Source organism: Agelaius tricolor, unplaced genomic scaffold (assembly GCF_023055355.1).
Source record: "Agelaius tricolor isolate 1412-34295 unplaced genomic scaffold, bAgeTri1.0.p SCAF_3, whole genome shotgun sequence".
In the NCBI taxonomy this organism is placed as follows: Eukaryota; Metazoa; Chordata; class Aves; order Passeriformes; family Icteridae; genus Agelaius; species Agelaius tricolor.
The window spans coordinates 55,798,087-55,942,265 of NW_027269263.1; the positions used below are offsets into that span (position 1 = coordinate 55,798,087).

A 144,179-nucleotide genomic window follows, 5' to 3' on the forward strand; every position below is an offset into this window, starting at 1 on the left:
TTTTATTGAAAGGTCTGTAAAAAAAATCAGTAACTTGATATGATTTCATTCTTAGGATTAACACTCACCACATTTCTGACATGAAGCCTAGCACATTTGAAGTGTACATATGAAGAGATCCAGGAGCAATCCCAAGTGCTGACAGATGAAGGATATAATGATTTGGATAAAACTTAAAAAAGTGGTAACATTACTGTTGGTTAAGCCCCCCTGAATTTACCAACAAAGAAAATTCCAGAAATCATCCAGTGCCCAAGAGCAACACAATAAAACTGCTGCGACATGAAGCTGTATTTTGGGAATCAGAAAACCCAGAGTCTCTGATTATCCTAAATTTGTTACTCCACAGTTTTTCCCAGCTATAAACTGCAAGCAAATCATCAAATAAAGTAATTATGACAATTACTGCATCAACATGTTGCCTGAGTAGACAGAGCATACACATAATGTCATTTATGAAAATCAGCATGAAAGTGTTAAGAATTATGATTTTTTTTTTTAATAAATGAGCATAAACAGATCACTTGTAACTTTATGGTAATAGAATCAAAAGACAACAAGAATATCAACAAACATAGATTTTTATATATAAAAGTGTTGTTTATTGTAAGGAAACTTTAAATATAACCAACAATATTGAAAATATCATGACTGGCATTTATGGCCTTGATTGTAGTTTACTGCCATACAAGTAATTTTTAGCATTTTTCTTAATCACATCAAGCCAGTGCAAAATATAGGTAGCTTTTAGAGATTAAGCATACAGAATGACAAGAGTGTAGATCTTGGTTACCTGATATTTCCTTCTAGTATAACAGGCTTCTCTTTTTCCCATAAATCAAAAGTACAAAGGCAAGTTATCATAAGTGCAATTATTCATACCAGGTTTCTAAGTAAAAAAAAAAAATTACATTTGTAAATTTTGTTCAGATTGTATTTTTTTAGAAATCTGATTTATAATTTATACCATACTATATGATATAAATTATATATTGTTATCATATTATATAATCATAATTTCATATACACGTATGATTATATTAATTGTCAGAACATATCACTAACTGTAGCATAATGATTACATCAACATACACAAATATATGGCATTAGAAAAGTCATTATCTAAGAAGGAAAGATGGTATAATTCAGATGTTTGAATCAGGGCAGAAGCAGGCTTCCTACTACTCTTGCAGTGTCATTTTGGCAGAGCTGCCCATCACCAGTACACACTCTGCCTGTCCATGAACACCAACAGACAGGTCAGTAAGCAGGACTGAAATTGGACTGTGCCTGAAATTTCCAGTCACAGACCCCTGTAGGCAATTAGCCCTGTGCTCATAATTAAGATGATATTCTCTCTCCTCAGTCTCACAAGGTATCCCATGCTATTATGGCTGAACACATTATTTCATGGTGACCTACAGGGTTTTGAAAGCAAGACATGTTAGCTTTAACAATGACAGATGTGTGCAAAGCTTTGGAAGTACTGATCTTTCAAATTAAAAATACTTTTGCACTTCCTGTTAAGGATTTTCAAGGACAAGCTTAGTTTAGCATGGCTTTTGATATCAATCACTTCAGTAATTGACTCTGACCTTTGATAGCAAAGATTAGACCGCAGGAAGAGAGATATACAGAGATCATTTCACTTGAAACAGATTTAACAATAAAAAAGGTAAGATCTAAAAAAAATTAACTAGAGAACAAGCATAAATAGAGAAGACAAAATGCATAAATATAAAACAAGAGAGAAGGAAAACAATATAGGTTATGTATGATTAGGTAGAACATGACAATGACCCATGCCTTTGCTTTAAAAGCATTTAGGTTGTCAGCTGTCCTCACTCATGTACAGAATTCATATAACTAATAAAAAATGCAGTTTATTGCAAAATTATGCAAGTCCTCTAAATTGCATAAGATATTACAATGTCGTGCTGAAACATGACATATTAAACAAAGAGGACTTTAAAACAATTACGAAATGTTAAAAACCAGATTTGGGTCATGAGCGTTACACAAAACGCATTGTCATGCTTTATCTTATGATTAACCTTGTGATTCACTACATCTGTGATAAATGCAACATAAAATCATGACAACTGTAATAGTCAAAAAGTAATATCTACTGTATATCTTCTGTAGTAATACATATAAACACTTTGTGTGCACTAATACTTTCAACATATCACATTCAAACTAACAGTCTTTCCAGAAAAGATGTAACCATTTAGAAGAACAGAAGCTGGTTTAACAAGTTCATCACATGTGGGGTTTTAAAAAAAATCTATTATTTAAGGAAATGCTGTGTTAAAGGACTTGATTTTCAAAGGTGCTGTGCTACCACAGGCTGTCCTTATATCAGATGGAACCATAAGTACTGAGCACTTTTAAAAATCAAGCCCTCAATTTATTGAATTGCTATTTTCTTTACTAGTATTTCCACTGTCATAATTAATAAAAAAACAACAAAACAAACAAAAACAAAAGAACCACCCAACCAAAAGCAAACCAAACCAAAAAACCCCAATCCCATTCTTAAAATCACAGAAAATGCTTGGCATCTATAGGAAGAGAGACAATTTTTCAGTGGACTAACCACTACTGTGCTATATTCTCATAACAGATCTTGTTGCTCCAATGTTTAGTTCATGCACTGGTGTCAGCAATGTCCATGTTTGTTCCAAACAGAGCAACTAGCTGCTCTTCATAGTTTGCAATGTTTCTTTTCAGAATTTCCATACAAGGTCCCAAAAGCCTTTCAAATGCCTGCACATCCATAACTAAGATAAAAAGGAGAGAAAGAGAAAGAATATTATGTGCTCATCAGTAACAGACACTCATCCTGGTATTCATGATATTCCAGTGTAACATTTTAAATGACAACAGATAGTACTGAGACATTTACATTGTTCACCCAGGAGGGAACTGCTTACCTCAGCAAAACCAAGATCAGCCAACACACTGCTGTCTTGAAACTTCAAAAATCAACTTGAACTTTTTCTGTTCCTTATTTTGAAAATATTTTCATATTAAGATATATGTTACCCGAGAGCTTGTCTGAAGGGGCCTGGATTCCTCCACAAAATAAAGTTTTAAGACCCATAATATTTCAAAAAGCCATAACATTAAGTGTTGTTGTTGGCTGTATCTGGGCTCTAACAGTCTATGTCCTTGCTCTTTTTACTTGCTTCCACCCAAAGTGAAAATGGCAATGAATACTTATTTTCACAGCAAATGTGCAGAAAGTTGAAGACTGTAATTCACACACAATGTCAGTGCACAGCCAACCAGAATATTTTCTTTATCTGATCACATAATGTGATCCTCTACAGTTCCAGCCAATAGGTCAGGGAGGAAACTTCATATACTTCCAACCAGTAATCTCTTGTCTCCTGAGAAATCTGAGATCAAGATCTCTGCTGTTTGGGAAGTGCCAGTGCTTTGTTATTCAGCCATTATGGATAACAACACTCTTCCTGTCTCTTCCTGACCACTGCCTGTTATTCTTTCCCTTCTGTCATATCTTTGATCTCTATTGCCTGATGATCTCTGTTTGTTTTGAGTTAGGAATTTTAAAAAATAGATAAATTTTTTGGTTACTTGGTCATCAAATCGTTATGCAGGAATGCCAAATCTACCTTTACAGTTTGCAGTTTTCCCATAGTTAGGAGCTTAACATCAGAGTCACAATAGAAACAACCAAATAGATTAAAGATCATTTTATATTAGATATTTGCAGTTTTCCCATAGGTAGGAGCTTAACATCACACCATGAAAAGCAATGGATATGAAGGGTTGTCTATGAGCACAACTCCTACAGTCTTCACTCTTCCTGTGCCTGAGACTACAGTGGGATGGGATGACTACATTAACAGCTTGTGAAGACAAAAGAATTTTTTAAGAACTTAAGTCATGGGGATAAAAAGGCCCATGATTTTTAACAGAATTATTTCTTAGATGAGTCAGTCTACTGAGAAAAGAAACAACTCACCTTTTTGCAGAGTATTAGACATTTATCTGATGGCTATAAGTATTTTGCAGCAATATTCTGTACTGTCCTAAAAGAATTTTTACTTCCATACAATTAGAGAAATATTGGAGAAATTGTGGTAATAGTATTTATCAATTGTAAGTGATTTTTGCAGATAAATAACACAAATAGTAATGGACAATAATAGGTGATTACTGAAACAGCCTTAAATCTTATATTCTGGGGAAAGACAGAGTGACAATAGAAACAACCAAACAGATTAAATATAATTTTATATTAGATATAAATGGTATTGACTAATACCTAAACATTTGACAGTGCCAAGAGCAAATGCAGAAGCAGCTCGGGGTTTGTTAGTTACAAGAGCAAGTTCTCCAAAATACTGTCCTCTTGAGCATCGAGCTATTTCTACTGCTCCATTCTCTTCTAGATCTTGTTTACCCTGAAATGTCATGGAAAGAAAGAGAGAGAAAGAAAGAGTATTAGAGGAGAGATTTGCCAAACTCAGGATTACATAAGCAAAGTTAGTGACAATGGTAAAAAAAAAAAGGATGTTGTTTAAGGGATGTTTACCTTCCTTGTCATTATAATCCTTACTTCTCCAGATTCCACAATAAAGAAAGAATCAGCCAAGTCACCCTGCACAAGAGAAAAAAAAGAAAGTGAGTAAAAAAGTGAAAAATTTCCCTTTTCATTTCATGACATTATCAAAATTTGCAACCAGTGCCTTGAAACTCCTCTTTTTGATATCTGTTGCAAAAGAAACCACTTTTAATTTGAAAACCATACTCTAGACACATAACAATCAAAGCATCTATACAGAACTAACAGCAAGGCCTTTTCATGAAAAGACATAGCTGACTGTGCCTTACACAAAAAGCAGAGAAAACCAATGTTGTGGAAGACTTTTAGGATCCTTGCTACCTTTATCCACTTCTGTGTTCTTCCCAAATTATTTCCCTTAGCAAATTTCAGTATGAAAAGCCTCCAGGGCCTATGTGATATCCACAAATTATGCTGGGGCAAGACAATCACAGTTGCCTATCCTGAAGAGTTGAACTTTTGTCTTCTTGAAAAGTTGACCATATTTTAACAACAAGACCAAGGTGAGTCTTCAGTGCTTCTCCATGGAAGCACACTTATCAAGTTTGAATTTCTAAGTGTACTAAAAAACGTTGACCCTTTTATTTATACCAACAAAGAGGGTTGTTCTTGAAAATATCATAAGTGAAAAGTGAGCTTTTGAAACAAAATAACCACCTCTCACTCTTACATTTAAGGTTCATTGATTTTCTTTATGTGAGAAATAAAAATAGGGTTTAAAAGTATGCATTGTCTACAAATAACATGATTACTGTTGCCTATAATGAAAAAAACTAAAACTAGGAAGAAACTGTACCTGAGCAATGATTTGTTCTCCATCTTTGTACACTTTGGTACCAATCACATCAACCACTTTTAAACGCTCAGATACCTTCATTTAAAAAAAGAAAATGTAAGAAATATTTGGTTAACATTATGATAGCATATATTTAGAAAGCCCTTTCATATTTCTGTGAATCTTTGGACAGAATAGTGTGTCTTTATTTTCCTGTTTTGATTACCATTAAAAAAAAGAACTGCTGAATAGTCTTCCAGAGGTTCTATTACAGTTTGAACAGCCATTCTGATAAGCTTCCATTTTTGTTTGAAGCCTTCAAAATTTATGTTCAGAAAAGCATGCATGCAAAAATATATGTAAAAATATAGCTGATAAATGAAAATATTTTTAAATTCCCCAAGTCATTGTTTAATTTTGTTGGCTAATATCTAGTAAAACTAAGCTTTGGGAAACTGAAAGTAAAGTTGTGTTTTAAAACACAATATGAACAATAATAATTTATTCTAAATTAAAACAAAATTAAAATGTAGCCTTTCTCTGAAACAAAAGTATGCAAATTTCTATTGTGGAGACACTTTGATTGCCAAATTTAAAGTCCTCAAGAGCAGAATCTTATCAGGTACCTCTGACACAGCTATTAAAATAATGCAATAGAAATCTTACTTCTAAAGATTTAAGGAATGGCAATGACTCAATAAAACTTTCATACATTCTTCTCTTTTTGGCATTATTTTTTACAATGATTCTTCGGAATGTTACCCTATCCTGTAAACACAAAGAGAAAAAGAGAGTTAATTAACTGAAAATATGGGCTAGAAAATACTTTAGGACTGGCTGTATATGACCAAATTACCCAATTTAGTCACTCAGTGTAGCTGTCAGCCGAGCTGGCTGGTCTCTCCCTGCTGTCAGTTGAGAAACATTCCTCTAGAGGTCAATCAGGAGCTCCTAAGTTACCCTGAAAATGGCTATGAAAGTCCCTGCAGGGTACATACTCAGCTCACCTACAGAGGGTAGCGTTTACAGCAGTGAACACTGAGTGGGGAATTCAGGATATTTAAGAAATCCTCAATACTGAAATGTTTAATTTACAAAGTTTATTCATTGCCCTGCGGTCCTGTACAAATTGATATGTACCCAAAGAGGCTTTTAGGGTTTTGTAAAAACCAAGATCCATGAGTCTGGGTCTTAGGTCACAGTCCACTTTTGCTGTTTCAGCAGAACAAGGCTCACTGCTGCCCTGAACAGCCAACTGGACATTCCTTAAGGTTTGGCCATGAAAGTGAACCAGACAGAAAAACTACACTTACGGTGTTTTCTTCTCTTAACTTTGTGTGGCTGTGCCCTGGTGACAAGCAGAGGGAAAATGCACTGCAAGCCTTGCCTGCCCCACAGGGGCACTTACAGCCAACACGACCCAATTGAATTTAAAGCCATTCTTACAGTGCCCTAAACAACCCCAGAAGTCACATGGATTAGGCTGGTGAATAGCCACATTTCATTTCAGTCCTGGAATCAGTCATTAGATCAATATGTACATCTTGAAATGATGGCCATCTCAGCTTACTTTTGGGGTAAACTCAATCACTCTTGTCAAAGATCCAGGAAGTATAACACTAGTAAACAACCTCATATTGGAATTTTACTCTGGAAACAAAGGCATTCCAATCAAGGCATGGGGAAAAAATTAATATGCAATTATCAGTGGTTTTCAATTTGGGAAATTGCAATTAAAATAAAATAATTGTTTTTTTTTTAAATCAGTGTTTTATTAAACCTCAGATTTTCATCTGTGGATTCTGAAAAAAGATAGAATTGTGTTGGGATTTCTCAGGATTTCTAGAATTAAACTTGCTGAAATTATAAGGTTTTTTTTTTTAATGCTGATCCACATGCCAGTAAAATCTGTATAAAATACATATTTTTAAAAAGTAGCTTAAAAGAAGTACTCTACTTACCAAACCCCAGATGGAACCAGGAGAGGTAGCTATAATTGTAGCTGCTCTGGGTGTGTTGTACATTAAGGCCAACTCACCAAAACATCCTCGGTTATCATAGGTTCCAACACACCTCCCAACACCATCACATTTGACATAAATATCATATGTACCTCTGTTAATAAAATATAAAAGTATAGTGAGTAGAATCCAGACCTGGCTTTGCTAAGCAGCCTCTCACTATATTTTTTATACCATGAATTCCAAAAATAAAGCATTTGAAATACATATTTGCTTGCTTAAATGGTGTTAAACACCTTGTAAAGACATCTCAATGACTTCTATAAATAACGAAAGTGGTGTCTCTTTAAAGGGAAGGATAGGGTTATTAGTTTTTACATTAACTCAGTTTAAAAATAGAATGGATGTACAGTGATCTATTTATTACCAGAACTTATTAAAAATTAAAATCTTACTTAGAATCTGTTTCTTAATTTCATTTTAACCACACTAGATACAAATGTCAAGTCTTTGCAAAAATTGCTATGATAGGAGCACTGAAATAATGATACAAGTTATTAAATATTTTAAATATTTTAAAGTAGTAATTTCTAATGAAACAACTGAGATGCAGGAAACAGAAGGAATGTATCTGAAAAGCAAAGTAAAATCATGAAATAAATATATGCATTTTTTCTAGTGTGCATTTCTTCTCTCCATCATTAATTTAAAAGCTTGCTTTTTTTTTTTTTTGCTTTGGGAATGCAGTAAAATCTGGTATCTTGTAAAACACAAATTTGCCAAGCCCATTGATGCTGAGCCATCATTTTCCTCTGTGCTGAATATTTTTATGGTGTGCATTGATAAATCATGTGAATGTAAAGCAAAAACCTGTGCAGTTATTTCATTGATAAGGGACACAGAGGTGATACCCTACATGTAAAATCCACAAGGCTGACAGAATATTGTAAAGTCCCTGCAGCCTTTTGGACAAGAGATGACAGACTGTAACCTCACAAGGCTGAAAAATATTGTCTTTCCAGCACATGGGCACACTTGGGCACATTTTTATGGTAGTCTAATTTAGTATTTCAGTTAGAAAGGACCTAAAACAATCATTTTGTTCACCTACCTGACCACTTCATGGCTGCCCAAAAGTGAAAGAATTTTATTAATAGAAATGTCCCAATGCCCCTTAAACCCTGACAGGCTTTGGACATCAACCTCCAGGAAGCCTCTTCCAGTGCTTGACCACTCAGGTAAAGAAATGGTTCCTAATGTCAAATCTGAACCTCTCCTGGCACAGCTTTGACCCATTCCCATGAGTCCTGTCACTGAATACCAAGAGAAAAGCTGGAATGTCAGTGTTAAATACAAGTTCATAGAATACAGACTGTTCTCAATGGACTTTTGCAAAGTACTTTGTGCTATAATAAGACACAGCAATTCACCTGTCAATGACGTAGAAGTTGTCACCATCATCCCCTTGATCAATTACGTGTTCCCCTCCTTCAACCATCTTTTCAAACATTGCATCTAACACCTGAGACATCTGTTCCTGTTTAAAATAACACAAAGACAAGAAATTATCATCTGCTTCTACAGTTTTACTCTTTGAATTAACTAACTGGCCAGCTTCCCAATATGCAGATAAAAGATGTTAATGGTGGAAAATATTCGTGCTACAGAAATGTGTGGATCAATAAGAAAAAGACAGTTCTATTTAGTATTCAGTGTTAGCTTTTCCAGTGTTCAGAGCACAGCTTCCCACTTGTCACTGCAAATGATAAGAGATCTCCTTTGCAACATAAATTGCTCATGACCATCCAAAAACAGCATTTCACCCTTCCCAACTGAGCAATGTTATGTCCTTGCAAACAAAAAACCCCTGTAATCATTATTCTAAATCATACATTTACCTGATTTTGTCCTTAGAGCTTCCTTACAGAATTTAGTTTCAAAATAATTGTGAAGTATTTTGAAAGTCTAAATTATACAATGCCTGCAAAATGTTGGGCCAGATGTAGCCATAAAGGTTTGCAGTGCTTTGGCTGAGTAAGTAAATGCTGGATTCTTTGGAAAGTAGGAATTTACACTACAAAATTACTTTGTTGACAGAGAAATGTTAACAGACTAACAAAATGTGATCATTTGAATTACGACTGTATAATAACAAAAAACCCCACCCACTAATTACTTAATTTGTCTTATTTGATGTAAATTTGACTATTCACATCTAAAAAACCCAAACACAGCTCATTGTGGATTAAGAATCGTAAAAAGTTAACTTAAAAATTTAAATTTTATTTTGGGTTTATCCTGCAATATGTCTAAAATGCTATACTCTACTACTTGACACTTATTAAACATGTATCATACTGGAACAAGCAGAACTAGTGAAAATCATGGTAAAAAAAGCCTCTAGATATGCATTTTGCAATGGTTCCATTCACAGCATTTCCAGCCACTAAAGATGGATGGCATTTGCCTGTCCAAAGAACACCAGTCTAAGTCAGTCCCTTAGAGTCCTCCTGCAGCCCATGGACAGAGATAACCATACAAGATAGCTCAGAATCATTCTCTAGAGATTTCCCTTTCTTTCCTCTGATGATGGAGAAACCCACTGTAACTCCCAGTTACACACAATTTTTAGACAGATAAATTAGTTGTAATGAATTCCATCCTTATGCTGCTGAATTTTTTACTTACTGAAAGCATTTAAAAATACCAGCAGTACCCATGTAATCCAAGCCTTTTTGAAAAATGGAAGCTAAATACAAATTTTCCTTCACAGAGCTGGCTGTGTGTGGGCACAAAGAACAACAGAAGGACATTATCCATCCTTAGTACAGCTGGTCATGGTAAAGCACAGGGAGAGGTCCTGCAGCCCTCCTAGGCCAGCAAAGAATCCTTTAACTGTGCCTCTGCTTAGTACCTTTGTTAGTATAGACAGGTATGTGTTTGAAAACATATGGATCATTTCAGGTATCAGTGAATGTGTTATAGCTCATTTCAGAGAAAGAAAAGTGTGAGTGGGTGCCATTGGAAGAGACATACAGGAGATGCCTATAAAAAACTTACATGCTTGAATGAATAGGTAATATTACTTCATTCTTTTCAGTCCTCTCTATGTAAACAAAAAGAAATTCCTACAGAATCTGCAAAACTGACCTACTATTAGCTTGTCTAAGGCAATTGAAGCAGCACCTTCCCTTCCTCTGGCTTTACATCTGAATTGGCAAAGTGGCTCCCCAGCCAACAGTCCTGGTCTGCCTTTTGAAAACAAGTGAGAACACAGAATGCTCCCCACTTCATGGGAGTTAGAGGCCATGTTATCATCTAGGTGCAAGCCAGGCAAGAAAAATGTATTATCTGTGCATCAAACTCCAGAACTTAAAACACATTCAAGATATCTTGGGAAAAAAGATTAAACCAAAAAGATGGTTATTTCCTGCAACAGAGGAGTCATACATATAATTAAAATATTTATTCAGTGCTCTTCATCTTGGATTTCTGGTTAAAATATTTTCAACTTATAACCATGAATCAAGTTCACCAAACCACAACTTTTCCAGTGTGTAAATCTACAATTTTTTAATGCAACAGAGTAGAATTCACAAATCCAATTCCCTTTTAAGAATGTTTAAAATACTTTAAGATATTTAATACATCTGAGAGCAGTCTATTAATTGTTGAAGCATTGCATATTTATTTTAATTTCCTAAATAAACTGCAACTAACTTAAAGACAAGTGGTCCCTTTTCTAAAATTGTCCTCTTTAAATTAAGACAAAGTGGACTGCAATAACCAAACCAGGAACATGGTTTTTGCTTTTACCATGAGAATTACATAACTTGCTTGCCCAGTTTGCTCTGTGTGAATCCTCTGGAATCTCTGCCAGACTGAGGCTCAATTTACTGGCATCCTCTGCTGTTATTTTGAAAAGATAAAGATAAGTAATTTTAGAATTAAAAAGCAGATCTGTTTCATAAACAGAATTAATTCTAGTATTTTGTAAAATGGTGCAGTCTAAATGCTCTTCTTCCTTAAAGCAGTTCTACCTTCAAAAATACATGTAAAATGAAATCAGGATGGGGTGGGGTTTGTGGCTGACTGGCCTGTAGTTCCCTGGCTCACATGACTTCTAAAAACATTAGAATATTATCATGTGAACAAGGCATCCTGCTGCCCACCTTGTCCTCATGTTGTGCAATCTGAAATATCAACAAATTAATAATACTCAATGATATCAAATCATCAATGACAATACCAGAAAAGGAAGGGGGCTGGGTGTGGGGAGGGGGAGAGATGTAGAAAATGTTAGCAAGACACAGGCAAGGAAACCATGGGAAGAAGAGGACTTCTTAAATCAACAACTCTGAACCTTGTAGAAGATAAATTACAGAATTCATGTCTACACCTCTCCACATTTGTTTTTCAAAACAAAACCATGCACATATACTCCAGGGGAACTCTGACAAAAATGTTAGCAGCAATATTGATCCAGTTCAAAATATTTAGTTCCCTTGTGTTATATCCACTTGTAAACTAATGAAAAGGCATTCATTTCTTCACCATCAAAGACTCTAATTTGTATTTCAATGTACAATAAATATTTTTAAGCAATAGTATTTTCTTTAAGAATATACCTTAACCTTCATCCACACAATTACATGCTAAATTAGTACTCTGTCTCTCAAAAATCATGCACATGCCCATCAGTCAGGCTCAGTAACACATTTCATACTTTGTAGCTACCCCAAGTGCCTCCATTACACATCTTTTCAATACCTCCAGGGATGGTGACCCAAACATTTTCCTGAGCAGTCTCTTCCAGTGCTTGACAATGCTTTCAGTGAAGAAATTTTTCCTAATATCCAATCTGAACCTCCCCTAGGTCAATTTGAGGCCATTTCCTCTGGTCCTGGTATCTGGGAGAAGAGACCAGCACCCACCTGCTCACAGCCTCCTGTCAGGCAGTGCAAGAGTGACAAGGTCCCTGCTGAGCCCCCTTTTCTCCAGGCTGAACACCCCCAGCTCCCTCAGCTGCTCCTCAAAGGAATTGTGCTCCAGACCCTGCCCCAGCTCCACTGCCCTCCTCTGGAAGGGCACCTCAGTGTCACCACCTTTGTGTCATCCATGAGTATTAATATGTTCAAGCATTCTGGACTCAGTTACATATATTATACACACATTTGATATATCTAGAAATGTGTATATGTGTGCATGTATGTATAAATATATATATATATATACACACACATATACATGTATGTATGTATGTATGGGGGGGTGGGGGGTGGGATGTATATTTCCATTAATTGCTCCAAAAGCTGTAGTTTTAATTCTTCACCAAAATTCTTAAGAACCTGACAGCAGCACGAGAATCTTCTGTTAGTGGTTTCAAGGAATGATTTGACCTTAAGTATAAGGTTCCACTATTCATAAAACAGTTACATTATGTTCCCTTTCATCTTCCTTCAAGTTAATAAGTTCTAATTGATTAATCAATATTTGTGCTCTCTTACACTAATTCTCCAGGTACATAAGTGGCAATATGCCCAGAAATTGCTTTTGCTTATTTGTGAACAAAATGCATAATTTATTACTTTTTAGAAAAGGGTCAAGACCTATTTTATGTATTCTGTACAAGCATTAACAGGGCAAAGCTCTCCAATATGAAACTTCTCTGAAAGAGAATAGATGCTCTAACACTGCTTGTGAATTTTTGCCAAAGCAAGGATTCAGACTTTAAGTGCAAGGGCACAGGTCAGCTTTGATGGTATCAGCCCCTTGAGCCAGTTTCTTGCTCTGATAAAAGATTCATCAGGTGTTTTAACTGCTGCCCTATGGGCTGTAATTTCCAAACCAAATAGCCTGTTGTTAATCACCCCAGTACATTTTCCTCTAAAGGGACAAAACCAAGAGAACAACTCTGAATTGTATTGTAAAAAGTGTGGAAGGCTTCCTTGGCCAGTAGATGAGCTGCTGCTGCTATTCTTCCTGGTGATAAAACAGCTGTTAGGGTGAACAGAGAGAAATTTCAGTGACAGCATCTTCAGGCTTGTTCTCTGTAAGGGCTGAAGACATTTGGTCATCATCTTGTTTTCTCCTTTCTGGCTTACACAAAGTGAAAGTGGAAGGGAAAGAGCAGCTTCAGAGCCACTGTGGTAACCTCCAGCACCTGGAGCACAAAGGAGGGTGCAGGCAGAGTAACCAGGCTGGCACATCATGGCAATCCTGGCAGCAAAACAGGATTATCATGGTTTCTGGCAACGGGGAGGCAGGCAACTGAGCAGGACAATAAACAATACTCTAAGAGGAAGAGGTTTTCCTGGGAAGACGAACAGGAAGAGATATGTTAGAAGAAGAATGAGTTAATATAATATAGGAAAGGAAGAAGAAAACAAACATCTGAATAGACCTGTCTCCTGATTCTTCCCTGATCTGGTCCTCTAAAAAGTAACCAAGTACCTCTACAAAGCCTCCTTCCCTGATCTTGTTGCAAAAGCATGTTTCAATTCATATTCTTCTCTTGAAGTGATTTTTCCAAAACTGTAACACACTATGAAAAACTGATACTGAGTGACAGCAACTAGATGGCAAATGATTAAGCCCTCAGAAAGGCAAAATATTGCTACAATGTCAATTATTTAAAATTACTTTTTATTTAAGGGAGTTAACTAAGGAATACCTTGCTAAACTCATAATCACTGGCCAGTCACATCCTCATCCATCTACAAAATTAAAGAAAGTTTCCATAAAATTCGAGTAACTTCACAGACTTCAGACTATAAGAGTTGGCCTTTAAAATATAAGAATGTTGCCCAGGGAAATGTATGAGAACTCGTGTTTCTTGACATTATTATATTTTTCATCACAGACAATATGTGAAATGATGATATTTATAAATATATATGTGCAAATTTACCTATCTGTTATTCAAAAACTACTATAGTTAAACAAGGGCTCAAGACAGTGTTGTGTATGTATAACAAGTCCTAAGTTGTCTCCAAGTCTGAAGTTATGTTTTTCTCCTCTCTCATTTAGCCTTACATTCAAATGGTTCTACTGGGTTTTAATTTTACGTGATGGCTCTTGTAATTTGTAAATGGCCTCTTCAATTAACACTCTGGGCAGTGAACTGTAAGTCACTCCCAACTACTGCAACTTCTCCTTTGGCTTTAGTGATAGCCCTACCTTATCCTTCCATTCCAATTAAAATACAGTGTGTGAAGGTGGGTAAAGTGTTAAGAAAAGGTGGACTTCACTGAGCATCATGTACTGAATGCAATCCTGATCACACTATAAGACACTGTGTGACGTTATTGTGTGACAAGACATGTTATTCTGTATTTGGAAATGGTATTTGACACCCTCTAAAAGGCCATCAGGGAAAAGCCATTAAGCCTTTTACATCGGTTCCCCTCTAAGTGACCTTTGAAATAGTGACTTTCATACATGAACTACAGCAGAAAGAAACTGAAGTTCAATACAACGGAAAAAACAACCAAAAACCACAACAGTGGTAAGCAGGAGATGCTATCAATACAAAGCTTTAACTTTTGTTCCAGAGACTTTAGCTTTAGCAGAAGATATTATCTCTCTTCAAGATGAATGAGGTTTTTGCTAATAGACCACTCTGTAAACTGCAGCATCTCTCATGGAGATGCAGAGGTGAGGAAGAGAGCTGGCACAGGAATATTTAATTACTGCAACTACAGTGGCAGAGCCCTTGAGCTGCTGCTCAGAAACAGAACAAGAAGGAGGAGTGGGAGAAGTTCCCCAGGGACTACAGATCCTGGCTCCACAGAAGGAACAAGCCAGACTTAAGAAGGCTACATTTTAATATCTTTGCTCCCTTCAGAGCTCAGTAGTTTTCCAGTGTTTTTATGAATAAAATTATTGTAATGGAAAAGTCTTTTTCAAAAATTATCTTATTCAGCTTTCCAGAATGCTGCCTGTAAAGGATTTCAAGCAGGAGGAAGTGTTCTTAATCCATTGGACAATCTGAGCAAAAGGGGGTGAACAAAACTTGGGAGATCCCTAGAGCACATATTGAGGCTTTGCATTGCAGACCTCAGAGTGAGAACTCAGCTGGGAAGTCTTCTGCTAAACACCTGGAACAGATTGTGGGAACTATTAGCTATTACAAGGAACTGATTCATAAGAAGAATTTTTTAAAATAGTTCAAAACATCAGTATCAAGACAGCAAGCACAGTCCTGAGAAGAGCTTCATGAACAGAAGAAATAATCCCTCAGAGTATTCCTTGGAAGAATTCAGCCTTGGAAAAAGTCCATCAGGTGCCCACACTGGAGCAGTTTCATGCTCTATGTCTACACAACATTACAATACAGCCAACAGACCCCTATTCTGCAGACCAAGTGGCTGATGACCATTGAGACAGAAGATCTGGCTCTTGCTGTAATGCAAAGCAGATCCCATCCAGAGGGTTGATGCTGTAAGCCCTGTTAACACCACTGCAGGTTCTAGGAGCACACAATAATCCATCGTGTTGCAGGGCTCATAAGAGAGAAATGCTCAGAGCTTAACCAAGAGGGGTCTGCCAAAATGCCATCATGTAAGATGGTCCAGCCAAGTGGAAGCCAGGACACACCAACCATAAGGAAAATATATAATAAAGCAGTTTCGTGTCCAGATGCCCACAAATGACTTTGATTCCCTGAAGCTATTTAGAAGAATAATTGAGGAGCAGAAGGGAAGATGAGTGCATGGCTTTGGCTTGAAGTATAGTGGAACAGCTGATTAACTACCTATTAACCAGACAGCATGAGGGAGTGAGGAAACCTGTGTCAGGATCCCACTGTCCCAAGAATGCCCATGTATGAGCACCCATGCTGAGACCTGCTGCCCTTCCACAACAGTGACTCCAGGCTTCTGCTAGCTGGGCCTTTGTGGCTGACTCCTCCTCAGGGCTTCTAAGGGAACAGTACCCAGGGCTAGGGTTCAGTCTTTGTGCAGACAGAAGCAGGAACTGGAAACCTGCAGCACAAATTAATGTGCATTTTCTGTAATAGCACCTGACTCCCAAACAGAGCTGCAGGCTGGTCCTTCCATTAACTCCCTCTTGAATCAAATTTTAAACTTTCTGTTCTCATACTTAAAAATCTACATAATTGTTTCTCTTTCCCTCATGCTCCCTCCCTTGACAGCACTGAATCAAACCTCTTGAGAAAGCATTTGGGATGCTGTGAGTCATCCTAACCTCAGTATGCATGTTTTGATTGATACACTCACCTTTTCCCTAAAACAATCCTGTGTGCTTTTTTGGTAGCATTATCACCTTTGTCTGATCCAGATCATTCATTCAGTACATTTAGGCTTTCTTAAAAGCTCATGGTTGTTTTTATACAAAACAGAAAGAAATTATTTGCGTGGAAGAAAATTACCTGAAGCTTTTTTATGGTATCTACATTAAGCAAAATAATAATGTAAACACATCTCTGCTACCTTTCTCTTTCCCTCTATTTCATAATTCACTTGTTCAATTACATCCATAGCTAAACTGAAGGCTTTGGGGGTAATTTTCTGTTTTGATAGAGCACTCAGCACCTTTCGATGCTAAAAAATAACTAACAGAAAAAACTTACACATTCCAGTTAACTGATATGTTTATAGACATCAGTGTACAGGAAGATTTAAAATAAGAAAATACAATAATTAACACAATTAATGTATCCATTTTTATGAACGTACAGATTCATATTAATGTATTTCAATATTATCACTTGTGGAGGTAAACAAAAGACTCTATATGCAACGTATCAGTTTTTAAAAAAGGCATTTCTGGAATTTATTAAATGGCCAAAAAAGCATACTGAAGAGGTTACAGAAGTCAAATCTGTAAATTTCTGTTCCAAAGCTCAAAAGAAACAATTCTTAGCAGCACTGCTAAATGCTGCTCATTACCAAGAATTCCTTACCGGGTCTAGATTCTTAAAAAGAAGGATGTCCTTGCACGCCTCCTGCAGCCTGTTCCTTTGATCATCTGTTTTGGGGTGAATAATCTGAGGGATAGAACACAGAAGCTCTTAGAGTGATTATCATACAGTAGCACTAGCTGAAGGACTGAGCTAATTCAACTAAGCATTTTACACAATATTTTGGCCATGATTCATAACTCTCTCATTTCAAAACCTTCAGGATTTGAATAAACACTCAATGATAAAATGGTATCACCATAGCATTAGCAAATGAAACACTGCTGTATTTAATCTTACAAGATCTTTACACCTGTGGAATCCAGTTCATTTCTGCAAGCCATTCTAGACACCTTTATCTACACTATTGCTACCAATCTCCAGTCATATTTGGGGCATGCATGTTTTATAAAAAAGCACCACTATTACATTCAGCCATTTGCCATGACTACTTCCTAAAGAATATTGTGTGAAATAGTATCTGTGCTAAATTTTTATCAGAAGTTCACAGAGTAAACAACAGATTTGACACTATCTGAGTGAGCCAGAGATTTACTAAAGTACCAGTGTCTGGTTCATCTGAGTATCAATCAAGTTGTTCAACTCATATTCTTCCCAAGATATGCTATGTATAGCTGTAATACCATAGGGTAACCTTTTGGACAGTGTCACAAGCCTGAAAATTAGGCAGAATATAAACAATTAAAATTCTCTTGAAACTCATGCTATTTCATCTTAAAAGCTAAGTAGTGACACAAATAAAAGAAATAAATACAGTTCCTCATTTGTCACACTGTACCTAGAAAAATCTTAGCAATTTTTCAGTTTAACTTTTTTCTGCCTTTTGAAAAAGGAAGCTACTGCAAGATTATGAGGACACCAAGTAGAGTTTTTAGAAGCAGGTGCTCTCTGGGTAAATATAATTACACAAAAATGTTTCCTTAACCAGGTACCACAGGTTTGGTAATTAAGAATAATACATCAAGTTCCACATGGGTGACTATTACAGAGAATTTTAAAATGTTCCTTTAACATAAACTCCCAGGAGATTAGTAAAGTATATTACAATAACAATGTTTTTTGAAAGAAATGGTAAAGCTGTTACATTTTTCCTCCTAAATTTAATGCCTGAGAATTGAAAAAGTATTTGACTCTAAGCATGAAGTACCCTAGATTCTGCATCGTCCTCTTCCTCATCAGGATTGTAAGCTTCTGCACACACTGAAATAAAAAAAAAGCATAATCTTAATTCCAATTACAGTAGTGTTTCACAGGATTTACAGAACAGAGAATGCATTGTGTGGCACAGCAATAATACACAGTAAATGTAAAACTGCTGAGAGGGTCCAGAGCAAGCCAACTCCAAACTGCAGATGAAACAAAGCTACACTTTTGTATCATTTCTGGATATGTTTGCCCTGTTTTGAAAGACTGCTTACCAATTTCTCACCTAACTTGTTCTAAGTATCTCACCTAATGGTCAGGAATGTTTTTTCAATGTCTAAATTAATTCTTTCTCTTATAATTTAAACTATCTATAAAGGATGCAGAGATTAGATCTTTCCCTTCATCTGTGTAGGTTCAATGTGGTTTAGGGTGTGTTTCTTTGGATGGTTGGTTGGTTGGCTCAAGGTGCTTTGCTGGGGTTTTTCACATATTTGAACACTTTTTGTTCCTACATACCCTTCACTTTCAAAGATGTTTCTTGATTTTTTTTTCCTTACAAGTCCTGTTTTTAGGTCTCTAACCATCTTTATTGCCTGAAATCCCTCTAGTCAGCTACATCCTTATTGAAATGTGATGCTCAAACTGGTCCCAGTATTTGAACCAGCAGAACACTGAGTACATCAGATGAATTACTCCTTTAATTTTTCAGGCTATATGTCTTTTTCATCCATCCATGTCTTCTTCAATACCTTGACTATGTCTGTGCATGTAATATTTATGACATGTATAATTTTCAAAACCCACTGCTTAACCATCTGTCCTGTGCCTGTCTATGGCTATTCTGCCCAAGTATAACCATAGCCTTACACCTGCTAAATATTTCTTTATTTCCAAAGCCATTTCAAGATCATTTTCAATTCTAATCCTGTTCTCTGGCATCCTTCCAATTCATTCTCAGCTTTGTGACAACTGAAAATTTAATAAGCATATTGTCTAAAACATAATCCAGATTACTGCTGAAAAAACATACCAGTTTCTAAAATAAACTCCTGTGGAATACATGAGTGAAACAGCAGTAGTTGCTTGGGGTTTACCTTATCTAACCAGTTGTGCAATTATACCTCATGCAACTCACATATAAATACTGCTTGATGTTCCCTAGCTTGTTTATAGGGGACTCTTGTAAGACACTATTCAGAATTTCATTTCTTAAAATGAAAATGTAGGCCATCTGCTCCTTTTCTTTTATCCACAAATTTTAATCTCTTGTTACAGGGTACTAGATAGTTCCAACAAATCCATGCTGATTGCTGTTTGTTACTTTCCTCCAGGTATTTACAAAATGAATATTTGTCTGTAATTTTTCTAGGAACAAAAATGATCGGCAAATCCGTGACAGGTCTCTTCCATCCATAGCTCCTACCTCCTTTTAGGGATGTGTTTTTCTATTTTTCACACTCGTTTTTCTTCTTCAGATTCTCAATGGTAACTGCTAACAGGGCTGAGACTAATTTAGAAAATTCTTCCAGTTTCCAAGTATAGCAAATCTGAGGCACAGCTAACCTGGGAACACCTAACACATTGAGTACTGTCTGATTTGTCCTTTCTCTGTTCTAGGCTCTTTTCCATATACCCAAAATAACACCAGTGAAGACCAATGTGCTTCTGTTAATCACTAGAGCAACACTTTCCTCGAATGTGCTCCTACTAAAAATGTAATTCCAGAACCATTTCTGTTACTCCTCATGTACTTATCGTGTGCACAATCTTTTCTTATACACATTTTTTGGTCTTAGCTTCTTTTATGTGTTTTGGTTTGGGTTTTTTCTCTGCATCTTTTGTATTTGTTATTCTTTTGTATTTGTTCTAAATAATCCAAACTAGTTTTAATTTTGTACATGGTTCCTTCTTGTGCTTGACATAAATGAGCTTCTAATATCTCAGACAAATTTATTTTACTATGCTTTTTGTCCTTCTCCTGTGCTGTCTCAATTTGCATTTTTTCTCTTTATAATTTTTCTTTGGGGAACAAACAATTCTTTAACTTCTTTTCTTGAGACTCTTTACAAAGAGGTTTTGCCCACTGTCCTCTCATATTCCCTTGAAACCTGTTGCTCTAATTCTTTTACCTCTTTCCCTTCCTGAAATCTGAGAGTCAGTTGCAGGATAATTCTCACTCAACCTGCCTTTTCTCTCCCAAGTCTTTAACAGTTTCTCCCTTAGAGTTGGTATGAAATATAATAGCTCCCCTTTAGATTACATTTCCCACTGACTCAAAATTTGGTCATAAGTGCATAGCAAAGCACATTGGTATTCTCCTTCATTGGCTTCCAGCAGGTGACTGTTTATTAAAATCACTCATTTTCACCAACACCTGTACCCTGACAATAAAAATCCCCACCTGTCTGAGCTGTTTAGTGGTCTGTGCAATGCCTGCATAACAATGGAGCCCATGAGCTTTTTCCTATTATTATTATTATTATTATTATTATTACTCACAGAGCGTCTGTATGTCCAACTCCCTCTTCAGCTGGGTCACAGCACAAATATCTGAACCAAAATATACAACAGCCTCTTCGTCCTCCCTGTCCTCCCACCACATCTTTGCTAGGCCAGTTCAGTCACAGTATTGCTCAAGAATTAACATTTGGTGTCCTCTTGTTTATTCCCCATACTTCCTATGTTATTATACAAACAACTTATAAACTAGTAACCAAGTAGACCCATCAACCTCCTCATTACCACATCCAATTAAAAAGATTTCATGGTAAAGTACATCATTGCACATAGTAAGCAAAGTCTTGGTCCCCCCTGTATGAGGCACTCAACTAAAATCTCAATTTTATAAAACTTGGCATCTTCAAAAACCTAAAGAAATTTGACACAAATCCCTCTGGAACTGAGTGAGATTCCTGTCCAGTTTACTGGAAACTGGATTTGGTCCCAAATAATTACAAATGCCCACAAAAGGAAGTCTGCAATCTCTTGAACGACTATAATAATTTATTTCTACATAAACAAAACGTTCCTAAAGACTGTTTAATGGTACTACAATTACTACAATCTTGTCAGAAATAAACTTCAGGGGATTTTATTTGAAGAGCAACAATAATACCATGCCAAGTAAGCACCATCTAACCCATCACAATGTAAATAACTATTTTGTTTCAGCTGTGCCCCAGTGCAGGTATGTGTACATGGGAGCCAGCAATGCGTGTTACAGTGCAGTGCTGCTGGGAGCATGGAGTGAGCTTCAACCTGAGCTACAGACACCTCCTGTCCTTACCTCGACATGAAAAGAGTTAAAACAAATCAGGAATTTCATTTCATAGCTTTGATACTGTTATGCCAGAACTGACAGGTCTCAGAGGGCCTAGCTGAACATTTAAGTCTTCCAGAACACACAAAAGAAATTGAATTTTTCTCATCCATGCCCATCCTGAATCACCTTTTATGTAGCAGGATCAGTCCAGAAGGAGAGTATGTTCCTGAGGTATTTATTCTGGGTCAGCTTATGTCTCTGCACAATTCTTCTCTGCTATAAATGCATTTCAGTCAGTCCCAGTAGCTACTATCAGCAAGTTCCTTCATTAAATATTTCTTGTTTATCAGTCGTTATGGACACAATATTTAAGAACTGAGTTTCTCCTGACTAGTGCCCATAGGCCCAAATTCTAAATGGATTTATTACTATCATCTATGATAAGAAACGTACTTTTCTGGTTACAAATCTGTACTTATTTTGCCTTTATTTGGGTCACAAAGAAAATACCAATGCTGTGAATCTGCTGTTTTAAATATGAAATTTTCTTTCCTTCATTTCTTATTTCAGTAAGACATTTATTTCTAAGTGTATACCACTAGATGTCTCATGGAAAAACTCGATCCATTTTATTTTGCTTCTTAAAATACCATTTCTGACATTACTATGGTTCACTGAATTTTAGTACATGAACACTGGGGTTTGGCACACGAGAATCATCTAGAGCTGAGGTGCTTTTTACACAGCCATGCACCACCTGCACAAGTCATCTGGATTCCAGTTACAGTCAATGGAGAGAAACAGGCACTTTAACAAAGTGATTCTTCTGACCTGCATTACATGCCCAGACTAAAATGGGATTAATTAAAAAGATGGTTTATTGGTTGAGGCAATTCCTACCCCTTTTGAGATGAGTCCTAATAGTCACAACAAGCTGCAAGACTGGTTTCCCCCACTTCTCCATTTAGTATGTGTTTCCTGGAAAACAAAGGAATTCACCCTCTGATGATGATGATGACAGGCTGCTCCTGCAGTAATAGCATGCCTTCTGTATTATTTCATGCATTCCAAGGAGACAGTCTGTGGTCCCCATCTCTTTTCCCTAAGGCACCATGACCATGACTAATGACTGCCACCACAGACATTAATTATTCTGAATGACTGCACACTGCTGGTGGCTGAAATACTCACAGTGTTCAATATTTTATTTTTTTACCTCTCTAGCTCATTCCACATCCCAGCAGTACTCAGTCCATGCTACTTTACCAAGCTCAGATGCCCTGCCATGTTTTGCTATGTGCCAGTTGAATGCAATATTCACATCATTGCTCAAAAAGCAATCCTACTACTATTCTTAGGGACATATTTCAACCCACACATAATTGTGGCATTAAAAAATAGTGGTACAAACACTGTACATACTTCTCCACTGGTTGCTAAGCTCAGCTAAGTGAAATTAATTTTTTTTTTCAGTTTTTCCAGCAGAGGGTTATGTTTCACATATAGTTCCCCAAGATGGACACAAATACCAACAAACCCAAATACATCAAGACAAAGTATTTGTAAGAAAAATGAACTGTCAAAAGACAGTGTATTATGGAAATACACATGCACTGAAATATGTGCACTACTCTAGATGGATTGCTTTGTCAGCAAGACAGAGGTGAACTTTGATAATTTCTAACTCGTCACTCCAAGTAAAGTCAATTTTCTAGTTTTCACCTGGTAAATATGCTTTACATTCAAAATCAGCAGTACAGTCAATCCAGCCATGAATGAATTCTAAAATGGAAATTAACATACAGTTGGCAATTTTAAGATCAGAAAACATATTAGTCATGCTCTCTTGCTCCCTTGATGCAACATGAAATGAAGCTATCAATAAAGAAATCAGTAACAATTCATATATAATCACTGAATAATGTATTTTATTCAAAACATGGCAGGAAAACCAATCAATATACATGTATTTTTTCCTAACTACAGAACTCCCAAGACATAATTTGTATTAGAAAGAATTTTTCAAGAGAAGAAGAGCTGTGAAAATATTTTTTCATCACATTTAAATCAAGACTGCAGTTTTGCCAGCACGACTATCAGGCTGGATCATGGAAACAGACCATCTCCAGCTGCTGTAGCTCCACCAGCAAGTCAGACAGCCCTATAAACATCCCTGTCTAAGGCAGCTATGCCCACTCCCTCTTACAGTAAAAACATCACTTCCCCTGCTTAACTGTATGGAAATTGCTAAGGTGACTTAATGACAGTGTGAGATTTTTCCTGTTTTGTCAGGATTTACTTCTCTTGCATGAGAAATATGGTACACAGACACTCCTTGCAGAGCAGGTGGTAGTTCTAAACTGAATTAGACAAATACTCCTGGACCTCCAAAGCTTCTGACATGGAACTCTATTTTCTGACATCTCACCAGTTCCTACCACTAGAAGAATTAGAAAGACAGCCCTGTACCCCAGAACTCCAATTCCATAAGTATTTTTAATTCAAACAAAAGCAACCCTTTGGGGGTGGTAGCAGTGAGAAATAACCAGTCATGGTCTCAACTTACAGCTACCAAGTACCATTATAATTTCTGTCTTTTTGGCTTTGACTGGGAAGATCTTCCACATGGAAGATGCCATTGAAGAGCTGTGAGCAAACATGAGGACTGAAGAACAGCCCAGAGAAAGGCTGCTCAACCCTCTAATCTATCTGAGTGTACAATGAAATGAGCCAGATAAAATTTATCTGATTTCCATGGATGATATAAGGCAATACCAAGTGGCTCTGTTGCTGAGACCCATCATTTGGGCCAAACCCTGGAACTATTTCAAGAATTTTAGATTACTTTGAATATAAACTAATTTGGAACAAAGCATGCTCACTGGGGCTATCACTTCCATGATACTCTCAAAAAGTCTGTGAAGTGCCTACTCCTGAGGGGGTCACAAAACTGAAACTTTATCTAGGCATAATAGGTGAATACACAGAATGCCTGATACCTTGCAATTCTGTGTTATTAGCCTTTCAGACATAGAACATTTACATTAGAGATGCCATCCAAGCTGAAATAAAAGTATGTACACTCAGAAAAAGTGGTCTGGCAATCAGAGAGACATGCATATTGTAGAGATTTCCTCATACACAACAAACCAAAAATAAATTTCCCCTCCAATCCACATGACTTGGGGGATAATGACTTTTGAGCAGTCGACTACCTAGCACCAATAACTAAGTGCTCAGAATGTCAGTGTAAAAATCTGAAGCTGGATGAAATCCAGGCAGCTTGTTTCTTCTTAATTATCAGGAAAGTGGTCTTCAGTTCATTAGGCAGGAACTGACTGAATCAGAGTCTTGGGAGCACTGCCAAGACAGTCTGTCTCAGGATCAGCTGCTCGTGAAGGACAGGTACCTACTCTTGCTGTCAGTGCTCAGGCTGCAATTCTCCAAACATTGATTCATTGTCACCATCACCTACCAAACACCAGGGCTGTGCTCAGCTACACAGCTCAGTACCAAAACCCTCATTTTGCCAGAGCTGGAAGACCTTGCCCAGCCTGCACTACACACTTGCAAGAAATCAGAGTCACACAATCAACTTTTCTACAGCATTTTCTCTTGGCCATCTGCTACCAGTGCTATTTCTAATGTGTTGAACGACAAGCTATTTCCTCAAGCATCTCTGAAAAAGTATCTAACATAACATGTAGCATCTTGAAGGAGGTCCATGCCAATAGTGAGTCATAAAACCTCCCAAGGATTCTCTTTAAAAGTCCACATGGGGTTTATTCATATTTTAAAATTTCTCACAATGAAGCAGAAGTTTCATCAAGATTCTACTGATCACTATGAAAGCCCATTTGAAGAAACATGAGAAGCCCCAGAAAGACATTTTTTGATAACTTCATTCCAGTTGAGTCATTCAAAGGTGCAGACACCTTTGCACAAGTGTCTTAATATTATCTAGTATGTAAAAGTGCTAATTGTGGTGTGTTAAACCACAGTACCTTCCTCTGCTTCAAAACACTCTGGATCACAGCTAGCACACTCATTGCTGGGTCAAAGATGCACACACTACTCCCTGAAGTCATAGGGGTTTGAATCACTAAGCAGGCTCCTTCACAGAAACTATCTACTCAAACTTCAGCACAAGGAGCTGAAAGAATTCCCTATTTTTAAATAGGGCACCAGAAAGGAGTTTTAACTGAATTTCCCTAAGGACTTCCACAGTACTTAGTCCTCTTTCTAGTCCTATTTCAGTTCTTTCAATATTTGTGCAATTTATCATGATGGAGCTGAAAAAAACAACCCCAGCCAGGCTTCTGGCTCATGGCAGGAGACAGCTTCACTTGGTTCTCAGGAAATGCTTGGTTTCATCTGTCTGGCTAGTGAAAACCAGCACAAACATGCATTACAGTGTCCAGAACACTGCAGGTAGTTATTAAACAATAAAATCATCACAGAAGTAGATTTACTTCCACCAGAAGAGCTTGCCAATATATACCATGCACTATAGTACTTCCTCCATAAGCTTTCCCACCACAGCATAAGGAGTAGCACAACATGTAGCAACACACTGCACTCTGATGTTGACTTGTGTAACCTTCTGTTCCCATTCTCATACAAGCCCAGCAGTTCACAGTGCTACAGTGTGTTATTTGGGATATATATAAAATATGCATAAATATTTGACAAGGCCTGAGCAGACACAGAGCTCTCTGCATACATTTCAATTTTATATTTGCTAGTACTACAGAATAGAAACAGAGCACAGAACTGCACCCAGCTCTTCCTGCCATATTTAGCATTTCATATCAAGCCATACAGTGATGTGATTACATAGTACCTCAATCACAGATATTTTTTCTCATTGAGAAGTCAGCATTAGGATGATATCAGAAAGACTAAATTATTATCTTTTACATACAATGTGAGCAAATATAAATTGCATCTGTTAAAAAAACACATTCTGAACAATGCAACCTAATATTTGCTCATTTTGTTAGCCCATTTAAAGTGGGTTAAAAACAAAAACTGTCTGGGACAATGGTAGCACCTCTCAGAAAATGTATTTAAGGGAAAAGAACCTGCTATGTAGACAGCAGCTGGAAGACAGGAGTGAAAATACATGAGAAAATCTGTGTCAAGGATCTGCAAAAAGTTACAAAGACTAATGCCACAAAAAGGTGGTGGTTGTTCTGTGAAAGGACATATTTATGGCTATTTTATGTGCTAGTGTTTAAAGACAAAAACAAGATCTGATATCTATAAAAAGGATGTAGTGAGGGGAAGAAAATGGCTAGGAGTGACAAAGAAAATAATCACTGATAACTGGAGACTTAAAGATATTAAAAAATTCAAGAAAGCAGAAAAATATATCATTGAGGGAAGACAACAGAAGGTGACCTCCAAAACTTGTGTAAAGAGTGGCTGTAGGGAGAGTAGAGACAAATCCAAAGCTATTGACTCTGACAAGCTTGTCTCAGTGTCCTGCCAGGGGATTTGACCAGTTTAAAACTTATCTAAACAGATAAGGTGAAAAACCTGCCAAGAGTAGGTATTATGGTATGATAGTGTGGTACACAGTACAATCTACCATCCAGCAAAATGGAGAAGGTACACATAATTCCAAACCCAGAACACACCTGTGACCCTTTGGAATGATGCCTAAGTCATAAATTCCAGAGTTCTTCAGAGGCACATGTCAAAGCCTGTGATCCCACACAGAGTGAAGATTTGGTCTGGGCAGCTAAGGGAGTGCAAAACTCAACCTCAAACAGGCTTCACAGAAAATCCTGCAGCCATATGGGATTCAAACAGCAAGCTGAGAATAGGCTCCTAAAAAAGAGGTGGAATCATCTTTTCTGAAAGAATGGTTGCTATAGCAAAGTTACCTTTGGTTTTCACCCTATGGGACCAAGGGAAGGAAGCTTAAACCCACCACTCCCATTTTCCAGAAATGCCCTACATTCTACATTCCCAGCTACTCTGTAATGAGATGCTCCTCATTCCTCCTGGGCCCAGGCTGCTAGGCAAAATGAAATGAGAATAAGCTAACAGAGCTTGTCTCCTGGAATTTTAGCATGCTGATTTTAGGTATGTTGGCTTTGGTTGAATGGGTAAGCCATGCTCACATAATCCTCTATAAGAAATATGATAAACCAAACTTACTAAACAGGTTCCAGATATAACAGGAAGACAGGTAGACAAAAAACATTAGGGAAAATATTTCTGCCAAGTTTTGAAAATGGTTGATTTTGAACATCTGTTTTCTCAACAATTCCAAAATATAAAGTCAAGACTTTCTGCTGACAGGATTCTTTTCAAAAAGCCAAAGGAAGTTGAGAAGACAAATCAAAACTATGAAATAATATATATGCTGTTTTACTTTTTCATAGTCAAAATATAAAGTGCTGTGATGAAATAATACTGGTAACTACACACCAAGGTAAAAAAGCAAGTCCCACACAGCCATCAGTGCATGCTCACCTGCATCTGCAACACCAGACAGACAACTGTAACAAGCCAAAAAATGGCCTACAAATATTATCACTCCAAGAACAGGAGGGACAATAATCACCCTGAAAACACAGATTCCCACAATTATATTTTAATAATAGAAGTTGTCTGTAACTGCATGACTGCTTAACACTCAGAACAAGAAAAAAGGCATCAAGGTCTCACAGAACTAATCTTTTCTAAGAGGAAAAAAACCCTAAGCCTCCACTCATTCAGCTAATGACCTGTCACTGAGAAACTAGTATTTCTCAGAAAGTCCTTAGTCAATGGGAAATGCAGACAGTGCACTCTGAGGACATTAAAAAAGGGGCATTTTTTTATTTTCAGCTTTCTAAATACCCTCAATCTCTCCCACACATACACATTTAGCACCATTATGAACTAAATACTACTGTATTCAAAAGACTACATGGGCAAACACACAAACATATCTATCTTTTTCCTGCATATAGTGAATGCAGTTTCATTTCTTCTTCTATCTATGGATCTTGCAGAATTCCACAGTGCCATTTCACTCCATCTTGTTTTATACTATTACAAGAGGATGCAGAATGGCTGGATAACGTGTCATCAGCACACACAGGATGCTCCAAGGTGCATTACTCTTTTATGATGCTCACTATCACTTAACTCCATTTTCTCAGTATTTACTTAAAACCACTCTGCACTTGAGGAAAAGATGAACCCCAGGAAAATACCATATGTGTGCAGGAGGAGTTCACTGATGAATACTTGGCAATATGACCTCAGACAGCATCAGACTGACAAGACAGTTGGTTTGGACTTCCCAGTCCAAACTTTCCCATAGGCTTTCCCAGTCTATTCCATACCTAAATGACTGTGATGACAAAAGCATCCTTCTCTACTTGCAGCTGATCAAGAAAGATTGAGCTTTGTTCCCTAAACAAGAAATTACTGAATTGCATGAATGGCCTCCTGCAGCAAATTTGTAATAATTACGTCGCATTATTTGGAAAAAGCTGAGCACACCTCCACAAATACTTTCCTTCTATATTCCAGTATTCTCCATTTTCTGCAGACTTTCTTGTCTTACACAAACCTCAACTCCTAGTCTCTTGCCTTAAAACACAGGATCTCCACTGGAACCAGCTCTTGCATTCCCCTACACAACCACGACCTCACATCATTTCAGCAGAAAATTAAACTGTAAGGCAACAGGAAAAAGCACATGAGTGCAAATACAGAAAATTTCTCAGCAACTGAATCCATATCAGAAAACCTCTGAAAAAAGTGCACTTGCCATTTTGAAAACTAAATATAAAATATGTGCTTCTAACTTGGTTTCCTCTTGAAACCTTGCTGTGCATATAAAAGAGATCCATACTTTCAGGAAAACAATACATATAAAATTGTTTTTAATGAATGGAAGGGAGGAAATATTTTTATTTCTATTTTTACTTCACGAGAGAAGAGATGTAAGCTACAATTCTTTTAAATTTGAAAGGGCAAAATACTGAAGATCCTAACCTGAGCCAAATGCTTCACATTTACTGAAACCAATATTCTAAGAAATCCTGTATCCCAGGTAACCACTTTTCACAAAAGCTCCTAGAATTACAGCACAAATTAAAGAGTTAACATCTCACTTTGCCAGGTGCTAGAATTCAGGCTTATAGCTCTTTTCTCCCAGGAAACGAGTTACCTACAGCTGCTTTTCAGCAAAAACTCTGTTAATGATCAAAGAATAAATGAACCCTTACTGTAAGACAGAGTGGCATCTAGCTTCTTTGGCCAAAACAATTATTTGTAACAGAATGTTCTTTTAGAGATCAAACTTAGAGGGAATAATGAAGGCCATAGAGAAAGATGAAGGAACGCCAAGGAAATTGTGTTCTTTATAAACATCCCATCTGTAAGCAGCAGTGCTAAAGAACTTCTTGATTTAATTTGTATACAGTTCCCTCCAGACTTCTAGAAATTTCAGGTTTAATGACTAAATAATCATTCAGTGTAAAAGTTACCAAGATAACAGCACAACTAGGAGACAGCAAAAATATTCTGGCTGAATGAACCACACTGAATTGAATGAATCAGGCTGTTGAGGTACCCACTGCTGGTATGCTAAATAAAGCTATTCTAATTATAAAGAAATAGAGAACAATAAAAAGCAATAAAAATTGAAAGCTACAAGTGTTGAAAATAAGCAGTGCTACGCTTAGAATACTGTGACAAATTAATTTGAAGGTACTATACTTAGTGTAAACACTTATAAATCAGTGTGGGTTTTTTTATACTCTCAGGGGCCTTTCAGTGGGCCAACCTATAAAGCAAAGACAAAGTTATTTACAACTAGCTGAAGCTCTCAAAGTGGCACAGTACACACAGGCCAGTGTATAGATGATTCAAGTCTGGTGAATATTTTCCATCTTAGACATGTACAAAGAGAAATCAATAATATGAAGAAACTTAAAAGTCTGGATAATAATGGGATATACAGAAGAATGATCCTCAAAATATGGTAAAAAGCTCCAGGAACTGCTAAGAGCCAGATGCATAAAAGAAAAAAATGCTATTGATTGTAGCTCTGAGCATGCTATTGGTGTTTGTATCCCAATGCCCCCAGTATTAGAGGGACCAGAGTTCATTACTGCTTTATGGTAAAAAAATTTCTTCTTCTATGTAGCTCATTTGAAACTATTTTCACAGAAATAGTTAGATTGGAAAAGACCTCTGAGATCATCAAGTCCAGCCTCTGACTGGTCACCACCTTGTCAACTAGACCATGGCACCAAGTTCCACGTTCCCTCTTTTCTTGAACACCTCCAGGGATGGTGACTCCACCAGCTCCCTGAGCAGCCCATTCCAGTGTTTCATAACCCATTCTGTGAAGAAATCCCTCCTGATATCCAAACAAAACTGGGTCCACTGGCACAGCCTGAGGCTATGTCCTCCTTTCTTGTTGCTAGCTGCCTGGGAGAAGAGGCTGATCCCTTCCTGGCTACAGCCTCCTTCAGGCAGCTGTGAGAGTGATAAGGTCTCCCCTGAGCCCCCTTTTCTCCAGGCTGGACACCCCCAGCTCACTCAGCTCCTCCCTCCCAGGACTTGTGCTCCAGACCCTTCCCCAGCTCCGTTGCCCTTCTCTGGACTCACTCCAGCACCTGGAGTAGAAAGGGGCCCAACACTGAAAGCTGCTTAATATCTTCATGCTTAATATCTGGGTGTAGATTTGGAAAGCCAGTGCTACAAAGCATCAACACAGAAGTTTCATCCATATTACCAGACTTGGAGCTCCGTGGGCTCCACTAGTCTCGTCTTAATCATGACAAGCGTGGAAAAATACTCTTGAGGAGTCACCTTAGGTACCACATCCCAATCAGTTTTGTCTCAGAGATGCACAGATGGTGCTTGCCCCTGGCAGTGACCAAGAGGGTCACTGAAACTCAGACACCTGAACCAGGTGAGCCTTGGTGGCTTTCTCTGCTCCACTCCTGTGACACACGGGCACTAGATGCCACACCTTGCTGAATTTAAGAGAACAGGGATTTAATTCACCTTGCTGAATTTAAGAGAACAGAAGAGCATTCAGCAGGAATGCATCACTTTCTAAGCAATGGTTCTCATATGGATGGATCAAAGATGGAATTTAAACTTCTCAAGTCTCACAGCAATGGACATAAATTATAAAGACATTTCTGCTTTAAACAAAAAGAACAGGATCCATCATGCAGAAGAAAATCTGCCTAAGCAGAAAGTGGTTCACTCTGCAGAGTGGCTGCAGGATCTAACACCTCTCTGAACTCGTTACAGCTTGTGCTGTAACCCACTCCTCCCTCCAAGGACGAGGGAGGGTCAGGTATAGAGTCCCTGCAGGTACTGCCAGGGGAAAATAATGTGTGATCTGCAGTAAGGAGGAGGATGTACAGAGACACTGTCAATAGTCACATAGAGTATTGCCCAGAGAAAAACACAATAATTTATTGATGATAACAAAACTATCTAAAATAGGCATGAATTCCTACTGTAACACACCTAGTAAGAAACAGGCTTGCCATATTTTCTTTTATTCTTTCTCAAGAACAGTTAAAAATAAGGTGTTTCTTATTATGCTGTCACCACTGAAAACCTAAGAAAAGGCTCAGTGTAAGAGGGAAGATAAAAAAATGCAGTGAACTGTTGATGAAATTTTAAGATCTTCCTCATCATATAAACCCATTCATAACTTCTCAGCAAAATATACTTACCTTTGAAAACTAAAATTTTTTTAAATCAGCTATTAAAATGTATAAATATTGCAATAGGTTTCAGTGGGTACAGCAGAAGGGCCCCAGCATATTTTTAAGCCCTCATGAAGTTAAGTGTTTTTAACATAATACACCCGTAAGGGTGAAGCCTGGTAATGATTCTGTGACTCTTAAAGAATTAGAGACACCACATAAAAGCACAGTACAGAGAGAGCGTGGCTAGCCTGTGGGACAAAGAGAAGGGCAGATATATCAGAGATAAAGACTTTGCTCCCTCATGCTGGTGCATCTGTCCCCCCCAGAATCTCTGTTGGAAGGTAAAGAGACACAACAGACAGTTCCCAACACATGTCTGTGTCTGCCAACTAAAGGATCAATGACTCAACTGACAAACAGAATAGTAGCTCTTCACTGGACACAATCCTCCCCAAAAATAAGAGGACAACATGAAGCCATGCCACTCCAGGTTCATTTAGTGCAGAACACAAAATAAAAACGTCAGTTAAAACCCTCCAAAAGTTATGATGCTAAACATTTGGTGTTAGAGAAGGTGCACATGCACATCCCTGTTGGCTGGTAACAAATTGCTCCCATTAATGCAGCCAGCCCAGGGTTACATTATTGCTTTCCATTAAGTCACTTACTTACACTGTGCCCACCTGCACCACTGTGCAATTTCACAGCCCAGTCATTAAAGTGCGCTGGTTTTACCCTCAGGAAGGAAGGACAGTGGTAGTTTTAACTTTGCAGTCATGAAATCAACAGCAGGAAGAAAAACAGAGAAGTTTCACAAAAAGAAGTATTTGTTAAAAATGGCAGACTGGGAAGTAAACACAGAGTTCCTGCTGGCACCACTTGTATGACAAATGCATTAAGAAACCCAGTGGTTGGGTGTGATTGCAACCAGTCTATAAATAGAGACAACTCCAATTGCTCATATAAATAATGCCTTTGCAAATGATCCCTCTGTCGTGTGTTTTGATTAAAGAGCCCTGCATGAGAAGTGTGAAATGAATAGAAATGCCCCTGAAATTTGCTTCCTCTCTTGCACAATACAATCACTTGCCACCTCAGCCTCCACCCAGCTGAGCACCTCCTTTCTCATTCAAATTGATGGGACATATTTAGTGCTTGTAAAAAATAAGGCCTAGTCTGGAATACAAAGGTCTAAAAATTCGTTATTCAAAAGGCAACTTATGATCAGTCAATTATAACTTTTGGTGTAGAAGGTTTTTTTCTACTTAATAATTCAACCTTAATGCAAAGCTTTTAATGATAAATTTTAAAGCCATTTCATCACATATACAGTTCTTAAACTAAAAGTCACCCAGCATTGAAACTGATTTTGCTTCAGCTTTGAAAATGTCACAAATATTGAAAAGACTTCCTCCAACTCCAAATAAGAATGACATTATGGTCAGAGGTGAACCACAAAGTAGTACATCCTAAGAATTATTTGCAAGAAATATACAGATATGCCAGAATTATGGGCATTATTGGCACAAGTCCAGTTACCTAAAGAATCATAGAATCATTAAGGTTGGAAAAGACCTCTGTAGTATATGGTAGAGATAATTCATGCTACATATGTATAAAATGTTGTAGAATCCAAGCTATGTCTTTGACCACCCTGGCTGGGAGCAGAGTCTTATGTTTATTCAATTAGTTCCCAGACCACGTTAAAATAATATCAAGTCTGTTGACGTATGAATGAAACCTTCCCTGGAATGTCTAAGCCACTCAGGAGGACCTGCACCTGGGAAGATTGCATCTACCATACTCAAGCACCAGGTGCCACTCTGCTACGGGTGGGCAAATACAGGCTCTGCTGAAGTGTTCAGACAACCATCCAGACACCTGGGCTCACTTTTGTCTATTCCTGCACATGTATGGCCCCAGTTCTACATGTGAAGGGACACAAAGGAACATTTGGTCATCCCTGCCTCAGGCAGAATAAACTGTATATAAGCTAGCGGCGTGAAGCAGTCGGGGTGAACCACTGGGGAGACGCTGCCACTTTGTCGGTCGGATCCAGGTTCACCCAGCGCCTGCACCTGGGGTTGACGCGGCCTTGGCTGTGGTGGGGTTTTTATCTCGAAATTCTATTTTCTTAACGATCTAATAAATCATTGCTAAGTTTTCTTATAAATTTGGTTTCCGATTTGATCATTTATAACACCTCCAAGATCATCAAGTCCAACCTTTGACCTAATACCACCATACCAACTAAACATATCAGTGTCCCACATCAATTCATTCTTTGAACACTTACAGGAACTCCATCACTTCCCTGGGCAGCCTCTTCCAATGCTTCACCACTCTTTAGGTGAATCCATTTTTCCCAATATCCAATTATAACTCCCCTGGTGCAACTGAAGCTCATTTCTCCTCATCATTTGTTACCTGGGAGAATACACTGACCCACACCTGGCCACAGCCTCCTTTCAGGCAGTTGTAGAACCAGTAAGGTCTCCCCTGAGCTCCCTTTTCTCCAGGTTGAACACCCCCAGCTCCCTCAGCTGCTTCTTGCAGGGCTTGTGCTCCAGACCCTTCCCCAGCTGGGTTGCCCTTCTCTGGACTCCCTCCAGCACCTCCATGTCTTTGTTGTAGTGAGGGACCCAAAACTGAACACTAGTGTGTCCTTGCCAGTGCCAAGTACAGGAGAAAAGAGTTTTTTAATGGAATAAAAACATTCTGTACCTTGATAAATGTTACTCTTTTTTTTGGGTGAAAAGTCAGCACACTCTTGAAAAATTTGCAATTCAAAGCAAGCATTTCAAACAAGTGTCAGTGCACTATATCACAATTTCAATTGTTTCCCCTCCCAACTTGATCACCAAAACAAAAAAAAAAAATTAAAAAATCATTTGGGAAATCATCACCACAACAACTGACAAAGAAAGCCAGTTGGCACCCCTGGGACTCAGTCTTCACAAGGTCTAATCAGAAAGAAAACATGTAAGAAACTCTACTTAGAAAGTCAGAATACATAAATTAATGACAGTATGTGACAAAATGGCTTATGGCTTTTAGGCAAGTATAGCAGATACCATTACTTAGTGGGTTGCATCTACTGTCATATTTTTTCCAAATTAATACTGTTTTTAACAAAATCATGAACATCATGTTCTACTAAAAGCATCTCTCTACACCAACAGTTACACACTATATTTTGCTAGATTTACCTAATTTAAAAAGCTGGAAAACATAAACCATAAGGTTGTGTGCCATTCAATTAAGTGCTTTATATATAAATTTCTCAGGACAGCTTTTTGTTCTATGTTAGGCGACAGTAATATTCCATTGTTGTGGGGGCCAGAGCATCTACAGGAATTAAATTATCCCTGTTGCTTTTAACTTTAAATCTGCAGTTTCTTGACCATTCCCCAGTCAAGTTCTGTGCAGAAGGTTTTAAGCAACTGGCTGCAGAGTCAGGTGAGAGGATACCATGAGCTGCAGATCACATCAGCAGGTACAGAGCGCTAGCATGGAGATATACATAGCTAACATCTGTGTCAGACTGCAGCAAAGCAGCCTCTAATAGCAGGCAGTCTTTGTCTCCTTTATGCAGCACAGCTTTTGTATCATCACATGTCTTAATCTTCCTTCCCTTTCAGGGCAGGTTTTCTGCAGAGATGGGAATGTGCAGAGAGCAGGCAGTGAGGGTGTCACACCCAACAAGCTCTGCTGCTGGGCACTTGGTGGTAGGCGTACCACAAAGGATCTAAATCCCACTTAATTGTTCTTTTTGACTGCATCAAGCACAGGCTTCCTACTCCTCTCTTCCAGGCCCTTGCTAACCCAGTGTATCAGCTATTGTCACACTGTGTTGCTCCTGCCTCTGCTTTGCTTCTGTGACAGCTGCGTGACCGCAGCTCTCCAACAGTATTTTAGTAATTTTTGCACGTGGACTGTGTTTCTTGAAATGACCCATAAGAACTGTACCTCTTTCCTTCCTCATTCTTGCAACAGACCAATTTCCTGGATGGCTTATTAAAGAAGGCAACTGTGCAGGTCTAACAGGCCCCATACATATGAGGATGAGCTATGGGGCACTCCATACTTGTTCTTCTTACATGGTTTGACTTGCATAGGTAAGAAATTCGATTAACAAAATGTACAGTCTTCACCAACATGCAATGACATATTCATGTCATTGGGCACTACTGAACCACAATGACAGTTTAGATTCTCTGCTGTAATTACTCACGAACAAACTGATCTCAGGAGCACACCTGAAGAAGATCTTTTAGATTAGGATCTCATCTTTTTCAGTGTAATTATGCCACACAGTAGGCGTAAGTATTTCTCCTTTTCCTTCTTAGCTATTTCGCATTTGAAACATTCCTTCACACTAACCATGAGAAAATATGATTGATTCTATGATATGCCTAAATATCCTAGAGAACAGTAGGTAAGCATTATATAGGAAGACATTTCTGCAATGTTCTTTATAAATACATACACACACATTTTTGTCTGCTTTTGGCTGCTTTTTTTGACTTCTTCTATTTGAGCCTAAATCTCGAAGTCGTGATGGCTGGCATTCCCCAGGAACTTATTCCCAAGTGGACAGCATAAATGAGGCAGTTTTTTAAAATAAAGAATAAGATTAGTGCTTATCTTCTCAGTAAGGAAAATGCCTGAAAAAATTAAATTGTGTCCTACAAAACTATCCTTGATATTAGTATATTACTATGATGATATATTGCTATATGTAATATATTGCTTGCTATGATGGGATAGACAAAAAAAATTAACAAAAGAGTAAATGTACTCAGCTCTGGATCAAAGAGAATAGGGGTGAAAGTAGTCCCCAAATCAATGCTACCAAAAAAAAAAAGGTCTCTCCCTCTTGCTCACGGGCAAGGGTATAAGAAACTTGAAAGTAATTATTATTTAGGACTTCTCCCTTTCAGTGTTCCAAGTCCCCAGCTCAGAGAGCACAGTTTTGCTAAAGTACTGCTTCAATCAGAAGCTGTATTTCCAAAACTCAGACTGTGATAGCAGGAGAGAAAAGGTTGACAAGTAGGCGTTGAATTTGTGCCTTAAAGATGCACTCATCACTTACTAGACTGCATGCAAAACAATGCTAAGGATATAAGCTCCCAATTTTGTTGCAGTGTGTAGATGATGTTCAGAGTGAAAGATGGTTTCAAAGATTGACTGAAGCTTTGAGTTTAGGCTGATGGGGGTTCCTCCTCTGTGACTGGTTATTTGAAAGTGAATCTCCAAATTTTCATTATTTTCTTGTGTATCTAGAGGGGAAAGAGTTAGTGTTTCCATGCAATCTCAGGTTTAACAAGAAAACTAAACAAGGCTTTAACATTTCCATTTAATATTTCCTCTGGCAAGTTCGTTTTTCTTTATTTTCTCAATGAATTCTCTTTCCTATTCTATGTAATAAATATATACAATTTTCCTCATGAATGAATTGTGGCATTGTAGCAAAGAAAAAATTGCAGCAATTTTTCATTCTGGCAGGCTCATTATAATTCTTCACAATAATTGTGAAGACACCACAAATCAATCTTTTTCACTTTCACACAAAATTGTTATTAGAACAAGAAAAGGAATTACTCACCATAGCCCCGTAAGGATGCATTCACATTAATACAACAAATACTGTAATTCCATTTTGAACAACTTGCTATGTAAAACATGCCTTGTCTTACTCATCTTTTATCCTTCAGAATAAATCTTCTATAGCATGAAGGTCAAACCACATGAAGTCACAGATGGAATGGAATTGTTTTGGAAAACTGGTAAGCAGATACAACAGCCTACAGATTCATGCTCTATCAGTTACAGTGGAGGGAGCCTACCTCCCTAACCTAGCACAAGTATGGAAGAACAATATAGTACAGCAACTAAAGAGGAGATCATCACAGATACAGATACTGAAATATTTTAGATAAAAAAGATCAGAACTATTAAATAATGACTATCAATATACACCTGCTCTAAATTTATTTTAAAATCCTTCCTCTTTCTTTCAGCAACATGGATACATTCTCATTCCACAAAAACTTCCATTATTGTATTTGTTTCAAAATCATGAGTTTTGAGCATCCTGGTAAAAGCATTGGAAGATTATTAACTTCTCTGATTGTGTGTTATTTGGATCTCTGAGATTATCAATAATGAATGCAAACTCAGAAGCAGGTTAAAACAGAAAACAAAGTATGACTGTTGAGGTATAAGAATTTTGTGCTCCCACTGAGACTCTCCAAACCAATGTGCCAGTCACTCATTTCTCTTCCCTGGGCTGGAGAGGACAACTAGAGGCAAAAAAGGTAAAGATCATGGGTTGAGATTAAAGCAATTTACTGGAAACAGAAAAAAGATAAGGAAAGAACAGTAACAGCAACAATATTAATATTAATAACAAAAGTGTGCAAAAAAGAGGGAGTGAATCACATGTAAAAAGTGCTCAGCATGAAGCTCAACTTGATTGCAGTTGCCCTGACCACTGCCTCTGTCTCAGAACTGGCATTATGCAACCACTCCCTCCGGTTCAGAACTGGCGTTATCCAACCACTGCCTCCTGCTCAGAACTGGCGTTATCCAACCACTGCCTACTGCCCAGAACCAGCGTTATCCAACCACTGCCTCTGGCTCAGAACTGGCGTTATCCAACCACTGCCTCCGGCTCAGAACTGGCGTTATCCAACCACTGCCTCCTGCCCAGAACCAGCATTATCCAACCACTGCCTCCTGCCCAGAACCAGCGTTATCCAACCACTCCCTCTGGCTCAGAACCGGCGTTATCCAACCATTGCCTCCAGCTCAGAACCAGCATTATCCAACCATTGCCTCCAGCTCGGAACCAGCGTTATCCAACCATTGCCTCCAGCTCAGAACCAGCATTATCCAACCATTGCCTCCAGCTCGGAACCGGCATTATCCAACCATTGCCTCCAGCTCGGAACCAGCGTTATCCAACCATTGCCTCCAGCTCAGAACCAGCGTTATCCAACCACTCCCTCTGGCTCAGAACCGGCGTTATCCGACCACTGCCTCCAGCTCAGAACCAGCGTTATCCAACCACTCCCTCCGGTTCAGAACCGGCGTTATCCAACCATTGCCTCCTGCTCAGAACCAGCATTATCCAACCATTGCCTCCAGCTCGGAACCAGCATTATCCAACCACTGCCTCCAGCTCGGAACCGGAATTATCCAGCCACTGCCTCCAGCTCGGAACTGGCATTACCCGACCATTGCCTCCAGCTCAGAACCGGCATTATCCAACTGCTCCTTCCAGCTTGGAACTGGCGCTATCCACGCACTCCCTCCAGCTCAGAACTGGCATTATCCAAGTGCTCCCTCCAGCTCAGAACCAGCATTATCCAAGCACTCCCTCTGGCTTGGAACTGGCATTATCCAAGCGCTCCCTCTGGCTCAGAACAGAACCACCACCACACTGCTGCCTCCCCCACACTCACTCACCCCGACCAGGCTCCAGCCCAGTCCTTGGCACAGTCCCAAACAGGACCACTCCCAAACAGTGCTACGGATGAGGCCACGCTGCTGGATGCAGGTAGGGCTGATGTATAAACACACTTTCCCATACCCATCTTACATACCAGTTATATACAAAAATGAGATTAAAGGTATTGGTTAATCAATCTGACAAACTGATACCCTGCTAGGTTGTCTGAGCTCTTCCTCAAACAGGCTGGGCAACAGTCCCTAAAGACACACTTGATTCGTATTTCAACACCAATCTCTGGTTTATGTTTCATATGTCTGAAACAAGACCAGCCCAAATAGCTGAAAAACCTACAATGATCAATTTTATTGATACAAAACCACGCTCATAATGCTTTTCAAAGGTTATACTAAGACAGCAGGAAAAACTACAATTTCCCATAAAGAGGGATACACAGTAATTTGTGAACTCAAAACACAACTCCCCTATTTTCTAAAGAAACAGGTGCTATCTAGCTTTACCAACTTGTACAATTTAAAAATTATTACTCTGCACATTTTATCAGTTTATAAACGCAGTCAAGAAATACGTGGTTGCAAAGACATCTAAACAAACACAGAAATACAGATGAAACTTCAATAAATCATCTAAACCATCTACCTAAATCATCTATGCAGTGCTGCAGTATGAATTACACCTCTATTTCTTCAAGAAAAGGTGTTACCTTTCTTTAAAACTTCTGAGATAACACAACATTCCTGTGCAGTTTAGTCCATTGCTTTACTAAGTATTTAGTCTAAGAGTTTTCCTCAAGACAGTGTAAATATTTGTGTGTGTAAAAATTAGGCCAATCATTATTTGTTTACTTCCTTCATTCCCTGCCACCTCCTTGGGACAAATATTGCGAGTCCTCTCTATAGCAACCTATCACAGAGCACAAGGCTTATCTACTTATTCCCAACATCTCCCTCTTCCCCCTTTCCTTGCCTTTTCTCCTCCCTTCCTCCACCACCTCAAACTTTGCCCTATAGTATGCATCTACAAAATCTTTCTTTTTTTATTAAGCCTCAAGAGTTACGACAAAAACGGCTTAAACACAGCTGTATCTAAAACCTGGCATCACATTGATTTGCAACAGTTTGCCTATTTCTGTAACTCAGCTTCATCAATGGGCTCTGAAAAATTCATATTCAACCTCTGCTCATCGTATATACATTAAAACACTTTGATACAACCTACTAGAATCTATGCTTCAAGTTTTGGAGTTTTAAAAGAAGAACAAACGAAAGTTGAATGTGAACCACTTTAAAACTTCCTGAAGTAATGCAGATAGCCTAAATTTTGGGTTTTTTTGAACAAGAATACTACTGTCCAACTATACACTGTAGTATGGAAGAGTTTTTGTATACATGCAATGCAACTGAGAGAAGAAAAAGTTTCATGAGCAGAATCTGTCACTAGAACAGCCAAAAAAACTGAACCTGGAAGGAGGCAGAAAAGCTTGCAAGCACACAGGCTCTTCTTCAGATCTGCATCAAAAGCAACAAATCTCAAGGTAACAAGAAGACAGGAACAAACACTCCCCACTTGAACATCATGATGTTATTTATCAAACATTCTGAATGAAAACAGTGGTTAGGAGTGGAGGCAAATGTGCGTGTTCTTTAAGCATCACTAGGCCTATGTTAATACTTCACTTTTCTACAGGAACTTTCCTCAAATTTCCAGAAAGCATAAGACGAAACAAGAGCAAATTAAACACTAGTTTCTGTGACTGTCTCATTTGCAGAGGAAGTGCACAGCAAACAGTCTATGCAAGAAGAACTAAAAAAAGGAAGCTGGATCAATTAATTGCATGGGATTGCATGGGAAACAGCCTTTATCACTAACTTTCCACAGAGCCAGAAGTGTTGTGGGGCAGATCACTGAGATCAGTTCTTCATTCCCAAGAGCCAGAGTCAGCAGTGGCCTGGCAGCCAGGAGGGCCAAGCATGTCCTGGGAGCATCAGGCACAGCATTGGCAGCTGGGCAAGAGAGGGGATTGTCCTGCTCTGCTCTGCACTGGGGTGGCCTCATCTCGAGTATTGGGAGCAGGTTTGAGTGTCTCAACACAATGAAGATCTAAAGCTATTATTCCAAAGGGGGGCTATGAAGATGGTGAAGGTCTGAAGGAGAAAGCCAAGGACTGTATGAGGTCACTTGACTTACTGAGCCTGGAGGAGACTGAGGGGAGACTTCACAGCTCTCTACAGCTTCCTAACAAGGGGAAGGGGAGGGGCAGCTACTGATCTCTTCATTCGGGTGACCACTAACAGGATCCAAAGGACCAGCATGGAGCTGTGCCAGGGAGGTTTAGGCTGGACATTAGGAAAACTTTCTTCACCCAGAGAGTGGTTGGGCACTGGAACAGGTGCCCCAGGGAAATGACCACAGCACCAGATGTGATGGAGTTCAAAAAGCATTTGGACAATGCTCTTGGGCACATGTGGTGACTCTTGGGGTGTCCTGTGCTGGGACAGGAGTTGTGATTTACTGCAAACTTAGGATATTCTATGACATATGTGCTTTAAGCAGGACCAGGGGCAGACTGAAGCACAGCATTCTCCCTGATCCAGTGGCTCTAAGGTGCCTACAGCTCAGTGCACCACACCCTTATTGTTATTCAGCAAAGGATTTGAGTCTTACAGTGATGGTAATTGTAAGAAGGACCCTGACAAGGCACAATATGTTTTCTTTACTGTGCTCTGTTCATGCAATGTAGATACAGTCTCAAATTCTGACAGCACTTTTTCTTCTGGTTTTCCTCACCATGACAATGGCAGCCTTAGTGCTTAACTGAGTTTTAATACTAGATACCAGTGTATGTCAGCTGTGTCCTTGCTTCTCTCAGAAATGTGACATATTGGACATTTCAAATTTGGGATTAACTACACGTGTGTAATGAACAAAGGTGAATCCAACATCACTTGAATTCAGTTTGGGGAATATTCATCACTCAGAAAAAGCAGAACCAGTGATTCTTCTTGAAGAATTCTTCTGGAATTATTGGTTTATCAATAAAGTTCTTCATTCTTCTTTCTTCTGTCACTTGATATGCTTCCACAACACTACATCCTACCTGAGCATTTCAAAGGGGACTTTACAGTTATTTAATTCCCACTATTATTTTTGGTGCAACCCTAGCTTCTGCCTTACTCTATAAAAGGGAATAGCACTTCATTTCAGTATGCTGCCTTTCTCTGACAATTTTTAATGCCACAGGAAAGTGGGTGCCAATCTTTTTCAGAAAAACTCAATATAGTTGAGTTGATTGAAAATCACAAGTGAAATATTGTTCCTAGGGACATTTTCTATTCTTGGCTAGCAATGTCGATTTGCTCTTCCTAAATACTAGTTTATATTTAACCATTTAATTTGATATCACCTATGCTCTTCCATAATTTCAGAAAGCAATTAGCCATTCTTTCACTAAGAGGACTCCTGTAGTCTAAACGCAGTAAAATTCACCATGTTACTTAAGTACATTGTCATGCTTCCTGCAGGAATTATTAAATTGAAAAGCAGCAGTGATATATATATATAAATGCTACTCTGGGCATGACTAATCCAGTCCACACAATGGTTCAGGATACTGCAGACCAAAACTCTCATTTTGTCACTTTCTTCCTAATGGCAACTTACACAAAGAAGAATAAATTGTTCTGGCAAACTTGCTCCCAGATTTCCCCCTGTATGACGCTGCACAGAGCCTCCCACATCCTGTCTGAAGGACAAAGGGGTGCCCTTCATGCTCCCCTTTTTTCCCACACCCAAGTCTCTTGATCGCCTCAACAGTTGTTTTCTTTTCTCTTCATCTTGGTGCCACCAGATTTGAAAATAAAAATAAGGATTAACTACTTGCAGCTGTCTCATTGTTCATTCTAGCTCTATAAAGTATTTTTAATCTCCTCTTCTTACTAAACTCCTCTTGTTAAGAGTGTGATATCTATTATTCTTTGTGCACAGCCTAGAACAATGGAGTGCATTATTAACCAGCCCATGAGTAGCTGTCACCAGCACTGTAAGTGTATTTTATGTACAGAGCCCACATTGCATATATACACATACATATGAATAAACACACTTCAGAGATATCTAATTAGGGAGCTCAATAAATTTTAAGAACTGGAATTCCAGAACAGCTAATTTATCCTAGCTTATTTCTAGCTTATTTCTGCTTTTTTCCTCTACATACCAATGACAGTTCATTAATACATTCTCAGCATGTTAACAGGAACAGCTGTTAAATAATAAATGCTGGGCTGTATTATTTTCAGTAGGTGCTTCAGCAATTAAGCTCTGGGTGCCTAATTTCTAGCTCAGTTAGGAAAAATAACTATATCTTATGCAACCAAGCAAAATACTAGGCATTACCCAAAGAGTAACAGCAACATCAAAATACCCATTGTAGAGAATTACTGTTCTCTGGGAGGAAATGTTGGAAACCCAATGCAAATCAACACACCAGAACCTCCTGTATTTCTGCTTTATTTAAATCAATCCACCCTCAGGCAGCACAACTCCAAGATCTGTGCAAGAGAAGTAGAGAGAACCTATGGGCAGAGGCATGACAAAAGGCACCCAGAAGTCACACACTCCCAGAATCAGTCTGCAATATCATTAATCACATGCAACATGAAACCACATTCTAGAGCTAACTCTCCTAATATTCACCACTAGCTTGGGGAAATATTCACCAGAAGAAAATCTTCAAAAGCAGTCAAGAATCTACAATATTGCACATTTCAAATTTTAAAATAGCTCTTAGCCAAACAGCCTAAAATTAGGAGAAGCTCATATTTGAGGAAAAAAACCCCTACATTTCATTTGGTCTGCCTACATAATACATATGGCATTTCCTAAACACGAGAATCAGCTTTGACTACAGAAGGCTGTTAAGCTACCAAGCATTAAAAAAAACCCCAAACCCAACAGCTACTATTTAGCTTTTCCCCTTGCAAGGTGTCTTGATTGCCTTAATCTGCAGACAACTGTTCCATTAAAAACAAGGTATTTAAAAACATGGTTAGGACTGCAAACATCCCTGTGAAATGTTTATATTACCAGCATAGTTTATGTTTTTAATTTCATATTTTAACAATCAAGTTTCTTAAATGTACTGTACTTCTCTGACAGTCATTTATCATTTAAGAAGAAAAGTAAGAACCATCACCTTTCACAGGCTTCCTTGTTTGAAAAAATAGTCATTTTAACTATTAAAGCTACCACTAACTTAATAAAATAGTACACATGGTGGACTGCAGCATTTCCTTGTTCTAGTTTGAAATGTATTCACATGATTTACATCTGATTTACTACACCACCTGACTCATTATTCTGAATAAGATAACTGTTCTATCTCTCACAACAAGACCAAAATACATGAAATATTAATTCCCCACAGAAATTATTTCCCCAATAATTGCACAAAAATTTCAGACTTATAGCATGCTTTTAGTTTCCTTTTAAAAATAAATGTTAATTTAGTATTAAATAAACATTAAGAATAACTGATTGGGGGCTTTTTGTGTCCAAGTATTAGCTTTCCAAACAATCAAACTCTCTGAATGCAAAAGCTTATCACACATCTGTTAGAAGGACTGCATTCATTACTGTCAGCTATCAATCAGTCACAGTAGAACTCTCCTTAAAACATGAAATGTGATTTGCATAGAGCCCTGCTCACTGTTGCTGAGCACCAGTTAACAAATCATTCCCTTCATTTCAAGCTACAGTACCTCATGAAGCATTATCATAACTTAAAGCATCAGAATATTTGGAATTAATTACATTTTCTTGCTTAGTGCTACCTATGTGAAGGTGGTCAAGCACTGGCACATGTTGCCCAGACCAGCTGTGGATGTCCCATCCCTGGAAGTGTCCAAGGCCAGGCTGGACAGGGCTCTGAGGAACCTGGGATGGTGGAAGGTGTCCCTGCCCATGGCAGGGGGTTGGAACTGGGTGATCTTTGAGGTTCCTTCCAACCCAAACCATTGTGTGATTCTATTATATGCCATGCACCAATCTGCAAACCTCCTTTTTCCTCTGCAGTTCCTCAGTAATCCTGAGGATTTTCACTACTATTTTTACATTGACAAGGGACTACCTGACTGAGGTTGTAACAATCAAAACTAGAAGTCTGGATAGAATTACTGCATTATGAAATACATTTATTTAAAATGACCTGAAGTTGAAAACAAAGAGCATTTTATACTGAATGTGGTGTACTGAAATGACTAGGAATAGCTCACATCTCCTGCTCTCCTGACTCTTTTGAGTCAGCCATGAGTCTCATTACATTTCATGGTGACTTTTATGCCACATTTTCAGATTCATAGTACTTCAAACAAGTAAGATCCAGATTCTGGGGCTCACAATTCAGGGAAAAAAAGCCCTCAAAAATTAAGCCTGAAGGACATGACACAGCAGAACAATAAGGAAAGGCTAAGGATATTAACTTTTAATGATACATAATGTTGAGGACATGTAATGGAAATAAAGTAAGGAGTCCTCTGAGCCAGCAAGAACCAAGTTATCTTGAAGAATGCGCAAACCAGCACCAGGCAAGGCAGGTGCACACCCAACACAACCACATAGCACCACCACAGGAATGGTGCTTCCAGCTCTGCACAGCACAACAACACAGCATGCACACAAACCAGCCTGGGTTTGGACAACACTGAGATTTCCAACACAGCTGAACATTTCTTCATGCATAGCTGATCACGAAATTGCAGTTTCAGGCTGTCTCTGGGGTAAGCAAGGTAACCCTGCTACCCTGCTTACATTCAGATTACATTCAATTATTCAATTCTTGCTTTCAGCCTTCAGATCTGCTAGAACTGAAATTATTTTCTTTAAGGGGGGGGGGGGGTGTTAAAAAAAAGCTTAGGTTTTTAATAAATTCCACAGCAACAAGAAGGGCTCGTGCAAGTTCCGTGACCTGAAACCTTGGCTACATTTTTTAGTGAAGCAGGTAACAAATTAGAGGTTAGCCCAAGTCCAACATCTTTAAAGAGCTTTGACAAATGTCATATTACATTTTACAGGACAATCATTGTCAGCATAGTGTTTCAGCCATTATGGAGATAAATGGAATTTCATTCAGCTTACCTGATGCACGTCTGGTGAATCGGTTTACCGCTGGAGCTGAAAGAAAACAACATTTTGATTATTTTTGTAGTACTCTAACTTGCTTCAAACATAACAATGTTATACTTCATTCCAAGTGTGACAACTACAAACACCAGACAAGCATTATTTTTGTATCTTTATAAGAACCCATTCGTATTCACTTTAACTTTTAAATAGCTTTGCAGAAGATGGTACATACTAACTAAAAAGAGACCATTTTCAGCTTTCTAGGAGTTACTGTTACTTACTGCTGTTCATGAGTGGATGTGAAACATTTAGATCTGCATCTCCATTATTTATGGAGCACACAGAAATAGGCATTTTGCAAACAATAATGCAAGCAGGGTATGTAAAAAAATTTACTTCATTTTTACAAAATATACCTATTGGAAATCAGGCACTAAAGATACTCCTATAGAGAAAAAATTAATTGGTAATCCCATTAAAAGATCAACTTTTGCTTTGACTAACCTTTAAAACTCCTTAGGTAAGTCAATAACAATGCCAAACCCCAGTGCAAATGTTCCATAGTGCCACCCTGGCACATCTCCAAGTGCATGCTGCAAACTTTTGTAATCAGACTCCTGTCTTGTTTCCAACTGGGAGAGACTGCAAAACACGATTTAAAACACATGGCTTTGCCCCTATTTCATTTCTAATTTACCAGCTCCTCCAAGAGTTACTAGAGATAAAATAGATAAATAGTTTTATGTTTTGCCTTCCAAATACAACCTTCAGACTTCTAATTAGTAAAAACCACTGGTCTTGAACTCTACTTTCATGTGATGTATTAACTGCTGGAATAAAGAGCAAGAAGAAAATCTGAATGACCCAATTTCAAATGTGGGCAGCAGCCACATTAAAAATGTATGCCCTTACAGTGCTTATTAATATTCAACTGTAAAAGCTGCTCTTCGTATTTATACAGAACTGAAAAATGAAAAATATTAACCTTTTTATTTTAACCCACTAAATTTTACATGGGAGTTATGCATCATGTCGTGAACACCTAAGCCAAGAGAAAAGAGAGACAGTAACAACAGCCTGAGAAGCAAACTGACTTCTTATTCCTTTGGGGACAAAAAGCCAGAGCAAAGCTACAATTTCTGAACCACAGTCACAGATGGTTTGTACAAGCACATACAGGAGTGACAGGTCCAAGTGGCAAAAAAATACACTGGGAAACCCAACTACAGAGGTTTGGAGTGCTAGCCACAAGGAAGGAAACCTCTGGTTAAGAAGCTGTTACAAACCCCAAACACATATAAAGGTGAGCACAAGAGTAACATCACCAGCAAAGTTATTCTGAAACATGAATTCTTATTCCCCCGAACAATTTTTCTTTAAATGAAAAGATAAAAAAATGTAGACACATTTTTATCAAAACAGACAGCATATTTTATGCAACTGCTGTTTTGTAATATGGGGGCTGTTTGATTCCTCAGAACTGTTTATTTTGTCACTACTGTGCTGGGCCAAATTCATTTCAGGACATCAGTCATGACTGTCACCATCAGATGGCTGAGTTGTTTCCTTAAGCAAGTAAATTTGCAGCAGGTCTCAGCAGATGTGTTCATATTAAAAAAAAATTGGAATCTGACATATTTCTAACAAGAAACCATAAAATAATGTTTTGCTCCCATTCAGAAGCTTTCCCCAAACTCAGGGAGGGTTTGGCTGTCAGCTCTGTATATAATCTGTAGATATGAAGATTTAACTCCTCTAGACAGCTACCTCAGCACATCAAAAAAAAAAAAAAAGAGGAACATGTAGCACAAAACTAAGATAATTTGAAACAAATTATTGGGATTATCAAAGAAAAAGGTTCTTTTTCAGCTACATAATTCTAAATTCACTCTTTTATTTGGCTACAAGAAGCTTACTTTTTTGTGCAACAGATTTTACAAATTATTTACTGTTAGGAAAAAAAAATAGCAAGAATGTCAGAACCTTGATCAGCAATTATTTTTGAGCTTATGTGAATAATCAGTGTTTCAGCAGCAACCAGACAAAGCCTTCCTGCCCAGACTGGGATTTCATGGAGGTCATCCAAATGTGTTACTGGGAGATTTAAAAACAGAGCCCACAGTTCCTTGTTATGGAGCAAGTTGAACTACTCTCTATTTTCCTGGTTGCAAATCACAATATACTTCTGTTGTCCAGAAAGGTGGAAGCATTAGCATACAAGAAAGTCTCAGATAATAATCAGCCCCACAGGAATTTAGGTGTTTTCAATACAAAGTAGATGAGTGGTCAATCAGGTCATGTCTGGCAGGGTAAGCATAGTAAGGTAGGCAAAAGAAAGTCTAAGATGCATTTTTCTTGAGGCATAAAACAAATACTAAATTATCTTTCAAACATGTCAGAAGAGGAAAGTCTTGTCTCAGAAACAAATGGATAAATCAGTGGCAGAAATATTCAATGAGGGATATTAAATGCTCCTCCTGGAGCCACACAGCATCAGGAACAGCAGAGAAGTTCCCAGGGAAGAAACACTACTTCTTCTGCCTGTGATTACCACCTTCCCTGGACATCTGTTTTTAGCCACCATCCTTCCTGAGATCTGAGTGAGGCTGACTCTTAGGTTTGGACTGAGATGACTGTCCTGATTCACACAGCTCAAGTGGAAGTGGTACCCAGAGAGACAGGGATGCCAGGAGACAGCCTTGGCCTCCAGGCTGAATTACGAGGGCAGCTTTGAAATCCCCCTCACAGGACACAGGAATACTGTACCTAAATCCACAGGAGCAAGCCCTGAGCTACACACACACAGGAGTGGTGCTTAGGCATTGTGATTCCCACCCTGCTTCCCAACACTGCTCTCCTCTCTCCTCCCGGCCATGGGCACACACAGGCTCTCAGGACTCTCAGAGCAGGCACAGCAGAGAGCAGCTGGCTCTGTGCTCTGCAGGCTGCCCAAGGGCTGCTCCCCACAATGTGAAACCCAGGCAGCCTTGTGGGAGGGTCCCCCCATCCCAGATACCCGGCCAGATGCAGCAGTGCTGACACAGGCAGCAGCTCACAGCTCTGGCTTTCCAGCAGGAGCAAACGTGGGAAGGGAATGAGGCAATGCCCACGTGGCTACTGAAGGTAACTCCACAGCAAAAATATACTTATTCCTAAAGGTTAGAGTCACACTGTGCTGAGGGTTGGTTGTTCAAAATGATTCAATTCAAACTACTTGCTAGGAAAACAACTCAGTAACTCGAGTGCCACAAACCTGTGCAAATACAGAAGGAACAAAACTCATGGATTGTAAAACCTCACCCTTGCAAAAGGCAGGATTTTTCCCAATAAAAGGCATATACAGACATACAGATAAATTCAGAATATGTCCAGTGACATTTCATATTTTTTACAGTATCAGAAAGAGTGCTGCATCACAACAAATAATGTACAGCTGTGCACAGAGAATAATCTTGTTTACAAGCATGATGACACTCCAATCTGTGTCAATGACTGTGACTCTTCATGTTCTACTTTGTTTCAACCAAAATCTATTACAAACTTCACAGGGGAAAATTATCAGGGTGTGGGGTGGGCATGTATGAGAGAGAAATGACAAAGGTCTGTATCCTGATAGGTTTTGATTAAATTACCATTCAAAAGTGCACAAACCTATGTGACATATTCCAGTAGTTTGATTCTTAGCACTACATAAGAGAGAATTCCACAATCTGTCACTTGTTAGCAACTGAAATTCATGTTTGAAAATCCTTGCCAGGAGAACTGTATGGAAGTACAGCTTCTAAAGTATTTTGGCACTACAGGTCAAGCAAGTAAATATAAATAATTGGTAAATGATCAAGAGCAGCATAACTTTGTAAGCAGATGAGGAAATGGGAGTCTGTGGGGTGGTTTGTAGAGAATCAAGCCCAAGAAGATAATGCTATGAAAGGATCCTAACTGGGCATCCTCTAGATGCTTAACCTGTTCTGATAGCCTGAGCTGTCTCTTTTTGCAAACTCACAATTTAAATGTTTTTGCTTCAGAAACTGCCAGAGATTCTTGTGCCATTAATGTCACCTGGAATAAGAAGCTAAAGACATCACAGACATTAGATATGCAGCCTTCCTAAAAGTCAGGGACTGTTAAGCCTGGGATTCAAGAAGAGGCTGCGCCTATCAGGGGCTGATAAGGACATGCCTGAGCACTCTCTGACAGCCAGAGCTGTGACCTGGTGCTTCCTGCAGGTCTGCAAACCACAGCAAAGACACATCCCCAGGTGTGGGAACCCTGCAGGCACCCAAGCCAGGGTGAGCACACCCCACTCCCTGCAGCTGCCCAGGGGACAGAGGCCAGCAGGACACTGCTCACTCTCCTGCCACACTTAGAGCAGCTCAAGGTGATGCTCTTCTAGAGAAAAACACACAAAGCCAAAATGCCTGCTCACAGTGACAAAGGCTGGCAGGGGATTAATGATTAATCTTCAGTGTCAGTAAAAATTAGAACACTTTCCACAAGCCTCACTTTGAATTAGACACTGCAATTTCTTCATATGGCAAAGGACTAAACTCCCTTAAAAAAAAAAAAAGAAAAACATATAAATAAAAACCCCTCAAAAATTAAACTAAGCTATTACATGTTTAAAATATTCAATTTAGCACCCCATAGCCCCCCATACCCCATCCTTACTTATAAAGCAGGAATACTGCTCATGTAGCTTAATGGACAGACAAAGAGAAACATCCACACCATAATGTGTCTTCCTTGTGTGGAAAGTGCAAATGCCCCAGGTGAGCTTAGGAAACAAATGTCATGTCCAAATAATTCATTTTTTCCTATTCTATTGAGGGCAAAACTGTGATAAAGCTCTCAAGGACACCACTTAGGTCAGTGGGTCAAACCTAGCCCAGATTTGGACAATAGGCTGAGAACCTGCTCTCAACACACTGTCTGATTTTATTCCATTTTACTCTCCTGTTTTTGGTTGAGTTATTCTTGATTTACCTATGGTCCTTTCATCATATATCTGAAAATCCCAGGCTAAATTTTAACTGATGAGGATCATGGCCAGTATATGTTCCACCTTTTCAGTTCCAAGCTTACCTATTTCTCAAAGGTCTCAACTTTGAGAAAATTTTGTATTATGCTTATTGCAATATTATGCTAACTTATATTCACTTGTCTTCTTTCACAACAGATAATATAGAATAATAATTAGATATAAATAATAAATAATAATTAGAATGATTATATATAAATAATAATAAATAATAATTAGAATGACCTAATCAGAACAAAGGCAAATCAAATCTAAATGAATGCCTCTCTAAAATACATGCTTTAGTCAGATTCATGTTTTTATGTCCCAAATGGAGGAAATAGAGTTAACTCCCCATTACCCAGTGATAGGCTGGGATACCACAGATAATAACTGTAATTTGGAGCCCTTCTAATCTCCCTCCATCACAGGAAACTTTCATTTTAGCTCAGGATTAATCCAGGTAGAATGATTGTTTCAGAGGCTGAGACCAACATAAGACAATACAGTTATATTAATGCACCTTCACACTGATAAGACCTCACAAAATCTCAAGGAAAGCACGACAAACTTACTGACAGTTTGAAGAAATGACTCTGACAAAGAAGTTGCCAGGTCTATGGAGAATGGTTCTTGTCTTTTCTCTGTGAGAGGCTATGACAACTGTGAGGCATGAGAAGAAGGGATGAGCACAGCAAATACACAGCTATTATCTGGAAGACAAACAGTCCTGGCAGTACAGTAGTTAGAGCACAGCTTTCAAAATATTTGTATTTCAATCTGGAAATTTAACAGCAATGGTAATATTCAATGATGAAATACATGAGTTATGTTTTATTATTTCCCCCACCAAATAAATCAGTCTCAGAAGAGGATTTTTTTAATTATTAAAAACAAAATAGAAAAACAGCAGCACATAGGTTTGGCCTTTACACAAAGAGAAAAGGTAAATCACAGCCACAGGTGCTTCCTGTATGTACCAGTCAGCCAAAGAACCTGACAGGTTAGACAGCAACACTGCCACCAAATTTCCCAATATACAAATCTTAACATCTCAAGAATGTCTGAAGCCCACTCCAAAACTCTGATTAACCTCGGTGAAGAATTCCCACAGCTCCTAAAAGGGCAGGACCTGCACACAGAGGGATCTGGCTCCATGCAAAGAAAGGTGTGCTGCTGGAAGGCATTGCAAGCACACACTTCAGGAAGAAAGGGCTCCCTAAGGAGCTGAGGCTGCTCTGTAGCCAGGGAGACAGAGTGCACACAGACAGGTGCATTCCCATACAGAGCAGAATGCAGGCAGTGAGGCATGAAGGTATCACAGGCTTTCAGTGAATCCTGTAGGCTGACTGAGAAGCCAAAGATGAGGGAGAAACACCACTATAGTGGTAGCATTTATGTGCTACTGGGAGAAAAAGAGAGAGAGAATTATTTGGCTGTTGCAAGAAAAGTAGATGTTGGCAAGAAAAAATGGCTTAATCTCATAGGATGCCTTAAAATTTATTTTTAAATTAAAAATTACATTTAGAGATTTTAAAACCATCTGTACCAAAACAAATACATACATAATTATTGCTGTCTTTGCAGACATCAATGCATCTATAAAAGGATTAAAATACACAGAAATCAGAGTATCTCACTGTATGTATCTACTGAGGTACAACTGACTAGCCTGTAGTTCCCCACGTCTTCCTTTTTTTCCTATTTTTAGAAAAGGGGCTTATGTTTTCCCTTTTGCAGTCAGTGAAACTTCACTGACTGCCATGACTTCTCAAATTTGATGGACAGTAGCCTAGCCACTTCCTTGGACAGTTCCCTTGGAGTCCATGGATGCATCTCATCAGGTCCCACCACCCTGTGCACATTCAGGTTCCTCAGAATATATTGAACCTGACCTCCTACAGCAAATGGTTCCTCATTCTCCCAGTCCCTTCTGGGACTTGAAGTCTTCTGCAACTTGGGTGCTGTGGCTGGAGCATTTGCCAGCAAAGGATGAAGCAATTTTACTGTTCTGTATATGGAGAAAACAAGGTCCATAACAATTTTATTGTCATGGACCTTGTCCTTCTTCATATACAGATAATCCTGTCTCCTATTTCCTTCTGGAGAAGGCCCACATTTTCCCTGGTCTTATTTTTATCATGAACATATCACAGACAGAAGCTTTCCTTGCTGGCCTTGACATCCCTGATCAGACTTCTTTCAGGGCTTTAGCTTTCCTAACCTAACTCCTGGCTGCTCAGACAATCTCTCTGTATTCTTCTCAGGCTACCTGTCCTTGCTTCCACCTGCTGTAGGCTTCTTTTTTGTGTTTCAGTTTGTCCAGGAGCTCTTTTCTTCATCCATAGAGGCCTCCTAGCATTTTTACCCAATTTCCTCTTTGTTAGGATGCATCACCCCTCAGCTTGGAGCAGGTAATTCTTGAATATTGACCACCTTTCTCAGGCTCCTCTTCCCTCCAGGACTTTCTCCCATGGCACTCTATCAAGCAAATTCCCAAAAAGGCCAAAATCTGCTCTGCTAAAGTCCAGGGTATTGAGCTTGCAGTGCACCCTAATCACCACCCTAAGGATCTCAAACTCCACCACTTTATGGTCACTGCAGCCCAGTGGCAGGGAGAAATACGAGGAGGACTCCATGGATATCAGAGGCTAATTAATTGGTCTATTATACTATGTTATTCTATATTATATTACATTAAACTGAATCTGCACAACTACCCAACTGCACTCAACTGAACTGCACAAAATCTCATGACTGTCAGCCAACAGTCCTGACACACACACCTGGATTCAATTGGTCAATGAATCAAAACACCCACACCAGAATCCAATTACCAATTCCCTTCAGGTAAACAATCTTCCACAATGCATTCCACTTGTGAACAAGAGGAGCAGAAATTGAGATGAGAATTGTTTTGATCATTCTTTTCTCTGCTTCTCTCATGTTCAGAGAATGTGAATCCCACACACCAGGAGTTCTGAATGTGAGGACACCCACAGAGGACCTCATGTGGTTCCTGGCCTGGCAGCTGTAGCAGACCCCACTGCAACGTCCCCTGTCCCTGCCCTCCCTTTAATCCTGACCCACAGGCTCTCTCCTCTTTGCCCCAGGCTTTGCTCCATGCCCCCCAGCTGGTCACTGGCACGAGGGCAGCACCCTCCCCTCATCTCTCCTGCCTGTCCTTCCCAAAGAGCCCTGTCCCTCCATTGCAGCCCTCCAGGCACAGCTGCCATCCCAGGACACGAGAGCACAGCACTGAAAATAAAAAAATTAAATGGCTGCCTGATATGTTAGACCAATGACCCAACACAGTGAAATGGGCTGTCAAAGCTCCTAATTGGGAATCAAATGTTGATTTTTCCCACCCAAACAGTTTGATCAAGATTTTAGGCTTTTTTTTAAATTTTATTTTTACATCTATTCTTTCAGATTAGTGTCCCATGTTAAAGCAACAAAGTGAAGATGTTGATGAGTTTTCCTATCTTAAATATGTATCCTATTACTTAGTATGTTTGCCCTTAGAAATTCATCCTCATTATTGCTTGTGACCAGTACACTTGGTCATTATCTGATTAAAAGTAATCAGTGATCTAGATAAGAGGAAACAAATATATAAAATTTACAGCAATATTTCTAATCTTGTGTAATACCACAGGGTAAAAAAGTTAATTTGTGTTAGAATTTGTCTATGTAGAAGCAGAAGATGTGTACATGTGTGGAAATCTTGGTTTGAAGCACTTGCTGCCCTCAGCCCTGGATTACTCAGGATATACGATGAAAAGTAGTAGTGTCAAAGACAACACCTTTTGTGAAAAATGTGTATTTTATATTGGCTTTTTGCAAATATTAAAATGAATATTATATGTGTTGTGTTAGAAAGTAACGCTGTATTAATTCTCTTAAGTAGTGTGTTAAATATAGTTTTAGGTTATAACAAAATGTTAAAATAGAAACCATGCTATGTAAGATACTTTTTTTTTTCCTAAAGAAAGGACTCACACTGAGATAGCAGCCACAGGACACCTGAATCTTTCAGAGAAAGAGAATTTATTGCCCCATTATCAGAAGAAATGAACTTCTTCCCACCTCACTCAGCCATGAAGACACCATCAGGATTAAGAGGAAGAAGTTGACACTGATCAGAGAGAATCCTGTGTTTGAATGGAATTTATGCATCATGTATGAAGTGTATGAATATGCAACAGGTTAGTGGTTTTAAGGGTTAATCCTCTGTTAATGGGTGTCCTTTTTCAGGCTGGTGCTGCCCAGAAGAAGGTACCCAGACGTCCGTAACTCTTTGCCTTTATTGTCTCATATTGTCCTAATCCAAATTGTCCAAATTATTATTACTCTAATTGTATTACTATTTTTATAACCATTTCATTACTATTAAACTTTTAAAATTTTAAAAACAAGTGATTGGCATTTTTCACACCTTTTGAAAGGAAAACTGAGCCTAAAAGTACCAATGGAATAAATGTATGAGGGAGGTCAATCTTCCTGGGCCATGCCCTGGGTACAAAACCCCAGTCCTTCCCACAGGGACAAGACCCAAGACCTGCAGCCCTGCTTCAGCAGGGGTCACCTCCTAGAGATTCTGTTTTTATTTCTGCCCTAGCAGAGTGGGTTGGGCTTTTTTTGTTTGTTAGGTTGGGGTTTTTTAACATGATCACTACACCCAACATCACTGCTTTGCTAATGTATTACCATCTCCAAGGGATATTCTGCTACAGGCAGAGCACAGCTTACAACTGCTACCAAACAATCTGACACAAAACGTCAGTAATGCTTACCTTCTTACCATCTCTAAATGGCTTCTTGTTACTTGAAATTTCACAAGCTATTTTAAGAATACTGTGGTTATTTGCTTTCTAACACTGCTGCATAGGCATTTACATCCATTTCATGTTCTTTTCTGCTTTCTAATTTTGCTGCCTGGAGCATGTATACCAATGTATACACAAGAAAAACTGGTCATTCTGCCAAAGCTCTACCAGCAATGCCCAGATCAGCTGGGATCCTGTAAAGGATCAAATTGGCATAATTGCTTCAGGTTCAGCATCTCATGAAATAAAAAATCTGTACCTGTCCTTGAAACAATATTTCTGTCAAACTGAAAACTAGAGCACCAAAGATTTTACATGAATGACTTGTTCTCCTGATTTCCTTCTCTTAGCCATTACATAACAGTGCTTTAGGTCCTTTGTTGGGGGGGAGGGTTGGTTTGTTTGATTGGTTTATTTTTTACAAAATTTTGGCCTGTCTTTGTCTCTTGACAAGATATATTTATTACAAAAGGAATAACACTGCAATCTCACTGGTGGAAGTGGGCTGGAGAAGATGTCAGTATTCTTCTCTGAAGGAGTGCACTTTTGTGTAGAGTTTATAATTATCTCATCTATTTTATATCATTTGACAATGGTGAACATAATTGCATTCTCCCATACACATTCATACTACCCATGTTTAATCTAAAGCCTCAAAGGTTTTGAGACTCAGGTTTTCCTACTATTTTTCATGTTTTCGTCACTTTGCTATCAGGTTACTACAACAAATCCTATATGGGCAAACACCATTAAAACTTTCCAAAGCAAACATTTTATACAAAGACTCTGCTTGGTTCCAAGGACTGCCTTGGCAGAAATGTGTGGTACAAAATACCTTGATGAAGAAGTATTGAATATGTATAATCTGCAATCTGCATTGCCTGCTTATTCACTTCCTGGTGAAATCTAAGATTTTGGATTTGATGCATATTTTAAAGTTTGCATATTTTAAGAACAGTACGTACTCAAAGGGAGTTTCTCTTGCATACATGATAATGAATTCCCAGCTATTCAGTTCTAAAATAGACAATTTTGTTAGCTTTCAGATAATGAGGCAAAGCACATTTTCCACATTTGGTTTTGGAGACAGGCTGAGAGATGTACCTCATCAGAAAGCACAGTGACTGTAAAGAAAGAAAGATTTAAAAGCCCAAACCCCAAGAGTTATTGCTTTAATATAATGAGAAGAAAGGCTGTTTCAGAAAATAAATTTGAAGAAAACCCTAACCAAACAAATTAAATATAAGCACAGCCAAAAAGAGAAGCTCTTAAGAAATATCTTGTCCTCACTCGTACCACATAGAAGCAGCTTGTGGGTGATACTGATGGCAGGATAGTGCTTCCTTGAGTCCAGCATGCTGACTAACAAAACACCTAACAGTCCACAGGCAGAACCTACCACCCATTTCCTACTCAGAGGTTCCACTGGTTAGACTACAAATAACATAATTCCCACTTTAGACAAACTGTCCATGTCTGGCAGCCAACCAAAGCAGTCAGTGAAACACCAAAACGAGCAAGTCCCAGTATCCTGACACCAGCTAGGAACACACCTACTGAAGTCACTTAACTTGGTGGCTGACACCTTCTCCAAGCTCAGATCCCACAGGTCTGACTGTGGCTTCTGAGAACAGGTTTGGGATATTTCTGGGGTTATTTTTTTGTTTGTTTCTATAGTTAATGCCTGTACTCTTAGGCTACAGACCTGGGCAACACCAGCAATAAAAGCCTGGGCTACAAAAACTAGTGTAGAGATTTGAGAGTTTGAGTCAAAGGTAGAAGAGAGAGGAGGGAAGAGAAAAGACAAAATCCAAAATATTCCACTGTTCTCTTCCCATATACATGCAGTGCTAAATTACTGCAAGCAGCTACTGGGGAGGGCAGTGAAGCTGCTGGCCAAAGCACCCTCTGTGATTTGGCCTTTACAGCTCTCAGGGGGCAGTCAGGGAAGCACAGCTGGTGCTGGCAGCTGCACTCACTTCAGCACAGGCCTTGGATACCTTGGATACCATGGCAGTATCTGCTCTCATCTGCCCCTGCACATGTGTGGGACAACAGGAGTCGAAGGAGGTGGTGAGATACAGATTCTACTTGAATAATACAAGCATCTACCTCCCTTTCCAACAGTCAGAACCACCATCCACATCCACAAGACCACTGATGGATTGGGGTTATAGAGACCCCAAGTGTGTTTCAGGTTGACTTTAATGAATGTCTGTATGAGCCATGGAAAGGCAAAGAGAAATTCACCAAAAATCCCTGGTGACAGTGATACCTAAGTGACTCCACAAATCTTCACAGGCTTAATTTTTGAGTTAGTTTGATGCTGGCTTGTTGACATTGCTTCAGCAGCAATGCAATCAGCTGCTGCTGAAGACATGTGAGATCTCCCAGAGCAATTGAAGGACTGTAAATAACAAGAAAAATCCATCAACAGTAATCTATTGTGACTTAAAATAAAGCAAATTTTTGTTCTCTCTATTGACAAAGAATGACACGGAGGAGCACCACATCGACATATCATGCTGTCAACAGTGAACTGAGGATCTTACAAATGGCACCTCCAAAACTGAACAGCTGGGAGTTGTTCTCCCCAGAAGTGGGCAGGTAAAGAATGGTGACAATCAGGGATAGCTACTTTCCAAGTGACCAGGCAGGACTCAGACCCACTCCCTTGTGATGACCCATTGTGATGGCTACCAACTGACCAAAGAGAGCATGGGCCTCATCTCCATGATCACACCATCCTCATCCTGAAATTCCCCCTCAAATATTCAGCTCTCAATTTTCAAACATGTTACCCTATTGTTGCTCTCTCTCTTCTAGCAAATGCAGGCATGCAGAACATGTTGCAACTCCCAGCACAGCATTTTGCACAGCCCAGTTTCTGTCTCCTACTCAGTCATGATACTTCTGTTGCATCATGATACATACATTTATATGACCATGATGAAGCACAGACCCAAGCTGCTGCATGTGACTGTCCCAGTGCCAAGAGGCAAACAGCAGCTAACACAGTACATTTATGGTGTAATGCCTTCATTTAGCATCTTTTTCCAGGCCTACACTCATATCAGACTGTTTTTCTCTTCCACAGTAACAATACAGAACATCCCCAGAACATTCCAGGACTACACCCTGACTTGGTGAGGAGATTTTTGTGCCCCAAAGCTGTAATTTGTGCATAATGATGCCAAATATTGCCACTTGAGCCCCTTTATGTATCTAGTTTTTATTCTCAAACTGCTTCCTACCTGTGCCTCAATTATGGATTCTTTGAGGGCAAATAACTCATTTTTTCAAGAGAATGGAGAGGTCACAAAGAGATCCCACAGCTGAGCAGACCTTATGGATTAACAGGACACACCTTTTCTGAGCAAGTCAACTCATGCAAGTGAGCTGAGGAGTGGCAAAGGAAACTGCAGACACCCATTTATTTCAGTACCTTCTGTTGTGTTAATGTGAAACAGAGATTCAGGGCAGCACCTGAAAAACATTCCCTGGGAAAAGGGGTAGTCAAAGTACAGATACAAAGATGTTCTTTCTATAATTTCTTTTCTTGATACTGCAGTAATGTTAAAAGCACTCCAAATGTAAACTAAATCCCATTATGCCCTTCAGCTCCATTACATGTGGATCACATTCAGAAATGTCTAGTAATGGCAAGTAGTGGATTTTTCAGCACTTCTCCATTTTGCTCAATAGTTTGGGCAGCATTTGAAAAGTTGCATCTCTTGTAAGTGAACTTCAGCATCACAGACACTTTCACACCCATTTTGTACTTTCCCTGGCTAGGGATGCTTGAGAACATTGTCCTGACTTCCTCCAGTAACTATCTGTGAGATTCCTAGCAGGGGCCAACTTTCCATGACTCTTGACAGCAAAATTCTCCAACAGACTCATTAGTCATCAGGCAACAAAATAATTCTTGACATAATATAATGGTCTTCCAACAGAGGGCTTTAAAAAAAAACCAAAAAACCAAACAAAAAAACCCCAAAAACAAAACAACAAAAAACCCCTACTATGCTTCCACTTCAGATTCCATAGCAAAATTACATGTGATCGTGACACAATTACCTGAAATACAGCTACAACCCACCAGAGCAAATGTCATGGGTTATGACCCAAAGACTCCTTTCCTGTAGACTCATCCAAGAAGTCCAACACACACTTTCACATTGTCTATTTACACTTATCTACCTGGGAATATGAGCCAAGATTTGGGTACTGACCAGGAATATACAGAGCCAGAATAAAGGCAGACTAGCAGATGCAGATAATCTGGAATATTGCTCAGACTCCCTGCTTTGGGAAATTGCAGAAATGCTTTAATTTGTGTATGACAAAGTGCTACTTGTCCTGATAGTCTTCCCACAGCCTACACTGCCTTTCAAGAAATTCTTTTAATCAGGTAAACAGAAAATGTCCAGAGTGCATTAAAAAAGGAAAACAAAACACTACCTGACTGGTACATGGCAGACTAGCAACCCACACCTCTGGAAAAAAAAAAAAATGCCCTACTTTCCAGGCTATGCCATATTCCAAGGGCAAGCACTAAAATTTCTTCTTCTGAAGCTAAGACAATGTGCAAACAAGCATGCTGAAAAGCAGACTGGCCCAGTGATCTGGATATTCAAGTACTCACAAAGATACACTAGAGTTTCTTCTTTAACTTACTGGAAGATGCATGTTTCACATTAAACCCTCAGCAGAAAAAAAAACCTATCCATTTTTGTAAATTAAATTGGAATTTTATAACATTTCTCTCTTGCTTTCTCAAAAAAAGAAAAAAAAAAAAAAACCAAAATCCACACAGACTGCTTTAGGAAGTTTGTGAAATTAAAGGACATTCAATTAATAAATCACGATAAATATTGCTTTTCAGTTACATTCTCAGCATTCACATTAGGTTACTACAAGAGAAGATGAGGAGATTATTTTGGGCAAGAAAAAAATAGATGAACACTTTTTGTCCTAATAGTGGATTTTAAAAAAAAAACCCCATGAAGTTATAAAAACAGACAACTTTTTTTAAGGAAAGATGGTGACTTAAGACTAAAAACTTATTCACCTTTTACAGGCAGAGTCAATGCATGACCTTTATGTTAAATGTGACCTGAAGAGCACATGGTTGAAGGCAGGATTCTGTAATAGTTACCTGGCAGGAGCCCATGCTAACAGCCACAAGCACCTTTTGTAAAAAGAACTTGGTAAATGACAAAATGAGCTAGGAATATCAAGCAATGCAATCTCAGGTTTATTACACTTTTAAGTGCAATCTCTGTAGCCTAAACAAATCATAGAGGTCTCATCTGTTAAAAGGGCTGATTGCTCAGGTATTCCTGCACCTTTCAATCAAAGAAAAACTCATCATTTTCTATATTTGGCCAGAAAAAATGACACATCAGATAAAAATTTCTTAAATTCTAGCATCAATTGGGCCCTGGACTCTAAGATACAGAAGTTTTTTTCAGTATTGCAGGCAAACAGTGACACACGAGCCCTTCACAATCCTTCACATACATACTGCTACAAGATCCCAGCAAGCTGGGAATGGCAAATATTCCATTTTGCCAATTTACAGCCACTAGTGCAAACTACTCAAAGGCACACAGCAAGACTGTGACACACATGAACATTTAACCTAATTTGTCTTAACTCTCAGAGGCCTATTTTAAATTTGTGGATCATTCTTCTTCCTTAAAGGATAGTTATCAAGGGATGAGATTAGAATAGACAAAAACTTAGCCTTCAGTCTAAATTCCTTTGTCTTGTGGATTTCATCCAGACCCACAGAGTATTAAAATAAATTTTTCCCACAATTTTCAAGTACTTCTTACGACTGGTAGGATGTGGGAAGTTACCCTCTGTTAGTATACTACACCCTATATAATCATTTTTAAAATGTTTTTATCACTAATTTGATGGACTACAAGAGTTTCATCAGGCCAGTCTATTAAAAACAGACAAGTATGTATTTCCTATAGCATACAGTGTTATGGTCACCATAGGTGTTCCTGTATCATGACCTTAAAATTTCTGTAAGGATTATAAATTATCACCATCCAGTTTTATAGACATGCCAGTAATTCTGATAAACATGCCTCTTTCATTTGTTTCACACCTCCAGTTCAAAGCTCTCCTTTTTGCTTTTAAAATAAGAAGTTACTTGGAAATCAAACTACTTCCATAAAATACGTGGGATCTGACAACAGAAATTCAGACAAATAAAAATAGTATGTATTATCTTAGATATCAAAACTACTGATCACCAAAATCACTTTTTTTAAAACTGAGAAGTATGATTAGAATTGCTTTTGATACAAACAGGAAAAGAGTGACAGTTTTGTATCCAGTGCCAAGTTTCACCTCACATTCTCACTGGAATTTGTGTAACTTTCCAACTACAAAACTTCAATCTTCTTTCCACTCCCTTAAGCTCAATCAGTTATATCCATCTGATCCTCACTCTAGGAACACAGAAGCCCATATCAAACAATACCTACACAGGGAGAAGTTATCCTTAGAAAACTTTGCAACTGCTCAATCTCTAAAACACAATTTGTGCAAGAAAGGCATGAGGCTAGTTTTAGAGGGGGAAAAAACTATACCTAAAATGTACCGCATTAAAGGCTCTCGCTAAAAGGAAAGCTAAATTCATCTCTTCATCTGGAAAAAAAGTAAACTATAAACTGTTTTGTCCTGGAATGCAGAGCACAAGTTAAACAATGTCAGTTCCTAGCCAGAAGTAAATCTAAAGTAGGGTTTCCAGAATAAATGTGCACATCTTATTCGCTTGGTCTTTACATTTTTAAAGCAGCACATGTGTTCATACTCTGACCTTTGTACATTTTCCAAATGAAAACAAAACAAATACATCTAAGCAATACTTCTAGGTATCTTCAGCAATAACTAGGCTCCTGTTACTTTCCAAGCATCAGTCAGAGGTAACTGCTCTCTGCAAGTGTCACAGCAATTACATTTCTATTCTTGATATTTAGAAAGAACAAGTGTTGTTCCACAGAACCTCACCTGTCAATTTGAAATTGGTTTCAGCAGAAGTCATTCAAACACTGGAAACAAGCAAGGGCAAGTTCATGGGTTCAAGTGATACACAAATTCCTTAACAAAAGAAAAAACTGAACTTGCTGAACCATTTTCCAATGAATTAAACAATGAGAAAAGTCTCAAAGGAAAGAAGTTCCTAATAATATGTGAAAAACAGAAGCTGATACCAAACTAGTACCTACCATGAAGGACAAGTCACATAAATTCAGTCTTGGCCTGCCAGCTGATCAGCACTAGACATTCTCAATATCAGTACTAGATGGCTCTGAACCAGACACTCAGGTGCTTCCTCCACCTGAACACTGTAGTGCACCTTTAGGAATCAGCTGCTTCCTGAATCAGACTCAGCATTCCAAGGGTACAATACACACTCCATGCATGTACCCACTGCCTCCTTCAGGCCATCAAGCTGGATTGTTTCCATCCCAGCTGAACTGAACCCATATGTCCTGGTTTAGAGCAAATTTGGGAGCAAACTCCAAAAGGGGTTCCTCTAGAAAGCAGATTCAAGCCCTTCCCCCTACTGGTTCAGGAAAATATTTCCTTGGAGAAAAGTGGGAAAAAACCTGTTTATTTAACAAGAAAAGCATTCACAAGCATAAAAAATGAATATCAAACAAGCAAACCTCTCTCTGTTCTGAAGAGATGGCAAACTCAGCAGGTCCTGGTTGTGGCTGTAGCTCAGCTGGCTCAGTCCCTCCCAGCCCCTCCTGAGCTGGAAATGCCGCGGCCCTGGTGAGCCCCAGGTGGGAGCTCCAGGAGCTCTGCTGGGTGTTCAGCCCAGAGCAGGGCTGGACAGCTCCCAGCAAAAGGAAAATCACTGACCAGGGAACTGCTCTGCCCCAGCCAGCTAAAACCCAACTAGAAGCAAAGGAGAGCTCTGTCCTGCTGTCTGTCTGTCCGTGCTGCAGACAGCGCAGTCCAGGAGAGGGAATGTGGAGCAGTGAGTGCAGCTCCTGAGCACAAAGTGCTGCTTCTGTTTGCCCACCTCGCCCTCAGAAGCAGCCTGAAAGATGCAGAACTTAACATCCAGCAAAAACAGAGACAACTGGGGATACAAGCATCATAAAGTCACCCCAGGACACCAGACCAACCAACTGGTGCTGGAATAAATTCACACTATGATTTAGAGTACCAAAGAAGGCTCATGCCAGTAGAGATGTGTAGTCAGTTTTATTAGTTCTCCACAAGCAACTATACAATAACTTCAGCAAATAAACATCAAAACTTTAAAAAGGATAAAAGAAAGAAATTCTCTGATAAGGACGTTGCAATAGATGTCAAAGGTGAGACATCAGATGGCAACATAGTGACCACAACCACAAATAGTAACTGCTTTCTCAGAAGCTAAACACATCTTAACAAGTGCAGAAAACTCTAGGCTCATAGTAAGAACAAAAATAGTTTTGCTTCATGGTGAAATTACCCCATGGCAGTGGAAGGATGCCCTGTTTGTGCCATGCCAATGAGGCCTCTAGCAGTGCCTGCTGGTACAGACCCCTCCAGAGGACTGGGACCACAGGCCAGCTCCCACAAAAGGGACCTTGGGTCTGTCACCTCCAAGCTAGACGAGGCAATAAATGGCCAACTTTATTAGGGAGAAGCACTAATACTCTCCTTCACCTGTAGGATTTAAGGAGTCTCTCTGCAGCTCATTTGCATGTTTAGTTTTGATTCTGTCAAGGATCCACATGCTATAGTGGCAGAATCCTTCCAGAGTTAGACATAAAAACATTTTTCTAACATCAAAAAGCATATTTCAGTAATATGAGGTACAAGCTGACACCAAGGTGACTACAATGATCTGGATCCAGATCATTGTAGTCACCTTTACTAGTCACCATTACTTGTCTCCTCTTCTGAAAGGCCTGTACAGATCAGTCCCAGATGATCTTATATTATCTGGTGTTACAGCTATGAAGACAGTGAGTGTCATGCTACAATTGTAAATATTCATCTGCCTCCTTTCAACTGAGAAGGTGATCACACACACCTCTGTGATTTATCTCCCATTACTCCCAAACAGAACTGCAATACTTTAGCTCAAAACAAGGGAAATGGATCTTAGCCCCTGACTGAGCTTCTGGATAAAGAGTAGACCAAGCAACCTTCTTAATTTCACATACTGGAAAAAAAAAAAAGCAAAATAAACAAAACACTTAACAAAACACAAAACACTTTCTTTAAAAGGCAAAGGAAAACAAAACACTTGATATCCTCTTAACAGCGGCAAAAGATGAAATTTTTCTTACTCTCTTTTGCTACCTCCTACTACTATTTGTTTCTTTTCACTGTTTGATGGTTTTTTGGTTTTTGTTTTTTTTAGTCCAGTGTATGAGAAAAATCCTTCAGCCAACAAAAAAAGGTTGAGATGGAAGAAGTAGGTTGCAACACACTGCTGTATTTTTGTGCTCCATATAACCTTCCCAGGAAAACTCTCTTTCGTGGAAATGGATCAATGACATCCAATTTTGGCAGTAGCAAGAAACTCAGGTCTTTCTAGCAGTATTTACAGAAGTTCTTGTTGAGAAACGCCTCGAATTCCCAAAAACAGAGAAGAGGACAAACACCTACACATTTGCATGGAAAGCAAAGCTTTCTCAAACTGTTCTTTGATTAGATTTCCCAAGACTTCCCAGCCTCCCTATACCTCCCAAACCCTGCATTTGTGGTTAATGAAATAATCTGAAGGATGGACTTGAAGAAAGTATGACATTCTTCCTCTTCTTTTTTGCATTTTTTTGAGGCCATAAACTGAAGCAATTACAGATGAGCCATGTTCATATGACAATATATTCCAGATAGACAGCAAATTATGGTGCACTTAAATCAGTGACTCCATTTTATTCCTGATACTAAGAAGGCAAAACCAGAAGAACAAATTACCTCTTCTTGCAAGGTGGATAATGGAAATTAATCTACATCTACTCCCACCTCAACTGCCAGCAGCAGCTACATTTCAATAGAAGGGGAAAACTGACAGATTAGCAAGGGAGACATGCAGAAAAATACTGCAGATAATTTTTTAACAGGAATTGAAGTTAGTAGTATCTAAGAATAAATAACCATCTATCTTCTTTCAAACCAATTTTTTATATGTGCATTAGGCATTAAATAATATTTCCTGTAGGCTGAAGCAACAGGAAGGAAGGCAAGTTGTTAACTTTGTATTTAAATTACCTCACAGGTGCTTAAATATTGTAGTGGTGAAGGCTAGATCAAAGTTTCTCATGTTTAGACTCCCAATTAAAAACAAGTAGAGAGAGAGAATTTATCAGCTAAAAGATGGGTTTTAGAGACAGATGCTTGAATGTTACTCAAAGTTATTGAACAAAATGGCTGGAAAGCAAAAGCACTATGAGTTCAGAACTGAAAAATAAAACCCCCAAAAATAGAACTAAACATCAAATGATGACTGGGTCTAGTACTAAAAAGACTCCTGAAGAAAGAGATTGATAAAGCTACCGGATCCTAACTTCTCAATTTCAGTAGACATTAGGTACAACTGGGGACAAAAAATAAACCTCTCCCTCCGTGCTTAATGTCATCAATTATTAAGAATATGCAACTTTCAAAACTCACTCATGGTGAAAAAATGGGTTTATTCCAATGGTAGAAAACATTTTGTTTGAAGTCTTAATAAAATTTTGATAGATGTCTATAGCACATATTGTAATTGTTTATGACTGCAAGTGTGATGAGTATCACATTGTTTTGGAAGAGAACAAGAAATCTCAGGACAATTCCAGCCCTCTATTAGACATTCTTTTTATCATATTAACCATTGTTAAAACAGAAGGAATACTGAAACATATTTACTTCATTTTACACATTAATTTCCAAGATATTAAATAGCAAAAATTCTTGATAAAGGACTTGATTTCAAAGACTTGTGGTATTAGTCTGCATTTTTTAGCAAAGACAATTATTGGCCCAAAGATGGAGTTCTTCAGCATCAATGAAAAGTGTGACAGCTTCAGAGAGAGGATCTAAAAAGGAACAATTTCAGTGGTAAAAATAATGGGAAACAAATTGGAAGGACCAGATCAGTGCAGTGACAATATATATTCATATGTGAGGTCACCCAAAAAAGGCCACAGCAAAGCTGTCACTTTCAAGTTCAAATTAACCCATCTCCTGCAACACTTACATATGCCTTACAACCCATGGCATTGAATTCTGGTTTTCACACTAGCATTACAAACTATCATTAAAATGAGAATGGGAAAACACACCAAGAATTTCAGCCTGTGTGCTTGGGCAGGCAGTCTGGGTGCTTATGCTTGGTTCCAGCTTGTATTCATCCCAACACCAAGAATTCTGTACATCTTTTATTTATAGCCTACACTGAGGCTTTGCAAGGAATCTTTTCTTTCCAGTGTTGGGAAAGGATTTATTTTCTTCCTATCTGGCATGCTTTACAATGGACATCTCTGCTAAAAAGGTACAATATGAAAACAGTACCACTATTTATAAAAACATGTTTGACATCTGCATTACAGGGTTTCAGAAGGAATTGATGCTGTTATAAAAACCTTTATACAAGCAGGATGGTATCTGGAATGACTGAGCAGGAAAGATGTTACTTCATGTTACTTCTCCTTTCAAAATCTATTTTATATAGCAATTTTCCAGACCCTCCATTTAGGAAGTCTTCATAATATTTACTAATTGTCCCTTTTAGCCCAGCTTTGCAGAAACCACTTCAGTCACATAACTGAAACTGTATGTGTAAGACAGCTATTCTCATTATCATCCTTTACCTGCTCAAGCTCTCAGCTTCAAGTTCTTGCCCTGATGATTTCTTTTCTTAATCTCATTAAGCAATTTAAGAGTCACACACATAAGTGAAAAACACTTTCTGTTGTTGCAGCATGCTTTTCACAAGTCTACCTTCCATTATTCAGTGTGTTATAGCACAATAAGGCAAGGCTGATTAAATTAAAATTTGGATTTTTTTTTGTTCTGTTCTTTATAATTTCCTTATTTATCCGTGATCCACAAACTACTTTTCTGAGCAGCAATGCTAAAAGGATGCCATTTATGGAAAGGATGGCAAACTGCCATATGTCTGTTGTACAGGTCATTCTGAGGATACCTTGTACCTACAATCTGCATTTTACCCCTATCCACTTCAAGCATCCTGTCTCCATCCCCCTTCATTTCAGACCTCCCACTTTTTTGGATGACATGGTATCACTGGAAATGCTGAATGAGGCACTGGACATTTGATTCCCATCATCTTTTTGATGTAACCCCAAAACTGTGTGTCTTCTGGGTTACTTGCTGCATTGATATAAATCTGGATTCGTGTATTACGCTGCCTAGAAACTGCAAATAGGAATTCTCTGTGAGTACTTCTGCTATTTTTATCACTAAGTGCACAAAAAACTGAAACAGAGCTCCTCATATTTTTTAATGAAAAATCAAACTGACAAACATGATGCTTTTCTACAAGGAAAACTGTAATAATGCCAGTCAATTAGAAATGTAAAAAATGAAGAGAAAACAAAGCACACTCTAAGGCAAATTTCACCCTCTTCAACAAAGTCTTGTTTAGTACTATGAGTGAAAACTGATCTACAGACCAAAAAATGTATTCAATGAAGAAAAAGATTAAATAAACCCCAAGTTTGTAATTAATTGTCATGATCAAAGCATCCTGTTCATGCAGCAAATGGGCGATCATTCCTACTCAGCATGTGAAAGGGTTATCCTAAAAGGGCTCCCTGAAAGGATAAGGGGTTTCAGTATAAAACCCCTATATAAAGCTATCTAGACTCACTACCATCATCATCCAATGTCCCAAAGAAAGGGGAAAAAAAGTGCATATTTCCTTTAGAAATCTCATAAGAATACTTTCAAACAACACCCTAATTGATGGATGTTTATGGTAATATCTACTTATAGACAAGCTTATTTCTTTTGACAGGTTTATCTAGCAGGTAGTAATTCATGTATACACAGAGTTCATCTTTTATGCACCCACATCCATAAAACAAGCAACAATATCAAACAAACTGTGTGATAAATGTATCATCCCTGGTAAAATCACCTCCTCTTCTTCCAATTTGGGTATGTCAAGACCTATTCCAGAAGCAGAGAACACTGAGCCATTTTTAATGGCTCTTTTTCTCAAACTCTTCTCCCTCCTTCATTCACTTTTTAAAAATTGCTAACCTTTTTAAAGCACAGAACTTCTGTATAATTACATTCACTTGAAGCTCATAATAGGAGTTCAAACCTGGGTTGGTAATAGTTACACTACAGCGTGACTTTAAGGCATTTCCATTAAAATAATAGTTGATGAAATAACCACTGTGACTTGTATTAAGCATTAAAAGTAGGGACATTTCACCCTGTCTGCTGTGTACTGTTCAATGTTTCATTTCTTCATCAGCACCATCTTGGCTCTCTCAGCCAGGTTGACTTTCTCCATAATGACCACTACTATTATTTTTTAAAACAGAAAACGTTTGAAACCAATCTGGAACCTCCATAAAACAACCTGAGTTGAAACTTTCACTAAAATGCAAGTGTTATGAAGCTCCAGACATGGTAACAAGAGATGACCATGTCAAAACATTTAAAAGATCTCTCAGCATCAGATGACCAAATTCACATCCTACAACGCATTGACCACTGATTTTAGTTAAGGTCACATTTATGCTCTTCTGAAATATATTTATAAGCCAAACAGAATCTCAGTAGAAAATTCAGGATATAAATTTGGGACAGCAGGGCTATAGCTGGGTAGAAAAACAAGGGCAGAAAATTTCATGTGCTTTCTCACATGTGCTGTCCATTCTTTTATCTTTCTCCCCTTACCCCAGTTCTGTATCTCCTCCTACCTCTTGTTTTTGCCTTTGGATTTTCCTTACCGCACACTGACTCCTTTTCTTCCCCATGTCCTGCCTTCCACCTTGCCTTCTTGCTTCTTTCATCACTGCCCCAACAAATGAAATTTCCCAATCTAGAGGTCATCTTTGATATTTGAAAACCAGAAGTGCAGCAGCAGCCTGTACCTTGACTAATCTGTACCTTGTGACCTAAATGTGTGATTTCCAAACCATATGTTCCAGATTTACAGGAGCAGCTAAGGCCAGTAAGTCTGCAGAGATTTGACTGTTTAGGAACATTTCACACAGACTGAGGGAACTGGACAGAACCAGAGAACACAATGCAATACTTCTGCATAACAGACTTGGGATAAACCATGAGATATACAGGTCTTAAACCAAGCTTAACTTCCTGACAGATGCATGAAGCACCTCTGTGCAGGTTACAAGCACTGGGTCATTGTGCTGTAGGAGTGCATTCTAAAAACAAGCACTCTCTTAATGTCCAGAGATTAAGCTTTATTCTCTTCACCAAGCAGGGAAATAAATTGGTTTTTTGCATTCACTTAAATGCATAAACAGGAGTAAACACAGGGAACAAAAAATATAAGATTTCTTTGGGAAACTGAAATGAAGTCAGTAAGTGAAACAATATTCCTAGAGAGCTCCTGAGGAAGCAGGTTCTCCTTTGAAACAGACATGACACAAGCAAGAAACTGAGCATTGCTGTGCAAATGTTAGTACTGACACTGCTTATAGGTTATAATTCATAATGCAATCGCTACAAACCCATGCCAGCAAAATTTTATGTCTTCCTATACATCCTGAATTAAGGCTGTTTTCTTTTTCCAAGCTGAACAGTCAGCCAAAATTATCTCCACGTTGTTTCCTTAGAGAAAAAGAAGCTGAAGACAAATTCAAATATTTTTAGTATACTTCTACTATCTTTATGTCCACAGGTCTTTGGAACTTCCTCCTGCTTCTCTTCAATACACTTTATTTATTTATTGTTGAATAATAAATAAATTATTCAACAAAATATTAACCAGCAGAGAGACTTCCACTCATTCATGCTTAATTTTGAGCAGGGATGCATAAATACTTTTTGAGTGGAGGCTGCTATCATTTCAACTAAATTATTAATATAAACATCCTTTTTTTAAAAAAAAAATGATTGTGTCAAAAGTATTCCCTTCATCTACAATCACAAGTAGATATATGATTGAAAGGGAGTCATAGTCCTACCAACAAAGGCTACTAAATGATACATATCACAACTTCACATTTCTAGTTGCTTATAATTTTGTCAAAGTTTTTGGATGACAAACCTCCCAACTTGAATAAAACACCTGTGTGAGATTAAGGAATAAAAGAAAACAAACAAACAGACCACAAACAACTGCCAACTTGCTTGGGTTTACTCTTTAAAATAACTGTTAGCAGAAAGAAAATATTTTAGCTTGCTCCTGTCAAAAATACTGGAAACCATTATTTGAAAAATCTGCATTTTTTTTAAAGATTTTTAGCCCAGACAGTAAGCTTTGTAGTTTTGTGACTGTGTACACTAATAGAAAAGAGCAGCCAGTAGCCAACCCCTGACCAAGACCCACTGGACCATCAAGGCACCAAATTCTTGCAGCTGGAATTCTTTTCCCTCACAGAATCCATCTTCTTCCCAACCACCCACCCTGAACACTTAATTTACACATGTTATTCTCTGAATAACAGCAGGCATAGCCTAGCAAATTGCAAGGAGATCTGTGCCAAAGCCTTGCCCAGGAGTGCTCCAGCAATGCCATGCTCCCAAGGGACTGGGCTGTGGCTGGAAACTTCTCTCTCCCAAATTGCACAAACCCACAGCAAGGCTGCCCCAGCCGGGCTTCAGTGGGGTTTGTCCTTATAACCACACAAATAATGATTTATTTCTTTCTGTATTTCAAAAGAGTGACTGTAGAAATTATTAAAACTTCATTTCTAAGGTTGGCTAACTACATATCAGATGGTAGTGATTTCAGCCATTACCCATCATATTGCTGATTTTAGTTTGAATACACACATTTATAAGAAATTCACATGCTTTTCTATGCAGCCCCTTATTTAAGGATATCCTACTACAACTTGTATGTATTTTTATATTGCTCCTTTGTCCTTACTGACCCCTTCCACTGCTCTAATCTACCCATTACCATGACACAATTGTAGTTGTTTGCAAAGTTTTTTCTGGTTTCTACAGTTTACCTATTATTTCAAAATTTCTATGAATAGTACACCTGTAAAGCACTTGAGACTGAATAAATGAACTAAAATAAAGACATGCCTTTAAAAGTGGCATTGTAAGGTAGAAGATGTGTGTTTTGTCTAAACAGTGATCTCATATTATTTAGGCACAATCAGTGGGTAAAGCTGAAATACAGACTTGCATTTTCTAGCTCAAGTTTTCGAAGAAGGAACTCAAAGCAACCAACACACCAACAGAAGCACACGGGGGAGGAGAGGGACAGCTGTAGTATTTTTCTGTTAAAATACACCACTATCTGAGAAAGACACCAAAACAAACCAAAGTAAAACAAAACAAAAGAAAAATAAAGTAAACAGAAGCTATGTCTTGCCAAATGATACATGCAGCACTACTTTTGAGTTTAAAGAACAGCAATGTTACCTCAAAAAACTCCTCTACTAATTCATATTAAGGCTAGATGAAATGCAAATTTTTATCTATGGCAAATATTTTCAAACAACTGTTACAAATTACATAGGTTATTGCCCATCAAAATAAGTTGCAAATCAACATTAAGTAGTAACATCAAAAGAAAAGTATAGTCACTGTAAAAAAACCAAATAATTCAATGAGCATTTTCAAATTTTGCAGACTCAGTATTATAAATCTTAATACGTACTTCAGACCTGCTAAAAGTTGGACAAATTTTCTAAAATAGGGCTCATTTTTATGAATATTTCCTATTCAATTTAGTGTCTGCTATTTTTTAGTAGGGATTAGTTGTTGTAACTGATTAATGCCAATAGACCCACATAGGACAATTAAATATTTTTTTTTAGAAAAACCAAACAAACATATCAACTAGAAAACCTGAAAAACATTCCCAAATTAAACTGTGTGTTCCAAAGGGGATAATCTAAATGCTCTGAGCATAAAGAATGTCATTTCTGAGGTCACCTTAACTCCAGGTGCCTATTCAAAACTATGACACCAATACCACAAAGTTCTCCCCCCAGACAAGGTAACTGCTTTTGCCTCTATGTGATTTCTGCAGTGAGGTAATGGACACAGCAGAGACCCAAAGAGAGTCTAATTCAAGGTTCACATATAACTCTTAATCCTGAGTACAGGGTTTTTTTCTTTTTAACACAGCTTATGCCTCAGCTCATCATTTCTGAAACAGGATAATGCTCATGTACCTTCCAAAATACATTTCAAGGACAAAACTAATACTGACAAAGAGTTCAACTGCAGTGCTTGTAGGTATTTAGAAACATGTGGTAGGGGAAAAAAATAGGTTTGGAGCATTTACAGTGAGAGCTCACCAATGCTCTGATTTAATTAATTAAGGAGTATTGTCACTTTGATATTTCAAATGTACGGCTTTAGCAAAGGAAAGATACCACGACCAGGTCTGGCCTCCCTCACAGAGGTATTCATTCTACATTTGCTTATCAACTTTTCAAATTTATTGCCCTCTCATAAGGATGCAAACAGGGCAAATTTGCTATACAGAAGAAGTTTAATAATTCATAAAGGCAAAAAAAAAATTAAAACTTCACCCAAACTTCAGTTAAGAATTGCTACTTCTAGAAAGAGAAAGCAAAAGCATAGAAGAAACATGCTTTTAAATTGGCATGTAAACCCATTAGACAAATATTTGAGTACAAGCCTTTATGCCTCCAGTTATTAAGAAAAGGCTGAGTGGATGCATTGTTATGTTACCTTAGAAGAATATATTCAGGGCAGACATAAAATTTGAATTTAAAATACACACTCCTGCACAATGCACACATACACAAGCACATTATTAGCAATCATTTACCATGAGTTACTTCTTATTAACCTTCACATGGCTTCATAAATATTTTCATTTTTTGTTTCCTTTAATTCAAACTAAGAGATTCTAGCAGGTCCCTTAATGAGAAAATTGACAATAATGGTTTTCTCTCTTCACAATCACAACAAAAAGACTGTCAAAAGAATCTTGATTACTGGTATTCCTTCAAAAATCTTAGAAAGCTTCTTGGAGCACCCTGTAAAGTTACAGGTGTGTAAAACATACACATTAATAAATAAAACTACTTTTCTGCACTTCCCTCCATACAACATTCCAGTTTCCCATTTACCAATTAGATTGTTTGGTGTTAGAATAATTAATGTTTGAAAGACCACATCTAGTGTTAGTGAATTAAGATAATAATTTTTTTCTTCCACATTATGACCATTTCAGTTTTCAAAGACAGCAAATTTTCAAATTTCTACTAATCTCACATAATCAGCATTAGAGTTTAAAATTACCACATAAATCTGCAGAACCTGATTGACAGATTCAATTTCTCATTAAATACACGTGGGTATAGCTGCAAAGAACAGATGAAAAGAATGGCGACTGTCTTATGGGGTAACATGAAGCATTTTGAAAACTTACCCACTTCTTAAACGCCCACTTGTTTATCTACATTTCCTGATGAAATGCACATAACACATCATTTAAAAACCCGCACTGAAATTCAACTAGCAAACAAATGCCTTCTGTACTCTGCTAAGTAAATCTACCTCCAGCACGACTCGCAGGGATGACTGCTTTGATGGTATGATGAGGTACACTTCAATATCCTCAAAAAAAAAAAAAAAAAAGATAAAGGAGTTTGGACGCTTTCCTCTTCTCCATCTAACCGTACTGACTGACCCTTCAGTCAGCCTGCCCATGACACAAAGACAGAGCACTTCAGCTCCTACCCATCCCATAACCCACACCAGCAGATGGATTGACACAGTCTCGAAATAAAACCTGTCAGCCACACAAAGATAAGGTGTCATTAGCTGCGTGTAGATCGGTGTTACCTTCAAACACAAAGATACTGCAAATGTTCTTTGCTGTCACAGCAACACTTGTTCCACAGGCCCTTCTAAATGCAGAAAAATTCACTCTGGCTTTCAGGAAGAAATTATGTTTTAAATTGTGCTCTACTTTCTAAAACACATATAAGTGCATCTACGCAAAACGCCTAATCAAGTGCGTGAATACAGTAGCATGTCCACGAGAGGTGTTTTCTAAGGCAGACATACCCTTGCACTAATTACGGAATGCAGATTTGCTCCTATAAAAAGGAGATATACAGACAGACCTTTGCTAGTCTATTACCGGCTCACACGCTCCAAGCGATGCAGCTGGTGACACCTGTATGCCAAACACCAGCACCGCGAACACCGGGGGAAGCCCGGGAGGTTAAAGTTTGCCGCGGGATACGGGAACCCACCCGCGGGCTCCGCTCTCTGGCGTCAGCGCGGGCGGTCCGTGCCCGCCGTGCGGCCGCTGCCCGTGTCCGCGCTCCGCCGCCCCCGCCACGCCGGGCGGCCCGGCCCGGGACCCCCATCCCCGCCGGGACCCCCATCCCCGCCGGGACCCCCATGCCCGCCGGCCGCGCACCTGAGGCCGGGCGGCCGCGGGAGCCGCCCCGCGCCCCCATCCCCGGGCCCGGCGAGGCGGGGGAGCCTTACCCGGGAACTGCTGCGGCGGCGGCGGCGGCGGCGGCTGCTCGTCCTCGCCGCTCTCGGAGTCGGTCTGCATGGGCTCCTCGGCGAAGTTGACCCCGCGGGCGTCGGGGGGGCCCCGGCGCGGCGGCTGAGTGCCCCTGTCATGGCCGGTGCCCGCTTTGCGGCCGCTCGGCTCCTTCTCCGCCGCCTCCTTGGCCGTCGCCGCCTCCTCCTTGAGGCGCCCGAAGTACTGGAGGGCAAACTCCAGCAGGTCCCCGGGCTGGCTCCGCAGCACCTCTACCGTGAAGCCCTGCAGCAGCTCCGTCAGCCCCGCCGGGATGGAGATGCTCATGCCGGGGCCGGCCGGGGGGGCGCAGCCCGGCCAGGAAGGGGGAGGGTGAGGGGAAGGGGAGAGGAGAAGGAGGAGAAGGAGGAGAAGGAGGGGGGGAGAGCCCGGGGCCGGGGGTCGGCGGCCCGGGGGACGAGGCGCGCCCGGCGGATCGCCCGTGGGCAGCGGGAAGGGGCGGGCGGCGGCGCAGGTGGGAGCGGGCGGGGGGCGGGCCCGCGGGGGGCAGCGGCTCCGGCAGCCTCGGCGGCGGCGGCGCCTCCTCCCCCCGCGCCGGGGGAACCTCGCGCACATGTGACCCGGGAAACCATGACAACCTCCCGCCGGGGACTGCGGCCGCCGCGCCCCGCCCGCGCTGCCGGGAGCCGCGGGGCCGCGCGGAGGGCACGGCACGGCAGGGCAGGGCAGCGCATCTCTGCCCCCCGCACGGGCTGCCCTGCCGGGACACGGCCCCGCCGGGCACCGCCGCCCCCGCCACCCCCGGGCTGCCGGGGACACAAGCACTGAGCGCCTTCTCCCTGCGGGGTGTCCAAGCATCCGCCCTGGCGAGCAGCGGGGATTCCCGATGAGCGGACACGGCCCCGCTCAGGGAGGGACCGCAGTGCATGTAGCATCTCATAGCTGATTACTGCTGTGCTTTTTCACGGCCATGCACCACCTTAAAGCTCTTCTGCACATCATTCATACGCATAGAAGTGCTGTCGATTTATATTCATCTATATTATTTAGGATGGGAGGGGTGATGTGGTGCTAGCAAGAGCATCCTGTTTGTCAGCTTGTTGTTTAAGGTCCACGAAAAATTGAGCTGGAGAAAGAAACAATTGTTTAAAAATGGGGGAAGAAGTCCAATTTAAACACTGCTGAGTGCCAACGCTCAGCATAGACGCTCTTCCAAGCCATGATGCAGAGACTACTTAGCACAGTGGTAAGTGGGTGCTGCTTGTCATCACCAGGAAGCTTAAATGTTTTAAGTAGAGTAAAGTAGCAATTACGGGTGCCATGTTTTTCAATGCTTCACTAAATGCTTCTTGAAAATGAGGTCCGTGGAATGCATGAAAACTGCATCCCCCCCTGGTTTGTTATCACCTCTGAACATTGGCCAACGTTTTGGGGTTCCAGAAAGACTCCAGTTGGAGTCTTATTTTTATGCATCAAGCAAATTAACTGCTAAAATGTCTAAGGCTGTGACAACATGGCTGTTTGATAATTGATTTCATTAAACATTCAGGATTGCTCAAATGGCCTGCAATGAGCTTCATGAGGGCTTAGGGTGAGATAAGCAGTCAAATATGAGTTTGTAGTAGCAAGATACTGAAAGACCTGACCTCAAAAAAATAACACGACAGCAAAATATAGCAATCTCTGTGACACTTTTCACACAGATAGGGATGTAAAAGCCAGCAGCTTTAAACTGAATTAATTTCCGAATGGAACCCAGTTCTGGTTGTGTATGTGTTTTCAAATGGAGCTTTTCACAAGTTGGATCTTCAAAGTGTTACAGACCAGGTAAATTAGTGAAGTGAGCAAACCATACCTGCATGGGTGATATTGCTGCCCTGGAGCAGGCAGGAGACACCTCTGCAGGCTGAGATGTGGAATACCTTTGAGCAACATCTTGTGGCTTCATTTTACGCTGCAGGCCATTATAAAGTACTTTTTTGAAGTTAAATTCGCTGTTGTTTAGCACTGTCCTGCTTGAGGAACCTCTTCAAACTCGAGCTAAGTCATCTGGGGGCAGACCAGGAGTTCTCCCTGGACTGCAGCAGGTTGCTGTGTCGTCAGGCTCTGAGAACTGCTGCCATGTCCAGGGGGCTGCCAGCACTCCCCTCCCTTGATGCCGTGTCCAGGGGGCTGCCAGCACACCCTCCCTTGATGCCATGTGCAGGGGGCTGCCAGCACTCCCCCCTTGATGCCATGTGCAGGGGGCTGCCAGCACTCCCCCCTTGATGCCGTGTCCAGGGGGCTGCCAGCACTCCCTCCCTTGATGCCGTGTGCGGGGGGCTGCCAGCACAGCCCCCTTGATGCCGTGTGCAGGGGGCTGCCAGCACTCCCCCCTTGATGCCATGTCCAGGGGGCTGCCAGCACACCCTCCCTTGATGCCATGTGCAGGGGGCTGCCAGCACTCTCCCCCCTTGATGCCGTGTCCAGGGGGCTGCCAGCACTCTCCTCCCTTGATGCCATGTGCAGGGGGCTGCCAGCACACCCTCCCCTGATGCCATGTGCAGGGGGCTGCCAGCACTCTCCCCTTGATGCCATGTGCAGGGGGCTGCCAGCACTCCCCCCTTGATGCCGTGTGCAGGGGGCTGCCAGCACTCCCCCCTTGATGCCATGCTGCAGTGCTGGCATGCCCTGGCCACAGCTGCCTGTGGAAGCACTGCTGGTGCAGCACAGCCACATCCATTAAAATGGTTGAGAATCAAGTGCAGCAGGAGAGCTGACACCTGTACATCATGGACATGTGCAGAGCTTAGTCACTCTGGAGGGGGGCTTAGCCAGAAATGCCAGATGGGCTCATTCACAAGTTTGGGAGCTTAAAAACCTTCTCCCACCACTGATAGGATTGATCTGTTTGTGACCAGGCTGAGACATACCTAAGCTTTGAGGAAGCTCCCAGGAAGAGAAGTGTTAGTAATTAGTGCCTGGAAGGCACTAGGTGTCCTGTGAGCATGTAATATTCCATTTAATGGAGTCTTCCAGGATTAGAAGAGTTGTCATCCCTGAGGTTTTCTCATACCCAGAAAAGGCAGTCCTTTTTTTCTAGGAATTTACCAGCAGCATAGTGTCTTTTGCCATCTAATCAAGGACTCCCCTGCTTTGTCAGAGACTCTCGTCCTCCCAGACTTAAAATGAGATCACTTCTCTGAAGATATCCTCAAGAGCCAGCCTTTGATGTTTTTATGCAAAACTCGGATAATTTGAATAAGAGATTCCTAAGTGGCAGAACTCTAAAAAATGCTTATTTCTAAAAAATGTTTCAAAACAGCCCAAAACATTTGTGTCTAGTGAAACTTACCTTGAGGTTTGTGTACCTCAAAGGATGGCAGCAAACTTTGTAGTTCAAGTTGGTGTCATCTGGTTTCCTTAGATGCTTTCTGTTCCAAAGACTTTGTATTGATATTTAAGTTGCTTTTAAATCCTCATAAGGAGGACAGCTGTCGAAAATATGTGTTATGTCTAGCAGAATGAACAGTTAGATAGAGTATTGCTTCACACCTCTCCAATGAGTTTCATTAGTTACTACTAATTTTTGTGTGCCATTCTAGTTCAGCTCTAAATATCTTCTTTAAAAGAAAGAGAATATACAACCTACAGAAATCCTTCTGTACTGAAAAAGGATTAGGCAGAATATTCGCCTCACCATTTCAAAGGAAATTACCTAAAGACTTTGTTATCTCCTTTCCTCCTAGCCAACAGATGCAGTTTTCATAACACACTGCTTACCTGCTTTGCATGTCGTTCTTTTCCCTTCACCTGGTTTCCAGCAGTGAAAAACTGGGTGATTAGAACCAACAGGTGAGAAATAGCAATTGTCTCCCACAGGACAATTCCAGGCAGCATGCTTCAGACAGTGGTTGGGAATGCTTTGTCAGAGCTCAGAGAATGAGATATTTTCTAATCACATGGAGGACAATGAACAGAGTGCACAACAGATGAGTGTCAGACTTTCAAGCTTTGTCCTTACCAGGGTCAATGCTAAATTTAGTAAATTTAGTAAACTTGACCTAACACAGTCCATCCAACATCCATCTACAAGCTTGTTTTTTTCTGCCAGCTCTCAATGTTTTGCCTGATAAGAATATTTTTCTCCAGTCCTTCCCAAGACCTGCTGTTGAACCACCCCACAGAGCCTGCAGTGCTGCAGGTGGTGCAGAGGGGCAGAGGTGTGCACTGAGCATCAGGGCTGTACACCAGGCTAAAGCCCTCTCTCCCAAGGAAAGTGACTTTAGCAAGCACACCAGTGGAGTGCAGGCTTTCAAATCCTGCTCTTTGTTACCTGTGCCAGGCAAGAGGGACTGTTATTACTGTGTCCTTGCACCACCAGCTGCACAGCCAGCCCAGGAAGAAGAGATCCTGATCTCTCATCTGTAACAGCCTCTCTCAGTTTGGCAACCTAGTAATTTCCACAGTGGTTCTCCATGGAAAGGGTTCATATTGTATTGGAGAAACACATGGCAAAGCCAAGCCCTCTGTCTAATGCAGGATAGTAGGAAAATACTCACATTTGTGTTTGGGAGGTGTTACTCCCTAAATTTCCAGTGTTTAAAAGATCGTTGATTTGTGTTATCTCAAATCTTTTGTCCAGGCTTTTGAAATTTCAGATAAAGATGCACTTTGCATACTGCATGCCAAAAAAGCTGCTGCTCAGAAGGCATCTTCAAATCCCAACATGTTTTATATTTACTTCAAAATCTCATCAGCCATACGGTAATGTTTTTTCTCCCTGGCTCTTGACTGAGCAATAGTTGGTTTGTGAGGTTAGAACAACCACAGTTCATAAGAATAATCATATACCAATTTCTGATCTTCCAAAATACCTTTAAAATTGACTTTTTATTGACTTTCTTTTTTTTTCCTTCTCAGGTCCTTCTGGCTTAGTAGGCAAATGTTGCTTACAGAATTTTTTAACCAACTGTTTTTAATGGCAATCACTCAGCAATAAATTTTCCAGCAATAACAAAACTTGTAGTTGTGTAAATCCATAGATTCACACTTTTCTCATTGGAATGATACATCACCATTATTGTATTACAAGATCCATTATCAAACCCAAATCTTTTTTATCAGAAAAATGTTCATTTCTATAAACAATATAAGAAACTAGTGCCTGTAATGCATGAATGAAATTCTAACATATTCCCTGTGATTCTTCCTCAACTGAATCTCCTCCATCTCATACCCTTTATTCTGCCTGTGCTTATTGTTCTGTGGATTCAAACCCCTTAACTCCCCCACTGCCTACTGTAACTCTAGAATGGCAAGAACCAAGTAGCCATTTACATACTCAAGAAAAATTGTTATTTATGCCAATGAGTGTTTTCCCTGAGCAAACAGAAAGGCCAAGTTCAAAACTTGGATGGAAAAAATCCATCTGAAGAAGCAGAATAGCAGCAAAGCAGTGTAAATGAAACAGCCCCTGCCACTTTCAGTACCAATTCACAATCAGTTTAACCAGATATACAGTTTGAGGAGTTTCCTGACACAAAATGGCACCTGCTAACCCAGGAACAAGTGTTCGTTTCCTCTCCCTTGTATCACCTTTTAGGCACTTATAGTGCTATGTAGTCAGTGGAATTAAATGCTTGATTAGAGCTGAGATGAATCATCATGCTGTCAGGGAGAAGAGAGCAGAAGTCATAGCTCAGGAGGAGGAGTATCAGATTATCAGCAATTCAAATTCTAGTTGGCTTATGTTGGTCCTAAGTCCAAGTGTTCCATCCACCTCATCTACTAAGATAATATATTCAAAAGAAATGCAGAGTATCACATATTCTAACCTCAAGTCCCTTGCTTTTTTACTCACCTTTTTAACCCCAAACTGTATTTTCAGGGAGTTATTACAAGTTCTGTCTACAAGTGTTACTATTCAGTAAATGAACAGCTGTTGATTTCCATTGAAATCTGTTGTTTGTCGTCCTTGATATGCAGAAACTACAGGATACTGTCTCTTAGAAAAGTGTTCCTTTTTATGTGCCTCATTTTGGGCTCTCATAATCACCTGTAATTTCAGAAAAATGTGACTGGAGTTTCTAAAGTCAATATAGTGAGTGCTGAATTTGTCATTAAAAGTAAACCTTCTCATTTTAAAAGCAATGAAATAAAATGACAGTGTAGATGTAGTAAACTTCATCTATTTTGAGGATCTTATTTTGTTTGATGCCCTTACACATTTTATAAAAATGGTACCATACACTGTCAAGACAACCTGTTAAATGGCTAACAGAGACATTTCTCCAAATAGCTAACAACAGAAAATCATCATCAGATGGAGGAGTTCCCCAGGAATTGACAGGAGGCTGCTTCTGTTCAACACCTCCTGCAATCACATGGGAGCAAGTATAAATGCTGCTGATATAACTTCCAGATGACACAAAACCCAGTGGAACAGTGATGTCCCTGAGCTCAGGGAAGCATGGAATGATCTGGATGACTTGTTCATTTAAAGAAAATCGTACTCTACAAGATCCTTATTAAGTCATTGACTTCAGAAAAAAGAGGTTTCTACAGAATTGAAGGACTTTATCTTGGAAGGCAGTGCTTCTAGAAGAGTTTAGTGATCAGAATGGAAAAACAGCTTTACTCAATTTCTGGTGTAATTCTGCAGACAAAGGGGATAATGAGATTTTTGCTTGTTTCAAGAGGGAGATCAAAAATAGGAGTGGGAGATCTTCCCTCTATGAAGCACTCCTGAGACCAGTAAAAAAAAGTGCAGACATAGTGTTCGTGTGTTCAAAAGAATATGGAGAAATTGAGATGTGTGGAAAAGACACATAGGAATTATTCAAAAGCTGAAGGAAATGTCTTGAGTTGAAAAGACTGAGAGAATTCTCAACATTTATCTAAGCACTTGTTACCATGCTCAGTAGAAGAGGCTTATATGATCTAAGAGATAAAGAATATCAGTCTGTATAGCCTAGTAGCACCTTTATGGAAAAGAATAGCATCAGTCTTGCTTACCAGAGATGGCTCAACATCTCTTGGAAAGTCAAACTCTTTAATGTCACTGGAGGAACACACAAATACCCAAAGATGCAGTAATTCTTAGATCTTCTGAAATATGAAGCACCAGAGAAAAAATTATAATACAAATGTACTTTTGAAAACCTGCAGTCACTGCTGTGGATGCTTGGGTTGTATTTAAATGAAAAAGACTGATAGTGAATGGATAGTTTGGCTTCATTTTCCTTGAGGGAGATGGGGAATCTGATCGTTTTTGAAAAATGAACTTTCTGCCTGCAAATCTTCTTCTATTAGTTCTGAGCTTAGATCTGAAGTTTTCAGATTATCTACTTTGTGGCAAAAACTGGGAGAAAATGAGTAGAAATAGCTGTTGGATGGAGAACAACACTACAATTCCGTGCCTTGAGTTTCTCATTAACTGTCAGTGTTCCTAAAAATAGTCATTAAGAGAATTAACTTCAGTTTCTTGGTAGCTAATTTCCAGAAGGAGGGAGTCAGAGCTCTGGCATCTGGAAGTGATATCTTCTAGGGAAGAGGCAACTTTTTCAGTGAACATGAACTGTTGGGCTTTTGGTTTGGGTTATTTTTTTGTTTTGTGGGTTTGGATTTTATTGTGTGGGGTTGTTCTGGTTCATCTATTTTGTTGCTTTGTTATGTTTTGGGTTTTTTTTCTAATAGATTTAATTGTTACTCATTATATTCTTGAGGAAATTATTAGTTATTCTTGGCAAGAAGAATAAAGCTTCTGTAGAAGCATTGGTTAAAGAGGGCATCAGCTGAAATATTTTCTTTGGTTTGAGCCCTAATGTGGTGGTAATGTTCCTGCAGACTTTTGTCCTGCTGAAAACTGAAAATAGCATTAGTGAGTAAAACCACACTCTGACCCTGACATGTTTCTCAGTCTGGGTGTCTCTGCACACCTGCACACAGCTGGGCTTGGTAGGTACTGCTCCCCTGTATGACAGGCACTTTAGTGTCCCAAAGGCATCAGCCAAGATGGGTTCAGGTGCCTTGCAGCCTAAATCTGTAAGGAAAGATATGTGCCTGTGGTTGGAACAGCTACATTTGGGAGAAAAACCTTTATTCAAACTAGCAGATCTTAAAGGACAAATGTCAATGTGTCAGAGCTGTGCACTGGAGTCTCAAGCCTACAGTTTGTCTCAGGATAGTTTGGTTATACAAACTTTTGAATGTGCATTTGATTAAAAAATAATCAAAATGTAATGACCTTTACAGATTCTGGAAAAGAAAGACTGTGTTTTTATCTCTCTGTAAGTGTATGTGTGTGCATGTACAGATAAACACACATGCATTTGTATGACACATATGCATCTATAGGACATTACTGTTTCTATTCTGGCAGAATCTAAAGATGCCATCATATTAATCTGTCTATGAATGCAGTGTAAGTATCTTAACTCAGCTGACTTGCAGTGAATTGAGATTGGCTGTTTAGTGTAGACTTATGGATCATCAAAGAAAGTATGTGATTATTTTTTATACTTTTATAAGAAATATAAATATTTACATTTTTAAAGTAAAATTCCTAATTGCACCACATTTTCAATATTCCAACTTTAGTCCCAGGAGTGGAATATAAACTGTGCCAGACATGCATTCCCATGAGTTTTTTATCGTTGTTTTCAACACAATCTATTTTTATTCAGTTCTATGGGAAGTACACACACTTTGTGCAGTTGCCAGAATGTAATTTCCTAATGCCCCTTATTTATTTCAAAGTATGCTTTTTTTGGATTCAAGTGCTTTTGCAACAGCACTTTTTCACGTTTTGTCACGTAAGTACTCCTTGCTCTTCCTGAACCCATTTGGTGAGGACAGTGGTTACGTACGTGGAGCTGGAAGGGCAGCCACATAAACTAGCAGAAGCCTCCCACACTGGCCATAACAGTTGGTTCTCCTTCTTATTCCAGGGTCTTCCATTATTCATGTTCCCACCACCTGAGGACTGCATGCAGGCAGCTGGGGGCAGAATTCTTGCTTTGTTCAGATTCTGCTGCATGGATCAGAGCCCAGCAGTTGTTAGGGAGATGGTGATGACCTGCTGAAATCCCCTCTTTGGGCCTACCTGGCAGGACAATTTGGAGGCTGCCCAAATCCACAGCAGGTCAATCCTCAGGGAACATCCAGGAGCTGGGGCTAGCCAGAATGCATCCAGATTGATTTACAACACAACCATTGCCTGAGGAGCAACACAGAGGTTCAAGCTGATGATGTACCAGAGAACAGATTTGGCTCTGGAACCTGCCCCAAAAGGACAACTTGCCTCCATAAGGACATGGTCCTTAGTCAATATATCCACTAAAATTTGCACGGTGCTTTCCAGGTCAGCATAATTTTCTGTCCTAAGATCACTTTCACTTGATAGAGCTTTTTTCTCTCATTTACTCATTTTTGTGTTTAAATCAGCTTGACAATGTCCTTACATCCCTACAAACCACCCCATTAGATCATTGCCATAAGACCTAGTCAAGGACTCTCATGTTCAGACACAGTTGCAGTCCTAGGACAGTCCTTTATAAAGTGTCACAGACACTTCTGCATATAAATAGGGCACCACTGAAGAAGACCTCTCCAAAACTTCCTTGCAGTGCTGTTTAAAGGACATTTTAATCAGTGCCCCAACCCTGACTCATCTTCAGTACAACACCACAGACCCTGCACCACAACATCTGCACAAATGCCCTGCTCTTATCTCACAGTGTTCTCCAATATAGACTTCAAACAAATAGGGAAAGGAAGAAATGTGGTCTTGAGGCCAGACATTGTGGTCAGTAGTCCTTCCTGCTTCTGCTATATCTGCCTCAATTTATACCTGGTAGCTCAAATGTGAGTTTGCTCCTGGAGGTTTGGCCTGACTGCTTGCAGAGAGGGTTGTTAACCCCTTGTGACACATACAGCAAGGATCCAGGGTCAGGGTGCTTTCCTTGCCCTCTGGATTTCTCCATCATCCTCCTGCCATCTGGATGGTGCTACAGCTTTGTCCTACTGGAACTTGGACAAGAAGCAGATGGGTTTGGTAGCAGCTGGCAAGGCACATGGACTACTGAGATGCAGGAAGGTGAGAAGGTTTTCCATGAGTCTGAGCTCATGGCTGCATCTTGAAATCATGGTCCTTTGCTGTGGCCCTGGGTCAGGGAGAAAGGCTGCAAGGTTACAAATGTTACAAGTCTCCTCCAATGTTTCCATTGCCTAGCCTTTTTAATTGGCAATGGCAACAGGCAAAAATTAACCTTCTCAAAGTCTGACAACCTCACAGCCTCCCAGAGCCCTGCGACTCATAAAGGAGAAACAAATGTTTTGAAATTGGGCACTTGTGGGGAGCCAAATTTCCATGAAGTGGCATGGAAGAGGAGCCTCTCAAACTGGCAGTGCCAAAGGAAGCTCCCAGTCCACATGCTTCCACAGACTTCATTGTGACACAAGCATCTTTCCCTGAAAGGCCAAGGACTCCCACCAAGGAAAGGGACACTGCTGCCCTTCCAGTCAGCCTTCAAAGTAATTGTTTACAAAGATACTCTATCAAGTCAATTGATAACAAGATCAATCTACATTAGGCATAAACTGCAGAATGCATCCTTCCTCCCAAAGCAAAAACAAAAGGAAAAAGAAGTCGGTGTAATCAATAATGCAAGGGCTGTAGGCTTGTCCTGGTAGCATGTCTGGGCTGTCAGATATGTCTGAATTTTGGATTCTCAGAACAAGACAAGTCTTTTTTTTCCTCACAATTTGTATAGACTGTCATGAGCAATTAGATAAGGCATCCTTAGACCCCATGGCTCATGTGGGTCTGTGCAGACAGGACAGCTTACAAAGTCACTATGGATCTGCATGCTTCTCAAAATCATATCTTCTCATTTTCCTGAGTTCCCTTCTCACCAGCACGTGGGTTTAAAATCCCCATTTCTCTGGTAGCCCCACTGTAAACATTCTAAATATTCCTAAACCAGGCCATTAAGGCAGAAACACTAGCAGAACTTCAAAACTGCAGATCTGCCCTTTCCATAGGAAAGAAAGGGAAGTGTAATTGCCCCAGAACTATCACTCTGGAAGGTAAGAGTCAACCATGAAGCATCCCTTTGTCTATCTGTAATAACTAAGTCTTTGTTGTAATATTATTTTTCTGAAGGTGATGATGAAGAAATGTAGCAGGTATGCAGACACAGAAGTGTGGGGCTCTTTGGGTGAAAAAATTCCCCTTGACCAATCATTTTTCTGACAGGACCAGTCATCTTTCAAAGTAAGTCCTCAGCTTTTTATCCTTTCCTTCTCTGGAAAGACTGCACTAAGGATACTTCACCCTGAACAGAAATAGAAGAGGAAGATGTAGACAGCAGATAGACTCTTTTACTTACATTACAGAGCCAGATTGTCCTGTGGGAGCTGGCAGCAAGGTCCAGCTGTTCTTATCATTATTTTAAAATAGCATAATGATTATGGAGAACACAGAGAGATTCTCAGTGTGTGATCAGTGCCACACCACCTCCCTGGCCAGTTTCCAGTGTGATACTCACCAGGCTGAGCTCCTTTACTTAATCCATAAAGTGCTAGCCTAGTTTTATGGTCCTCTCCATGGAATCAATTTCACACGGATTGAGATACATGGAGAAGCTCAGCCATCCCTGCAGCTGGGGTGGCAGGGAAGGAACACGAGCTGGGGTTGCACTGCTCTCCTTGACTGTCCTGGGAATGCCCAGATCAAGCACATCTGCAAATCTGCTCTGTGCTTACAGAGATGGGACAGGTCTTTGTGAATGTCCACCATTTCTTGCTCTTTCAACGCAGAGGCAGAGAGAAGGGAGCACCATAACACACCAGGAGGAAGGGCTGACTCCTTTTCTTTGCCTCCATCTCTGTGTATCACATATCTGGTGTCAGCAGCACTGTTCCTGCTTGACACTGGCCAAGCTGGATGGCAGGTCTGCAGGGTAGGAACAGGGAGGGAGGGCAGGGGAGGGCAAGCAGACAGCAGCATACTGGCTCTCCTGAGGCAAAAATACATCATATCCCAGCAGGGGCCATCCTGGAGAACTGCAGTGAATCCTGTCCTGGGCTCTAATGTGCCCAGATGCAGAGGAAATTTGGGGTTCTTAGTAACTGAGATTTTTCATTTTTAATAGCCAAAGAGCAGTGCAGTTCCTGCCATGTAGATGCTGTCAGTGACATCTCTGTGTCAGCCACTTCTCCCTGTTTTCTATCTTCTGCAAACCTGCTGAGGCTTCCCTCTGTCCCACCACCCAGGCCATTGACACAGGGTGACCCCTGGGATGTGTCACTGGTGGCAATAGCCAGGTTAAGGGAACAGGTAAGGATTTTGTGCCTGGAAGGGTTCCATTTCTGCTGAACAGTACACAGAGATGTAAGAAGAGTTCTTCTAAAGGTTTATGGAAGGATGTACTTTATTGGAGACAGACTAATAAGTGTTAGAGTTTATTTTGAAATGTCCATTATTTTGATATATCTACTACTTAGTAAAGCATGAAACATTATTTCATTTTAAATATGTGCAGCATTTTAAGACTTGGACTTTTAAAACATGTAGATGTTTTAAAATAACTCCATTGTGTAAACAGATCCTTGCTCAATAGTGCAATGTCTTGTAAACATTCTAAATAATTTAATTGATGGGTTTTATTTTCTTTCTGTGTCTCAACCATTGGCATTCCTCAGTTTAGATGTCAACATTTCTATGCCTGGAAGCTGGAGAATAAAAATAGTTATGGTCTAAAAAAGGGGCAGTGCTGAGGGTGAAAGGTCCTGATCTTGCAAATTCTTGCTCACATGGAAACTCAATGGTACTGCTTGGGTGAGGAGGAATTCACCCAGCAGAAATTACAAAATGAGGCTGAGCTTTGCTACTAAAATGGTAATAACTCAAACAAGGAAAAGATTATTCACTCTCTGATGAAACAGAAGGAGCCTGACTGTACAAATCTGCAAGTTTTAAAGAACCAACCAGGGCTGAAACTCACTGGAAATCAGTTTTGAAAACAGATGAGAACCTCCTGCTGAGCTGTTAGACTGCAGTGATGTTATAACAACTGGGATTTTTAGGGTTTTGTACTGAACGCAGATGAACTACAGGGATTTCAGGCCTATTTGGAAGCCAACTATGTATTCCTGTCAATATTAATAATGCTGTGGGCTAGACAGAAAGCTTGAAAACTATTTGTTTACATAAATAAAAACCAGTGCATTTTTGGAGTTTATTCTATGGCCTTAAAAAGAGTGTCCTTGGCACAGTAAGATGACCTTATCCTTAGAAAAAACAGTATTATATGTCAGAAATGTCTTTATTTCCTGACACAGCAGGACAGAAAAGCCACTTTTATTCCAAGGAATCCAGGTTGTTCATATGAAACCTAAACAGAATGAACACATCATGACACCACAATACTGATTGTCTGACTCTTGAGATAAGGGTGAGTGCCTTGGCTATTTTCCAAACAAAGAGCACTCAGTTAAGAACCAGGGTACATGTTGAGAAGGTTTTAAAGGGGAACATTACTCACAGCTCAGGAGTAGTTAAAGAATATTAAATAGGCCACAGAACTCTATTTCTTCTTTCACTGCAACAAGTACAGGGGAAAAAATTCCCCAAATCTATAAATCTTCTATACTCTCTTTTCTACCTGGACCACACCTTCTCTGATTTTGAGCACCTCTGTGCTGATCTTCAACTGAAATTTGACAGAAATGGCAGCAGCTCACTTCCAGGATTCAGGGACAGTCCAGTTGGTGTGACCAGTCCCTGCATGAGGTCTCTGCCACACCAGGAGTTTCAAAATTTCATTTGCAGCAAAAGGCACAGTGGAAGGTTCATAATTCTTTATTCTTCAAAACATCTCAGCTATGTAATTTACACTAGTAGTTCTCAGCCTGCAAACAGGCACCTAAACTTTTCAATTGCTGGTCCCATTGCCTTTCACTCCTTTAAAGACATTTCTGATTTTCCCTCTGAGAGATGATGATCCCCTGAGTAATTAAAAACTTCCTAACTTGCTTCTTCTCTGCTCTTTGTGGCAGACACTCCCCAGCTGTAGGTTGGAAATTAAAATACTTACCCAGTGCAAAGCCCTTGGCATATGTTGGTGATTCTCCCATGGAGAAGGTAATGGGAGAAATACATTTGCTTTTCTGTTCTTTCAGTGCACTTGATTGTCCTTCTTATCCACCTTTTCAATTAAAAAAAAAAGATTCTTTGAACAGATCTAGTATAGCCTCTTATATGGGAAGCTCTGGAGAGAGTCTTCCACCCTGTGTATGGCCAGGTCTACTTTTAATTAATGCTGATTTCCCTTCTTACTTTTGGTTGTGTCTGAGCATAATTGTTGAATTTGGAAGAACAGAGCAATTACCTTCTCCAGATCTCAGTGTCTCCTCTGTTGTTCTTGGTTGTCATCTTGTAAGCAGTTGTGTGCCTATGGACCTTTGTGCTTGGCCAACTTTCACTGTTGGATGAAGGTTTTATATTTTATTGCTCAGAAGCATCTTCATAAATAATCTGTTTCCAGTGTAGGACTGCAGCTAATTAATTTCCTTCTGGAGGGAAAGATCAGAGGTCCTAAAGAAATGGAAATGTCATGTTTGTGTGTCAGTTTAAAGGCTGCTCTATGACCTTGTTGGTGTCTAAGCTACTAAAAACTGAACTGGTCTGTCTGACTTTATGAGAATGTAATCCATCAGAATAGATCCACAAATAAGTTGAGTTTTTTCTTGTTTCTCTGGCTTAGCTCATTTTCTGAGCAAAGTATTACATTGCATTAAATATGTCTCCCACCATTGTTTATTTGCAGACCTGTTCTTTAAAGGATAAGCCAATTTCCTCAAAATGCAGGTGATTTCTTGTGACTCACTCTGACAGCTGTGACAATCTGTTTGTCACAGAGCTATTGGTACATACCAATTTAAATGTTAAAAGTAGCCAAAGGTGGAGCAGTCTCACAGGTGGTTTAGAACCTGAAAACTTTGTGTGAAGATTCATCACATTACTCTCTGCTTTTGTGGGGGTTTTAATGATGGTATTACTTTTTAACTTTGCACTTCAGGGAGTTGTCTTACAACAGTGACTCTTACCTGGGAAAATGTCCCATCTCTGCTCCATGCTGCAGGATCCAGCATGATTCCATGGCACTGTGGGAACACATCAGGCCAAGGCTGGTAGTGGGCTGGTTGCCATTCTGGGGTGAATTGTTTCTGGCTCAGTACCATATGCCTGAGGGTGGCATGTGTCTTCTCAGGAAGGACAAATTACTCTTCTTCATGTTTGGCAAGCTCCTGCTGGCATGCCAAAGAGGGCTATATTTAGTACTGGTACTGTTTAGCCAACAAGCTGGGAAAATTGTCATGATGATATGATGAGAGATTTACCAAGGCTGTTTTCCAAGAGCTGAAGAAGACTTGGTTGAAGTGAGCTTTGAATTTCCAGCTTTGAATCTTGCTGCTTCTATTTTCTCTGGGTACAGTACATCCTGCTCCCAAACCCAGGCCCGTGGTGCTGCAGCTTGAACTGAGCTCATTCACTCTGACTTGGCATTGGTGGAATTCCTACCAAGCTGGCTATTCAGATATACAGCTTGGTACCCAAAATTCTGCTCTCCTTGTTCTGTAGAATCCTGGCTGCTCCTGCTGCCCTGGTGACATGTGCTGTCCTGGCTGCCTAAATGGTCCAGATGTGCTGAGAGCAGAGATCCAGAGAGCAGTGGCAGCTGTTCCCTCTTTGCCTCTCATCTGCACCGGGTACGTGGATTACCCACAATTCAAAAACCTCATGGGACCAAAGGCAATATGAGCCCTGACACTGCAAGAATTTCACCTCCTCTGTTCCTTTTCCTTGAAACAGCAACATCAGGAACCTCCCAAAGAAATGGAGCAGCACCATGGGGTTATCTTATTTCTTACTCATTTTATTTATCTTTTTTCCACCCCAAATTGGCCACTGGGGACATTCACTGTTCAACAAGAGCATCTGAAGATCATTCTCCTGGAAGGCCATGACTATGAGAAGGTCTCAGTTATCCACTGTTTGTACTAAGCTGAAGTTACATTTTCCACTGGTAATTTACTTTATACTTAGGCTTTGCATACATAGCAGTGCTAAAAAGAGGGTAAAAGAAATTACCTCTTAAGGAAAAAAAAAGGCAACCATCCCAATGTAAATATGATTTTATTGCTTTTATTTAGGCTCTGTGAAGGAATGGAAGTTCATAGGGGATAAGCTAAACTAAATAGGCTTTTTATTAACAAAATATTTCGTGGTTTGCTCACAACTCAGCTCAAGACACATGAAAAAAAGATTAAGGAGGACTCTAATTCTCTAATATCATAGCCCTCCCTTAAAAGTCCATATGACTATTTAATTATGTCTTGACACACATTCTCATAAGCAAAGGACTTTTTGAGTAATTCTTTAAAATATTCACAAAATGTACCTTAATCCTTTGCTTGGCCCTTTAAATCTTCTTTTCCATCTGAAGCAAGTGTTGCTTTTGGCTGTTGTAGCTATAGCCAAAACATGAAAAATCATCTGGGCTTGGGTTGGCTGTGTTGGAATTTTCTCTTCTATATGGTAAGCAGGAAGTCCACAAGGCTGGCTAATACTGTACATATCTTCTCTTTATTTTTAGTTTTGCTATTGCTGGCAGGATATTGCACAGTGAAGAGCACAGTGTTATCCTCTTTCCCTGTGTGTCCCTTCTGTATACAGAAAAAATTAGGTTGTTCTGCTGATTTAATTACTGTGAGGACAGATCATCTCCTTAGGAGTCTTGTCACAATACTGACATTTCTTGTGGAAGTTTTCAGTGATTTGACACTTCTTATTATAATACAATTTCTAGCCTATCTTCCAGTGAACGAGTATTGATTAATAATTCCTGGCATTACAAACAAATCACAGCTCTTTTGCTTATTTTCAGTAGTTAAGTAAACTAGGGGAAGGTCTTGACAACCCTAATTTGCTGTGCTTGGTAGATGATTGACTATTTTTGTATATTTCTCAGCTTTACATCCATTGGGCCAAGAAAAATCTGGAGAGCAGGTTGTGCATGTCTGGGACATCCACCCTGCACAGACCTGTTAAATCCCTCAGATGTTTGTTGTTGACTATAACTTTAATAAATCCCTGCAGGTCCCTTAGGTAGCAAACACTGCCATGTAACTCACAGCTATGAACATTCCTCGGGTCATAAACTCCCTCTAGTCTATTCCTCTGCCAGGGAGGCATTTGTTTGCATCTTCCAATAGAGCCCTTTTTCCATGAATAAAGTAGCATTAAGACAAGTGCAAGACCCACACTAGTTGTTGGAGGGCAATACACACTCCTCCTTTTAGCTTGGTATGTGGCTTTGTAAACCATAGATTTTAGGAAAAATGACATGGTAAATTAACAAGAAACATAACCCCTGGCAATTTGTAGAGTCTAAATGGCATACAAAGATGTGAAAATGCACTGGAGAATGAAGTTTCTTTGCTGTACACCACTCCCCTCACAGCCTGCAAGCTTTGTGGGGCTCTGTCACAGCCTGATTTGCTGTATTGTCAGCTCCCAGGTTTGACTGAGTTTGAAGAATTACCATAGTAATCAGCTATCACAAGTAATGGTTTCTCTGAGCTAAGAAAGAGCAGCTGCCAGTCCCTGCTGTGCTCTGTGTGCTGGGCATTGCTGCCAAGCTCCTTGGGTTCCAGTTCTGTGGTTTTGAACAAAGGAAGCCGTCTCTGGCTATTTCTGACCTTTCTTGCTGGGGAAGTGCACAGCCCACGCTCCCTGCATGCACCTTCCCAGAGGTCTCCTGAGTCCCTGCTCTGAGCCACTGAGGTGTGCTGGTTGTGATGACCAGGAACTGTTTCTGCACTCCATACTCCAGGGCTGACTCTGTTTCTCCCTTCCACAGTTCTTTGGTAGCCAAGAACACTTTGTTGTTTCACAAATTAACCAGAATTACTAAATCCTCCTCAAGGACGGATTGCCCTAAAAGATTCAATGTCTAATTGATCTCATTTTTTAATAGGCACTGAGCAGTTTGGAGGGGTTAACAGTTTCTCCAAATGCTGTGGGTTTTTCAATTCTTTATTATATTTTTTCCCTATGGGCTTCAGTGTTTTCATGCCATATTTTATGTCTTTTAAATAATTCCCTTTGTGGATTTGTGACATTTCTGACATTTACAAATATGTCTTTTCCCTTTTTGAATGGAAATGTTGCTACATGAGTGTTTGTTCCCTCATCTACACACATGGAGCTTCTCCCTGTAGCAGTGCCAGCAAGTTGTCCACTTCCAATGGTGTTTAAATTGTGTTTCAAGGGTTGTGGTGTCCTTTTTTTTGAGGTCTTGCTCAAAACTATGTGATATCTGCTGTATTGCAACAAATGCTGGCAACTTGTTACGAGCCATACTTTGGTTTCTAAGCCTTTTTGAAAAAATGGTGCATTTAATAATTTTTCTAAGATTCAGTTTCAGCAAGTGACAGCCTCTTCTTTTGCATCCCCAGGTTATAATCTCTTGATCTTGTAAATAACACTAATAAATATTTCTTGTAGTTGATAATTGATGCAGTTTTAAATTAGGATATTGCAATTATGATAAAGACTTTTCCATATATCTTTTTCATTGTCCTATCCCTTGTGAAGATGGTATTCCAGAGGGTGCTCTCTGCAGCACTGCTCTGCAGGGAGTACTGAAAGCAAGTAACTTGCTTCTCAGAAAGTGCAGCTGCTGATGCCACTAGCTAAACTGGTCACAGGGTTGGACAGCATGCATACATGACACCAGGGGGGACAGCTAGATGGTGGCCCCACATTATTGCTTTTTTTGAGTCTTGAATGTTCTGAAAAAGGGCTGTATTTCGCTTATTATTGCACTTGACTTTCCAGTAAATGTGTATTCACTATAAAGTCCTTTTCTACCTTGAGCCCATGATAATAGCATTAAGGAGGGTGAACATAGAGCATTAAATCTGGGAAAGCTTAGTCTTCTAGTGCTTTACACCTTGAAGCATACACACACAGCTTTTCCTCATTTCTTTTGCTGTTTGTTTCCTTGTCAGAGTCAGGAGAATTTTTAGCAAGTTTCTCCAGTGCAGGTGTTGACAGCATGTCCAGCTACCAGTACTTTTGACTTGTGGTTCTTTTGCTGACATTCAGCTGTGCATTTCCTGGCTGTAAGATGCAGGCAATTTATTCATTCTAGTTTTAGATTCTGAGGTCTGAAGAACAGCAACAAGAGAAGAGAAATGAGGAATTAGGGTAAAGATCCTGAGCAGCAGCAGAAAAATAGTCATTCATATGAAAGTTTTATCTACCAATTAAAAAAAAAAAAAGAGAAAACATAATGTTTTATAAACTATTCTCACAGAATAGTCCTGATAGCACCACTACTTGTGTGGCATGAATGCCATGAAAGGCCCTTTCAGTAACATACTCTATCTGCTGAGCTCTGAACCCTGCAGAGCACACAGTTCATCCTGGCACTTAAACCCTGTCCCTACACCCATTTTTGCCTGAGCTGCTGCAACTGAGTCCCCATTCCCCTGGGAGGGCTGAGCTGCACCCAGTGGCCACCTCTTACCCACTGGAATTTGTTTTCAATCTCCACAGGACCTTCAAGTCTCTGGTCTTTTTAGAGGCCACTCTTAACCCACATCTTGGTGTGGTGTCACAATGACAGAATCCCAAAAACTGTATTCTGAAGTATTAATGTGTAATTAGCACCTCCCTATAACTGCCTGCCTTTGCATGAACCATCACCTTGAACTCTCCCTGCCTGGAGAGTTTTGGTTTCAGACTACTTTAAAGTTTCTGAGATCTCCGGGTATTTTTTCTCTCCAAGTAGACAGAATTAGTTTTACAAGATTTGGAAAATACATCATATTCTGTGGGAAGGAAACAGGTTTGTAAAACAGAGCTGCTGTCATGAATGTCATCAAAATGAAGAATATCTTTGGCTGGAGGGAAAGCATTTCCTGAGGAGACCTGTTTATTTCACCAAGATTTTTTCATGCAGACATTTGACAGCTGAGCAGAGGATCTGCCATCCTGCATCAGGGACAGAGTCTGTCCAGGCCAGTATCCTGTCCCTGACAGGGACCAGCTCCAAATACTTCAGAGAAAAATGCATTTCCATCATGATGGGAAATAACTTCCTCGTGTGATGAGTTTACTGCCAGTCCCAGACACTTGCTGGTTGATTTGGAGAAGAAGCAGTAGGCTAATTTTTTTTTTTCTTTGTTAATCTCAGGTTGTTTAATAGTAAATACATTGGGCAAAATTCAGTTCTGGCTATATCTTGAATTGCTATTGAACTCTTTATCATGAACAGCATTGTGGCAGCATATTTCTTAGGTTATTAAACAGTCATAGCCCTCTTAGCCTTTTGCAGGATAATTAGTTTTGATAAAAAAGATACATTCAAAGGCAAAGGAACATCTGGTACAAAATCTGAGCTGTAGTCTTAAAACTGTTTTCTACCATGGGTCATTAACATTTTTATTTTCTTTCAATTTCTCCTTTCAGGGATCTTTTCTGGGCATTCTTCATTACATTAGACTTGACTTTTCTTCTGTATCTACTCATTGTTAATCTTACAAAGAAATGCTGCTATCTACAGTGTATTATTTTTCTTCATGCACCTAATAAGTGGATGAGTGGCTAACTCTGACCATAGGGACTAGAGCAAGACAGCTCTGAGAGCATGACCAGCACTGGCACACGGTGACTCCTAATGCTGAGCACCAAGTGACTGCACCCAGGTGTGGGATGTGCTTGCAATTAAAACATACAGCACTTCTGCCATGCACAGGAATCTTTTGTTAGCTAAAATTAACTGGCACGTGTTCCTGGCAGTGCTGCTGCTGTTTCCAAAGTGACAGCCTCTTCTTTTGCATCCCCAGGAGAATACCTGAGCAATGGCACACGCTGCCTGCCCCAGCCTTGCCATGTCAGGTGCTGCCAGGCACCCTCTGAGACAACAAACCCCATTCCAGGAGCAGGAAGGAACTGATGGTGTCCAGTGTCCCCTTGTTTATTACCAGCAGGCAGGACACCAGCACCTCTCCTGCTGGGTATGAGACCCAAAGATGCACAAAAAGCCAGGAGAAGCCATGGCCTTGTGCCTGTCTCCTTGTGTCAGCAGACCAGAACAGGTCACCACTGCCCCTTTTCCCTAAAGAGATAAAGATGTGCCCCCCTCACATGGGTATAACCATGGCATTTGTACCTTTGGTCAGTCCTTGTTAGTAACTGTGGAACTGCAGACACACAGTTTGTCTTTCTGTTTTTTCTTCTCCAGCATGAATCTCACTTTCTGTCAAGATTTCAAATATATTAGTACCTTTTTGGGCCAATTCTGGCTTCCAAATGCAGAGTGGGGTGAGCACAGCAGGAGTCTCTCTCCCTGTTGTCCTCTCTCTAGGAGAATTCCTTTTTCTGGAATATTGTTTTTAATATATATTATGTAAGTTGCAATGAGAAGATTCATGAAAGCACATGAGTGCTTTTTTGCAGTTTTGCAGAAAATTCAGTGTTGCTGGGATGCTCAAAGAGCCCACCAGACCCTGCAGATGGCATCCCAAATTTTAATTTTAATAATTTTTCTTTTCAAGGCTACTTTACACAAACTACATTATAAAGTCATTAGCACAGAGTTCAGACTCTATATAATCCTTGAGACTCATGTGGATTTGCAGAATGATGCTGGTAGTCAGGAGAAAGGTTTATAATTAAAATACAAGAATCATAATTTCCATTGATATTTTTCTAAATTAATTTGTTCATATCTGTATTTCTGTATCATTGATCACATTTTAGAAAAAAAATCTGCCAAACTTGTTAAGTCTCAATACTCTGCTAATGATAGATTAAGCACTTCTAACAAGTGCAGCCAGTGTATTCAATGAAGATCTAAATATAATTACACTGTACACCTGAGCTCCATTTCAACTTCTCTTCCTGTCCTGGAATATAATTAGGATGGAGCCTTGGGGACACACTCACTGCTAACCAAAATCTCAATGACCTTGCTGGGGTCAAAGCAGATGTCAAGTCACAACTGAATATGAGGCACTGACTCTAAGAATAGATTCAAATTTCCACTGTTATGTTCAGTCATGATGTGAATGAAGCTACCAAGAAAATACTACAGATCTCAAAGACAAAGTAGTCCTTAAAATAATTTTCAAAAAATAATCTTAAGGCTAACAGGAGACAGTGATGATAATTGAGATCTAAATTGAGAAAATTTAGTTATTTTCTTTTTCTGCATGCTGTGTTAGAGCTAGGTTGGTGGTTAATGACTAATTTACATTTCCTGGTTTATAACCCTTTAAAAACAGTTATTCTGCAGGGTCAGTGAGTTTGGGAGACTCAGAAAGTTGTGGTTCAGCCTCCTGCTCCAGCAGTGGCATCTGTGCTAAAGCTCCAGTTCTCCAGGCCTTGGGAGTGCCACTGCAGAACAGGACAGCCATGCTGTGTCTGGGACGTGCAGATGTGTCCCTGCCTGCACCTCCTCACCTGAAAAGCAGCTCCTCTCCCTGCTGAGCCTGCACTGCCTCAAACCACATCTCTGGTGCTTCTCCTTGTGTCAGGGCTCGCCACAGAACCAGGTCAGTGGTGGGTGGAGGCTCCAGAGGGACAGAGAATGCAGCCAGTAATCAGCTGCATGATCGTGCAGCCGTTTGTAAGGAGATGCTGGTGCCCACCGCTTGCTCCGTAGGTAAAGAGGAGATCTGGCAGCTACTTTGGATCTCCCAGGACTCAGGCTGGCCCAGCAGAGCCCAGGCAGCTCAACCACAGGCTTCATGGGCAAGGAAAGCAATGAAGAGTCTGGGAATTTGCTCAGCACTGAGGTGTTTCAGGTGTCTGCAATAAACACAATTCAATATAGCACATTGTAAACTGCTAAACTGATAAAATCATCAGTCTAAGTTTAGTGCAGGACTAAACTACTTTCTTCTGGGTGCAGATCTCTTGTAGATCTTTTCCAGCAAATAGAGGCTGCTTTAAGAGTGCCATTTCCCTTGAAGTTGTGATTAGCATTTATTTCCCCATGCTAGAGTTAAATTTAGCACTAGATCTACTTGTTTTTTAAAACTACTTTTTTAAAACTAGGAACTTACCAAATCTTCAGATTTTTCTTCATAGAACTAACCAGGAATTAATAAAATGCTCTTTGAAAGTGGCAATATTCTATTCACATTTTTCAATTACAATAATTGCAATTCTAATACTACAGACTATTAAATTTCAATATATCTGACATGATACGGATTTATTAATATGGAATTAAAACAATTCCTCTGAGTGGGACTTCGAATATGATTTCTTACTGAGATTAGGTATTCTTTAAGAAACTGGATAAAAAACACTTACATGTATTTTGGGCTAAGCTGCTTATTCATTAATAATAATCAAATTAATAGAACATATCAATTTATTTCAGATCTATAAAATACAAATCTAAAAATATCATTTTACAGACAATATTCACCATTTAGTTTATATTTTAGTATGATCTAAAGCATATCTTTCACAGAATAATAATGTAACAGAATAACAAAATAGTCTACATTTTAACCTTAGAGATTTTCTTAACTGGAGTCTACCATTTACATCAAAAATACTTGTGCACAGTAAACAATTAAACATCTACATTTCAAGAATAGATTGGCTACATCTCATAACTGAGACACCGATTACAGTACATTTATTAAAAATCCTTCAAGAATGCACTCAGTTATAGCAGTAGTTAAAATCATAACAGTTCTGTGAAATGATCAAAGCAAACGATAACAGAATTTTAAAATTCAGTTAATCAATTATCCGTAATGTAAAGCCCACATAACATTACAATGAAGGAAGAAATTACATGGGCACAAGTGCAAAAAAGCAATATTATAAGCCATCTTCTCTCTTTGGTAACAATCAATTAGCAAGAAGTATACCATAATAATTCAAGTCAAAGACTAATACAGGCTATATGTCTTTTTCCTTTCCTACCATAGGCCGACTTGATTTGAAGGCAATCTACACCAGAGAGTTAAAATTCTACTTAACACTCCCCATTTTTCCTCTTTTAAGTTTAAATATTGAAATTAAAGACAAGGGGTTGTTTTCTTTCATAAATAGCTTTTCAGTAGTATTGTTTCTTCAGGAATTTAAAAATAAATAGCAAAATATACACAACTTCAAAGATTACATTTAATTCCTTCTAGGTATATCCTGAAAATATATTACCAAGGAATAAATAACTTTGGGTTTTTCAGATATTTGGTAAGGTGTCAATTACTCTTAGATAAGGAGTTTTCTCTGAGAGATAAGGAAGTACCATTGCTTTTTCTACAAAGCTTTTCCTATACAGGTGGAATTTTAATAACTTTACACAAAGAATATAATCTGTAATACAATATGGATGTTACCCACTAAAAAGTACAGTAAAAAAAATCTTTCAAAATTAAACCTTCAGAACTTCATGTTCAAATCTGAGGAACTTCCCAGTAACTATGAAGCTCTCCTGGCAGTCAAGATTGGTTGTGTGAGGAGGTTACAGTAACAGTAAGGCAATTTCCTCCAATGGCAGAGCCAAAGCTCTTTTCTACTGACAACATATTAAAAATCCAGAAAGGACAAAATGTTGAGGAAGGGACAACAGAAAAGGATGTAGATGAACATTTATGTCTAAACCATCCTGAGATACATATGGATTGTCTACAGAGATTTCACTCTAACCATAGATTTTATATAAATTCTGGTTTTGAAGGACTTGACCCTCATGAACAATTAAGGTCATAGGGGTAGGTTATCATCTTACTCAACCTCCTCCTTATATTTATCTGAAATTATTGCTAAAGAAAGAAAAGAAATATCCAAGCCAAAACAGCAAAGGAACTAAAAGAATCCAGCAACTTGAAGTGTCATTAGAAATGGAAAAAAAAAATTATCTGCAGGAAGATCTTCTGGAGGGGCAGAGTAAAGTCCTTGCCTTTTTACAAGATCCATTTAAGCTGCCAGAAGAGTAAAGGCAATTTTGACTGCTCATTTATTCATAATTCAGAAATAACATGTAGGTTCAGTAACCTCCTATTCACACCCACAGTTAATTTACATAAAATATTAAGCAGAATGCTTTTCTACTCCTTGTTTGATTCCAAGCACAAGATGCAAAAACCAGTTAAACTGCACTGTCCAGCCCTTATCTCTGCAAACCTCTATCTGATCAAGAAAATGCTTTTTGGCATCTTCTTCACTTTTCCCTACTGTCAGTGCTTCCCTGATATACTCAATATCTTCTTTGCTGGTTAATTGGGGCATTCCAGTCATCAGCATCATGGAGAACAGGATGATCAGCAGGTTTGTGTGGTGTCGGAGAGCTAAATAAGCCTTCACACATACATCCTGTGAGAGAGAAGGGTTCTTTGTTAATTGAGGAGATGGATTGAGAGGGATGGTGTAGGAACTTCACAGGACTCTTATTAACCAATGCCATTCAATCACTCAAGTGTCAGTGACAGGAGACCCAACAGAGCCATTCAACTGAGCTGAAACGTGACACAAACTTCTGCACCTGCTGCTCAGTGTAACTTCATTCACCACAGCTTGGGGCAACCAGAACTGTTTGGGTGTGCAACAAACAGCTCTTAATACTACATTAATTACCAAAGCATAAAACCTTAGCCTCACCAGAATTTCACAAGAATTTCTCTACCATATAACCTCTTCCTGTGGCTGTTGAAAGAGACAGCAATAATTCACTGTCTTCCTTTCCTGTTGGGATGTTCCCATTTAAAGACTGTGGCTGGCAAGTGAGACTGAACAAAGCAGCACCTCCAGGGGATTGCCCTTCATTTTCTCTAGATGCCTATTAACTGTGCAGTGGTGACGGATTATTTAACAGGGAAGATTTTCAGCCTTGGTGTTCTAAGGAATTTTGCTAGCTGACAGCTCTAGTCTTCAGGCACTCTGCCTTGCTGGAGGATTTCTATCACTGTGCACTGTCATTCTGGATTCCAAAGGAGTTTTTTTAGAGCCTTTTCATTTCCATGTATAAATAATCTGTGCTTAACAACAGAACTTTTAGAAGAGTGGCGTTTCTGCAGCTTGGAAAAACATGCAATGCTTTAAAAACAATTACTTCCTGCTAAGAGACTAATACATAAACTGAAATTATTACTTCTTATATTAAATTTATAACTCATTTACTAGCAGAAATAATTACAATGCAATGAAGACATCAATCATCAATCAACTAGAAATTGGGTCTGCAATGCAGTAATGTAAAAAGATGAAAAATTTTCCAAAAAGGTTGTTATTATTTAAACCACAGCTGAAGCAATGCTAATTTTTACCCAATTAAATATTCAATTTAACCTTTCAACAGCTGTATATTAAGCTTTTGAATAATACTTGGGAAATCCAAGTATTTTAATGTAAACTTCCAACAAATCCTAACAGCCCTCTAAAACACAGGGTATTTTTTACAAGATACATGGGTTTTTTCTTCTTCTCTGAAATAGGAAGAAGTGCACAAATAATCTTAACATCTATCACTGTTTACATCAGCAACACCAGGACACCCAACTAGACAGGTTAGGAAAATACAAAGGAAGGAAGATGATACATTGAAGATCTGTCTGTACAATTTCTTTTTTTAGTATTGCCTGGGAACTTAAATCTTTTACTCTATTCCCAAATAAATTCTGTTCTGAAATAAGATCATACTTATGAACACCAGTGTCAGTTTAGCTCTAGCACAGCAAAAGATTAAATGCAATGGTCAAAGCACAGTTTACAACAGAAAACACAATCACCTTATCACAGGGAATAGCTTCTCTCCATAATAGCAGGAGAAAAATTTTTAAAAAGAAATTTTACTTATGTATTCTCAACTTCAAACAGAGAAATCTTGTCACAAGAGTTAGTCTGTGTTTTGTTACCCTTGAAAGAGATGAAAGGTCTTTATAGTTATATCAAAGAAGGTTTTACATTTCTGTATGGATGATGTATCTCACTGCTTTGGGTGTCTGAGACAGAAAAACAATTATGCAGTCAAGAAAAACCTGGGATCACTGCAACTCACAGGCAATCCTTCCAGGAATTCAAAAGATTTAAAAATCTGCATCTGTCTGTAACAGTTATTTATTCAGACAGGAACTGGATGTGGTTTTGCATTAGAATCTTCCAAGAAAAGGAATTTTTACACTTCTGAGAGAGGCGGCGAGAACCAAAAATAGCCCAGACGATAGGTGTGTGTCAAGGGCACATGTTTACTGTGGGATTGAGAAGAAAGCTGCTAACTCATCTAAAGCCAGAGGCAAAATGAGAGGAGCTGAGGAGAAACCAAAATCCCATTGCCCAACAGGAAAGAAAAAAAATAACAATAATTCTGAAAGCCTGAAACTGTCATAATTATTATTATCCTAAAATCCAGGCATTTTTATAATACAAAGTGTCCAAGTTCTGTTACATAGGCCATCCCTTCCCTGTACAGTATACTGCAAATAAGTATTTCTCAGTGATGAATTGGATACCCTTCTATTTTCTGTCACCTTTAATTACAAAATCTCATGTGTTTGATTGTCAAACAAATAAATTCACTCTTCTGCAGTGAACTTTGGTCAAAGTTATTTGCCATTTTAACCTTCTCCATCATCTGCAATATGAGCTCTGGCTAACACATCTACATGGACTATGTCCAGTGAATAACAAAGAAATAAAATTTTGTAAAAGTAGATTATTAAGTTAAAAAAAAAAACCAAAGACTGTAAAAAACAAAGGAGTCTTCTGAAGTACAAACTGTTTTAATGTAGTGAAATACAAAATAATGAGAGATGTTCTTAAAAATTAATGAAGGCTAAATGCTGAGACTTTCCATTAATACATGAGTGAGTCAGCAGGCAGACTGAATGAATCCCTCAATATTAGGAAATATGATGAAACAAGCCAACTGAAAAGTGAAACTACAATTTTGGGGTTTTTTTAAACTCTGGCCATGTAATTAAAACACATACATTTTTTTATAGCCAAATATGTAATGCAAATCTTGCTCTGTGTTACTTTTTTACTTGTATAGAAGTATTTTTCTTTTTACTGTTCTTTGAGACAGAAAAGACTTTTAATGTACTACTGCAATAGTGGTATATAAACAGTAGCTATTTGCAGCAGAACTACACATGAACTTGCATTTTTTGGTCAGTTCATTGTTGTCTGTGCCTAAACCATGTCACTAAAAATGCCCAGGTCTGCCACCACCATCACAGCTCACAACAGTAAAAGCACATTAATCACCTTTTATCTGGCTAAGGACACAAGTGGAAATGACATTGGTGCTATCACAGCATTCCTAAACAGTGCATTAGTGGGATGGTAGCAGTACTTAGAAATTAGTACCAGAGAAACAAAAAGTTGATTTAGTCTAACCCAGGACTCCATGATGGAGGTATGATGTATTGAAGAGAGACCAAACTTACTTCTGACTGATTTTGGTATTTGGGCTGCTGAAGCAAATATATATATATATATATATATATATATATGTTTATATATATATATGTTTATATATATATATGTTTTCATATATATGTTCATATATATATGTTTTCATATATATGATCCATATATATGAAAACAACTTTACCTCACTGCAGACACCTTTCAATTCTCCACACTTTTAGCACACTTTCATGGTTATAACTATTTTCTGCTTCCAGAACAGAGGTCTTCTTTGAAATTACACACCCCAGACTGGTGTTTCAGTCCCACACTTGTGCATGACTTAACAGCTGTAGGAACAGCATCATTGTTGTACACAGCACAGCTCACAGGCTTCCCTGAGAGCATGGGCTCAGCATTCCCTTCCCATGTAGTTCCCTTCCCACAGTAGTTCCAACCCATGGCAAACCCCACCCTAACATATTTTGATCTACAAGTCCCCTTCAAAACATTTCCACTGTGATATAGGCAGTCCTGGCAAAAATGAAGATTCAAAGATTGCAGCTGGTTCTTTAATTATTTTCAGAAGTTTCAAAGATCTTTGGTTCTTCTTTGCATGGGTCCTCTCCACACATGGCCTCTCCCTTTTGACTGTCTCTGGTGGACAATGTGATTTGTCCTATCATAAGAATACTGTAAGGTGGGAATTGCAAGAGGATCCAAATGGATCCCCATCCCTGGCAGGGGAGCCTGCAGGATGTGTCCAGCCCAAAGATGGGGAACACTCATTTTTGGATGAGTGAGTAAAAGCACTGAGATGCAGTCACATATGGAGACAAAATGCTGAAGTAACTGCATATGTGTTCAAAGGGACATAGTCACCACCCACCAGGAAGAACCTTAATTAGGTACTTGGAAAAACAGACTCCATACTGGACTAGTTCACCCACAAGGAATCCAAACCATGAAATTCAGGCTTTGGCTTTGACTCACTCTACAGAAGAATTTTTCTTTTACTATCATAAGGAACCTGCTTTCTAAATCAGACACTTTACTCAAAGTCTCTAAAGACCTCAGACATACATGTACTTTTGACCAACCATGCTCTCATTCATTTCATTAAACACAGGAACTGCATACTAAACTCCCTCTTTGACCAGGTTCTACACTAGCTCAAATAATCACAACTGGTTTGAAAGCACTAAATTTCAATTAGAAGCAACAGAACAGGTTTTTAATGCCATTTCTTTCACAGTTAAATCTATCCATCCACTTCACAAACCACCATCTGAGATAGCTTAGGTCTCTACAGATTTTTACTCAGATGCAGCAGTCCAAGCCCCAGAACTCAAGGGCAGAATCAGGAGGGAATAAGGCTGCCCAAGCCAGCTGATGAATGCCTCACACCTGCTCATACTCCACAGAGGCTCTGCTTAGAGCCATGAGCTTCTTCTAATTGCACCAACACTGAAGCCTTCTGCAAAGTGTTTTCAATCAAGAGAAGAAACAAAGAAAGAACTGCTTATCTGGTCTGCTGCTAATGAGCTTTTCAATGTGCCTTTGTGAATGTTTGAATTCTAGTTCCCATAATTGTACAGATAATTTTTTCTCTTAGTTGGGCCTAAAATATCCCGGAATCGTATTACAATTCGGTACATTTTATTAACATAATACCCAGGAGCCTAGATCTTTGAAAATCAAGGCACTAATGTTCATTTTAGAGGGTAAAAAAAAACATTGCTTAATCAATTTGCAGTTAGATTCCCATTCTTTTACCTGAAATTTGTGGAAATGGAGACTTGTCTTCTTTCCAGAAGTTCCCATGACATACAGAAAATCTGGAGTCAGCACAAAAGGAACTCTCTCCTTATTAATTCCAAGGAAGCTTTTATAATTCCCAAGAATATGGCCAAAATCAATATGGAAAAGGTTACCTTCATAAAGAGAAGAAGAAGTCACATTCAGACAAATACAACAAACTGCTAAGAACACTTAGGTGTATTCACAGGAGTTCCAACCCCTTTTTTGGGTATATATGATCACTCTTAAGTTCAGCAGAAAAGACTATTTTCTTTCTTTTTCTGGGAAATAAATAATTCTGTCCTCTTAGCAAAATTACTTTTTGTTTATCTTTGGCAGTTGTTAAAAGTCTGGCAGAAGCTGTTGTACTATCTAAACATACACTCACAGCTTCTCAAAAATCAACCAAGGAAAGCTTGTGCCTCATACCCGTAACAATCAGAGCATCACTACACGGAAAAGGCTTGGGGGTTATGTTTCAAATACCCATGGGATTCTGGCACTACCCATCTCCTTGGCAAATGTCATTGACTAGCACATGCTTTCTCCTCACAGACCTTCATTAGTGATTTCTAAACCACTCTGTGTGTTCCAAGTCTGCATTGTCACCCTTTGGATAGCTTTGAGAGAGTAGCAGGGCATCAGTTCCCACAAAAGCAATGAAAGCCTCTCCTTTTAAGGGTCACTACACCTACAGGACTGGAGTGTGCTGCTACACTCAACATTACTTTATTACTTTCACTGGCACTCAGGAAATGGATACAATAGTATGGTTACTTAAAAACACAGATTTGTAGTAGTGGCATCTTTATAAAAAAAGATAAAACATCGAATTATATAAGATGATACTTAACAGTGATCTGTAGGTGGAATATCCTTAAACATTCCAGATTTTAAGCCAGCTTTCAAGTTCCCCCAGCCTACCAAACCTGAGTCTCTGCAGACCTCTCAGACTGAGATCCTTCTGGCCCCTGAGGCTCAAGAGAGATCCTTTTAAAGACTCTGAGGCAAACCTGCTCATGACCACAACAGAACCACACCTCTTTTTCAGTTTCTGTCTATTGACCTGTGCCTCATGTTCTGCTCGTGGGAACACCACCACATTATATTATATATAATGTTGAAATTAAAGCATTTCTTAGTCACTTCTTCCCCAAGGGCTTCTGCTGAACTTTTTTACTGTAGTCTTCAATTAGATAATTTCTGCCTTCAGGGTACTTCTCTCCAGCCTTCAACTGATAAAACTTTAATATAATCAATAATAAATATTCAGCCTTCTAACTATTTTCTATCTTCTACCAGAGACTAATTATGAAGTGAGAAGATTGTGAAACTAAAAGTGAATTCCTTAGACTAAATAAAACTCCTCCATATGTACTGATTGTTCAGGGGTTATTTCCATAGGTAAGTAAAATTAAGGATGAAACAATGTGCAGCTACAGAAGTAACTCCCAAAGTTTATAATACAAAAAACCTGTGAGTTTCTTCAGGAGGATATAGCCATCCCACAGATTTTAGTAGGTAAAAAAACCACTCCATGTACACTTATTTCCTAAAATTTTTTACAACAGTACACAAAGCAATTACATTCTTCAGAAGTGAAAACAGTCCAGCAACATCTGAATTCTGACAGAATTCAGTTCCACTGAACACTGTGAGAATCATAGCCACACATCAGATAGATGAACAGCCGCCTGCTTTATAAAGTTTTTTGGTGTTCAGACCTTAGATGTAGACAGTAAAAAAAAACTTGGTTTACATTTCTAATGACTTAGTTTGTATGAAATGCTCCTTGGAAAATAATGGCATTTTAAATGATAGATATCTCCAGAATGTATGAAGGCCAACAGGGGTGAAAATACATTTCAATGTTACTTGACCTTGTAAGCACCACTGACAGAACTGGTTTGTGGTCTCTTCATTCATTGTTAAATGCACTATTTATTAAAATGAAACATAAATCTAATGAAGTATAGACAGTCTGCACATCTATGAAATTCTCAAAAAAACAACTCACCTGTTTCTGTAATCATGATGTTGTCATTGTGCCTGTCTCCTATTCCAAGTACAAAGGTTGCCACACAGTATCCAGCACAAGAATAAACAAATCTTTCCACAGCTGCCTGAAACTAAAAATAAATCTTAGAGATGTTAAATACTTCAATGCTAGGCACTAAATGCAACCATTCTCAAAGTTATGTACCTGTTTAAATGTATCTATCACCAGTTAGGCAAACTGTCTTATAAAATACAGCACTGCACAGCAGAGACCAAGATCACAGCCCTGCACTGCACCCCCTGTGCTGGCTCTATCCCTCAGCACAGAAAAGCAGCATAGAGCAGCTCACACATTCTGAGGAAAGAAATGTGGCAGAAAGCTGCAGTGGGTCAGTGGATGTACACAAGCAAAGGAGTTGTGAGTACCCAAACCTGCACCTGAATCCTCTAAAACCACATTGCCTTTCAGTGCTCTTAGATGTCCTCTCAACCTGCTCCTCATGTATCACTTCTAACTTCCATTGATAAAGGAGTGATTTCAGAAGCATCCTGTCTCCCAGGAGCTTGGCTGCCAGCTGGATGCTAAAGGCTCATTCACAGACACCCGCAGCTGAGTGCAGGGAAAATGAATGGATTTTTCAAAACCCCACAAGTAACAAACACAAACATATGGGCTCAATGCTCCTAAATTAGTAGGGTGCAATTAAAAATCCTTCCTAAAAATTCAAAGAACTCACCTTCTCTTCAATCATGCATCTTTCCTTGAGCCACTGGTTTAGTATTTCATCCTTAAATGCACCAGTGTTTCCAACTGTACTCTGTTGAATTTTGGCAATTGTTGTAGCATCTTTCACAATTTCGATCATTCCTTAAGAAAATAAGGAAAGGGTTAGAAGAAGTTATTAAATTTTTATCAATTCATATTAAAAATATTAAAAATAAATTTTAAATTGTGTTTAAAAAGCAATTGCAGATCTTTATAGGTTGTTAGCAGAAATTTATTTGAGAAGGAGCAATGGTTCTTGTTCATTCCCAGCTGAAACCAACCAGAGTTCATAAAGAGCCTGGCATCAAAATTCCTCCTCTTTTAAAATGGATGTATCACATGATGAGTGGGGACTCACTGCACAAAGCTTTTCCCAAGGAGAGGGAATATTCCTGCCCCGATCCCAATTCACATTTTCCCCAGCTTCTCTCCAACCTCACAAATACAAGGAGCTGAAGAAAAGCTTTCATTTTGCTGCAGTCTAGGAATGCAAGTCTTGCCAGGGCTGTGACAGAGGAATAGAGCTGGCCCTCCTGCAGTAAATCCAATTTAAGCTTAAGTGTGCATATACCCAGAAAGCTCAGAAATACCAGTGCACAGCGAGGTACAGCACTGGGATTGCTGGTGGAAAGCCCTGGTTGTCAGGGGCATGGGGTCTGTCCCTGAACTGAACAGACCCTTGCCAAGGCACACTGGCACATCCCAGCAATACCGTGCAGAAACAGGGCCTTGTCCTGCTCGTGCCAGCATGGCATGTGACAGAGAGAAAGCTAGAGGGAAATGCAGAAACAGAGGCTGCAACACAACCCTGCACTGTAGCCAAGACTAGCAAATGCAGTCCAGGCTGGGCATGCCTATATGGGGGAAAGTCAGATTTTAATTGAATTTATTTGGCAATTGGAAATTTTATTTTTTCCCCTCTGGTTCAAGTTCAACAGTGTCTTCTAGCTTCAGCTCCAGTTCAGAGACAAGCAAGCAAACAAAAATACCCATTTCTCTCCAAAGCAATTCAAAGCAGCTTCTGAGCTGGTTTCAATTTAACTCTGTTAAATTGATAATTTAACAGAGTTAAATTGAACCAGATAAATAACCAGATAAATTTGGTTATCTGGTTAACCAGATAAATTTATTTCTATTCATAATCCCACCCTTTTGCAATTACTGAATTATGTGCAAATTTTCCTGTAACAGAGTAACAACACAGCAATCTCTTCCTGCCCTCTCTGCATGGCTGAATTCATGGCTGAATACCCCTGGAGGTATTTTCTTCTGTCCTTACAGTGGCCTGGATATGTTTGCCATAAAATTATGGTAGAAATATGACCTCCAAAACCCACCACCAAGACCACCAAATTAAAAAGCTTTGCATTTTGATCTCTGCTTGTCAAACTGGTGTTTTTCTCCTAGGTGTGAGCTCCAGCTCCCATTCCAGCTGTTGGAAAAGCTTTCCCTGCCTGTGCTCACCAATCTCCCTCTGCCGGCCAAGAGCTCCTTGATGGCGGGGGAGCAGAGCTGGCTCAGGAGGTGCCAAGGACAGCAGCTCTCAGCTGGGCTGCATCCAGCTGGGAGGGAGTGCAGCAGGAAATGCACCATGCAGTGTGTGTCTGGGGCTCTGTGGTGACTCTTCTAAGAGGCAGCTTGAACTTCTTAATTTCGGCAGTGATGCTGCACAGTAAGCAGTGGTAATTGCCTCACAGAGCCAGGAACATATGGACATGTCAAAGGGAGGAAGAGCAGGGTGTGACCTTTTACCAGTGATACAGAGAAGAGAAAGTCCATCCTACAGAGGCCTGCTTGGCAGCAGCAGTGGAAAGGACAGATTTGCTTCCAAAATTACAAACTGCACTGGATGCAATGTCTTTAACAGAATGAGAATGCTCTATGCAGGAGGGGGTGCCAGCCCCAGATGTAAGACACCTGTTTCTCTGTGCTCAGTGTAGAGTGGGGTACTGTCCTTGTGCCAATACACAGAAACTGCCCAAGTTCCATAGAAGCACTAAGAGGGAGAGAAGAAGCAGCCTGGAAGAAGACCACATGTGAATACTGTGAAAGAACATTTGCATGCCACTACTCTTTGGTTCTGCTCCAAACAAGCATAAGCTCTACATCAAAGTGTGCCACATTGGGCATTACTAATTTAGGCTGCAGGTATTCTCAGCAAAAAAGCAGGAGTGTTAATATGATTAACCATGCCCCTGCTGTGGTGCTAAAAGGATGCTAAATTCTTACATCTCTCCCATGTCTATAGGAAAATCAAATATTATTTCCCTGAGACAGAAGAATGGGGAATCAATTAAGAATTCATGAAAGAATAACAGAAATCTGTAACTCAAGTATGAAAATGCTAGAACCACTAGCAGAATTCCTCCTTCTTCCTTCCCTTTTTCAATACATTACATTGTCTTGAGATAATTTTAAACCAAATTAAATCAGATCCTAAAAAGCTCTCTAAAAATTAGGTTTAACACTTCTAAAGAAGAGAAATCCTCCCAACTTTCCTTATATTTATAGTTAGTTAGCATTTTGATGTACAATTTTCCATTTCCTTTATTATTAAAATTCTATCAATAAATATAATTCAATTTTAAAACATTTATATTAGGAGAAAAGAAACTCTCTTATGTCATGCTACCAGGTATTTAATCAGTGAGTTTGGATTTTCTGAGTTACCATGAAATCAAAAGGATATTAAAAAATTTCATGTGGCAATGGATTTTAGAGAGGAAGTACATTAATTAGTATATTAAAGAGTTATAAAGAGTCTTCATTTTATTGGGATTTCTTACTTGATTTCTTTCACCACAAGTTCTGAAAAATTGATAATCTCTGCTGCAGGAACTAATGCCCAGTGAGAAATATTACCTGAGTATCCTGTTATGTGGTATAGGGTATGAAGCTTTAAGTCACGAAAAAATATAAATGTTTTGCTCTTTATTTTATTCCTATCAACACATTAAAATACATAAGTCACTCACTTCACTGACATTTCATACTAAATGTTGTTATTAAAGAGGAGCTTGCAGCACAAGCCAAGCCATTGCACAGGAATCACAGCCAGTAAACAGCTCTGCTACAGCTCAAGGAAGGGCAGAAACCACTGCCAAGCTGCACCTGAAGACTGCTCACAGAAAGTGCAATAAACTGCTGCTTACCTCAGGACTGCAGCACATATTAGAATAGTTCTCCCAGATCATCTGTAAATATGGTATTTTGAATTTCTAATCACAGTAAGTGTGATCACATACCTATTTTGTTCCCTGTAGAAATGCAACCATATGGCAACAAACAGAGGTCCAAGGATTCTGCTTCCCAAATGGATTCCATAATTCGAAGAATCTAGTAAAAACAAATATGGCTAAGTTATTTCAAATTATTTGAACATTACAGATTACTCATACAAGTAACACTTTTAAGACTTCTAAGATGGGGCTAAACTTACTTTGCTATTTGATTAAGAGATACATACAGAAAGTGTGCAGCCATTCAAGATAATCAGTTATAGAACCAGGCTTTATATTTCTTCATCTGTTCTGCAACCAGGAGATCTTTACTCTTCTATAAAGTATTAATAAATATATTATATGATTTCTACATAAGGTGAGATTGAATGTGTTAGCAAGGTGAGATTGAATGTGTTAGCCCACTTTTCCCCATTAATACCTCCAAAAGCCCTAACAAACCAGTTGTCTGAAACAGGAGTGATGCTAGCTACTGATTTTTCATTTGCTAACTTCACCCATTGCATAAATAAATGATAAAAACACTCCATCAGAGAAACAGGGCATCTTGCACTAAGTAAGATTCTGTCTCTAGTGTCATGGACATATTTTCTGAAAAATACTTTTGCTAGGATTTTTCTCCTGAGAAGCTGAGAGGCCTCAGAAACAAAATGTAAACAATAATTATCTGCTGCTGTGGAATGCAACAGGTGCATCTGTGATTGGTCTCATGTGGATTGTTTCTACTTGATGATCAATCACAGTCCAGCTGTCTCGGACTCTCTGGTCAGTCACAAGATTTTATTATCATTCCTTTCTTTTCTAGCCTTCTGATGAAATCCTTTCTCTTTCTTTAGTGTAGTTTTAGAATATAATTTTCTTTTAATATAATATATATCATAAAATAATAAATCAGCCTTCTGAAACATGGAGTCAAGATTCTCATCTCTTCCCTCATCCTGGGACCCCTGCAAACACTGCCACAGTCTAGAACACAAAAATGTGAAATATGTATGGCATATGGCAGGAAAAGCCAGGGTAACAGTATACACTGTGTCTGGCTGGGATGAAGCTCCTTTTCTTCAGAGCAGCTTGTAGTGTGCTGTGGTTTAGGGGGTGACCAAAGCAGTGCTGGGAACACACTGATGTATCCGTGTCCCAGCTGAACAGTGTCTGCTGAGTGCCAAGGCTGCCAGTTTCTCACCCACCTCACTGTTGACTAGACTGAGGTGCACAAGAGATTGGGAGGGGACACAACCAGGCAGATGACCTGAACCAACCAAAGAAATACTCCATGCTGAACAATGTCATGCTCAGCAATAAAACAGGGAGCAAGGGCTTATGTAGGTTCACCATCTTTTGTGCAGGGACTGGCTGGGAACTGGTCCACCCATGGGATATGGAGTGACTGCCTTAGCATCCCTTGTTTTGTTTTCCTTCTTGGTTCTTCCACTTCTCCTTTGCTTTTTAAACCACCTTTAGCTCAATTCACAAATTTTCTTGCTCCTCCTCTTTTTCCATCCCACCAGGGTTAATCCATAACACAGTACAACAAAGATGAGCCAGTGCTGATGTCAGCCTTGCCATAGAGTTTTAAATACAAAAGACAACCTTGCATTTCACATGGTCAGTGAAGACAAGGTATTCACACTTTGGAAAAGCAAATTTTAAAGTATTTTAAAATATACATGCTATCTTTGTAAGGTTTAGCTCTCATACCTGTAAAATTAGCATGTCCTGACGGAGGTCATCTCCATGTTTGAAGATGATGCCTATGGTTTCATTTGACAGAGCTGTTGGATCTGCACATTTAAATTCAAGCCAGAGGGGTTTCTTCTTGGACGCCATTACTTTACATTTTTCTATCTGTGAAAGACACATTTACTGTTTCCTGATGCCAACCCAAGAAACCTTTTTAACAGAATAGTTTACCAGCTTCCACTCAGCTACCACAAACAACACACACTGAAAGCAGATGTAAAGGATGGAGTTCAGTTGCCACACAAAGCCTCTCTGAACCTGCACAACTTTAACCACTGTTCATGATAAAGGAAAAAGTGTATTTTAACTCTCCAAAACTGGATTTAGCTTGCTTCAGACAAATTTAAAACAGGAATAGAGATTCTGACAAACCTGGAAAATACGGACCTTCACAACTGCACTTTGGCAGGTGCTTTGCAAAACCAGAACATAATCATTGTCCAATGCAATTTACCACATCATCCACCCTTCTGACTTCTAGCAACTACATTCCAGATTGCTTGATTCGATTCCCTTAGCAATTTCTTCAAATTCATGGGGGAAATGGCATTTTTGAAACTAATTTAATGTAATCATTCATAAGATGATAGATTCCCTATTTAGTTTTATTACATTTTCAATACTGATAAATTCAGACTTGAAACTGCAGTATTTAAAATGTTTTTTTCATTTATTATGGCTAAGACAACTGTAGTATGTCTTACTTTCTATTCTGGAATTCCTGATTCATTGTTGAACATTTCTATGTACAATAAAGCCATCTAAAATTTAAAAAAAAAAAAAAGCAAGTGCACATCAGTGTTTGAGAGCAGATAGAATTCATGATGTAGGAGTATTTTAGTATATTCATATTTCATCTACTGAAATTCTGAGCCTGTAGTTTTAAACAAAATAGTTTTTACCATCCTTATTTTCAAAAAGGAAAGAACTTTTAAAATCTTCAAACTTATTTGAAACTCCGATTTTGTTTCTAATATTTGGTTTAGACTTAAAAAATTTTAGGTTTTGAAGATTATGGACAAACAGTACTTGTTAGAATGAACATTAAATGAAAGCTTAGTTGGTTTTACCAAACGTTTTTATTCATATAGTTTGGAAAAAGAAAAGCTAACCCATCCATTTTTGGACATAGCTACCTTCCTTTGTAAATCTATTGTTTTGTTCATCTAGGAAGGTTCTGGTAGGACTGAATATTTCCTAAGTGAAGGAAAACTAGAAAATCCAGATAAATATTTTTTATTTTAAAACCTACTTTCTGTCAAGCTGTTGATGATTTCTGTACCAAAAAACAACAACAACAACAACAACAACAACAACAACAAAAAAAAACTAAAGAGAATATACATAGTATTTACGAAATCACAAATTACTTCTGAATAAGAAATGTCTGAATTGGCTTCTGTACTGGCAGTGCTCCAGCCATGCTCACCTGAAAGGTGTTTCATTATCTCAGATTGAAGACAGACCAGCTTATAGCCTGTCTTCCAAGGCACAGGTTTATTTAAAAGAATCAATGCCTGAACAATTGGCAATTCCTAAAATTGGATGGTTTGTCTGTCCTTAGCTAGGAGAAAATTAAGGGGTTCTTTCCTTGCAGGGTCCTTGCTGCACATGAAGTGAGTCCAAGGATCTTGACTGTTCTTCTTTACCTCACATTGCATTTTAGATGCACGATCCAATTTCCTCTCACTACACATCTGCTGATCTATGAATCTTTTTTTAACTCTGAGTCAACATACACAATTGCAATCTCACCACAAAACTGAAGGCAGCAATATAGAAAAACCCAAGTGTTTCTTAATGTATTTCTAAGAAAATCATAATGTACTTTCTAACAAAACCAACACAGAGATACTGAAAAATCAGAAATAGCTGAGGCAGATATTTTTTGTCAGTATGATGAAGGTCTGGACCCAAACCTAGTGACAGATATGAATCAGGATAAGACAGAGAAAGTAACTGGAAGAATGGAAACTGAATATCCCAAAGCCCCTGAATCAGATAAGAGTTTTATACAGTTATTTAATTTAAAAAAAAAAAGTCAGTTACCTGGTTAAATCTTGCACTCAAATAATGGAAAAAGAAAAGTATAATTGCCATTTAATGATTAGGATTTCATGGTTTATTGCAATTTTTTTTAGCACATGGTGGCATGTTTTTACATTTAGAAAAATAATAATACCTCTGGGAACAAAAACCTACTGAGTCCATGCAATGTCACTGTGTCCACACAAAAATAAGACCTTTTGACATATTAGCAAACTTTTTACCAAGAGATACATACTTGCAAATATTTTTTTCTTTAAAAATTATTTGTATGAAGTCAGAATATACTTACCACTAGTGCTCCTGCTCTTAGCCCAGGATCATATGGAACTCTAAAACTTTCTGGAAGTTTACTGCCCTGTAATTTTTCAAGCTTTTGTCTCAGCTGTGCAATAACTGCAATTACAAGAAAGAAAACACAATGAAATCAAACACTGGAAGGCAAAAAGGTCATAGGTAATCAAATTCATCAAGCATTATACTTTGGCTAAAAAGCTCTGTTTAGCTGCCATTTTAAATTGCTTTCCTCCTGATTCAAGGAATGGAGGAAAACTCTTTAATTTGCACTATAAATGGCCAGGGTTGTTTCAGATACCTAAATGCAAAGTCTTCAAACACCTCAGAAGTCTTGTGCCTTCTCTGCAGTATTAGAAACACTGAACAGTAAGAGTTTACATTAAAAAGTCAGCTTTTGTTTAAAAAACAAAACACAGTACAACACACCAAAAAGTATTTTCCCTCATAACTGACAAGAAATGCAGACAGACTCATGGCTTTTGAATTCTGGAATCAATTGCTCTGTAACCATAAGGAGACAAACTACAGAGACACTGAATTTCCTATCCTCCTAAAACTGGTTTCACAGTGCAGCCTTCTTAATCTCACATTCCTGTAAGAAGAAATTTTGCTGTATACTTTTATGAACAAGAATTTTTAATGATCATAACTTAATGCAATCTCTTAATTAATAAAACCTCAAGCTCCAGAATCTTCAACTTAGAATAGTACAGATTATACAATGCATGATGTATTTTTTTCACCTCAGCCAGTGAGTGTCAGCAGCATAAGCAATACACTACTGATTACCCTGCATTAGGACAAAGACCTGAACACTGTCCTAAAGGAAATTGTAGCTACACAGCAGAGGATGTATATACATGTAAAGTAATTTTGTATATAAAAATCAAAGAGAAAAAAAAATCCTACTGATCAAGATAAACATGGAGCTGGATATGTAAAATAGAATCACAGAATCATGGATTAGTTTGGGTTGGACAGGACCATTAAAGGCTATCTAGTCAATCCTCCTGCAATGAGCAGGGACATCTTCAACTCAACTTGCTCAGAGCCCCATCCAACCTGACCTTGAATATTTCCAGGCATGGAAGCATGGGACATTTCTACCACCCTAGGCAACCTGTTCCAGAGTGCCAACACCCTCATCAAAAAAAAAAAAAAAAAAAAAAAAAAAAAAGACAAAAAGAAAAAAAAGAAAAAATGTGTAGTAAGAATCTGTCCTCCTTAAGTTTAAAACCATTAACCCTTGTCCTATCACTACAGGCCCTACTAAAAAGTTTGTCCCTGTAAGCTCTGACAGGCTGATGTTAGGTCTCCTGAGCCTTCTCCAGGCTGAACAATCCTCACAGGAGAGGTGTTCCAGCCCTGCCATTGTTTTTGTGACTCTCCTCTGGACTCACTCCAGCAGATCCATGTCTTTCCTGTCCTGGGAGGCCCAGAGCTGGATGCAGTATTCCACATGGAATACTGCATTCCCACATTCACAGGGGCTGTGTAGAGGGGCAGAATCATCTCCCTTGACCTGCTGCCTATGTTATTTTTGATGCAGCCCAAGACACAGACTTTTTGGGCTCTTAGTGTACATTAGACAAAAATCGGGACAGTTCAAAAACTGCTATCAAATTAAGAAAGTCAAGCCAAATGAATTGGCTGACAACTCACAGAACACAAATGTTACACCTGTCCTAGAGGGTTTTAGAAAAGAACTACTAGCAGTGCCTGGTAACTAACACAGTATCTCTTCTGGTAAAAAGTGAATCTAGCAGCAATATACAGGAGCTAACAAGTGGGCTTTAAAATTAGACACTTTTCAAAAAAATACCTCAAGAATCCCAAACCCAAACAAACAATAACACAAAAACAAACCAATCAAACAAAAAAACCCTAACAACTCCACCCTGCCCTCTCAAAAGCACCTAAGTTATAGTAACTTGGATAATTAAACAGCTTTCTAAAATATAACTATAGATTTCCTAGACAGCTATCTAGGAAAGTTTCTGTTTACAGTTTACTGTTAGAGTTTACTGTTAGCTCAGTAAGTCTCCTCATTGCAATGTGATGTAATGTAATTTGAAAACTAAGCAAACCAACTGAAGCTACAAAAGATTAGGAATAGCTGATTTTACAACACAAGTAAAGGCACTCGCTAAAACCACTTTCAAGTTGATCTGGCTCAAGAACAAGGTGTTGTGCATTTTAAGCAATGAAACAGCTGCATAGACACATTCTTGGGAAAAAAATCATCTAGCTCAGAGGGTGATGAAAGCAGATAATCCCATGCAAGATGTAATATTATCATCTTATGAATTTATTTATTTATTATTGCTTGCTCTCTTCAAATACAAGCAAAGGGATTACAGTGAAAAGTGAAAGAAACAGTTTGACCACGTTTGCTATTGGAATAGTATGGACCTAGCAGGAAGGAATTTGTTCTTTTCAGAAAATCCACAAACATTGGAGAAATATATATACAAGAATAAGATGAGACTGCATGACAGAATGAAATGGAACAGGATAAAACATTCAGACTGAAAATATGAACAACGATGAACTTAGAAATGTTGGGACAAAAAAGAAGCAATAACCGACAGAATAAATTTTTGGATATACATTTTTAAAAATATAAGAAGAAGAGAGTGCCTGTAGAAAAAATTATGTCCTCAATACTCAGAGAATAAATTACATTAGATATAGAATTATTAGGACACTCCACAGTTTCAGGAAGCCTTATTCAGTGAAAATGTCAATTATATAAGTCATCTTTCAGTGTTCTGCTGTACATTACATCCAAAGATTCTTTAACTTCAAAACCTGGTGGGTGTTAATATGATTGCTTTCTCTTGAAGCTTTTCTTCTTTGCCCACATATCCTTCAAAGATAATGTATTATAGAATCCACTGCTCTTACAGACATGTACATCTGCAAGGTTGTATAGTTTCTTTCTAAAATATGCAATTCTGACTAAATACATTTTGGTTATAGAATATTTTAAGAAAAAATTAGGAAGTTGTTTAGAAAAAGTGTTTTATATGGGGCTCCAGTAAGTATCTTAACTCACACTATGTGGTAACATAACAGATTTTACACTATATATTGAAGAATAAATGCATATTTTCTTCTAATCTCTTTTGAAACACCACCACAGTTACTTCTGTATAACCAGAGTGGAAAAGCTTTCCCATCCAAGGACTTCCTGGCCTGGAGCATACCAGGCTGAACATGCAGGAAAAGGTGGTCTCTCTACAGCTTTTAGAACTTTAATACTGTCATGCATCCTCTTGCACTTACTCCCAACACCAAGCAAGCAACAGGAATGAGGATAAACAAGCTTTTAGGAAAGCTGGGGGTGGGGGGAAAGGCAGGCAAAACCCAGAGGTAAAGAGGCACTGCATAACCCTATTGTGGCTTCCAAAGCAGTGCTTGCAAGAACTGGAAATAACAATACAGTATCTGTCTGACAGGACTGCTCAAAGCCACGCCCTGTACATTCACCCCTGATCCACCAGATACTTCCATGGCATAGCAGAGGCTGGACTGGATTCCTCCCTGACCTTCCTGCCAAAAATCTTCCAGTGAGAGTTTGGAGGAAGGCTGTATTTCTTGGCAAGTCTCACTTTTAATTTCCAGTTAATATTTGTGTCTTTTTTCAGCACTGGCATTCAGCTGAAGTACAAGAACTTATCTGTTTCCCAGTTGGCATGGTTTGAGGTTCAAGAAGATAAGCCAAAGCCTGGGAAAATACTGGGTGACTAGAACATTGATATTCTTCCCCTTTTGGGGTGAAATGAGCAAACAAATCTATTACTGGTTCAATCATTATTAACTTACAGTCACATTTTAAAGGAAGTAAAAATTATGCCCTTTGTCAGCAATTTATCCCCAATTTTCTTAATGAACAGTACAATTTGCTGCCTAGTTTTTCACATCTGAAGAGAAAAAAACAACATTAACAACAAAGAAATGCCTGTAAGCAAATACCTTGAGAAGTAACATCATACTTTTCTGCAGAAACTGATTTAATCTCCATTGTGACTTTATGCAGCAATTCAATTACTTGAACCTGCTTCATGAAATCGTGCAGCATTGCTTTTCCACAGCCCCTAAGGTAGGCTTCAAGGATGACTGCAAACCTCTGTTGGTAGTGCATGGACTGGGCAATTTCGCTTCTTAAGAACCAAAACAAGAAGTGACCAATTCTTTTGTTCTGCAGGTAAAGAAAAACACTACAAATTAGCATTCATTTCTTGACAAAGGGTTTCAATAATGCCAGCAACTTTAGCATAAGTTGGCTATATTTTGAAGTACTTACTCTCAAACCACGTTTCAGCAAAAATCTGGCCAATGCACTGTCATGATATGGCTCAAATTTCACAGCCTGAATGATACAAACATAAAAGAAATGTTGTTAACAAATTTAAGATCCCACTGCTTACACTTAAGCAGTGACATCTGGGCTGCTGCAAGAGTAGAAAATGTGTAACAAAGCAGGTCTTTTTGAGGCTTCTCTGTCTGTTTCAAGAAGCACATTTTGTTTGCAACAGGTTTTTTTCAGGTTTATTATTAATGTGACAACTCCCTAACCACAGAGTCCAACCTGAGCATATGCAGAAAGCAACGTCATTCTTGGCAAAAGCCAGCAAGATCAGAAACCAGCTTGCAGTATGACTGATACTGAGAATGCTTGAAATGATTACTGACAGATGGAATAATGTGCTTGTAATAGCTCTTAAATAAAATGTTTCAATAATAAAATACTGATTTTGGTCAACATTCACCACTTCGAGACTAGGGCATCAGGATTCCCTGGTGGGTTCCCCAAAAAAAACAGGATACAGGAGCAGCTTTTCAGAGTACTTACCTGGCCTTTATTCCATAAATGAATGACAGATTAAAAGCTCTGATACACATCCTGCAATAATGAAGTACAATTAAGAGGAAGACTTCACCAGAGCTTTTTTTTTACTGACTGTGAAAACAGATGTATTTTTTCTCCTTCAAGAGCTGCTCCCCTCCACCCAAGCCCACAGACATTTCCAAGCTACTGCCAAAAAAGGGGGTGAGAGGAGAAAGCCAACAACTATTTTCAAGTGCCAGTAATGGAATTTTTTTTTTGTTGTTGTTGTTATTCTCCATCCCAATAACCAACCAGAAAACCATCACACTTCCAGATTCTGGGTAGTACCAGGAAACTTCTCCACTTCAACTCATTTTTCCAGCAGCTTCTTTCATGCTGCTTGCGGAATTCAAACTTACAGAAGGTTTGTATACAGATTAATGGTGGAAAAAAGTATGCACTTATATCCCACAGAAACAAAGGAGAAATAAGAAGCATACAATCTATGAATCAGAGTCACAAAATCCCTGTCATGGACTAAGGGGGTTGGTGAATGGCTTCAGGTTCTGGAAACAGAGTGCCAGGAAGCAGCCTGTAGGGAGATTAGGGGAAAACAAAGGGATGTGCAGAGAGCTGGGTGCATGTAGTATGCTCAGCTTTCAGAAGCAACAAAGTATGCAAACCTCTAGCAACAGTTATTCAACAGAATATAATGGCTCTTTCAAGATCACTGTGGTCTGCAGCTTGCAAAGAAGCAACCAAGCCATCAGCAAAGGTCTGCTAAATTCATCAAACAAATCTTAGTTTTATAAACTCTTACAAATACTGTGGCACATAGTTGCATTTTTATTATTAAAATATCAACATGATTTCTGAAATGCAAATCATTCTGTGGGTTTAATCAAAAGAAAAAAACAATTAAGTCAAATTTCCAATGAAGCAGCTTATAAAAATGTCACAAAGACACGTTCTATCTAGCTGCTGGCTAAGAGACAGACAAGAAAGCTAAGCACCAGACAGACAAAAAAGGCAAGCACCAGACTTGGCCTTCTCCTGTATCATAATTCTGCAAGAACTGTCTTGACTGTCTGCAGTACTGTTTTATATCCCCAAACAACATCATCTTATTTAGGAAAGACAATGAGAATTTACAAATATAACAATATATAGATTCTTTTACTTTGTGTATGAGATTATGAGGTATGAAGGGTTTTTAATAAAAATTAATTTTCACTGCAGTAAGGTGCCCAAAAGCAATAATTAACACATAAATTCAAATGGATTTTCTTACAGTTCCAAGAAAGCCTATTATAAACCTCACTCTGGTATATACTACGCCTGATGTTCACATAACCTTGAAAAACAAGTTAAGACTGAAATACAGCCAAACAACCAACCATTACTTCAAAACAAAACCTCCTTATTGAACTTGCAAATATATTTCAACATAAAATAATATTAAAAAATCCATTACGACCATCCTCATTGAGCTGATGTTTTAGATAATTATTTTTAACAGTCCAGCCATTTTTTCTTCACAAAGTCAAATATCAGCTTTTGCACAGCAACAATAAAAGCTGGCCATTAAAAAAATGTCTGCTGGCACTGACCTGTGTGTACTTTTTCCTTGTCAGTTCAGCAGAAGGCTTTTACTCACTGCCACATACATGCAGCACAGCCATCAGTGTTTATCTTAAAAAGAATTTTGTTGCATTTTAACTATCCTATCCATGGTTTATCAACTGTACACAGAAGAACAGACATTATAAGAAGCTCAACAGGTTGATTTATGGTGTGGCTGCTTCTATTAGAAATAACCTGTGGGGAAGTAAAATGCTTGATTTCTAACTCTAAAGAGGAAAAAAATGGGAATATCCTGCACAGAGTGAAATAAGCCACAGAGCTTTCATAGAGGTGTGCATTTGAAAAGTGACAACCATTTGCAGAAGAGATGCATCCACTGGAGCAGAGGTATGGCCAACATCCATTCTCTGAAAAATGTAGATTTTAAATACACTGTCATACCAAAACTTTGCTGCAGAATGCTGACAGCTTATGTTCCATAGTTAGCTAAGAAATAAAGACAGGGAAAGCAGCAGAGAGGTAAAAGTTGGAATGTAGCATGTTTTTCATTTTTAAGGATGGTAAGCTCATTATTTCTTACAACATCTCTAACTAAAAATGACACAGTGAAGTTAAGGCACTATGATTTTATGCTACAGTATTTTATTTAACTGTTAGAAAGGTTTATTCTTTTTAAAACTCACCAGATTTGGACTTCCTGAAAACAAACAATTTTTTTTAAAGATGGAAACAACCCCAGTATTTCCCCTATTTTCTCAGGCATTTTGATAGCAACCAATCATCACCCCAAACTCCTAATTTAGATATAAAAAAAAGTGAATAAAATTGCTGAGCCACATGTAGACAGCAAAAGCTCAGAAGCCAAGCATATATATAGCAGCAGCAACGTGGGAGGCCCAATGAGGTAACCGCAGCGACTCCTTTGGTTAATGCAGAAGTGCATAAATTCTGCCTCATCTTCAGACAAGCAAAGACAGGACTAAAAAGGCTTTGTTTAAAGCACTGCTAATGTGCAGCAAAATCTGAAATACTAACTTCATTGTCCTGGGATTCTGAGCTCTCTCTGAAGCTGCAGAAATAAAAAGCTGCTACCCCAGCTGCAGTAGTTCCTTTTTTTTTTTTTTTTAATTTTGAATGTTGTCCTATGATTCTTTGAAAAAAAGGATTTCCTGCTCTGAGGGATACCAGCCTTTCCATGCAAAACAGAGCCCCACCTGGCTCCAGAGGCTGTGCTTACCAAGAAGAACACAAGGTTACATCTTCCATCAGACACCAGAGGAGACTTTGCCACTGCCAAGTGAAGGCATTGTGTTGAGAGAAAAGCAACCAAACCAAGTTTGAAGGTTTATATCAGTTTCTTGTGTAACTGATACAAACCTTCCCAATGTTTGATCTGGCAGATGTGCACACACAAAGTCCTTCAAATCTATACAGCAGTGATCCCTTGCCATTAGAACCACAATTTTGTACTCAAGTTCCCAGAAGGACTTCATCTTAGTATGTAGTCCTATCAACTCTTGAGCTACTTTCAAAATTTAGTGTGTGGGGGGGGAGTTTCTAGAAAAATTTGCTCCCCTAAACAGCACAAGGCTGAAGTTGCTGCAACATACTGTGTAATTACACTGGCATTCTCGACCTAAAACCCAACCCCAGATTTTGCTTCAGGCCTTGCCCATGTCAACATCTGCATTTACTTTCTTTCTATCTACACTCTTTCTAAACTATCAGTAAAGTCAGTCAATGACTCTTCAGTGCTGTGTGATTCAAACCCAATGTGAACAGGATTACGGACAGCACAGTTAGGATTTTCTCCCATCATAGCTGTGCTGGCATTAACAATTTCCAGAAAAACTTACTACTGTAAACACAAGATAGAAATTGTAAGACAAGGCAATGGTTCCACAACAACATCAACAAAGGCAAAAGACAAAAAGTAAGAAAGTGTATTTTACATTAATCTGGTTACTACCACTGCTTTGACAAAACATTGAAGACTTCAAAACTAAGGAGTACTAACAAGACCTACTAAAATGGGAAATGCAAATTATGGGGTAATGCAAATGTATTCCTGGAAGGCAGAGTTCAGGAATGCAAATACACCTTACCTGCACAAGCTGTAAAAGATAATGAAGAACATCATCATCTTCTAAACTTTCCAGTTTTTGAACTGCCATTGCTCGGACATTTTCATCTGAAAAGTTACAGTCTAGAAGTTGCATTGTGAGTCCAACATCTAAAGTGCTCTGATCCCAAGCCTCTTTTTTAGCTAGCAACTGGTATGTTTTGGCCACTATTTCTTGTTGTCCCCATTTCACAGAGCTAAGCAGCTTAGGATATGCCTTGGGGTGCTTTATGCTCTCATATCTAAAGTGCCACAACAGTTCTTTGTCCTCAGGAGAAAGTGGATTAAGTGGGTCAGTTGCTATGATCTCTTCAAGTTGCTTGCGAAGCTGGTTGGGCATTTCAGCTCGGGTCCTGTCCCCCTGGGGGTCTGATGATATCCTGTGCTTGGGCAAGGCAATTGGGTGACAATATTTGTCCAGCACAATAGAGATAGCCATGGAGTTTTCTTTATCTGGGTTAGTTGCTGATGTGAGTTTGTCTGCATTTATACTTCCTTGTTCTTCCCCCTTACCTGGAATTTTCCACATGTGGAGCACATACTCCCCACTTCGTAGCAAGAAACGGTGATCTATCAACAAAAGATTTACATAATACAGAAGCTGGGTTTTGCATTTTGCATCAGAGTTGGAGGATTCATGTGACTGCAGGTTTGTCTTTGCAGATGGTCCCTGTGCTTTGCCACAGTATATCTGAAGATTCAGGAGTGCTCCTTTAGGCAAATCCTTGATTTTGATATCAAACTCTAACCAAATATTCCACAGAACCTCCTCAGTAAAGGGCTTTGATGAAGTTCTTCTCTGTGAAAGGAGCTGCTGCCCATGTTGAATGTTAGCCTCTACAAACACAGTAAGATCAGTATTTCTTGGTAAAACTGGGATATCAATGCCAATTATTTTCACTCTAAATTTTCTATTACAATCCCACAAAGAGATAGTGAAGACCCTCTCATGATCTTTTCCATCTATTGTCAATTGTTCATGATACCCTGTAACTCCTGTACAGTCATCCACCAAGGGCCATTCTTCCTTCTGAACCTCATCTTCATTCGGGTCCGGGGGATTGTCGAGGACAAGGTGGATTTCTTCCCCATTCTTAAGGCACTGTCTTATCCAGTGAAAATCTTTGATTGGTGTCTCTCCAGTAATGTACTCATCTCTGCCACAAATCCTGAGAACAAAATCCAGCTCACTATGATCTTCAGGAATGTCCATCAAAGACTTTTTCTTTGCCATTTTTGTGAAAAAGCTGTGGAGAATCATATCTGGAGTGTCATCTATTGACACTTTAATTTTCTGACTAGTCGTTCCCCTATGTATGATTATGAAAATATTATTATTAGTGATCTTTTTAAATAAATATTCTGGGAGTGGCTTAGATGTAGTCCATGGGTGCATTGCATATAATTTAGGATCTCTGCAGGCTACCTCTATCATTCGTGGAGTGACTAATCTGCGCCGGGTAAATTCTAGTTCATCATCATGTACATTGCTTACATCAGTGACATCATAACCAATCAAATCATTAAGTTGCTGCTGAAATTCCTGAACTTCTTCTGATGGTTTTTGTTTCTGGACAACATAGATCTTGCCTACCTTCTTCTGTAACACCTTCCAGTATAGTATGCAGTCCAATGTCTGTAACACTTGATGTTTATCATAAATTTCATACCATTGCCCTTTCTTCTGATACTGCAGAATAAACTGATCTGGGGTGAATGCATGGTAGAAGTCTGTGGTTTGACTCGTCTCTATTGCACGCATCCAAATCTGTGCCTTCATTTGCTCCACTGTACAGTTGCCAGCTATTTCAAGTAACATCATTTCTGGTGCTTTAGTATGTTTATTGCTTGTAGGTAAAATGAACTCAATGGGTATCAGTTCCATGGATGAAAAACTACTCGATGTACAATGAGGTTTCATTCTTCTTCTCCTTCGTTTGTTTTCGTCTCTCATAACAACGGGCTGTTCATGATCCCCCAACTCCATGCCAGAAGAAATCTAGCAAAACATAGAATTACTTCATTACTTTCTCATTTACATTTATCTTTTCTCTTACTTTTTAACTTTTCATATACATTTTTTGTATTTCCACTTCCCCTTAATTTCTGGTCACAAATACTTGATTTACATGAACCACTTCAGATGTAACCTGTTCAATTCAATACCAAATATAAATAAAAGACCTTGAACCAACTCTCCAGGGATTAAGTAATTTTTTAAGAGGTTTTAAACATCCTGCCCAGATTTTACTGAGGATAAGCAGTTTGACTGTGCAATCTCCATATTTATTAGTTCTTGCTTCTATTTGATCAAGCACTGATTCTTCTGCTGCCTCATCTGTTTTGTTGCTGCTGATGTTAACATATGTGGGTTTTCATAGAAATCAAAAGGCACATTCCTGTATATGAATAGAATGCAGTCCCACTGAGCTGCAGGAATGGCAGAAAGTAACAAAACAAGCAATTTATTTGCAGTCTGGACAGACATGAGCTTATTCCCAGTTTTCTCTGCCTCTCTTTTTAGTGATGAGGAATCAGGACTTCAACCTAAAAACCAGCCCTTAGGATGCAAAAGTCAGGGACTATTTCTGAAGATATATTTAAAGTGCATCTAAATTCAAGGCGAGTGTCCTTAGATGTGCTTCTTTTAAATAAATCAATTCCCCAGACTGATAATATCCATCCATTTTCAAAGTACACATTGCCAATATGAACTATTAGTTTGTTACAGAAGAAAAATCCCCCAAGCTGATGCTGATTTATTACCCTATACATCAAATCACACCTAAACCACCAGTAAAACAATATTAAACATGAGTAGCCCACCTTATCAGCATTCAGTAAACAAAAAGTATTGTTTCTCAGTTAATCTCTATTGACCAATATTGAAATGGAAATTGTTCAGTGCTGATTGAGTGCACTCACAAAAGCCAAGTTACAGCAACATACTGAACTTCTTTAACAAGCAACACTTTCTACACATAAAATCCTTAACTGCTGGAGAAAAGTAAAGCCAGTGTAATGATGCTCTAGCAGATAATAAAAGAAGCAGATAAAAATATAAAAGATTAAATTCAAACAACAGAGCATGCTAACTAAAATTCTCGAGTTCCAGAAAGCAGCGACTGCAGACACACCACCTCTATAATTGACAAAGTACAAGGAAATATTACCTGCTTATAAAACCAAGGCTGAATTGCTGAAGATTATTCATTTGTTTAATTTTTGTAGTTCCTATTTTTTAAAGGAAGATCATTCACACAAAAGATTTCTTTGTTTAAGCTGTTCTGCTTTTCTTGCTCGGTCTCATACCCAGATGCAAAGGAAGTTCTGCACTTACCAGGAAGGAAGTTTTAACCAAGTTGATTATACATATGATTGCTCATTTTAAAAGAAGTCAGAATGCTTTTCCTGTTACAACAGTAAAAACACACCAACAGTACATAAATTTAACACACACATATAGAAGACATATTTAGAACCTTTTAAAAATAGCCAAGAATAATCTGGGCAATAAAATTTAATTAATTCAAATAAGATATTTAAACCAAATATATTTTTAAGAGATTAACTCCCAAAAGAATTAAATACAAATAGTAGATAATAATACAACTAAATATGCAATGTTGCATGATTTTTATTTGCATGGTGATAGCCATTTAAGGACTCCCAACTTAAATTCACTAGAGATTTCTAAGCCAGTCTCCATACAGGCATCTCAAAGAGATTGTATATGCCAAGGATCTTGCATGGTAACCTCAGCAGCAGAACCACTGGGCAGCCTTACCCCAAATATCTTTAACTCATTCATTTATGATTACAATCACACAGTGAAATCCACTAGAAATGGCGACTTTAGATTCAGGAAGAAATCAAACCAGAGACTTTCAACCCTAATTCTTGTGATTAACTACAACCTGAGGTGCTGTTCTTTTACTAAAAAAATAATCCCCACAGAAAAAAACTACTATGGAAAACATGTACAAAACAGAAAGAAAAGACAGAGAACCCTCTAATTTCATCCTTTTTCCTTATGCCTTTTCCAGTGGAATACTGATCTTTTGAAGAGCAACCAGCAGTACAAATCCTACAGTGGTAGATATCATGCAAGAATGATGAGTCTTGAAAAGAAGGGAAAAAAATGAAACAGCTGGAAGGTTGTCTACCAACAGTGAAGTGCCTTTTTTTAAACATATGCATGTTTCCTATTTATAAGACACATTTTTATAAAAATGTGAAAAATAACCCCTCCCTCTGTATTGGCAAAAAAATCTGACAGTATGTTACCTGCCTCCAACATGCCAAGCTTGATTAACACTCTGCCAAGATTGAAAAGCAGAAAATACCCTCCACGACTGACACAGCTCTTCTCTCTCTGAGCATCACTCTGCTTGTCAGCTAAGATCTTTTCTTTTTAGAGGTTATTTTTCTCAGAAAGTCAGTTTGGGGAAAACACACTCTGTCCCAGATCCCTCTATCTTTTAAAGCCAGTATTTGAATTTTCTTAAGGTAGTGGTGAAGTTACCTGAACATTTTGTTGCTGACATGAAATCTACCCATCTTGGCCAAGACACATCCAAAACTCATCCTCCACCCACATTCAGCCTGTCAGCATCCATCAGTCACAGCCTTTGCAGCATCTCAGCACTACACACGAAGCTTCTCTCTCATCTCAATTCTAAAATACAATGTAGTCATATATTTCTCTTCATTTAGACATAAGCAACTAGTATTAAGGTTTTTTCATGCCAACAGGCAATATAAATTTTTTGCAGAGTCCTTCCTCTAAAAGTCATTGTGCTGGCCCATTAACTAAACTTGGAGTCATTTCAATTTCATTGGGTTCTGCAGATCTAGGAAAACTTTGTGGTTTAAAATGTCCTCAGCCTGCTGCTTGAGTCATGCACTTAAGGATTAATTATTCCAACATATATACATACAAATAGCTTTTCTACCACTACTCCATAGATCAAGACCATGAAGACAAGCAAAGGCAGCATCTCTCCCTCATGCAGCAGACCTGTACATTTCTCAGTGAATGCAATCCTTTCACACTCTCATCCACTTATAAAGGCAGGTAGAGCAACACTTCTGTGGGTTCAGATATCCCCCCCCAAATTGCATCAGACGCAGCACAAAAATGTGTGGCACTTCTGTAGCTGCCTTGCCCATACAAGGCTGTCTTTTCCCCTGCATTCATTTGGCTGTACTTGTCATGTCTAGTCCATTCCATCCCAATATCCATCCCCAGTTCTGCTCTGACCCCTTTTCCTCAGCTTCAGAAGGCAGTTCTTGGAGCGACAGCTGTCTCTCATCTCTCTCTGCAGTGACCCATTCTTATGGTGACACCACATTGTATCCATTTCCTGCTAATCCACTGGCAAAACCATATTTCCTCATGCACATGAATCATAAAACTTTGATATTTATAATGAAAAATCATTTCACATCAAGTTCCTAAATCCTTAGTCATGCCTAAGCTTTACTTGCAATATTGACACTTCAAAAACTCCACTGCAACAACACCCCCAAAAAAGGGAAAAAAAAATCACTGTGTTTCATTTCGAATTCTAATGAGCCTCATCAGCCCTGAATATCCCTGTATTACAAGAACTGTCCTACAGTGGTCTAAAAATCCTGATGGGGTCCAATGGAGAAAGAAAAGATGGGCCTGTAAAAGGTAACTAAGACAAGCAATCAGTTTTGCCTTTGTCTCCAGTTGTATTTCTATTTCATCACTCAGGTCAGCAACCTGATCATAATAAAACCAGCAAAAAAAATGGTTAATTTTCAGCTGGATCAGTTCCTTTATCTGACTCAACACTTGCAGGAGTGGTTGGGCAGTGATGGAAGAGAAGGAAAGGGAATGGAGCCAGTACAGTTAAGTATAACTGAGACTGAAACATGATTCACACCAGGATTAGAAGATACACTAATTAATAAAGTCATCAAATTATTTGAAAAAACTGGCTGAAAGTTACTTTAAAAAGACAATGCGGTATTACGACGTATTACTTATTTGGCTACAAAAAATTTAGGATAGCTGTCAATCTTGACTGCTCTGTTAAGACTATGTTAAAATTCTACCAGTTACTATCATGCTTATTCTATATTAGCTCCTGCTTCTGTTTTAATCCATCATGTGAAAACCTTATTTCAAAATTATTCTTTTCACTTTAGTGTGAACTCCTTCCCAGACAACTTAACTTTCAAGAAAATAAGCACTCTCTACCAGAGTAAGAATTACCTTGCTTTTTATTTATGAATTTATATAAATTCAAGAATTTACATGCTTATGTAAATACAACACTAAAGCTTACATTCACAGTTTTAGACAAAGTTCACTTGAAAGATAAATTTTAAAAACCAAAATTACTATGACAAGATTCAACGTTGTCCAAGCAGCCTTGCTTGGAACATCTACTTGCCCACACTGTTGTGTAGCAGGGCATTACTTTTCACTTGCTGGACAGGAGTACATCTTCCCTACACCTGCAGTGATCCAGTGCTGAACTTCACAGGTAAGATACAGCACTAACATTTCAAGTGTGAACACAACAACAAAATACCACTTGACTCAATTTCTTTGTCAGATCCTCTAACAACTACTAGCACTAATGGGAAATAAATCACTGCAGGTTCCCACTAGCAAGTCAACTTTACAGGTAATGCAGCCACGTTCCTCATCAAAAGTATATGAGCCAGCAGACACAGCTTGGTCGGGAGGCTGAGGAGTCAATCAGACTGCAATTACAGCTGTAGCATTTTCAGGATGCCCTGCCTTCACCACCTTTAGTTTCTATATGAGTTATCTATTTGGGGCTCCTGGGAAAAACAATAACTCCTAGCTGGTTCTGTAAATTTAGGTAAGAATTTCGGCAAAATTCTAGTTAACTGGGGTTACACAAGTGATGTAGTAGTAATCTCAAAGTAATCCACCTTGGAAGCAACACTTCACAGAGTTTTAAAACCCAGAGATCGCTGCTATTGTTCCTGACGGGACACACTATTTAGACAGCGCCTGTCAACTTGGACCCGGTTTTCCCACACTGATTGTTAACTGAGCGATCTAATCTACACCAGCTACCAACTCCCGAATGCCCTCAGCTATTATTTCAAGGGATTGTGGTGTGGACAGGTTTCATGGTCTACATGGATCAGATAGACACAAGAAATTTGTTGGATGAGGAAACAGTTACTTATTGTTTAAAAGCCGTGTTGTAGCGTAGCTGACTCACTGATCTCAAGACTCGAGGGAACTGTCTACTGTGATCCTTCACTTCGCATTGTTCCATTCACCGTTCCAACAGCTTCCTCAGAGGGTTTGGCATCAAACTCGTTAACTCCTGTTCGGGCCACGACGTGAGGCGGGACCAAGGCCGCGAGAGACCGGGCAGCACGGGGGGCTCGGCAGTGCCGGCAGTGCCGCGGGGCGCCCCCGGCCAGCCGCACACCCTGCGGAAGGGGCTCTGCGCACGGGACACGGGAGGCGGCGGGAGCAGCGGCCCGGGGCCGCCTCCCTCCCTCCTTCCCTCCCGCCCCCGGCCCACCGCCCCGGCTCAGAGATGGCGGCCGGCGCCGCCCGCGGGAGGGTGAACCTCGCCGCGCCCGCCCCGCCGGGGCTGCCGGGGCCGGGGGAGCCCTGCGGCGGGCGCGGGGCCGGGGCGGGTCCGCCCGCGGCCGGAGCGGGTAGCGGAGCCGCGGCACCACCTGCGAGCCCGGGCCTCGGGCAGCGCCGGCCCGGGGCGGGATCCGCCGCGACCCCCGCTGCCCCCGGCACGGAGCTACTCACCGCAGCGGCGGCCCCGGCTCCGGCCCCGGCTCCGGCTCTGGACAGGTGTTTCCCTCAGCAGGAAGCAGCGCGGGCCGGGGGCCGGCGGGGAGGCTCCATAGCCGGCGGCAGAGGCAGCTCCAGAGCCGCCGCCAATCACACGCCGGGCAAAAAGGGAACCGGCAGCGGGGCCTCCCCGCCCCGCCCGGCCCCGCCGCGGCCTCGGGCGCCCGGGCCCGGCCCCGGCCCGGCCGCATCGGCCGGAGCGCGCACAGAGCCTCTGCTGGGGAGAAAGCACTGCGGCCGCGGTGAGGCTCAGTCAGCACAAGGCACGCACGACGTGTCCTGGTGGCAGCTCCGGCAGCAAAACCTCCCTGGGCGCAGCTTCCCGAAGTGTTCCTTGCCCAGGGCCCCACGGCCGGCTTGCCCATGGCACTCCTGCAGCGACCCCCGCCTGCCCGGCCAGCCCTGACAGCTCCTTCAGCCCCACACCTCAGGGCAGGGACAAATTAGTTTGTCTAAACTGCCCTTGAAAACCCCTGGAGATGGCAACCTACTCCAGCGTGGTGGTCTTCTGCTTAGCAAAGATTTTCATGCTGTCTGATTAAAATTCTTCTCCTACAGACTGAGCATCTCGCTTGTCTTATTCCTCTTATTCAGTTAGGGTGTTTTCTTCCTCCCTCCCCTCTAGCTACTTTCATATTTGAATTTGCTGTGTTAGCTGTTTTTCTACTATTTTTCCATCCCCAGACGGACAGTCCTGGATCTCCCTTTTTAGGTCATGTTCCTTAGACCTCCTGTGATTCCTGTAGCTTGCCTCCGGGGTCTTGCCAATTGGGCCACTTTTTTTTTTTGGAAAGCAGTGCTCAAAACTGGACATAGTAGTATTCCAGCCAAGGCTTTGCCAAGGCTGCCCACAGCAGGAGGATTAATTTATCAGCCTTACGGTGCCAGACTCCAACTGCAGCTCAGGCATAACTATTCACATTGAATTCAAACAAACAAACAACTCCCCCTCACCACTCTTTCCCCATTCAGGCTGCTGTCTGTTTGGCTCTGAATGGAGCTGAGTGTTACTGTCTCCACAGCTCTTCTTCAGAGTGAACAGCAAAACTCTTCCCATGATTATGTTGAGACTTTTTTTGACCCAGATCTTGCAATGAGATTCACAGGTGAACTCTGTATGGGACAGAGCACACACATGCCCTGAAAGCTATGCTGGCATAAGGTTATATCTTCAGGGAACACTCTACAAGACCATAAGTTGCCACATATTGTAATTTTTCTAGGTACACATTCTAAACTTCTATAGAAAGACAATACCAGAAGGAAATAACTAGTCTGTTACATGTACAGATGCTATTATAAAAAGTTGGATAATTGTTGTTATAGCATGGATGGATTCTTTTGACTAAAAAAATCATTTGCGTGATGTTAAGAATCATACCAGCCTGAAGCAGAAAAGAGAAACCTCTGTTTCAAAATGAATATCCATTACAATGAGCTGTGTCTGTAAGGAATCATAATAACTGTACTGGCCTCAAGTTCCCTTTTACATGAAAGCAAAGCAAAAACCTTCAACAACTTCCATGTGATGTGTGTGCAGCACAGGGGAAACACAGTGCAGACTCGCTTCATGCTTGGTTTTGCCTGGTACAATGGGTAATATCTGTCGAAGCAGTTCAGCTTTGCACAGCATTGCTGAATGCTTTAAAAGACAGTTAAAAGCCTTATCAAAATAGGAAGTCTTTTTTTGTTGTTTTTGGCTGGATCCCCAGATGGATCACTCCGGGAACACAAGTGTAGCCAGTTTGGCAACTAATCCTGTTAAAATCCGTGGACTTTATTTGGGGATGCACAAACATATGGAGATTTGAGCAGCTGAATAAAAAACTGTCATTTGTCAAAAGACAATTATAGAGGGGATAATTTACAGCCAGAGCAAATGACACGTTTTGTGTTGATTTCAGCCAGAATTGTATAACATTTTTTAAATAGCTATAAGTAAATGTAGTGTTATCCGCAATGAAAGAATAAATTATTGTACCTATTATATTTGAGAAAGGTTGGTAAACTGAAAAACTTGCTCTCTTCAGGATTTAGTATGTTAATAAATATTACATTTTTGCAGTTTATCTTCAGCTCAATTATATACAGCTTATTTTCTTTATTGCTTTTTCTGGCAAATGAAGTAATACAAACTTTTCTGTAGGTGAGGATGCTCTTCTTGCAGATTGTATATTCTTTAGAAATACACATTTTAACATTATTTTATCCCTGTTAATTTCTAAATGTGACTTAAAACCTTTCCCATAAATTATCATTTGGTTTGTTGGTTTTTTTTTAGTCAAGAACAGCCTGCACAATAAATTGAAATGCATATTTGACTATATCAAAACCAGAACTTTAAAGCAGTCAGGAATGCCATAGCTTAATGAAGAAAGGTGAAGAACGCAATTTGATATTTAAATGAAGCTGATTTAATCAAAATTAGTCATGCAAAGATGCAATCATTTTGCTAATATAATCTTGTGGGGTGCAGTCAAAATGCAATTATTTCCTTTATCTACCAGCTGTAATAAAAATATGACAAGAAATTGCTGTCATGATTTTAAATGGGAGTTTTGGAGGTTGAAAAAATGTAAGATGGTATCTTTTGTATCTTCTGCACAGTCAAACATCAGTTTTTATGCCATTTAGTGAGAAAGAGCGATAAAGAATAACAGCCACATTAAATGCTCAGCAACAACTTTATATACTGACATATGTTGGATGTAATATTCTGTTATCATTGACAAACTGGGTTCATTGCAATTTAGGAAATAGTATCTAATACTTTGAGTTGGTTTTTATTTTCAATATTGTCAGCAGAGAAAAAAATTAAATGCAGAAGCTTTGTAGGTCTTGTACAACAAAGTCAAAGCCTACTTGCCTAAATACAGCAATAGCTATGTTCAGTTTTGTAACTGCTTCTCTATGTAAAGAAAATGGAAGAACCCCAATGTATGTATATACATTGTCTATCCTGATGGAATGATAGGTAGCCTTCTCCTTTCTTGGGGAATTTAAAAGCTGGAATTTTCTAATTGTGTTGTAAACTCTTTCTGATGTATTCAGGGGAAGATTTAAAATAAATTGACAGAATCCCTTCATTTTACAGCTCTGCTGTGAAAACTGATCATGTAAATATGTGATCAGTTGTATTAACATCATTGTCATTGATTTTTCCATATGCGCGATCACATGGTAACTTTGGTATCCAAAATAAGCTTTTCTTCTTGCTATAACTTGCCAACAAGCAGAGGAGGAGTGAACTGAATTTGAGTTTGGCTTTTGCATCATGTTCTAGGTATGGTAGCTGCTTGTGAAAGGGATGTAAGTGACAGATAAGTGTTGCCTGCAGATCTGTCCTCCATTCACAGCTTTATGTCATGGGAAAGGCAGCTCTACTGATGCCGGCTCTGGGTCATTGCTTGGGGAAGCAGGAGAATGCTTTGGGGAAATAGGGGGATCCAGAAGAGCACATTAAGGCTGGGCTCTTTCTGCATCCCTCTGTAGGCAGTGAAGTCCTCTCTGAGATGTCTCCTATGTGAGCTTGGCTTCAGCTAGAAGCTTGGTCCGGGGAATCCTTTAAGATCTCCTGGGCATGAAAGAAGCCTTGTGGCCTGATCCAGAAATGTTTGCTTTGAACCTCTGTAGGCAGAGCAGAGCCAGAAAATCTCTAACAAGGAAAAGACAAAGAGTCTTTCCTATCTCTTTCCCATCTCCTCCAAGAAATCCCCACTCTTTCCTTTCCTCCTAATAGATTGGTGCTCCTGGTGATTGAGATTTTGCACAAAATCCCTCACTTCAAACACCTTAAGCTTGCAAACAGGAAACAGCAGGTGTTCAGAAGCCTTCTGAGATACATCTGCTGAAGACTTTGTTTCCTATTTTACTGATTTAGGCTGTTATACTTCAGAATAGGTATTTAAAGCACAGGGGTGGGAGTGCAAGCTGTTTCCTCTGTACCACATGCATACACACTTCAGCTGAGATGTAAAACTCACATAATACCTCTTACTAGCTTGAATGTCTTTTTTTTTTTGTCTGTTCACACATGTATGAGTTTGTCAAGGAGAGATGCTGTCATTGTGGTAGCAGAGTGTGTGTAAACAGATCTTTAAGATCACTGGTTATTCTTAAGGGGTGGAGAAACCCACAAGTTTTTATGGCTGCTGACAGAGGGAGGTCTCAGTATTAGGTGGTGATGCAATATTGCATCATCTCGTGGTGTTGGGACATGACAGAGGAAATGAAAGAGGTCAGAAATAGAAAAATAAAGAAAAGGAGTTCCCAATACCAACAAGGCCTCTAGTCTGATAGCACTATATTAAGTGCTGTTTAGTATAAGGTATGGACAAGAATTCCTCAGTCTCTGAAAGTTTCTGACACAGAAAATAATGAGTCTAATTTGCTGATACATTATGAGGTTTCTTTAGACAAGATCTCTGAACTGTGTTGCTGTGCTATCCTCCTATCCTGATATTTATTGATCTTAATCTTTAAAAATTTGCTCATCTGTATATTCATTTGTTGGGGCAACCTTCAGTCTGTGAGGAGGTAAATATATTTGCATTACATAGGAGTTATGTAAAGCTAGAGTTTTATCAGAGGATTTCTGTATTTTTTGTTCTCCTAAATGAGTAATGTAAAATTATTTCTCCTTTAATTACCTCATTGCCTCTCTCTGTATATTAAAGCAACATATCCTTTAGACAGAAATGTTTTCCTTACCAGAGGTTCAGGCACCCCACAGGCTACTTGATCAGCTGTCATAATACTCAGGAATACTAAAAAGATATTTAAAGAGATCTATTTGTTCCACAGAGTTCAGTTGAATACAAAATTTGCTACAAAGAAAGCTCCTTCCCAGCCTTGTCTTTTCTGCAAACATACCCTTAATCTTCTCCAACAGCTTTAAACTTTAAGAGGTGGCCTTAGCAGAGTGTCCAGATCACCACATCTGAGGGGATTCTGGGGACTGAACAACATGATTTCATTCCAATTCATTCCATTAATTCCATTTTCATTCCAAAATGCTGAACCCCTTGTACAGGAAGCCTGTGGCAGGTCTGTTTCAGGAGGAGGCTGGGGATCCTGTCTGGGAGCTGGGAATCCTGTTGGGATGCTGGGTTCACGTCTGTGACAACACTGCATCCACTGGAGCTCATCGTAGTGGCAGCTTTGCTGGATAAACACCTGTCCTCAGATTGGAATATAGAGCTTCTGGCTTTACAGACAAGTCAAAGCCTTGCCAGCCAGCACAGCCATGATGAGTAAAAGCCATTTTCAGTCCTGGAACTTTGTATATTTGCTTCCTAGAAAGAAAGCTGAGAAACCAAATTCCACGTGGGAAGTGTCAACCCTTACACACAAAATGAGGACAGCATTATGCTGTGGATATTAGTGTTTCCTCATGTGTCTGTCTGGTCTGTATAGATGGCTGTCCATTTTCTATGTCAGCCAGAGGTGGTTGTAATATATGGTAGGAGATAATTCATGCTATATAGGTATATATGTGTGTATAAAATATTGTGTAGATCCAAAGTTATGTCTTTGACCACTGTGGCTGGGAACAGAGTTCTATTTTCATGTAAGCAGTTCCCGGACAGCATTAAGATAATACCAGGTCTGTTACCGTATGAATGGGACAGTCCTGGGCCATCATCACCATCATCGATGATTTCCCTGGCATCTGCACCTGGGAGATAGCATCTAGACCTTCCTGGACCATGATTGATGGAATGTCTCAGAAACTCACAAGACCTGCACCTGGGCATGATTCAGGATACCAGTGTTCAGGAACTGGTATCACCCTACTACATATCAATACAGCCTCTGCCTGGACACTCAGGCATTCGTCTGGATCTCTGGATTTGTCTTTGTCTGTTCCTGCACATGTATGGATTCTGCTCTACATGTGAAGAGACACAAAGAAATGTGTGGTCATCCTTGCCTCAGGCAGAATAAACTGTATATAAGCTGGCTGCTGGAAGCACTGGGGTGAACCACTGGGGACACGCTGTCACTTTGGCAGTGGAACCCTGGTTCACCCAGCGCCTGCACGTGGGGCTGACGCTGTCTTGGCTGTGGTGGTTTTTCGAAATTCTATTTTTGTTGTTATCGATCCAATAAATCTTTGTTAAATTTTTCATAAATTTGGCTACCGATTTGATCATTTATAACATGGTTAAAGACAAACATGGAAATATAGCCCAGATTAAACAGCTGGTATTGCCAGACATCCCATGTATTTTAGTATTCCCTGAGTTACCGTCACAAATATTGCATTATCTATAAAATGCATATTTTCCTGCTAGCAGTGGAAAGCCAGACATCTCCAGCAAAGTTTTGCAAAGCCTCTTCAGTATTTCACAGCTTGAAGCCTGAGCCATTCAGCATGGGGAGGATGTGGTAACTAAGGCCAGTTTGGGTGGGATGTATCCCAGTCATTTGTGGAAGGCAGTCATTGTGGAACTGCTGCAAAATGCCAGTCAGAGCCTGCTCTTCACACTCTCCACAAAGAAAGAAGTGCTTTATTCTCCCTTGATCCACACTTTGGGTTGCAGTTCTTCACCCCAAAGCACAAAGGGAATGTAGCAATATCAGTCTCTGCACCATGACTCAGAGTCACGCTACCTCACATATCAGCTGGATACCTGCTACTCTACTTAGGTGTGATAGAAACCTTTAATATCTCCTATTTCTAAAGTTAAAATATGTCAGTTGGCCAGATCATGTTTTCCAGGACATGTAGAACACCAACCCCAAGTATGTTGGTCAAGGTAGGCCAGCTTGCCTGCAGCACCTGTGTGGCTGAAAACAGGCAGGGCATTGAGCTGGATCTCTTTATAGTTGTTCATCTGACTGTCAGCAATTGAACAGACATAGCCCACAATAATAATTTCATGAACAACATTCAGAATTTCTTTGATGCATTTCAGAAGCTACTGGAAGTCTTCCTAATTTCACATAATGAGGCAGACATGCAGGAGCCTTGTGTTTCATCCCAGCAGGGAGCAATTGTTCTTCTCTGAGAAGGTGATGTTCTTTCCCAGTATTTTCCCCTTGTGTCTCCAATAACAAAATGTTTTAGCTGAGATGGTGTGATTTTCCTTCTTATAGAGAGTAACCTAATTCTGGAAAGAATAGATGCTGCAGTCTTTCCCAAGTACAACAGTACCCTAAAAGGGTGTGGTAGGTTGTCATGAATAAACACATAGAGATGAGGAACACATGGGAGGATCCTAGGATGGTATTTCCTTTATGATCTCAGATGATTTAAAATACTCCAGATTGGCTTTGGACTTTTCCTGGATTCCATTCAAGAGAAGAAAATAAAATAAATGTGTAGAAGATCCTGCTATATCCAGAGGAAGAGGACAAGACCACACCATAGAGGAATTATTGATATTAGAGATGTGTAACAAACCCAGATGAATGAGTGACTTTGAAGACTGCATTTTGAAAATCCCTCCAAGGCAGTTACTACAAAATGCTACACAGAAGAGCTTGTTTTAGGCACAGAATTTGCTGGTATTGGGGTAGCAGGCACTGCAGGGCCTGCCCCTGAGGAGTGGCTGCAGGTGTGGTGGGAAGCTGGTCCTTATGAATGAGGATCAATGCTACAGAGCTTCCCTGGGGAAGGGTGACCTGCTGGCACAGGACTACCTGGTCCCCTGGGCTCCAACACCTGTGAATGGGGCTTCTAAGACTTCGATGAAAAAGTGAAGCCCAGAAGAGTTTAGTGATTCTGTCGTCTTGACAGGCTGAGCACTGGAGGTGGCAACCACACTTGGATTCTTACTTTTCATTGGTTTTGCCTCTGTTTCAAGTAATTAGCATCACAATGATTGTAGAGGAGAGGGACATTTGAAAAGGTGTTGCTGGGAGTTTAGGACTTAAGTGTTTGCACCCAGGAGGTTACCAATGAAGGGAGCAACCCAGAAGACCATGGCTTGACTGTTCAGTACATGAATTGACGGGGCATGTTAACAGCTCAGGAAAGAACAGTGTTGGCTGAGTTAAGTCTGTTTCACCTGGATAAACAGCAAGATATTCAGAGCAGTGTCCTTCTGCTAAGAGTGAAGGCATGTCAAAAGCTGATTGATCTGAAATCCCAGATTTAGCCTGTGATGCTCTGGTGAGTACCATGAATGAACCTCACTGAAACTCATGGTAGATAAAATATATTAAAAAATATTGTCATGGAGGCCCATGACAATACAATGCATTCTTAAAAAAATAATTATTTAGGTGATGCATGGTCCATAGAGAGGTGCCACAAGAATGAATATATTTTAGGGTTCCATGTAGTTAAGGGTTGAAAAGTGTGGAGCCAAGAACACTGAAGGTCCAGAAAGGATCTGATTTTGGTGGGTGCACATGCAATGGTAGCAGTGTTTGTGTTTGCAGTCATTTCAAAGGAACTTGGCGTTACCCTGTTTTCCAGCCTTAATTCCATGAAAGGAGGAGTACAAAAAACAAGGATTTTTACTAGTGATTAAGGATGAAACCAGCTGTTTCAGTTTGAGTTTGTCTGATAATCTCATTTAGCCAAATTATGTACGTTGAAACGCTGTGGAGTTTGAGATAAGCAAATCCATCACAGGTCCTGTAGCCAGGGACAAGGGAAGGTCTTGCATTTGATGGAGAAGTACTTGCACTTGCTTGGAGAAGTATTTGTGCAATTTTTGACAGTGAAACATGTTAGAAAATTGAGCACAAGTCCCAGTTCAGCCCATGGAGGAGGATTCAGACCAGCCTTTGGAGGTATATCTGTGAGGAGTACACTGGCTGGCATGAACCCAGACCTTTCAGCTGACCACAAACCCTCTATGACATCACTGTAGCCAAGGTTTTTTACCAAACCTCTCTGACCTACCATGAACCCAGACCTTTCAGCTCACCACAAACCCTCTGTGGCATCACTGTAGCCAAGGTTTTTTACCAAACCTCTCTGACCTACCATCCCACCCAGGGACATGCCCCTTGCCCCCAGTTTTGTGCCGAGGCAGTAAGTGTGTGACCTTCCCTGTACCTTCAGGCATGTACCTTGTGCCCGACCCTCCCCGGCCACCCCTGCCCTGCTGCAGTGCCACAATGACGGCAGCAGTGGCCGGGCCAAAGGGCACAAAGCCAAGGGGCTCCTACAAAGCGACCTGCGGCATTTCCTGCTCGCCATGGCTGTGTCACTGTCATGGAGATATTTTATGAAAAATCCTTTTGACAGGATTTTTTTTCTCCTGAGAAGCTGAAAAGCCTCAGAGGGAAAGAAAAACAATAATTATCTGCTGCTGTGGAATGCAACAGGTGCATCTTTGATTGGTCCATGTGAGTTGTTTCTACTTGATGACCAATCACAGGCCCAGCTGTGTTGGGACTCTGGTCAGTCACAAGAGTTTATTATCATTCCATTCCTTTCCTTGCTAGCCTTCTGATGAAATCCTTTCTTCTATTCTTTTAGTATAGTTTTAGTATATCATTTTCTTTTAATATAATATATCATAAAATAATAAATCAGCCTTCTGAAACATGGAGTCAAGATTCTCATATCTTCCCTCGTCCTGGGACCCCTGCGAACACCACCACACGTCACCGGCCGCGGGTGTGACGTCACCGGGTGCGGGTGTGACGTCACCGCACGCCCGGCCAGCGCCGGCATTGCGTCATGCGCAGGGACAGAGGGACCCTGGTGCTGTGGTGACACCTGCTGGGCCGGCAGGAACATCACCGGGGCTTTGTCCCGGCCGTGAGACAGCGGGGAAGGAAGGGCTCTGGATTTCCGCCTCCAGCTGTCCTGCGTCACCCACGGGCTGTGGAGAATGGTGTTACTCACCAGAGTTACCCAAATGTCAGCCAGCAGGGCTACCCACGTTAGTTAACCTATCCATAGTTAGTTCTGGTTTCAGTCATTAATATCTAAGTAATTAAAGATCCTTAGGGTATGGAAATACTGAGTATTTGTGTGTTTCTGGAAGAGTTGGTGACAATGATTTTGACTTATCTGCGTTTCAACTACATGTGTTTCATCCAAAACAAGCGTTAGCAGAGCTTTCACATCCCAACAACTCACCATGTAAATTGTGTCATGTAAGCATCTAAATCCAGTTCTGGACATCCAAATCCTGGCAGAGAGGAGTAAGACAGAAAAGGGAGGAGCTCAGAGTGCTGTGCCAGAGCTGCCTCTCAGCTGCCTACCAGGCTTTGAGCTGAGGCTTTGCCAGAGATGAGCAGACAGCTTGGATTAAGGAGCTCACATCAGAGCTGGGGTCTCCAAACACTTTTCAAACTTGCCTTTGCTGGGGATTACAGCTAGGGGTGCCCAGAAAAACTCACCTATCCAGGGGTGCCACATGGACCAGTGAAGCTTCTGACATCTTCAGGACACTAACATCCACACACAAGGGTGGCCTGAAATTGTCCCTGAGGAACATGCATTGCATGAGAGGGTGGCTGCTGATGCTGGGACTGGTTCACATCCTGGCTTCAATAATCTTCCAGCAATGTGAATCTTGATGACTCCCTTGTAATTTCAATTTTTTTCATCTTCCTGACTTCATTTTCTGCAAAATGTTTCCCTTCCTTGTACCTAGCACTGCCCATGCTTTTGTCAAACCTTTTGGTAAGCCCAGCAATATCTCTTCTCTCAGCTCAAATGGCTACATTTGAGGAACGTAACAACTTTATTTCTCCTTCTGTGTGAAGCAGATAACCATCACAGGCACAAAGCTCTGCATTGAGTGATACCAGGAATACTGAGGCAGCCATATGTGTTGCTGGGCATCAGATGGAAGCCTAGGCTTTTTCTTCAAACCATCTGCTTTTGTGCAGCCACCTCTGCTTCACAGCTTCTCAGGTAAAAGTCTTTAAAAACTCTTAAATGAAATCTACTGTCACTTCAGTTATTAGACACAATGGGATATCTATGACAGAATATTATCTGCCAGAATATCACCATGTAGCACGGTAAAACTCAGCACCCTCAGAGCACCAGCAGATTGCTGATGGGATGGCTTCTATTCAAGCTCATAAGATAATAATTATCCTTGG

General features: G+C 39.6%; 2 protein-coding genes across 5 annotated transcripts; both read right to left on the reverse strand.

Annotated features, from left to right (window-relative positions):
- Nucleotides 1–575: 575 nt before the first annotated feature.
- On the reverse strand, nt 576–77,058 carry PRKAR2B (protein kinase cAMP-dependent type II regulatory subunit beta). The gene is made up of 11 exons (XM_071423917.1): nt 76,453–77,058; nt 46,987–47,022; nt 18,424–18,476; nt 17,259–17,342; nt 8,764–8,870; nt 7,334–7,487; nt 6,039–6,140; nt 5,394–5,468; nt 4,568–4,633; nt 4,298–4,436; nt 576–2,783 (listed from the first exon to the last, which is right to left on the reverse strand). The coding sequence occupies exons 1-11, from the start codon at nt 76,778–76,780 to the stop codon at nt 2,650–2,652; spliced, it is 1,278 nt and encodes a 425-aa protein (XP_071280018.1). The 5' UTR covers nt 76,781–77,058; the 3' UTR covers nt 576–2,649.
- Nucleotides 77,059–99,876: 22,818 nt separating this feature from the next.
- PIK3CG (phosphatidylinositol-4,5-bisphosphate 3-kinase catalytic subunit gamma) lies at nt 99,877–133,769 on the reverse strand. 4 transcript variants are annotated; one of them, XM_071423921.1, is made up of 12 exons: nt 132,553–132,873; nt 128,488–128,725; nt 125,298–127,313; nt 121,084–121,149; nt 120,753–120,978; nt 116,770–116,873; nt 114,390–114,536; nt 112,698–112,788; nt 109,424–109,554; nt 108,706–108,817; nt 106,665–106,822; nt 99,877–101,855 (listed from the first exon to the last, which is right to left on the reverse strand). In XM_071423921.1, exons 3-12 carry the CDS (start codon nt 127,299–127,301, stop codon nt 101,574–101,576), a joined length of 3,321 nt encoding a protein of 1,106 aa, XP_071280022.1. In that variant the 5' UTR covers nt 127,302–127,313; nt 128,488–128,725; nt 132,553–132,873; the 3' UTR covers nt 99,877–101,573. The 4 variants fall into 4 exon arrangements, with proteins under 4 accessions (XP_071280022.1, XP_071280023.1, XP_071280021.1 ...); XM_071423922.1 differs by lacking the exons at nt 128,488–128,725; nt 132,553–132,873 and adding an exon at nt 133,643–133,769; XM_071423920.1 differs by lacking the exons at nt 128,488–128,725; nt 132,553–132,873 and adding an exon at nt 133,107–133,564.
- Nucleotides 133,770–144,179: the final 10,410 nt, after the last annotated feature.

What these genes read in the sequence shown, in the direction of transcription:
- PRKAR2B (XM_071423917.1), bottom strand. Translation starts at nt 76,780, where the DNA reads ATGAGCATCTCCATCCCGGCGGGGCTGACGGAGCTGCTGCAGGGCTTC. An exon ending in CTGGTTCCATCTGGGGTTTG is followed by an intron (nt 6,141 to 7,333) that starts GTAAGTAGAGTA and finishes TTGTGTTTACAG; the next exon opens with GATAGGGTAACATTCCGAAG. An exon ending in CATTCCTTAAATCTTTAGAA is followed by an intron (nt 5,469 to 6,038) that starts GTAAGATTTCTA and finishes TTTTAAATGAAG; the next exon opens with GTATCTGAGCGTTTAAAAGT.
- PIK3CG (XM_071423919.1), bottom strand. Translation starts at nt 132,609, where the DNA reads ATGGAACAATGCGAAGTGAAGGATCACAGTAGACAGTTCCCTCGAGTC. An exon ending in TCCCTCGAGTCTTGAGATCA is followed by an intron (nt 127,314 to 132,552) that starts GTGAGTCAGCTA and finishes ATGTTTTGCTAG; the next exon opens with ATTTCTTCTGGCATGGAGTT. An exon ending in CATCATGATTACAGAAACAG is followed by an intron (nt 106,823 to 108,705) that starts GTGAGTTGTTTT and finishes CTCTTTATGAAG; the next exon opens with GTAACCTTTTCCATATTGAT.